Below are 144179 nucleotides of genomic sequence, written 5' to 3' on the forward strand. Positions count from 1 at the left end.
TCTGTCAAATGTCTGCAATTGATAACAGTGTTTCAGGTGTGTGTTGACTGCTGATGCTGTATGACGCACAAGACCATGTGTGAGCACACAAGTAGAATATTTATATCGTTAATGGGGTCCCAGGGGACTGCAAGGGTTGGTGAGCGGGTGTTTACCCAGAAATTATGGGCGGAGTGCCTAGTCTTATGAGCAAGGAGATATGTTGACATTGGTTGAGTAATGTCTGAAGTAATGGAGACCGGACTTTTGTAAATCGCATTGAAACCACGTGATTTTTTCCACTAAAACATAAACCCACACCTACATACCCTTTTAATTAGACCCCACATTATTTTTACTACAGGTAGCTGTAAACCTCTATAATTGTATAATTTGCTAACAAACATAGATATAAGAAAAAAGCTAATTATTTATTGAAGTAAAACAATTATTGAAAATCAAAATTACACAGTTACTCTGCACTTTAAATGTCATCCAAGTTGGTCGTTGTCACCATCAGTATTTTCCCGAGAAATTTCTTTGTCACCCAAATTTTCTGAATGAATCAATCATTAACTAAAATGAATTTTCCACAAAGCTGTGATGGTTGTTTATTTTTAATTCATTACACAATTATACATTTATATTTCCATGAGATATGGTCGCATTCTCCATTCGCTGATGCTTGTGCCCGAAAAACTGTAATACATTGCCCGAAAAATGGACGGTTCAGTTTTATATTCCATCCAAATAACTAGACGCTGTCCATCACAGCCCCCCCCCCCCCACTTCCAGCACCACTGACAAGGTGAAACAACGCTGGAAAGTTTGGGAAACTGTCTAGGTCAACACAGGGGTCAAACACCATACCTACTGATTAGTGAGTCACGGACAAGGGGGATCCACGCCAGACTAGGATCAAACCCTGGACCGCCCGATAAGTGAGCCAGTCATTTACTAAATCACCCCAGCTCCCTTGCACACTGATGATGACATTTACATACTAGCTGTACACGTACAATGCCCCCCCTCCCCTCACCTCCCCAACTATCATGTATGACGTATGCTCATCTTCATTATACGGGTTGGTGCAGAACTGTAAGACATTAAACCCCATTACAATATTGTCACTCCCTTTACATTATTATTTAGTTTTGGCCATATCTATTTTGGTGAAAAACTAAATATCTGTAGATGCTATGTTTCAGGTTAAATATTTGTTAGACCATTAACCTCAAATCCTATCTGAAAAAAGTTGAACTTATATAGGCCCTAGTCTGTAGTTAAATCCTATTCAGTTTATCAAATAAATTCTTTAAACAAAATACTGTTATCAATGATTATTGATATTTTCCATAAAGGGAAATAACTCCTTTTATCATTAAATGGATTTCCGAAATTCTGTATGTTCCCCTGTCCTTTGTGGTTTCTGCATTTTGCTTTAAATCAAAATTTAACCAATGGCATATTCTTTGCATAGGATGAAGGCATCGGGTGTTTTCAGCAATATTTAATTTTATGTCAACTTCACAATTGTTAGTATAAATATAGCATTTACTTGTAAATTATCACAATTTTCATCTGGCCCTAAATCGATTTAGTGCAGACTTTTTGCTTGGAACTCTCAGGATTTGTGTTCCTGGTGTTATAAGCTTTCCAAAAATGTATAGTTTGTTTATTTGGGAGGACCATGTAGCGGAACTTTACGCTAGAAATTTTGGCTGCAGGCCTATATCTTGTGTTGTCCAGTAAACAGTCCTGCAAGTGGGCGTACAAAAATGATTTATAGTCTTGAGAAATTTAAAGACAGCCTATCAAAAATTGCCGAGTATAATGAGTAATGATGATGGTGTTAATGAGAAGTGTCATTAATGAAACGTGTTTAAAAGTTTGTAACGTGAAAAAGGAATTTCATCTTATTCCTGTTGGGTTTTTTTTCAGATTATTTTTCGTACGATAATTGCCTATACCTGTTTTGTATCTCGTTGTGTTTGGTGCCTTGATAGAAGCTGTTTAAGGCGAGCTATTCCCTTTAAAAAAATAGGTTCTATTTGTTTAAAAGTTTTGAAGGAAAAATATTGAAAATGGTGAATTTGTCTTCAGTTTGGCAATACTCCCAGGGCGGGCCTTATTTTTGGAATATGTATATATATATATATACAAAGTTGTTTTTTTTAAAATTACCCCCCCCCCTCCACCACCACCATCATAAAGGACAAAAAATTTGCAAGGGCTTTATCGCGATTGGGTTTTGTACTAATAATAATGCAAAATTTGCTATACATTCTAATCTATAGACATAATCAAAACATCCCTATCTAATAATAATTTTAAAAATATCAAAACTGACTAAAAGGATAAAGACCGACATCTTGACCTAATTTTTAAAACCTGAAATAATAGCCTACTAGTACTCATTTTATTAATAGTCAAAAGTCGCTACATCCTTTACATTTATATTTGAATAGGCCCATCATAATTACAAATCAAATAGAAATAGAAAATGTCTTAGTTATCGTACTCAATTCATACAACACAAACATATTGGGGTACTTTACCTTTACGAAAGACTAGAAATATGTCTGATCACAAGTTTATGCAGTGTTAAAAGGGAATCTATAACTGAAACAGGAACTAAAAGAAATGAAATGAAGTGAAATGGGGTAAACTGGGCTAATGAAGACGGGAAAATGCCATACAGTGTGCTGAGGGAAATTGTGCTCGGGCAGACGCACTATGGCCTACTCTCTTATATCGAATTCCAATAATTGTACGCCAATGTATATACGGGACCTCGGTTTTTCGTCCCAACCGAACGACTAGATAGCAGTCCTTCACAGGCCCTCTGTTCTGCACCACTGACAAGGGGAAACCACGTTGGAAAATCCCGATGAACTTCCTCGGCCAATGCAGAGATCGAACACGCGATGACTAGCGAGCTAGCGTCTTACCCACTTGGAGTTTAGAAACACTCCATCCAAAACCAGCATCAATTGAAATGTCTTTTCCATCTCGCCATCACAATTCAACTTGGCTGTTGTATGTGTCTACAAAATTATTCTGTTACACATGCTGAACAATCTCCGTATGACGTCTGCGACCCCTATTTGAATACCAGTTTCTAATATACACTATAGTGCACGTGCACTCTGAATAGTAGGAAAGTGTTACTGTGGCCGAATAGAGGCAAATTAAGGTGGTTATCACAAAACACAACCTGAGTATATCTCGAACATATTTCAAATTGTTTTCATTATTCATTTCCATACTGTTGGGTCTTTACCTCAAAAAAAATTTCAAAATGTTTTTAAGTATTGGCGTCAAGCCATTAAGCATAAATAAAATAGGTCCCAGGTGTCTTATAATGTAATTTTATAAAGGATATCTTATTGTTGGGGGGGGGGGGGAACTGATCAGTTATAAATGAAATGGGGTTTAACGTCCTACTGTTCTGCTCCGAACTGGTGTAGCACCCTAGGTCTTCTGTCTGACGTGGAGAGCGCATTAAGGGGACCGGTCGCCACATCCTACGTACGACCCATGCATCTTTTCTTACTACATATTTCTGTAGCCCTGTGATCGTCTAAATTTGTCTCTAGCTGTCTTTACTTCTGCTTCACGTTGTGTATTTACTTCTTCCAGTTTCTTAAGACGTTTGTCTTACCAGGAATAATAATGCATAGTTCGCTTCTACATTTTATATAGCATATAACTGAATACAGGTATACAAGCATAGCACAAATTACAATACTATATAGCTAAAACCACTTCTCCACCCTATCCAGCCTCTCGGCTGTCTAGGAACTCAGATGTACCCTCGATCTCTGGAATCTAATGCAAGTCTGCCTTAAAACTTTACTATGATTTATTTTATAAGACTCCTGCAGATCACGCACAGAAAGCCTGTTCATGGCCCTGAACCTGTGCAATTAACGATATGATTGGTTACTTTAAACCAAATGATGCAATTAGAATAATTCCACTCACGTGTAATTCTGGTGGTAAATGAGTGACATATGTTTTCGATAAATAGCTCTTTTTTTATGTGTCCCTCGAGCAAAAATTCTACTAAAAGTATTACACTGTGCTTATGAAGACGGGCATACGCCAAACAGTCTGCTATGAGGGAAATTTTGCCCGGACAGCGGCACTACGCCCTACTCCTATATCGAATTCCAACTGTCCAGGGATTATTTACATGCACGCCAATGTGTACACGGGGACCTCGGTTTTCCGTCCCATTCGAACGACTAGACAGCTGCCCTTCTGATCAGTTAACATTCCTTAGAACTTTGTTTAGTATGAAAATGGATTTAGGCATTTAAAAATGAATTCACTTTGAACGTTGATATTGACTACTCCATCAAATAGAAATTATTGTTTGCAATGGCAGAAATTCCAATTCGATAGAGGCAATTAGACAAATTCTACATGAAATCGACTTGTAAACTTTTACACCAATTGTCTTAGCTTCCCCGGTGTTATTTTCAGGTTTTTTTAAAGCCGTTTGGGAAATTGATCTATGCAGTGGTTACGAAGTGAAGTAAATCGTATGGTCACTCACTGTGTGGACATGTGCTGAACCGGATTTAAATTCTGGCCGATTTCAAGTTCAATCAAGAAAACCAACTGAATCCACACTATTTCAATTAGTTAAATCGATACAACAAAATGCAAGTATACCTGTCCGTCATTCGGTTGATCGATCGTGCGTCAGTACTCCCATAACTTTACAAGCCCGACTATGATCAACCGCGAGCTTTGCGATTGGCTCCGAGTGATCGATTCCAGGGAACTGTTAATTCTCTCTTCATCGACGTCAGATAGATAATGTTAAAGGGGGGTAACAACTCGACTGTGCACGAGATGAAACGGGCCTTGCAAAAATGTAAATTCGGCTGGTGGGGGGGGGGGCTCGGTAACGGATGTTAAATCCATTTAAATCTTTGTTAATTGTCTAAATAATAACGTTTGAAGCCAAAAGAAAGGCCTACAATGGGCAGATTTAGCTCTTACATAATGCATCTTTCATAGAAGACAACACAGTATGCGATTTTTTGTCTGAAAAAAAGTGGTCGCTGATGTTTCGGTAAGAATGTATCAATCGGAAATTATTTGCCGGCGATTCTATTGGTCTTTATACTGACGAAAAAGTGCCATGCTAAACAGTTACCTTCATTGGTGGACATTAATTGCGCCGACAATAAAATATCTGGTCTGAGTAGACTATTCCATCATAGACTATTGAATGTCTGAACCCTGGACAAATACTTTGAAACAGTCCATCCGATTTCCAATTAACTGATAAACAACCTGTTCTAGACAAAGTACACAAACCATGTCCCCGTGTACAGTACTACTTAGATTTCATAAGCTGAACTAAAGATAATTGCGGTAAGCTTCTCAAGGGCGAGGGCACCGTCAAAACATAAAACTAAAGCTCAATTGATATTATTAATGACATTTTAATAGTGTTTGAATCAGAAACCACTAGCCTTGCATACTGAACTGGTAATGATGTTACAATAAGCTTCAACAATGATTTGTTTCAAATAAAAAGATAAGTTGCCAAGCAACGAAACATACGCCCAGCAATTAAGTCGTCTGGACAGTCAAGAAGGGTTGTCGCGCAACTGTGTATACAATTAAAGTCAATTGAATGATAACTGTCCTGCAAAGCATCCACAATTTTTTTTTAAATTGACCAAGAGCCATTACTCTGGCAGTAATTACCAGAAATCCTTGAAAATCAAAAGGAGTCTTCGTCTTACAACCTTAAATACACACGGTGTATAAATTTTAAATCAATCGGATGATTGGTCTCCAGGGCATCCACAGGATTTTTCAAAGTGATCAAGGTCTATAATTCTGGAAGTGTAACTATCGGAAATCGTTGAAAATCAATAGGATTCTTCGGCTTATGACCTTAATTGCTGTGTATAAATCTAAAGACAATCGGATATTAACTTCATCCAATGTATTATGGACGAGTGGACGACAATATACTACCAATTATCAAAGTGGGCGTATAAAAATGAAAGCCTTAAATATGAATGACAAATGCTATTGGTTTAGTATTCTTCACCTTCGTCTTCCCCTTCACCTTCAACAGAATCGACACCAACTTCTTCATAATCCTTCTCCAGAGCAGCCAAATCTTCTCTGGCCTCTGAGAACTCACCCTCTTCCATACCTTCACCAACATACCAGTGAACGAAAGCTCTCTTGGCATACATAAGATCAAATTTATGATCTAGGCGAGCCCAGGCCTCGGCAATAGCAGTGGTGTTACTCAACATACAAACGGCTCTCTGCACCTTGGCTAAATCCCCTCCTGGTACAACAGTTGGTGGTTGGTAGTTGATACCGACTTTGAAACCAGTTGGACACCAGTCGACAAACTGAATAGTTCTCTTGGTCTTGATTGTGGCAATGGCAGCATTGACATCCTTTGGGACAACATCGCCTCGGTACAACATACAGCAGGCCATGTATTTTCCATGACGAGGATCACATTTTACCATCTGGTTGGCTGGTTCAAAACAAGAGTTTGTTATATCGGCAACTGAAAGCTGTTCATGGTAGGCTTTCTCTGCAGAGATGACTGGCGAATAGGTAGCCAGGGGGAAATGGATACGTGGGTAGGGTACCAAGTTGGTTTGGAACTCAGTTAAGTCGACATTGAGGGCACCATCAAATCGGAGAGAGGCAGTGATGGAGCTGACAATCTGTCCAATTAGTCGGTTCAAGTTGGTGTAAGTTGGACGTTCAATATCTAAGTTACGACGACAGATGTCATAGATAGCCTCATTATCAACCATGAAAGCACAGTCGGAATGTTCCAGAGTGGTGTGGGTGGTGAGGATAGAGTTGTAGGGTTCAACCACGGCAGTGGAAATTTGGGGCGCTGGATAGACAGCAAATTCCAATTTGGATTTTTTTCCGTAATCAACGCTCAATCTTTCCATAAGAAGGGAGGTAAATCCGGAACCGGTTCCTCCACCAAAACTGTGGAAGATGAGAAATCCCTGAAGACCAGTGCATTGATCAGCATTTTTCCTGATTCTATCAAGAACCAAGTCGACAATTTCTTTTCCAATAGTGTAATGACCTCTGGCGTAGTTATTGGCGGCATCTTCTTTACCAGTGATGAGTTGTTCAGGATGGAAGAGCTGGCGGTATGTACCAGTTCTGATTTCATCTGGAAGAAATACACATTATTCCAGATTAAACTATAAGTTTGGTGTAGGCGAGAAACCACCCCCGACACAGAATTGTAATGTAATACAGATGGGAGAGATTGGTGACGTGCAGTGTCGTCAAATTGATATTTCGTGGATGTGTTAAGGTGGAGCTTGGTTGGGTTTGCTCCGGACACTATTTCTCAGTTCACATAGGTAACAAGTTTTTGTAGTGCTTCTTGCATTTATAGTGCTAATCCATTCAGTTCCCGTGACTGTACATTTTATCAACAGAAACGATACTCCCTCGACACAAGACATACTTTTCTTTCAAGAATACCAAACGGTGGACACCAAAGTTGTACGAAATGTGAGAACTATTAAATCAAACCCTATAATTTCAAGGTTGGGCGAGTTTGGAACCCAGCTGAGGATTAATTATTATATTATTAACCATGTTTGTACTAACCTCGGAGTCTAAGTTTTCGACCTAAGCATATAATCGTGGCAAATTGGTGGTCTTTAGAAATGAAATGAAATGGCTTTAACATCCTACTGTTCTGTTCCACCTGGGCTAATAAAGAACTGAATTCGCCATGCAGTGTGCTATTCGGGACATTTTGCGCGGGCAGCAGCACTATGACCTACTCTTATATCGAATTCCACGTGCACGCAATATGTACACAGATATACGTTGTCCCTTGTTATGCCCTATGTCCTACACCACTGTCGCGAGGGGACCACTCCGGAGAATCCCGATGAACGTTTTCCAGGGTGGTTTTCGAACCAGCGAGTATTTAGTCATTAATGCAAGTACCTACCTACTACAGTTGGTTCTAAATCAACAAAGACAGCTCTTGGTACATGTTTACCAGCTCCGGTCTCGGCAAAGAAGGTATTAAAGGAATCATCTCCACCTCCAATAGTTTTATCTGATGGCATCTGACCATCGGGTTGGATACCATGTTCTAAACAGTACAATTCCCAACAGGCATTGCCCATCTGTACACCAGCTTGGCCAACATGGATAGAGATACATTCACGCTGAAAAAAATCGAATACATTACACACATGGATATACTTTGGAATTGACTTAAAGGGGGCAAGTCTAACTCAATCCTCTACAGTCTTCGACAATGCAAACACGACTTATTGGTCAATTTAAATCAACATTGATGTTATTCCACCGTGAAAAGATGGGCTTCTGATATCCAATATTTAAGACAAAATGAAAATTTTAAAATTATCAGAATGCTTTCAAGCGTCATTTGTAATAAAGCGACTCGATGAACGAGGCTGAGCATATCCCACATGAGCATACTGCCGGTGTATAGATTGGAATAACCAAATACCAAACACTGCCATTTAATTTGGACTCTACGGATACAGATTAGAAATTACAGTAAAAACAGAAACGATTCAATGTAAATCAGTTCATATACATTCATATTACATTATTATACGCGTTGCGACCCTGTCCATTTCTAGGTGCCAAAGAATAGAGATTTAGCTCCTTTAAACATACATTATGCAAGAGCTAAAGCTGCCTATTGCAAGTCTTTATTTAGGCCTCATATGTTATAAAGATAGGTTGCCAGGCAACGAAACATACGCCCACAGCAGCTAAATCGTCCGGGCAGTCAACAAGAGTTGTCAAATATTTTTAATTTTCGGTAATGAAACATTTATAATACACTTAAATTTGATTATAAATTTAAAGTCAATCGGATATTAACTTTGACCTCTAGGCCGTCCACAAGATTTTTCAAAGTGATTAAGGGCCATAACTCTGGCAGTAATTATCGGATATTGCTGAAAATCAATAGGATTCTTCGTCTCATGACCTTAAACACTTTGTATAAATTTAAAGTCAATCGGATATTAACTTTAACCTTTAGAGCGTCAACTAGATTTTTCAAAGTGATCAAGGGCCACAACTCTGACAGTAATTATCGGAAATCGCTGAAAATCAATAGGCTTCTTCGTCTCATGGCCTTAAACACTGTGTATATATTTAAAGTCAATCGGATATTAACTTTGGTCTTTAGAGCGTTGACAAGATATTTTAAAGTGATCAAGGGACATAACTCTGGCAGTAATTATCGGAAATCGCTGAAAATCACTAGGCTTCTTCGTCTCATGACCTTAAACACTGTGTATAAATTTAAGATCAATCGGATATTAACTGGCCTCTACAGCGCCCACAAGATTTTTTGAAGTGATCAAGGGACATAACTCTGGCAGTAATTATCGAAAATCGCTGAAAATCAATAGGCTTCTTCGTCTCATGACCTTAAACACTGTGTATAAATTTAAGAAAATCGGATATTAACTTTGGCCTCTAGAGTGTCCACAAGATTTTTTGAAGGGCCATAACTCTGGCAGTAATTAATGGAAATCGATGAAAATCAATAGGCTTCTTCGGCTCATGACCTTAAACACTGTGTATAAATTTAAGGTCAATCGGATATTAACTTTAGCCTCTATAGCGTCCACAAGCAATTGTGGACGCCGGACCGACAGACCGACGGACGGACGGACGGGGGCGACGACAATATACGAACACATTTAAATGTGGGCGTATAAAAATGATTAATTAGACCTTTATTTACTCAACAAGCTCAAAATCAAGTCTGTAGACCCACGGATGGCTTGGGCACAGTTTGGATTTAAACAATCGTCCATTTAAAATTTGTCTGCGATATCACCTCGGTGGAAGCGGACGTAAAATACAACTAACTACTACTACTAAAATTAAATCAATAAATGGCGGACCAAGCTAACGTTTACCGTTAGTCGCTGTTGTCACTACCGGAAACTGGTAATGAAAGGCCTGCCAAACGAGGCTACCATAGCCATTGATAATGTTACTTGATAATCGAGAATATGTGATTGGAGTTATCGTCTGTCAATCAAACGATCGCCAATTCTCATACACGGTGCACACATAATTGATGCCTATTTCTAATCCAAACTTCCAACAGTAATGAAATGAAATGGAGTTTAACGTACTACTGTTCTGCTCCTAACCTGGGCTAATGAAGACGGGCATACGCCCATACAGTGTGCTAGGAGGGAAATTTTGCCCGGACAGCGGCACTACAGCCTACTCTTATATCGAATTCCAACTGCCAAGGGATCTTTTACGTGCACGGGACCTCGGTTTTTCGTCCCATCCGAACGACTAGACAGCTTTCCTTGTCAGCCCCTCCGTCCTGTATCACTGACAAGGGAGAACCACGCAGGAATATCTGGATTAACTTTCTCGGCCAATGCAGCCGACCTCCAGGCTAGCGAGCTAGCGTCTTACCCACTTAGCCACGCTATTTGAGAACGAGGGGCGGCCATTTTGTCTGTCAGTTTTGGGCCGATTTTCACGAAATTCAAACTCAGCCGTCCTTAGGGTGTAACGGTGATAAATATTATGACTTCTATAGGGCCCACAAGCTAAAATAGCGATTTTTCGTACAATCAGGGACCATAATTCAGGAAGTTATGGTCCGATAGGCGCGAATATCGAAAGGAACCGAGATCTTTGAGTTATAGACTCACATTTCAAGTTTCGACAAAATCGGATAAAAATTAGGGTCCACAACCTTGATATACCATATTTTTACGCTATTTGAGAACGACCAGCGGACATTTTGTCTGCCAGTTTTGGGCCGATTTTCACGAAATTCGAACTCTGCCGTCCTTAGGGTGAAACGGTGATAAACGTTTTTTTTAAATTGGAAAAAAATTATGACCTCTACATGTATAGGGTCCACAAGCTAAAAACGCGATTTTTCGTACAATCAGGGGCCATAATTTAAGAAATTACGGTCCGATATGCGCGAATATCGAAAGGAACCAAGATCTTTGGGTTATAAACTTATATTTCAAGTTTCAACAAAATCAGATAAAAATTGTGACCTCTATAGGGTCCACAATCTTGATATATCATATTTTTACGCCATTTGAGAACGAACGGCGGCCATTTTGTCTTGTCAGTTTTGGGCCGATTTTCACCAAATTCGAACTCAACCGTCCTTAGGGTATAACGGTGATAATACGTTTTTTTAAATCGGATAAAAATTATGACCTCTATAGGATCCACAAGCTAAAAACGCGATTTTTCGTACAATCAGGGGCCATAATTACATGAAGTTACGGTCCGATATGCGCAAATATCAAAATGAACCAAGATCTTTGGGTTATAAACTTACATTTCAAGTTTTAACAAAATCGGATAAAAATTGTGACCTCTATAAGGTCCACGACCTTGGTGTACCATATTTTTACGCTATTGAGAACGAAGGGCAGCCATTTTGTCAGTTTTGGGCCGATTTTCACGAAATTCGAACTCAGGCGTCCTTGGGGTGTAACGGTGATATAATAATACTTATTTTTAAATCGGATAAAAATTATGACCTCTATAGGGTCCACAAGCTAAAAACGCGATTTTTCGTACAATCAGGGGCCATAATTCAGGAAGTTATGTTCCGATATGCGCGAATATCGAAAGGAGCCGAGGTCTTTGGGTTATAAGCATACATTTCAAGTTTAAACCAAATCGGATACAAATTGTGACCTCTACAGTGTTCACAAGCTAAAAACGTGATTTTTCGTACAATCAGGGGCCATAATCCATGAAGTTACAGTCCGATACATGCCAATATCGCAAGGAACCGAGATCTTAGGGTGATAAACCTATATTTCAAGTTTCATTGAAATCGGATAAAAATTGTGACCTGTAGACTGTTCACAAACAATTGTGGACGGACGGACAGGGGCGACGACAATATACGCCCACATGAAAATGTGGGCGTATAAAAATAGGTCGACTTTCTATAGACACTAATTTCATGTGGGGGTATAAAAACAAATTGATTTTCTTTTATCCATGTATCATAAATTGGCCTAATAGTAGACCATTTCAGACTTTTATTTACGGCATTATATCTGACATACTGTCTACCATAATATTCTTTTATGAATAATGCATAAATACAAGACTGGATAGTTTAATACGAACAATAGCAACGGAACCCGACCTTATGCCGCGTGACACCAACAACTAACATCTCATCGATTTTGGTTTCGTGTCTGCATTTGGCAATTACATAACAGCATTTTTAAAGTGACTAGATGTTCACAATATTCTTGCTGAATAAATTCCAAGTTTTACTAGGTTTAAATTTAATATATGGCATATATAGAGACCTGGTAAACCTAAATAATTTGAGGATTCTTTCCAACAAGAAGACGCATCACCGCCCCACCCAAGTGCAAGTTTTATGAAGTAATTTTGACCTCCCAACCTGACCATACAGGCCTAGCAAACGAGATACATAAAACACGGCCCTGAATTTTGTGAATAACTATGACAGTTTTATGAAGTAATGTTACCTCCCAACCCGAAAATACAGGTCTAGCAAACGGAGGTACCTAAAACACGGTCCTGAATTTTGTGAATAACTATGACAGTTTTATAAAAGACAATTTTGTAAAACATGGGCGAATCATGGCATCGTGTATATCATTAGGTTTGTTCTTAATAAGAAAGCTTTAAAAAAACAATATCAGCAAAAAAAAATATATATATATATATTTAGGTGTTCAAAATTTATAACAACCGTATGAACACAAAAGAAACGGATTAATATAAGCCACCCGTGTCTGTTTCGGAAACGGTCTACCTGTATTTAGAAAATCGAAAGTTTATGTTTTACTTACCATTTTTACTTGTAGAAATTAGGCTGGTATCCTCACAAAAAGTTAATAATGAACTAAGTGAGAGACTCAACAGTCTTTGTCTATAAAATCACAGCAGAATGTACGTCGTTTTATCAAAAATCACCACTTTATTGCCACGCACGTTCACCTGGATCGGTTAATTACTGGTATCTAAGAAGATCATAATAAATCATTACAACATGGTATAGGATTACAAAATGACGTCATTATTGATAGCCAGGTATGAATCAGTGGGAAATAATTGCTTTTTTGTCCTGCCAAAAAACGCCAATGTATTGTTCTCAGTCTGCTGGTGTAGTTTTAATTAGACAGTTAATGGATGTAATTAATTACATTTTTAGGAAAGAAAATGTCAATTAAGCCCGGACACAGTTTAATAAATTATATTCGCGGGTGTGGGAGGGGGGGGGGGGGGTAACGTCCACTCGACACAAACTAGGTCATTTCGGGACTAACACATGGTTCAATTTTATTTTAATAAAACGCTTGCGCGTAGGGCGTCTTTAGCAGTGGGAGGAAACCGGAGGAACCGGAGAAAACCCACGAGGTTGGACAGGCGACCCTACTCCTTGCCACGTACAACCGGGGATTCGAAACCACGCCAGTTGATTCAATGAGACCAGTAAAAGTTCAGCGGTAACGGGCCATAATTATATTTCTTTTTTGCCGGTGGTGGTGGGGGGTGGGGTGTGTGTGTGAAATAAACATAAAAAAATAAAACCAAAATACAATTGATTCATAAAGACAAAGTTCCATAACCGTGCCGCCCTTCTCCCCATGCTATAGTTGTATATACTTTCCCTCTACTAGTTATGGGGGCCGCAGTGGTTCAGTGCGTAATACGCTGGCTCGCGAACAAGGGGGCTTCGAATTCGCTCGGAGTGTTTCTTAAAAACGTTACTGTGAATTACACGGCGTGGTACCTCTTGACAAGAAGAGCGTCTAGTCAATTGGATGGGATGAACAACATAGGTCCCCTGTACACGTCTGGGGAAAAGTTCTCTCATGTCATAGCACACTGTATGACGTATATCCGTCTTCATTTGCCCACAACGTAAAAATCCATTTCGATTTAAATCGTTCGGGCAGTCAACAAGAGTTGTCGCATATTTTTACTTTTGCCGGTAATGAAACATTTATAATACACTAAAATCTGATTAAGAGTAATTACTCATTAAGTAATTATCAGGAAATCATTAGAATTTGTTTGGCCCGTGCTAACGTTTAGTATACAAAACATTTAATATCATGGATTTAGCTGTATAAGTTATTAAAAATATTGAAAATCAATACACTTCTTCGTCTCAAGGCGTTAAACTCTGTATCAATCTAAAGTCAATCGAAACGATTATATATAGGCGTAAACACGGTGTATAAATATAAAATTATTCAGATGGTCTCTAAAGCATCCAAAAGATTTTTTAAAGTGATCAAGGGTAATAACTCTGGTAATAATTATCGGAAATCGCGCTGAAAATCAAAAGGATTCTTCGTCTCGTGACCTTCAACACTGTGTGTAAATTTAAAGTCAATCGGATATTAACTTTAGCCTCTTAGAGCGTCCACAAGATATTTCAAAGTGGTAGTAATTATCGGAAATCGTTGAAAATCAATAGGATTCTGCGTCTCATTACCTTAAATACCGTGTGTGAATTTAAAGTCAATTGGGTATTAACCTTAGCCTCTAGAGCGTGTACAAGCAAGTGTGGACGCCGGTCCGACAGACGGGGGCGACGACAATATACGACCACATTTCAATGTGGGCGTATAAAAAGCAATTATTTCCCACAGATACCTGGCTATCGATAATGACGTCATTTTGTAATTTTAGACATAATTAACGGAAATTGCTGAAATTCAACAGGCTTCTTAGTTTCACTAATCTAAATAATGCATATAAATTTCCGTTGGTCGGACGGATGGAGGCAACGACAATATACGACCACATTTCCATGAGGGCGTATAAAAATTCTATTCTATTCTATATCAAATGAATAGGACACGAGTCGTGGCCACGTCATTTCATTTAGTATGAATCACAAATCATAGGTCAGGTCAAAACATACATAAATTATTGCAAGACAAATATGTCGCCTCATTTTACATCGAATAAACATTCAGCGATTTTAGCCGTTGACGAGATTCACTGAATTACCACTGAACGCAGGGTTATTAGCATTGCTGAATGTTAAAGGGGGGACTTTACCAGTTTCGATAAGTGGTGAATTTCCCAAGTGGCGAACGCATGATTTTATTGGTTGGGAGTAGAGGTGTCATGGGCAGGTTCGGTGGGGTTGGGCCTCCTCCCAAGCGTTCAAATGGTTCCACCAATAAATTTTATAACATTTGAGGTCCAAAGAAAGACCTGCAATAGGCATGTATGTGCATGTTTTATAGATTTTTTTTAAAGCCATTGCCATAATGTTCATCATGTATTTAATGTTTTATTTGTATGCTGCCTCTAGTAGATACAATAAAATCTTATCTTGCCACTGATTCTCCCTATAGACTCCCTTATTCAGTTTCGTTATTAATTAATAACCACTCGAGGCTGGGTTACATAAGCAGCAGTAACAATTAACATAATTTCATAGATTAGTTCTAGAACGTTCAAATCCCCAAATACAATATGTATCATGGCTGCACTATTATATACCATTTTTCAAAATGTATCGCTGTCTCTTTAAAAGAAATAAACCAAAAAAGAACTTAAAACTCGAATGAGTCGATCGATTATTTTGTTAGTCATCATAGATGATCGCTGTGCTATATGTTCCTTCCAATTCATTGTCTTTTTTGACCCAAAGTTCTCTTTTATATTAGGCAAATTTATGTTTATAATAAACTGGTAGAATTGATTTAAAAAGATAGATAAGGTCGATTAAATCGCCAACGGGGAAAGACATATATGACATCACATTATTACAATAAACATACGTAATGATAAAATCAGAGCAGACAGTGGAAAAACGTGCCAATCACCAACCCGTCTGTATAAAGACAACAGAACAAAGAAATCGACAACGTTGCTTTAAATTATGGCGCACATGTCAATATCACTTCATGTGGAATATTCGAGACATCTAATAGACACTTTCTAGACATAAAACGTAAAATATGTTACAAACATAGAATATGACATATATTGTAAAAACAAAAGTCACTAACCCCAGTGAATAAGTCCGAAAATAAGCAGAAACAAAGAAAACACTATTTAAGAGATGAAATACGATCGCTGTTGAGTCTACTTACACTGGAAACAGGATTGTAAAATGATGCCTGTCAGCCACTCTCTGATTGGGAAGAGCTAAACCGCGCGCTGCTACACTACAAACGGCAGTGGTCGCACCCTCAACTACACACTTAACTGGTGAACTATTTAATAAATAGTTTACACGAGGAATACTGGGAAATACACGAACAAGTATGTCTGGCTTGGCTCAATTTTTACTAAGCATCTTCGATGATCAGAAATTTCAACTCCACTAGACTAGAGTTTGGATTATCAGTATCTTTTTTATTTTATTTTTTTAAATTGATTTGAATAAATAGTTGAACCCAACTTGATGTATTAAAAGTCCAGCACACATAATTTTTGTGGTTTTCAGCGAGCATTTTGTGTCTGATATAATATTTTTTTGTATTTTAAGGACAATTACTTCGCTGTAACGTCTCATCTTCTGTTCTGTCCTAATAGCTGAACAATCTCGTCGCCCAATCCCTGAACGATATATTTTGATTTTAATAATTAAAATTTGGTTTGATACTGCAGTTGGAAGGATAACAAAAATCAATTTGATGCAAGCTGGCGAGGATAGTTAACATATATCTAATCACAGTTTGGAAATAACGCTATGACAAAATTATGAGATGTTTACGCATTTTAATCCGAATTTGAAACAATTTAAAGATGGGTTCCCAGAAAAGTATTTATCGGGTGGTTATTTCCAATAAAAGTATGGTAATTTTGGTAAATATGGAAAGTAGAGATATCCAATCTTATAGAAAAAACTGGATTCCCCGAAAAACACTCATGGAACGTATACAGGACAAAAATGTAAGTGTTCTCCTAATCAACAGCCCGACGATTAGGAATTTCTGCACGCGTGATGTCAAAGGTCACACGCGAACATTGAACGCTTGATGTACAAGTTGATAAACTTTATGAAGAGTTAGGCGTACAACACTTTCTGAAATAAAAATGACGGAAAAAGACGCGGGTAGTGGATAATCCGAGAATTTGATTAGGATTCGATATTCGTAATAAATAGTAAGCGATTAAAGACAACATCGTCTTATGTATGCAATGAATTCTCCTCTGACTTCCAAGAGAGGCAAGTCAGGTGACGTAAACATGACCTGGTTTGATCGAATTTTTATAGCAGGACATTCCTTCGCAATTACAATGTTTGAGAAGGATTTGAAGTAAAGTTATGACAAATTAATTAGTTTGAATATGTTTTTAGTCCATATATACCATTAAATCACCCAGTTTGTACGCGGGAACCCATCTTTAATTGCAGGCTGGCGAGGATGCTTACATATATCACAGTTAGGAAATGACGGTATGACAAAATTATGAGAAGCCGGCCACACACACTGCAATTTGGCTATGATATGCCTACGCTATACCATACTCCTCGCAGTGTTTCGTTTGATTAGACCTAATCCAACTTAACACTATTGTAATGGGACCAAATTTCTGTTCCAAATCATGGCTGGTCAATAGTTCGATTAACAACCAATAACTAAGTGCGTACTACTATCATTAAGCTTAAAACAGAGCTCAAAATTGGACCAAATATGTTTACATAACGTTACGTCATGACTCACCAAATTTATAACGCCCAATTAACCAGTGCATAGCAGAATATTGCCGAAAAACTAATTTCGTGACAAACGAGGCTATCAAACGGCTACAATGTAAACAATGCTGTTTGGAGACGAACAGTATTTTCACCGTTTTTAATACCTTGAATCACTGTCAAACGTTTTAGGAAAGACCCCAGATTGAACGAAGGGCTGTCATGTTGCTGTACTTGGGATAGATTTGTTTGAACTGGAAGAATATACACACACTATAGCCAGAGAGGGATTTCTCGGGCCATCGCTTCAGGGATATGACACTATACGATTATCTCTGATATTCTCAAATGCTACGACTTTAGTCGACAGCAGTTGGAGCGTTCGAAGGCGTTTCTAAGAAATGACATTTTAGCTTGAACAATCGCAGCCTTTCGCAGAGTTTTAAACATATTGTAAACTTTTAGTCGAAACCATGTATGATCTCAGGGGGAATTGTGGTCTACCACTGTAGCATTTTTGATATGGAGCAGCTGTTCTCTACGAAGCGGGTAGAAGCTTGTGTACATGGATTGTTGACCCTTACCTCCAAAATTGAAGAGAATGGGGGTTTATCGCAGCGTTCGCGGATTTCCACGTCTACGCCTGCGATAAACTAGTATAGCTATTTGTGATATGTGTAACACTATCTTACAGATAACAGAAGATCAGCATAATTGATAAGACCTTTATTGAGAATATGAAATAAACATAAATCGGGATGAGCTCTATTCCAAGTCTGACTTGCTGTCAGTAAACGCCTGCTTATATAGCGTCTAACAATTAGGGGAGATGGACAGGAGTGATAATCATATTATATGGTATTGTTTATTATCAAATTATAGTGTTTGTAATTACGCTGCATATTTCTTTGGAAGTCATAGTCAGGTCAATGTATGATGCACTGGCCAATAATACATTCTCTTTGAAGTTCTGTCTAGTGTTACACACGGATCATGTGTAGCTTGTAAAGAACATATTGAATAAACTAGATGTTTAATAAGATCGTGCCTTAACAGAAGTTATAGAGAGTTTAAACGTCAACTTCGGGTATAGATCACTTTGTCACATTTGCCACGATTAGATAAGGTCGTATCGAATGGAAAATCGTAGCGTGTGAGGGCGGCTTTACTCGGTTTTATGCATGTCATTTCGTGTCATTTACACCAAGCAGACCGGTGTCTGGGATGTATTATGCTAATGTTGTATTAGAAAGGTCAAGAGAGCTTGTGTTTATCGATAACGTTTATAAGTTCTATATTTTGGTTGACATGGATAAGTTACACATAATTTGGATATGAAAACGGGAGAAATTAATAGATAGTATCTGAAATATTTTAGATTCTTGACTAACTCAATACAAAGGGAACCAAGGCATTGTTTCCCTACATTGTAACCTCCTGAATCAAAAGTGGTATGAGGTGGTGTAGAATGAGTATAAGCAAAATATTATTGTCTCGTGCAGGACACCGTGCTTAAGAACACTCATAATTGTTTCAGGTTACAGGTTTGAATGCTTTCCAGAATACAGTTATCGGAATCACCCGAGAGACAGAGTCTTTAACCCAACTATTTAATTAACCACGTGCATTCTATAGTCTTCTTAAATTGGGAATTCACCAATAGAGATAATGTAAGAATGTAGCTATTTTTAAATATGTATAAACCTGATAAACCCTTGGCCGAACACCCTTTCTCGGTGCATGCAGTTATCAGTAAATGCTAGTATTAGGCAGATTCAGATATCCGGATTGCGACGATGTCCAGCGAATGACAAGTCAGAATCAATAATATTACGTAATCAGTTGGCCATTATCGATCGTCGATGACTCAGGTGACATAAGCGTGCCATTACAAAATAACTCTATAAAGACAAGAAAGACGGGGAGAAAGAGGGAAATGGAGTTTTACGTTACTCAACACATGCTAAAACTCATATAATATCGTCAGTGGGGAGTCAAAAAGTTGTATCTGGTTTCGAAACATATTGTCCAGGAGAACCAAAAAATCAAAATGTTGTACACAGGGGCGTAACTAGCTCAGAGCAACGAGGGGGGGGGGAGTGTTCTCAGGGGGTGCTGTAAAATTGACGGACAATGTATATCTTGTTTTTATGGTCGACAATTATTGCGCCCCCCCCCCCACTAATTACGGGCCTGGTTGTACAAAAACGTCACGTCAAAATACAAAATGGCATATGTAAAATGTCGTATTTCTATAGATTTTCTCAAAATTATTGCTGTAAAACAAGTACGTGAGCAGTTTAAACAGTATTTAGCTAACCGCACATATCGGGTTAAACATCTACAGTGCAGAAATAAGGAGTGGAAGCTAGTTTTTTTGCCATTTTATACAGCAAATACGTAACTTGTGAATAAATTTGATAGATTTCACACAGTAAAGACATAATCTATACTGCCCCCTGACTGTCGGGCAATCTGACTTTTCGGGCAGTCGGGTAAAGTGAAACAGAAATTAATATATCATCTGTTGGCAAAACAAAGTTCCCGAAATCTAATAAAACACTAACTTTTCTTTTCTTCTAGTCGACTTGTCGGGTCAATTCTGTCGACTTGTCGCCTTCGACTTATTCACAACCCGGCAAGGCGACAAGTCGACAAGGGGCGAAATCAACCCGCCAACACGACAAAATAACCCGACGATCGTCGCCTTCATTTCGTCGACTTGTCGGGTAAATTCTGTCGACTTGTCGCCTTCGACTTATTCACAACCCGACAAGTCGACAAGTCGACAAAATACAATTATTTCGACTTGTCGTGCAGCAACTTATCGCCTCGGAAGTCAAACTCGAGCTTGCGCATTTGCTGATTGGATAACTTGATTGCGCACAGATTAACTTCCGCGGCGACAATTCGAAGCACGGGTTGTGAATAAGTTGGCGCGATAAGTCGACAGAATTGACCCGACAAGTCGACGAAATGAAGGCGACGATCGTCGGGTTATTTTGTCGACTTGTCGGGTCAATTTTGTCGACTTGTCGCGTCAACTTATTCATTGTCGCCTTCTTCATAAGATGACATCTTCTTCATAAGATTTAGATGACATTTGAATGGCCGCTAACAGCCACCATATCAAGTGCTAGAATAGCAGAAAAAAGCATTTGCGGCGGCTAAATTTTCTACGCGAGGGCGAGTTCCCCGGACCAACGTCGCCGTACGGACCATGCTGAAGTTGCTATACAGGGGCGGATCCAGGAAATTTTGCAGGAGGGGGTTTGCCAGGTTCCTGAAACAATGTATCTCCCCCCCCCCCCCTCCCGCATGGTCTCTATCGTCATTTTGGCCTATACGTACACATTGAGCTTTTCAAACAGAGAACTTCAACACCTCATTTGACGTCAATTTTTATTATGAATTAATACAATGACATTGTGATTTAATTTCATGGATGCAACGCATTAATTGTGATATCACACAATGTCTATATCATTATCTCGTGCTTTGTCCTGTCCCAGATCTGACGATAAAGGATAAAGCACACGGACGAGAAACTTTTCTCATAAAAAGTGTTGATTTACAAAATTTGTTATGTAAACGACCGCCCCACCCCCACCCCTGGATCCGCCCCTGCTATATTTACGGGCTGGAATAGCAGGAAACAACGCGTTTGACTACCGCGCGTCCGTATGCAAACGGGATTTTTTTTTTTTTTTTTTTTTCGGGCATTACTGTTCCGCCCCCATCATTCATCGGACCCGTGCGCCTATGCACCCATGTCCATTGTATAGTTACAAAGAATAACAACTCTTTTGGTCTGTATTAAATGAGATGAAATGGGGTTTAACGTCCTACACTGTGCCATGCACTGTGCTATGAGGCAAATTTTGTCCGAACAGCGGCGCTACGGCCTATTCCTATATAGAATCCCAACTGCCGAGGGATCTTTAACGTGGCTTCGTGCTTTCATCCCATCCGAACGACCCTCCAGCCTTCACCACTGACAAGGAGAAACCACGCCAGAATTGGTCTGCATTAAGTAACTGAACATATAAACACATGGTGCAATTTTATGGTGACTATGCGACGTTTCGACCGCTGATGATGATTAATAACAATATTTAAAAAAAAAATTTCTTTAAGACGTCGTCCAATAATATGGCTGCAGTAACCATAACATGACCCATTTCTCCCTTATTATTTGCTACAGAGTCATGATTTAGTGTATATGCCCTTAATGGGCATATTAAATAACATGATATAATAGATTTAGCCATAAATCTAAAATGCCGTCCAAGATGACCCCGCATTAGTAAAATTTCTGTATACCTTCTTATTCATGTTACTCTAAATTCATGATTTTGGTGCTTATTCGCGCAGTGTTTCGTTTGATTAGAGCTAATCCAACTTAACACTGCTATAATGGAAGCAAATTCCTGTTCCAAATTATGGCTGGCCAATAGTCCGATTAACAACCAATAGCTATCTGCGTAACAATATCATTACTTTAAACAGAGCTCCAAATTGGACCAAATAAGTTTACATAACGTTACGTCATGACTCACGATTTTATTACGCCCAATTAACCAGTGCATAGCAGAATATTGCAGAAAAAATAATTGCGTGACAAACGAGGCTATCAAAACGGATACCATGTAAACAATACTGTTTGGAGACAAACAATACTTTCATTTTTTTTTTTAATACCTTAAATCACTGTCAAAAGTTTTAGGGAAGACCCCAGATTAAACGAAGGGCTGCCATGTTGCTGCTCTTGGGATAGATTTGATTGAACGGGGAGAATAGACACACTCCCTCAAAAGCTCTAGTATCAGAAGCCAATCCAGCAATGGCCAGAGAGGGATTTCTCGGGCCATTGCTTCAGAAATATACTTATTCATAGGTTTAAGGGATCACTCAAAACAATAAAGCTATTAGTAATAATATGATGTAATTGGTTCACGTTTTATAGCGGTGTCAATCCTCATGTTTTAGGAATAAATAAATTATCAGGACAATTAAGAATTAACTGCTCCGACCAAAACAAGAATAACTGCTTGATGCAGTAGGCGTATTTATGCACAAAAACACTGGTTGGTTTACATTTCCTCTTGGCAGGCCATACGGAATTTGCCCCAGATTGGTACTTCGGGTTGACATGGCGTGATCTTTAGAGGTGTAAGCATGGTCTCAATTCACACCTTTTATGGTGGACCATTTGATGTATTTCTGGACATGTTTCTCGTTGTCCCTGGTAATATCTGATACGAGTTATCACATGTCCAGTGACATGGTCCATACGCTGAAGTGCAAGGCAGATTGTATCCTCTACGGTAAAGCTATTTTCTCAAATCTATAAAAAAAAACCTGACAGTCTGCAGTTTTAGTGCCAAAAGTATCGTCATATGCCACAAGCATTTCATTTTCTTTTTACAGTAGCTGGTTCTGCTAGTCTCGTCCCTTTCCATCTTCTATTGTAACGTATACTACCAAGAGTAATTTCCTTAGAAAGGCACACCTTGCGATTGTCATAATACATTACTTGGTCTATGACTCATCCAACCAGAGGCGTAGCCGTGAAATATATATTGAGTGGGAGGGGGGGGGGCCGCAAATGAAATTTTATAAAATGTTTACAGTCTATGACGCCGGAGGCACGACGCTGCGCAGCAGCCGATGTAGCACCATAGGGAGGGTGTCGGAGGGTCACCCCCATAAATTTTTTTAAAGTTTCAGTCTTCTGTAAACACTGTTTTGGCATATTTTACGGCGTTAAACTAAAACATCACACCAATACAATGTTTATCATGTTTAAGTCAGGGGGTGCCGTATTCATATTTTTTTCATGACTTTTACATATTGAATGTTATGCTTGAGTTATGAACAACATGACAAAGAGAGTTTAGTTGGGGAATTTTTATGAGGAGGATCCAAATGAAACAAAACTTGATCACATAACTTTAGTTTATGAGGATGCATATTTGACAATCACCTTGTTTACTACAATACTATATACATATACACATTGACATATACAAGAAAGTTGTATAGATATTTAAAGAATTTTGTACATTTTGTGTATTATAAATGGATTTCAAAAAGTAAACATAAGTGTCTGTGTTTTAATTTGTACATTGTTTTATACAGATAGAATCTTAACTAATCCTAATAAGTGTTGTAAATAAATAGGAGTTAGGTGTAAATTTTTTTGGGGGGGTCCAAGTATATTCAGACCCCCCCCCCCCCATGTATTCAACACGCGTCAAAGTTGGACATTCTCCCTCAAAGTAGTATGGAAGCCTATAACTACCATTCATAATTTCTACTTTTCGCCTCTTCAGAACACGAAAGTCGAGTTGATTTTGGCTTGTATACCGTCTTGTCGCCTCACATTTTGTCGTAACTTCTACTTTTCGACTTTCGTGTTCTGAAGAGGCGAAAAGTAGAAATTATGAATGGTAGTTATAGGCTTCCATAAAGTAGAGTTATTTTGTCCCAGAAAATGTATGGGGCAGACCGCCAGACGTATAAACCGACAGTGGACAAACGTGGTACTTTTCTGCTTTGGCAGAGGCGGGCGTGCTGGGACCTACGAAAGGGGGTGGGCAGACCAGACTTAGGGCACCCTTGAAGTAGCCTATATCTGAGCTATGGTATACCATACATGGACACTTAGTTAAGCGATTATGACTTAAAAATCCTAAAGATCTGAACATGAACATATTTAGCTGCAATCAAGAACCAAACGATCTGTGAGTAAAGAAAAACAAGTATCAAAAGGGACGGGTATTCCATTCAAAGTTCCTTTCGAATCTGTTTGCTAATGACGCAATCTGATTAATATACAGATTCCGTTTCGTTTTATATATATATATATATATATATATATATATATATATATACTTTTGATGGCCTCTACTACATGAAGGTCTTGCCGGTTTTAGTGGAAGGTCGCGTCAGAGATCATACGAACGGCTTTTGGTTAGATTAACCAATCAGCGTTGATGTTTCTAGTGGGTTACCCACAGTTCCGTGCACCTCACGCCAAAACCTCGCCGTAACAGACCGTTTCGTTGGTTAATCCCTCACAGCATCCAGAACGCGGGTTATATAACAACTCTTCCTGATCCTAGTGTAGTAAAGGTAAGTAAAACGAAATTTTGAACTATAAAAAACGAAACGAAATAGGATCGGTGTTTTAATCAGATTGCTAATGACGTGGCCATCTTAGAATTGACAATGACACTTATGGTGGCCATATTAGATTTGACAATGACGTCTTATGTTTTAACAGTTCTACTATGCTCATCTGCAAGGTTGTGAGACTGTATATAGGCTGGTGGCTATTTGGCGACCATATTGGATTTCACGATGACATCTCAGGCTTTTCACCTGGGGTTTGCATTTAATGGATTACTTGATCCCTCAATCCTAGATAAAGACATTATGGTCATTTATATTGAATGGTGGCCATCTTGGAGGCCATTTAAAATTTCACCCTTCCTCTCTATGAATCAGAATTACCGCCCATGTTTTTGTTTTAATTTTTAGTCCCAAATTGAGGGGATATACAAATAAACACAAGACTTCTCTTAGCTGATCCACTATAACGCAAAATTGATAAGGAATTAGGATGCTCACTGAGACAGTTTCTATAGGTTGGTGGCGGCCATCTTGGATTTCATAATGACGTGTGTTTTTCATCTAGCGGGTGGTTGTAAAATGGGTTGCTTTATCCCTAAAACCTAGGTATAGACACCAAATGTGTTCCCATGAATAGTGAGGGCGTTAAGGTCAGTTATAAGGAATGGCGGCCATCTTGGAAGCCATTTTGAATTTCACGTTATTGCGATGTCTTAGAGTAAAATTAGTAGGATTTTGTAAATCTGTGGTAGCACCATGACTTGCTGGATTTAGAGGTCAATATCCACACGTTTTTTAGGAATTAGTACTCTCGAAAATGATGACAAGGCAAAAATTCAAAATGGCGCCAAAAGTTTCCCCATGGGATAAACTTCATAAAGATGGGTAAGTCCATGGAAGTTTAGACTGGACTAATAGATCATAAAAAAAAACCCTGAGACACACACACACACGCACACTTAATTCCTTCTAACATGCTCTAATTAAAGTCTAATACCACGCGCTATAATACTATATAATAATAGCCTATATCTATCAACCATTTCCAGTTTCTTTTGTTTATTGCATTTATTATGAGATGTATTTTGACTTGACAATGAGTGATGACAGTCTGGGCAATATCAACAACTCGCGTCACAAAAACTCGTCATAACAATAACATACCACGAAGCACGATGCATTGGACCCTTGGGAAACTGATTGCATACCGATATCACCCGTGATATCGCAGACGGATTTTGTGTGAAATAGCTTTATATAATGTCAGCTTCCACCGAACTGATATCGCAGACGGATTTTCGAGTCAGCTATTTTTTTATCGAAGGATTATTCTAAATATAGTAACTTGTTCGCAATATCCTGTTTTCACACCAATCAAATTTCATTTCCGGTATGTTTCCCGCGAAGTTGTTGTCAGAGGAGTTTTGTCACTCTAATGTTGTTTTACCGCTAAAATTGTTATAAGTTAATAATACTGGACAATTTTAAGATAAGAAAAGCTCAGTTGTATAGCAACATATTTATTCCAATCAGATGTTTGTGTCAAGGTAATATATTTAGAATCAAGAAACAGCTTTTTTCACGTATAATCATATAATGTTCTGATAAATGAAAGCTCACGCTGGATGTGCGCGCAATAAATTTATTAATTATAATTATCACCCCATTCAGTCTGATCGGTCTTTTGCAAGTTCCAGTTGGTTTATTAGTCTTATTTTCCTTTGTCAAATGACAATTAGAAGATATTGAAACTGAACATAGATTGTGGTTATAGATGCTCAGGCAGTATAGGCCTACCTTTTCTTTCAGACTTTCTGAGAATGTAGCCTACCATACCATGTAACCATGCAAAAGAAATGCATGTATTATGTATTTAAAAGTGACTATCTAGAGTCTGAAGTGAAAAGAAATAAGAATCGTAAGCAGAGGTGGGAACAAGGCTTGCAGGACCTTAAAGTGCGAGTCGAGTCCAAACCATGTCATCTCAAGTCCTACAGTCCTCTTCAAGTTGCCAAATAATATTATATTGAATAATCAAATGTGTCAGCAATTCATTTTGCAAATTGCAAGACCAGCAAGGCCATGACGAAGAAAGTCCATAGCTCTTTGTAGTCACGAGTTGTCATGACTGCAGAGCCGAGTCAATGTGGCTAAAAACGAACTCGCAGGACTTCAAGCTGAACTCCGATTCCAAAACTACAGCAAACTGTCCACATCCGGTTAGCCAGTGAGCTACAATTACCTCATGACTGATCGAAGTTCTTTCACTATCACTAATATCAGCTAACAATATTATTGCTACACAATTATGTCTGATCAGGTACATATTATTTTACTAAATTAGATGAAATAAGCCATGTTTCACCATGTTTCTTCTACAAATTGAAAACAAGTATGGTGGTCAGTTAGGGTGTTACCTTTTTTTTTTTTAATTTAATTATTTCTGTATTTTTGTAATCAGAGTTCAGCTTTAACACTTTAAGCTTTGTTGTTGCTATGAAATTTATAAACAAATAAAACTAAATTTCAACAAAAACTTTGGTTTAGACTTTAGTGTGGATTAATTAGGAGACAAGTCACAGGTTATGACTCACAAATAATGGGTTTGACATGCAGTGTATGGTATTGAAATTAATGGAACTAAATCACTAATATTTGGGATCCAGAAATTGACACACTTTTGTTATCATTTGACTAAAAAAAACTTGCTCAAAAGAACTGCTTAGATTAGAACAATCCACTATTGTGGCTGTAGTAAAACAGAAGACATCAGTAGTGAAACCATTTCTAGGTCAATCACAACTATATATTATGATAGAGGAGTTGTGCCCCTTTCATAAATGTTGAATTTGATGTTGTGACGGTAAATCATGCATGTTAAATATTTTCTCGCGCTAGAATTTGAACAAGAAACTTGATTCTCAAATGGAATTTGATTACTGAAATGTAATACCACTTATCATACCATATTCTCTGTTGTACAGAGAAGCGTGAAGTTGAATTTAAACCCGATTGTACTTCATATTTAACTTTGGAACTACCAATGCCTTATTTTGTTATGGAACAGAATACAGAACGGTAATACTGTTAAAAGGGCTTTTTTGACAACCTTACATTTGACACTTGTATGTTTCATCCCGCTAATAATAATATACCCGAGAAAGGTCACTTACCTTTAATTTACTACGTCACAATTACATCCATTAGAATAAAATAAAATACTCAATGTTTCAATCTTTCATTCTCTTCATGTGGACAGTGTGTTTGTGACCAGAATCAGGGGAATCAATAAGACAAATTGAAGATGCTTGATGGAAATGGTTTAAATGTTGAAGCAAGCCAAGTAGCACATCAGATTGAAAACTATCCCCTTTGTTTTCGGCTTGATTATCCATTGACCAATATGGTCATTTGTGATCATTATAAAAGTCTTAATTCCCATAGTGTAATGACTAGTGGTGATGATTCAATGTTGAAAATTTCTCTATTTATGCTTTAACACTGAATGTCTATAGGCCTATGCTCTGGAGGAATAAGGATAAAGCCTTGGGTTATACTGGTTACTGATCTGAATACAATCTATCATTCTTGCCTATTTCAGAATTTCTGGATGATTGAGATCAATATTCGTCTGTGAAAAGCCGGGAAAGGTCAAAATGGTTGTCACAGGAAATGATGTTAAACTTCCAGCACTGCTTAAGACATTGGAGTCTGCAACAATAGGTATTGAGGAAAAAGTGGAAGCCTACAAGATATTTTCAGAGTAAGTACATGTATGTTAGCTAAAATGCTTATCTTATAAAACCGGTACAATGTGCAAAACTGGCCTTAGAATTAGATTAATTTGATGTTTTTGGAGTATAAAATGAAAATTTGTCAGCAACCTTTATAGACTGCATGAACAAAATAGCTGCTGGGCCTGGGGGCGTACACATGTATGTTTGTTTGGTTGCCTGGCAAGCTAACTTTTGCCATTTCAAAGATGTATTGACCAATAAGATGAGTAATGGCTTTCAAATAGGCATGTCAAAATATAGCCATAAAATTCAAAACATCCAGAAATGAAATAAAATGTTTGTTCATATTTTTTGCATCATCGTGTATGAGCACAAATTTTCATATTACATTTTGTGTTGTTAAATACAGAGCTGGACAATATTTCTTCATCAGATTCACTTGAAGAAAGTTAGATTTTTAGACCTCAATCTTCTGTCAAATCGTTATGGTGACCAAGATACTGAGATTCTTACATATTTATAAACCTGAAAGGAAATTCTCACTTTCTTCATAATGAATCAAGAAACATATTAACAGAATATTTTTTTTTTCTTAGTCAGTTACAGGAAGATGAATTAAGTTTTTTTGATCTGGATATAACATATTATATAGAACCTATTGTATCTGTTCTACATCAAGATATTCTACATCACTCTGAATCAGTTCAACAAGGGGCATTGCAAGTTCTTGGTTTTTGTCTTCATGACTTGGAACTTGTTAGGTGAGTTATTAATTTTATGTTCAAATTTGACAATGTTATGTTTTAGATGGTCGGATTTTGTCTCTAATCATGCATGGTCTTAGTCTCTAGTTAGGAGTTACACGATTTGTTTTAAAGTATCTTCTTGTTATTTGATGGATATTCATTAATCCCTTGCAGACTACAATATTGTGAAATTTGGATAGATCTAAAAAAAAAACTTATCAGTCTGTATATGGTTCATTTCTATTCAGTGTTTACAAAGATATGCAGATGATATAGCGTGTACAATTATTTCATGCTGGGTAGAGTATCGAATATTGATAATAATTATGTCCTATTCTTATCACAGCTACCTTAAAAACAACTCTGTGTAGCAAATAACTTTTTATTTTAATTTTTCTACTCTTAGATTACTTCCAGTAGAAAGTCAAAAAAAACTAGTGGGTAGTTTGTGTAAATGTTTAAAGAATGCTGAAGACAAACCTACATGCACACGAGGATTGTGGGTTTTATCTAAACAAAATATTCAACCAGATTTGATAGCGGGAGAGGTAAAGTTCTGTTTTCACCCTTTGTTCACTATATAGCCATTCCATATTATGCCCTAGACACCGACCAGTTTCAAAGTATCACAAAATATATGTTGAAGTTTCCATCTTTATATTTTGAACTGAGCAATTTATCTGTTACAGATGTTGAGTTAGCCTAGTCTTACTGAATAAATGAGGAAGCCATTTAAGTGTGCCTCATTTACATGATTGAAGTTATCTTTTGATTTAGGATCTTGCCAGTATTCTGCTTGATGCACAAAAGGACAACTATTCTGGAAATGTTTGCAAATAATTTATATATATTGTTTACATCAGTCAAACGAAGAGGTCTATTTAATTTCAACAATTTCCATTAATTACTTCTAGAGTTATGGTCCTTGTTTCACTTTGTTGAACCTTGTGAACACTCTAGTAACCAAAGTAATCATCTTGTCTATATTGAATTTAAATTTATCGTTTAAATTAGTAAAACGAAGAAGTCCTATTGAATTTGAGAAATTTCCATTCTATAGCTTCTTAGAGTTGTTTCGACCAAAGTTATCTGATCTGTATGAAATTTATATACATTATTTAAATCACTAAATAAAGACGCCTATTAAATTTCAACTATTTCTGTGTATTACTTCTAGAATTATGGCCCGTGTTTAACTTTGTTGAACCTTGTGTACACTCTTGACAAAATTTATCATCCAATGTGTATGAAATAATACATGTTTGAGATTAGTAAAACAAATTTGAGAAATTTCTGTTAATAACCATAACAGTTATGGGCCTTGTTTCACTTTGTTGAACCTTACTGAACATTTGATTTTTATGAAATCGATATCATTGTCTTGTAAATGCTCCCATTACCTACAACCCTTTTTGACTGTTCGGACGATTTAGCTGCTGTGGCTGTATGTTTCGTTGCCTGATAACATAATGTCTAGTATCACACATTGTTTAGCTGGATAACATAATGTCTAGTATTATTCATTGTTGATTTGAGCTGGGTAACATAATGTCCAATTTTATACAATCGTTATCGTGTTTATTTTGGGGAGATAACATAATGTCTATATAACACATAGTTTATTTATTTCAGCTTGATAACATAATGTCCAGTATAACACATTGTTTAATGAAGTGGAAAGGCCAAGCGCAAACTGTTGAATATGAAGCTGTAAATGCTATAGCTAGGTAAAATATTATTAATGTCAACAGTACTGTTTTCAAATGGTATATAATTATTTGTGCATATTTTAACGTTCAAATCTAGACAGGTGACTGTCAAAAATGGAACTAAGTAGGCACATGACTGGGATAATATTCATGACATGTGTGACTTCAGTCATGAAATGTAAGATTGTCCATGTCATTGATATGTAACATTTAGTCACGCGAATTCAATGATGTACATAATATTAATTCGTGTAACAAAATTTATTTGAACACAGCCATAACAGGTTTTAGTCGGATTGAGAATACTTTGTATATGATTTCAGATTAAATGTATTGGTTAACAAAGAAATGAGAGAAAAAACAAAATGGGAAAAAATCTGTTTGGGTCTGTTGACTCATCCAGCTGCCAAAGTTCGAGAAAAAGCTCTTACGACTTTAGAAAAAGGCTGTGAAACTGCTGTTAATAAAAACACAGTTAAAGAAATAATACCAGAATTTAAATCAGTTAGTTTAATTATTTTTTATATAGCTTATACCACTATCTGTTAACAAATTTGGACAACCAATTCCGTTGGGTCACTGCGTGTTACCAAATTTGACAGAAAGTAACCTCCCTGAATTCTAATATTGACTTACGATACCTCAAAGCCCGATCAGTTATCTTATTTATGTTGGCTGGAGCCACAGTGGGTAAGATGCTGGCTAGCTAGCCTGGAGGTCAGGTGTTCTATCCCCGCATTGGCCAAGAAAGTTCATCAGGATTTTCCGACATGGTTTCCCCCTTGTCAGTGGTGCAAGGGACCGCCTGACAAGGACAGCTGTCTAGTCTTTCGGATGTGGCGAAAAAACGAGGTCCCGTGTCTGCATTGGCATGCACGTAAAAGATCCCTTGGCGATTGGAATTTGATATGAGTAGGCTATAGTGCCGCTGCCCAGGCAAAATTTGCCTCCTAGTAGTCATAGCACATTGCATGGTGTATGCCCATCTTGATTAGCCCTGTATAGAAGCAGAACAGTAAGATGTTAAACCTCATTTCATTTATTTCTGGTGGGAATGTTATATGCCATGCCATGTTTTCCATTTAAACTTTTGATCAGAATTTTTCTCACTAATACACTCTTAATAAACTTATACATAATTGATCTGAAGTTAATGTATATTATTTAAAAAAACAGATAGACCAAATTAATGGTTAAAGGAGCTCAATCCCTAACATTTGGGACATAGAACTGGACACAAGTGGGTCGCAACTCATATAATACTGTAATATGAATGTATATAAACTGATCAACATTCAATGGTTTCCGTTTTTACTCTAATTTCAAATCAGTTATGTTCCGCGAAATAAGCCAGCAGTCTCAATCGAATGCAAATTTCTAGGGCCTGGTTATTCCAGTCTACATACACTGTTTGGTTTGGTGCAATATTTCTAGCCTCGTTCCTCGAGTCACTTGCTAGAACTGAGGCTGAAACACATTATGGTACACGATTAGTGTACCAATGGTAAAATGTTTATTTTGTCTTAAATATTGGATATCAGAAGCCCATCTTTTTTCTGTAAGATCACAGCATCAGTGTTGATTTAAATTGACAAATAATTTGTGTTTTCAATGTTGAAGATTTTGGATGATAGCTACTTTAGGCAACACAAATAAAATAAGTTGTTTCTCGGTCACCGCACGCAAAAGTGGTTGCGCGTGCGGCCTATTTATTAGTCTTGATGAAAAATAAAAAAATAAGCAAGTCATAAAAAGAATATGCCGCATGTACCTACATGCGTCATACGTTTATATCCATTCAAATGTATTAAACTGATCCAGATGTAAATGCTCATTTACGGGTCTTTTTTATTGATGTCGAAAGAACCTCCATTTTTGTATCACGTGATTTTAATTACCTCCCCTGGTGAACTAGAATTTGATTCATGTTCAACACCGAAAGTCATTGACAACAATGCAATGTATTTCAATCATTCGATATTAATCGGCTCATTATTGCCGGCTTCAGTCGGTCCATGTTTGAAAAATCCTACTGATAAAACAATGAATCGTAGAACAGGTTAATTATTACGAATACGACACGATGATAGTCACCATACCTCAGTCAGAATTTGGGTCATTAGCACATTTAACGGTAGTTTTGATAATCCGGAAAATAATAATTGGATTACACATTTGATGGTTTTACTGACCAGTTGTTAGTTAAATTTAAATAGTCATTCGAAATAAACCCCAGATAGAAAACCGAACATCATGAGAAACACACCGAATATCCTGAGAAACAGTCATTTCCCGAATCCCGATGACACGTGACATGCATTGGTTGGAATTAGGTCAGTAATTATAAACCAGCGATACTAGATTTAGTTCTAAGTGTCGTTTACCGTGATGATTATTTTTGATACACATGCTGACAGAGGCTTACTCTTTAAAATATTGTCGTTATTATGGATGGCTATTAATAGTCGTACGGAATTTTATTTTAAACCAATTTCAATTATGTTTGTCACCATTACCATTAGTAAGCTACATCACGTGAATTAAATATGGAAAATTATTTTCCTTTCAGTCAGTGTTCAGTGTTTGAGTAGACTTGATTTTTGGGTTTATGTTCTAAGTATGTACAATATATAACTGAAAGCAAAACTGTAGACAAGTAATGATTTTCTCATTAAAAAAAAAAAATACAAGGCCGCCCTCCCGCCCCAACAATTTTCAACAATAGCCAAATTTTATTTTTCACCATCCTCTAGCGAGCAATGGGGTAAAAAAAAAAAAAAAAAAAAAGCCCTCCCCCCCTACAGTTTCAGCTGTCAGTTGCCCGAGAAACAAGACATTTATTTTGTGTAGCCTTAAGTAAAAATTGTCAAAACGTCCCAACATGGAATAAGTCTGTTGATTGATATAGAACTATAATAGGAGACGTATCAAAGTTTGAAAAAATAGTAAGCATACTCTACTGTCAATAACCTTATGCACAACACTACCTACTATAACAAACCAAATTACAATAAGTTTATAATACTATTTCTATTGTAGAAAACTATAACAGAGTTAAGGAAAATGTTTCCTGGTAATGAATCATTTGTTTTAAGAGCATGGTCATTTCTAGTAAAATACTTTGGAGAGGTTTGTATTACTTATATTCAGAATACTATAAATGTTGAAATAAAAAAAGTATGAGATTGTGAAATTTATATAATTTATGATTGTAATATATTCCCTTTCAATTTTAGTGCTGATTTCAGGGGCGGATCCCCCCTGCTCAGCTACATTAAAAAAATTGTAAAACAACATTTTTATGAGAAAAGTGTCACGGTCATGTGCTTTGTTCTTTATCATCAGATGGTAGAGTGGGATGGGCATTCAAAACGTGAGATAATGATTTAGACATGTGACATATATCACAATTAAAGCTATGCATCAATGAAATTGAATCACAATGTGATCCTAATAATTCATAATAAAAATTAATGTCAAACGGGGTATTGGATTTCTCTCTTTAAAAAGCTCTGTGTGTATATAGGAATACGTAATTTGGAGACTTATGATTGCATCATGCAATGTCAACTGCCAAATTTCCTTAACAGGAACCTGGTAAACCCCCTCCTGTAAAAATTCCTGGATCCGCCCCTGGATTTACACCATAATGTTTCATTTCATTAATAGTAAATTAAAATTGTTTGTGCTATTTCCCAAGATGGCATAAACATGAGTGTTTTAAGTGTCCCGTTATGGTTTGATTTCTGTTTTGTCAGTAGCTCATAGTACGTCTGCTGGGTTAGGCCTTTCTGACAAGCTCTTTGCTTTTGTCTTTACAGGAGCTGCATCATGGTGGTTTCATTAATATATTGCTTCCTATTGCTGAGCTGGGATTTAAACATTTAGAACCAGAATATAAAATGGCTACTTTTAGAGCATGGAAAAAACTGATTGATAATTTTGCTACAAATCCTAGTAAGATATACTATCAATTATTGCCTATTTCAGTCGACTACTGCCGAATAATTATAAGTGATAGACACTTGACACCAATAAAAAAGTTGAAGAGGATAAGTTGATCTATAGTTTGCAAATCATTCTAAATCCTTTTCATCAGAAATATCGTCTTCAGAATCGGTGTCATCGATATAATCCAATTCGGAATAATTCATAAGCATTTCAACCACTTCGACAGTCTTTAACCTTCCCGACATCGTTAAATTACGTTTTTTTGTCAAAAAATGTTGAACAAAGACATGTTATTCTCAATGCCCTTGACAAGACCAGTTCCTGTCTGACACGCATGCGTGGCCATATCAATTAAATACGGAACTAAATACCCAAATGTGGCTTATAAAAAAGGTTCTTGCTGTGGTCGACTTTAGTCGATTGTGACCACTTAGCTGTATAACGTTATGGTGATTATAGTCAACAATGACCAGTTGAGGGTTAAAAAGGGTACTGGTTGAAATTTTATTAAATATAAGTGAAAAAAATATATCTTGTTGATGGACCATGCAAAGATATTCTAAGACATTGTTTCAAATGACAATTATTAATTGAACTGGAAGTACACAGGACACAATTACTGTTTATAAGATAGCCATTCTTTGACTAAGCTTCTCTAGTCTAACAAGCAAGATGAAAATCTAAAATGGGATGGTACATTTTATACAAACAGAACTTGGACTAACATAAGCAGTGCTTTGAACAGGCCTTGAGAGTTCATTATAAAGATCACCGATCTTGTTATTATTATTATAAACTTCATTCATTTATTTGAAACCAATTATTATTACAGATATAATCGCTGATCCTAAAAGGGTTAAACTTGTCATGCAAGTATTTAAAGTTAACAATGCCAAGATTGAAAGTGTAGCTGTAGAGAAGTTTGATACATGGGTATATTTTGTACGAAATCTAGGATCAAAAATATCAGTCAACTTTGAGCAGGTGAGTTTGATCAATACTGGTTAATCAATCTCTATTTTATATTTAAAAATTAAATATAGAAAATGTTTTACGTTATTTAGTCCGTACAAAGAAAAATATTCTGAGAATCTTTTATAAATAAAACAGGGGTGTTTGAGTTTTTTATCGGAGGATCGTGAAGCTAAATAACCTATAACAAACATCACATATATTTCAAGGTTCTGTATTTATCTTATCATCTCTTTATTCCTATACCGGTATTCACATATTTGAAAATTACTTCTACTGCTTGCTAAGTGGAATGCAAAATTTATAAATTAATTATCTCGCAATGTATCTTTCAGTGCAACATTTAGTTGCCAAGTGTATTCAAAATTAGATATACACAAATAATGTACATATACATAAACATATGAAATTTGAAGGACATAAAAATATGCTCCTAATACATTTGGCACAAATAATGATAATTGTATTGATATTATCAAAGATCTATCAATGAGATATCAGTGGATGTATACATGTATTATACTGTTATATTTGCAGGTGTTGGCACCATTATTACAGTTCTGTACAGGTGGTAATAAATTAGCATCCTCATCTACACCTACAACTCCAAGATTTGGTTAGTTTTACTCATGCTAACAGGGATTCATTTGATTCTTGCTAAATTTGTGGCTTTTTTTCATTTTTTGACAGTGAAAATGATTACTGTCAATTGACAACCAAACATATTTTGGACGTCTGAAGGCTGGATTTTGCGTAATCTTTATTAGCCTTATATTGGAGCATATAGAACCGTGAGTTCCTGGATTATTGCCCATGATTGTACAAAAAAATCTCGTTTTTAGCTTGAATTTTTGTCTGATTTTAATGGAACTTAAACCATATGTTAATATCCCAATGATCTCAGTTCCTGTCAATATTGGCGTACATTGAACCATAACTTTTTGGATCTGGCTCCTGATTGTACGAAAAATCATATTTTATGACTTGCGGTTAACCTGTTGTGCATGGCGACCAGGCCTATATCACTCCCAGGCCCAGGTTCTATATCAACTGCAAAGTTAGTTTAACAATAGACCTGCGTGTATCAGATTTGGGTGAATATATTGAGATTTATGTTATTGTTTAGCATGTTGATCAATCATCCATTTTGGTCAAATGACAAGTTCAAATACAGATATTGTTTCTTCAGGAATTATGAGTCAACCAACAAGTCCAGCCATACCAAGAATAAATATCTCCTCTACTCCATCCAACTTAGTTACATTTAAAGTTCTACAGTTGAAAGGAATGGAGGTATTAGCAAGAATATTAGGAGAACCATTAAAATCAACAGATTACCCCAGATACAGCTTTAGCATAGGTATAAGTCTCCAATTGTCTTCAATAGTTACAAATATCTAATTCCGCTTTAACAAGTCCAGTTGTGATTGAAAGCACACTAGCAAAACACAGAGCATTTGGCCCAAATATTATTTAAAAAAATATTGCTTTTATGTTATTAATGTTAGCTTTGGAGGTTTAGTAAAATGAGAACAATGTTAGAACCTGTTTCTCAGGAATATTTGTATCTTGTACCAAATTGATGGTGTAAACTATGATATCCTATTCAAGGATGTAATGTGCAGCTTCAACATTCCTGCTGCATCAAATATTTTCATTGTGTGAAATATTTTCCGTAGATTTGCATTGTAAATGAGTCCGTTGATTTTTTTCTTCTTCAGATCCGTTTGTAGTTGATATTATTACCAGTCCACTTTTTTTCCTGAAACAGTCTGTTATTCTTATCTCCTGTTTTAGAGAGTTGGTGACGAGTCTCGGCTCCGAAATACCAGGTAAACATTCATTGGAACAATTATTATGGTTGGTGAAGATTTGAATGTATCATAATTATTTGAAAAAGTGGAGACTTGATAATCAGTTCATCCATTTTTAATTTGTCATCATTAATAAACCTTTTATCATACTAAATGTTGAATATATAATTAGAAATTCTAACCCATTTAGATCAGATACTTGCAATATTCTCTTGATAATGTCACTTAGTGTGAACAATTTAAGAGCTTTCAAATGTTGTATTTGAGAAATATAAATGTTTGTAAGCTTGATTAAGTTTGTAGATCGATATATTATGTTTTAAGACCGGACATGGTTGATTTTTATAATTAATAATACTGCTACTTGAACAAGTTCCAATCTGTTAATCTCTCCTGAAAAAAAAAAAAATTTGTCTAATACAGTCAAGGTATCAGACATTAACCATTTCATTGTGAAGTTGGTATGTAATTTATTTGTAGTAGTGTTAAATCTGTTTAACATAGTTAGGATAATAGATATCAGAATTTACATCTTGAAATAACTAAACCGTATTATCTTGTATTGCAGAGAATTTATTATTATATACATGGCAAGCTTTGATTGGTCACGTTCATGTAGCTGTAGATATGACACCCAAATCGGATCATAGACAGATGTTTTCCTACTTTTTGAGTCAGTTTCAAGTAATAGCCTGTAATGATGCCCTATCAGCACATTTAGTGGTATGTTTCTATATTTTCTTCCTTGTCTTATTGCTAAGTAATATATAACAACACACAGTGACATCTGTATTCATTTGGTTTTGTAACATATCTTGAACATTAAGAAATCAAATACACCCACTACCTATAAGAGCTCATAATCTGTGCTGTCCTATTAGCATCTTCTTTCTTAGATTACTTTTAATTATACACCCACATTATGTTGTTGTCACCCCCAATTGACTTAAAATTTCTACACAGTGCTTATGTTCATACAACGAAGAAGAATTGTATTGAATTTTGGTACATGTTTTGTATAATAAATGTTGGCATCAAGAAGAACTAAAAGCCTGACAAATTATAATTATTTCTGATAATGAGTTATAAACAAACTCTCATTACCTGGAAAAATATGTGCTTGAAAACTTTTTGATTAGAATGAAATATGTATTTTGCAGAAGATGTTTGAACCAGTATGTTGTCTACCATATAAAGTTTTATCATCAAATGTTTATAGTGTTGGTAATGGAGAAGGCATCATGGTAATATTATTCTACTTTCGTGTTATTAACCATCCATTAATGTTAAAATTGAATGCGGTTTCTTCCATGTCACCAATGAAACAAACTTTATGTTATTAAGTTTTTGTGTTCATAATATTTATGTTCTTATCTTACTTAGTAATTGAATTGAAAATACACAGATCACAGTTCTATGGAATACAATTATATGTACTGTTTATTACAGAGTGATGTTTTGATCATGCTTCTATAGTCTTCATCAATAATATAAATCTGTTACAACTAACACCTGATATCTATTTTGTAGGGTACACCGGCTTTGTCTTTATGTGAAATTCTACTTTCTCCAGTTTTACTAAGTCTAGCTGCTGAAAAAGAAAGGTAATTATAATTTAATTTATTCTTTTTGCGTAACTTTAAGGTAAGTCTGGATGATATTCTCGATATAATGTCATTTATCATGATAGGAAAATTTGGAATGCAATATTTTTTTTGTATTTGAAATATATTAAGATCATCTCATTTATCGTGTTGCCAGTTATTATATTATGTAAGCTGGTGTTTTCTGTATGTATCGAATCCCCGGTTGTACGTGACAAGGAGTAGGGTTGCCTGTCCAACCTCATGGGTTTTCTCCGGGGACCTCCGGTTTCCTCCCACTGCTAAAGATCCCTACGCGCAAGCAAATTATTGAAATAAAATTATATTAAAAAAACCATGTTAGTCCTGAAATGACCTATTTTGTGTCAAGTGGGTGTTAAACCCCATTTCTCTGTGTTTTGTATGTATATTGCCTGGTACTAATGAATGGAATTTACTAGTGCTTTATCTTAATGATTACAATATATTTATCCTTCACAATTTTTCTCCTTTTTTTGACAGTTTCATGACCTTGTATGGTAAACTGATTGATTGTGGTATGAACAACCCAACAGGAACGTTAGAATTCAGTCATGGTGTTCTAGACATAATAGACAGACATGTTGAGTCTCTTCCTACAATAGAGTTACTATGGAGATTATGGAGTGTCATAGCCAATAGATTATTAGAACATATTATTAAGGTAGCTTTGTTATTGTTAATTGCATATTTTCATTTTGAATATTCAATTGTGTATAGTGTCTTTTCGTTTGCTTGAGTAATAGAATTCAACAGATCTTTTGAGTAAGTGATTGATTCATTATCCAGATCGCGTATTCTATATGCCATTGCACGCTTCCTTTGCTAATGCCGTAAAGAAGTTGTATCAGATGTTCTAGTAATAATAGCTTGTCAGAAACAGTGTTGTAAGGTTATGGATCAAATTCCCTTTGATTAGGATAAGACATACTATATTATAACCATCTCACTCTTCTTTGTTAACCCAAATGGAACTTGTTATAGTAAATGACATCATCGAGAGATAAGAATGGGCTGCATAACTGTTATAATTATAAGTTAATGTGTACATTTAATAATTTATATGAATAAAGACTGATTATTGATGCCTAATTATTCTTGCTTGAAAAGATCTATTTTCATTTTAAGCTATATGGGAAAGGAAGGTATGGGTCTGTCATAAACTGATAATGTCTTGGCACAAGTATATCATTTATCTCACGCATGACTAGTGTACAATGATGAAAGCGACAAGCACATGGCAAGATGAATGACACTGGAAGTAGTCACTACAAACTGACTATTGATCAGATCTGATTTCAAAAATTAGAGATCTGTACTAGTCTTTTGTCACATGACATGGTATTGGTAAACTTTATTGATATATTTCAGACAAGTGAGATTAATCAAGGTGATTCGTTAGAGTATGATTTTACCTGTATATATACAGCTTTATTATTACCAGTTAAACATAGAATAGGTTCTCTTGTATCACAGGTTAGTTTATTATCTTTATTATTACCAGTTGACCCAGAAAGTTTCTCAGGAGTTTCCAGAGTGGTTTCCCTTTGTCAGTGGTGCAGGATGAAGGGTTTGGCAGGGAACAGTTTCTAGTCAATCAAATGGCATAAAAAAAAACACGAGACTGTCTTGTACAGGTTAGCATGTACATGAAAGATCCCATGACAGATAGAATTTGATGACGAGTTTGATGAAATAATGCTAACCAGGAAAATTTTCTCTCTTGTCGTATGTCTGTTTTGGTTAGCATTGGTAAATGCAGGAAATTAGGATGTTAAAGCCCATTTCAATTAAACAAAGATTGTTGTATGTTGTATATATTTTTTAGCCTGTTTGTAAGTCATTGTTGAAGACTTGGTCAGATTTATATAAATGTTTTGTACGTGAATCAGCTTTAGTAACAACAGCTCGAGATAATGTTGTGTGTGAAGATTTTATGTCTAAAATAATAAATAGTCTTACAGATGATGAATTAAAGGTAAGTGTCAATTAAACATGAACATTAATCTCCCAGGTTAGAATCCTGACATCTTGACTGAAACCCATAATCCGTTTTGTAAATAATACCTGTGATCGTATATATATAGCAATACTTTCTCGTTAGGATATGAAAAAAATATGAATGAATTTTATGCTGCACATAAAGGTCTTTTGGTAGTAGGTAGTAGGTGAAATGAGCCGAGTATTGTGATAAAGAGAAATTGAACTTAATATTTCTTTCATCATTTGTTTCACAAGTTTTAAGACTGCATAAATGAAAAAGGAATTAAATGACTGGTTTGTCTTCTTATTGTTACAGGAAATCAGTACAATAGATTTTTTAGTACAAATTCTGCAAGTTGTTGTGGATAGTGTAAACTTCTCATCTCTCTCTGCTTCTTCAACATTTAACATCGGTGGTGCCTTCAGTCCAGGCAAAAGATGGCTAAAACATAAACAGAAACCTCTAGAAAATCTTCATTCATTCATTTCTTTATTGACTGATTTACTCACTCACTCAGTTGATATCTCAGATAATGGATATAGCACCAACAAGGTAAGAGATCCTGTGTTATATTTTGGTAGTGAATCTAAAAGACCTCATGGTGGTTGGAATTTAAGGAAGTGGGAACATTATTTTCGGGGGCAACATTTTTCCACACATTGCACTCGTAACCACAGAAATGAAAACTATCATATTTTAGTCTTAAATTGACCAAATATTGACAGTCTTATTTCATTCCTTTTAAACCATTTCAAGTGGTATCTTTTTGTCCACATGTTCAGATTATGAATATTTAATGAGGACGATTGTATTGTTCTTTCTAACAGAAATCTCCATCTATAAATGTGGCTGTTAATGGACTGGTAGATATTGTCTCCACACTTGTTACTCATGTATCCAGTTCTTCCATAATATCCAATATGTTTGAGAAAATAGCAGAACCATTATCCAGACTCTTTTTGTATTCATCAAATAGAAATGGGAATAAACTGTATACACCGTCTTTCTATCAAAAGGTATGTTCATAATTTAATATTGATTTGTTGATTGTGAATGCAGATGAGGTAAAAATTTGTCATATTGATGAAATTGATGTTTAGCATTATAACCCTCGACAGTTAGAATTTGAAACAACAGTAGACTGTAGCGCTGTTGTCTGGAAAAAATTTCATCTTAGCACTTTGCATGGCGTATACCAATCTTCATTTGTTAAACCCCATTCATTTCTGGATGTCTCCAACTGCTATGTCTGTGAATAGCTCTCCATACTCTAGGACTGGAGGTGGATCGCCTGTCCAACTTGTGTGTTTTATCCGGGTCCTCTGGTTTCCTCTCACTGCTAAAGACCTACGCGCAAGCGAATTATTGAAATAAATTTGAACCATATGTTAGACCCAAAATGACCTTATATGTGTTAAGTGGACCTTAAACCTCCTTTCTCTCTCTCTCTCTCTCCCTCTGTAGGACTAGATACTAATTCTTGAAATACCACAGTTCTTCACATGAGTACTGCTTTCAAGCAGTCATCAGCTTCTTGTCGATATAGCGTTGTCCATTTCTATTCAAACAGGGTCCTAGAGAAAGCTTATGTAGTGACTAGTTCCCACATTGATTCCCACATGTAAGAGTTTGGCTAGCATCAACTGAGTCAACTCATCAGTGTATCTTGAATTAAATATCCAGGTGTAATGAAGACATTTTGTTTTTTTCAGTTGGAAAAGTTATGGTTAGATATATCTACATGTCTACAGAGTCGATATAATAGTATTTATGACAGCGACTTTCTCCATATATTATCTCCCTTACTGGTAGCAACATTCTCACATCCCCGTCGACCAATTAAAAACCAAACAATAGTATTATGGAATTCTACGTTCGGGCGATCTTCCATGTTAAACTACCCAGATAAACTGAAGTAAGTGGAAATTTAAATAATAACTGGCAATATTTGTGACATGTTACCTGTCAGTAAAATCAACAGTGGTAATAAGAATTGTGTTCTGTTATGGCTTAAAACACTACTGTTCGTAGCATTTGTAATTTTGAAATGGCCAAAAGATAGACAATCTGATTAAAATCTGATTTTTTATACGCCCACATTTAAATGTGGTCGTATATTGTCGTCGCCCCCGTCCGTCCATCGGTCCGGCATCCACAAACAATTGTGGACGCTCTAGAGGCTAAAGTTAATATCCGATTGACTTTAAATTTATACAGTGTTTAAGATCATGAGATGAAGAAGCCTATTGATTTTCAGCGATTTCCAATAATTACTGCCAGAGTTATGGCCCTTGATCACTTCAAAAAATCTTGTGGACGCTCTAGAGGCCAAAGTTAATATCTGATTGATCTTAAATTTATACACAGTGTTTAAGGTCATGAGACGAAAAAGCCTATTGATTTTCAGCGATTTCCGATAATTTTTTCCAGAGTTATGGCCCTTGATCACTTAAAAAAATCTTGTGGACGCTCTAGAGGCCAAAGTTAATATCCGATTGACTTTAAATTCATACACAGGGTTTAAGGTCATGAGACGAAGCAGCCTATTGACTTTTAGCAATTTCCGATAATTACTGCCAGAGTTATGACCCTTGATCACTTCGAAAAATCTTGTGGACACTCTAGAGGCCAAAGTTAATATCCGATTGACATTAAATTTATACACAGTGTTTAAGGTTATGAGACGAAGAAGCCTATTGATTTTCAGTGATTTACGATAATTAATGCCAGAGTTATGGCCCTTGATCACTTTGAAAAATCTTGTGGACGCTCTAGAGGCCAAAGTTAATATCCGATTGATCTTAAATTTATACACAGTGTTTAAGGTCATGAGACGAAAAAGCCTATTGATTTTCAGCGATTTCCGATAATTACTTCCAGAGTTATGGCCCTTGATCACTTAAAAAAATCTTGTGTACGCTCTAGAGGCCAAAGTTAATATCCAATTGACTTTAAATTCATACACAGTGTTTAAGGTCATGAGACGAAGAAGCCTATTGACTTTTAGCAATTTCCGATAATTACTGCCAGAGTTATGACCCTTGATCACTTCGAAAAATCTTGTGGACGCTCTAGAGGCCAAAGTTAATATCCGATTGACATTAAATTTATACACAGTGTTTAAGGTTATGAGACGAAGAAGCCTATTGATTTTCAGTGATTTACGATAATTAATGCCAGAGTTATGGCCCTTGATCACTTTGAAAAATCTTGTGGACGCTCTAAAGGCCAAAGTTAATATTCGATTGACTTTAAATTTATACAGTGTTTAATGTCATGAGACGAAGAATCCTATTGATTTTCACCGATTTTTGATAATTACTGCCAGAGTTATGGCCCTTAATCACTTTGAAAAATCTTGTGGACGCTCTAGGGGCCAAAGTTAATATCCGATTGACCATAAATTTATACACAGTGTTTAGGATCATGAGACGAAAAATCCTATTGATTTTCAACGATTTCCAATAATTACTGCCAAAGTTATGGCCCTTGATCACTTTGCAAAATCTTGTGACGCTCTAAAGGCTAATGTTATCATCCGATTGACTTCAGATTGATACACAGAGTTTAAGATCTTGAGAGGAACAAGTATATTGATTTTCAATGAATTTTTATGACTTGGAACAGCTTAATCCATGATATTAAAAGTTTTGTATACAAAACGTTAGCATGGGGTAGAACTTTATAAAAACCAAACAAATTCTAATGGTTTTCTCAGTTGTTGCTCTTAATCAGATTTTAGTGTGTTATAAATGTTTCATTACCGAAAAAAGTAAAAATTTGCGACAACTCTTGTTGACTGCCCGGACGATTTAACTGCTGTGGGCGTATGTTTCGTTGTCTGGCAACCTATCTTTTATACTTTCGATGGCCTACACTACATGTAGATCTAACAAGTTATAGCGGTAGGTCACGTCAGGGGTCAAAAGACCGACTTATGACCCTATGATGTCAGACATTTGATTAACCAATCAGCATTGATGTTACTAGTGGATTACCCACAGTTCCGTGCAAAACACGCCTAAAGCTCGCCGTAACAGACCGTTTGATTGGCTTATCCGTGACACCATTCATAATAAATAACAACTCTTCAAGATCCAAGTGTAGTAAAGACAAGTAAAACGAAATTTTGAACTATAAAAACGAAACGAAATAGGATCTGTGTTTTAACCAGATTGAAAGATTGATAACTGGAGCTACTGTCATGCACAGTTCACTTGTTAGCCTAATTGTTCAAAAAGATAATAGTCTTATTGCAGACTTGATTATCAAATCTATAAGATGTCCAAGGGAGTATTTCACTAATATGAAAATAAAGTTTGTATGTGAACACATCCCAAGTGTTAGTGTTAATCCTCTAGTACTATAACCTTAACACTGGACAACATCTGGGACCCCTAAACGAGTCCAGTAGACAGTAAGTATACTATACTTCATGTATGTTATCTACCACATGATTTATAACAGTTATATTTTGTATTCAAGGGTTGTGTTAGCTAAAGTAAAAGAGAAGACACCTCTATCTTTACCTGGTTGGCTTTCTATTGATACAACAACTATAATAGATGATACACCTGCGAGTCAATCACAGTTTAGTCAGGTAAACATATTCTATATTATTCTTAATTATATTTTCAAGGTATTTTGGCTGCCAACAGGCCTCAGGGTTTTTTGAGGTTTTTTTTCTAACTTAATATATAAAATGCAAAAACAAGCTTGTTTAATATAAATCATTAATGTCCAATAATGAAAGTGGTGAGTGATTGGAGCCTATCAAAGATACGAAAGCATTTTCATTTTGGAGTTAAGTTGGATAACCTAAGATATAGACCAAGATACTCTTGTCATTTCTTGGTTTGAAATTTCATATGAGGCTGACCTTAAAAATATCTTTGTTTCACCAAACCCGACCCACAATCGAGGAGAAGGGTCGGTAGGTCGGTTTTTTTTTCAGATTTTTTTTTAAAGTCAGAGAAATCAATACAGAAAACTTATTAGCTGTATACTACAGATTCATTAATTTTGTTTAATGAATTTGGGGTCTGACGTAAAAAGTAACGAACTGAAAGTTTTTATTAAACTTAAGAGCTAATTTGACAGCTTAATAATTTTCCGGGTGGAAACATTCGTCTTCTTTATTGGCAAACAAATCAATGACATCGGGATTTTTCGTGATGCCCGACTCGCATACGATTAGCCACGAACTTGAAGTGTGAATCTCCTTCAACACGTTTTTAACGATAGTGCGCGTTGTGCTTTCATTTTTCTCGAAAACGGATATTGAAAATATCGTCGTCATGTTTAAAACTACGCACCACAGACATAGAGGCAGAATTATTTCGTGGGAATGGACGTGTATTCGTCTGCAACCATTTTGTTGAGAAGCGACACCTATGACGCTTTCGTCTTGATCAACCAGTTTCAATAATGAATCAAACCATAGCCATAGTATAGGGAAATAACTCTCATGATATATTTCAGGTTGACACACAAAATAAAATAAAAAGATCGTGGAAAAGTGCAATAAAATAATTTAAGTCGGGGGTGGTTTTAGTTAGTCGGTCGCGTTAGGCGAAACAAAGATATTTTTAAGGTCAGCCTGAAAAGCAAGTATAATCTTGGTCTAAATTTCAAAATATACAAAAATCAGAGATGAATTAAATATGATTTCCAAATGCTACAATATTTATGGAAGTCTTTATTTTCTGAAATTATGTTTTACAGATGGATGCACCAGAACCCCATCTACCAGGTCTTCCATCACCTCATAAATTTCATGGAAGTTTCTTAAATAAAGCTGTTTCACCAAATGTCAAAAAATCCCCAGCTAAGCTATCGGTTACAGAATTGAGGAACGTAACAAGTGCTAAGAAAAAATTGGCTATAGACGGTTTGACCAATAATGTAAGTTTTAAAAATTCTATAGCACCTTTGAATAGGTCTTTTATCGGTAGATCCTGCCTGCTAAATTACCTAAAATACCTAAGACAGACATTTCAAACTAATGTAACCATTATACTACTGATAGTACTGGCGAACTAATTCAATTAGTTTGGGTTCAGATTAATTTGTGGAATTGAAATTTATTGGGATTGTTTCTTTAAACAAAATAAAATTATAATTTCAAAATGTTATATTTAAAAGTTGTTTTTTTTTTTATATGAATGTCGTCATCCAGAGATAAAGTGTGATCATAAAAGTTCCATCAGCTACTCTTCCTGTGATCAAGATTTAAAATGTATAAAACTACTAATGTCTATTGTTTAATATTCTATTCCTTTTTCTTTTTTTAGGATTATGTTGTCATCAAGTCATCCCCTAAAAAATCAAGAATTCTAACAGAACATCAAAGAGAATCCATGAAGCAGAAAAGGTACTTAAATATAACCAAAATTTAAACAAGGAATTAAGTATTGTGTAATGAATATGAATTTCTATAGTGCATGAATGTTGTTTGATAGTATAAAAACTTCACTCTCCCTTCAGAATTTGTGAATGAGAACCAGTGTTGTTTTGTTTTTTAAAACTATTAGATTTTATTGATGCATATTGATTTGTTTTTTTATTCAGTGTAATACCAGCTATGTATAATAATTTAGACCAATCACAATCTCTAGATATATCTATGATGTCACAGTTTCAACAGGATACACAACCAGAGTGAGTTATCTATTTATTGTACCTTGGTATATCAGGAAGGAGTGTTTTATTTGATAAATCTACATGTCTGTATCAAGCCATTGTTTACTAGTCAATCTAATGGCCTATTTCATGTAGGCTGTTCCTGCTTTTAGTGGCACCATGTATGATATACTTCGAAATGAAAGACAAAACAGCTTTGATTTATGTTGAAAATAAAATGCTCTATTTGAATTGGGAGTTACAAATCTGTCTTTTCAAAATTCTGATGTTGAGATAAAACTGAAATTGAGGGCCACAATTAATAGAGATTAACGCCATTGCTAATAGAAATAATTTTGACCGCGGACTCAAAGAGATCTGTCTGCCTGAAATTCATGTGATAATTAGACAGCTTATTATTGACTAACTTAATTTCATAGTGATAAGATAATGTATATTTCAGTTTGGTTGTGTCTTCAACAGACAGTGAAGTTATAGTTATACCTTCCAGCCAATCAGAATCTAGTCAATCAAAGGTTAGTGTTATCTTTGCATTTAAATATACAGATGAAAAAGTTATATGCCAGTCATAAAGAACAGATACAAAATGATACAGGATTGAACATCCTACTTTTCTGCATTAGGCAATGAGTAAAATTTTGCTGGGACGGCGGCCCTAGAGTCTACTCTTTTATTTCAAATTCCAATTGTTAAGTTCTTATACGCTAACGTGTGCACAGGACTTCAGTTTTCCATCCTGCAACACTGACAAAAGGATACCACTCTGAAAGTCCTGGGAAAATTTGTCGACTGATAACCGGGTCTCCCGGTTAGCCAGCGCATTAGTTCGCCACCATGGTTCCTTATTAAAATTTAGATTAAAATACACTACAAAGAGAATTTGAGTCACAAAAAAATAGAACTATAGTTTAGTGTCCCCAAGTTTGCTCCCCCTGCATGTTGTAAAGTCTCTTACTGCGAAAGATGAATTTGCTGTAATGTATCCCCATGCTATAGAAACAACCCTTATCATATATTGCAACTCTTCTAAAATTGCTGATTACATGAACTATCGTTAGATTAGAATTGACAGTTTAATGGAAGTTTTTGTTGTATAATTTCAGGAAATGTCTGAGCAATCTCCTGCACAAAATGAGGACTCTGAACCAGAACCTGAAATTACCTTTAAACAGCCTGTCAAAACTCGAAGACGATCTGTGCGCTTTTCCTGGGATGCAGATGATGAAAAAGCTCAAGATAAGACCCTAGGGTCTAGCTCTGTGGCTAAAAACAATACAGATATCAGTGTCAAGTCTGACTCATTATCTTCATCATCTAGTGCTAGTCTTAAACAAAATTTAGAAGGTGCTGTGGGAATTATGGATCAAACATTTGAATCGGTTAGCAACAAAAGTAGTTCTTCATCACTGGAAAACAAAGAAAATAAAATGGACACAATTGATTCTAGTGAATCTGTTTTAGTGAAGTGTAATTCTCAGGATTCCGATCCACAATCGATCAACAATTCACCACAAACCGTCTTCTCACAAATACGATCCTTCAGTCAATCTCCTCAACGTTCACGTATACCCTCTCCAAAACGAAAAAGCAACAGTCAAGAAATTCGAAGCTCTTCCAGATCACCCAAAAGAAAATCAATCAGTGCTTCTTATAATTTTAGTCTTGATAAATGGGTGGTCAAGTCTCCATCAAAAAGTCTCACAACTGGTGATGATTTAAAAGGTAACGATAGTGTTTCATCTCAAGTGTTAGTCGAAGACACACAGTCTCCCACCAAATTTAAGAATGGCTCTGCAAAGAGTGACTCTGCTAGTAGTGTAACGCCTAATCGCATTTTGTTTGATGGGAATAAACCAAGCATGGTTGCTGAGAGTCCAGAAATAGTGCCCGATTCACCAGAGCTTAGTGCTGTTGTAAAAGTTCATAAATTAACAGATAGTGATATTAAGAAATACTCGCAGGAAAATGCTTTTGAATGTTCTATGGATGAAAAAATGCAGAACTCTGAAATGTTTGCTTTCTCTGAGAATAAGGTCAATAGTTCACAAGGTTTTGAAACCGCATCAAAATCACAATCATTAGGATTTTTCAGTCAGGAAAGAACTTTGTCGCAAGAGAGCAGTCAAGGAATTCCCTCCACCGACGATTCAGTACGAGGTATTTCTGGAATTTTGACTGCTGAACAGAAAGAACTGCTTAATGATTGTCCATCCACAGAAACAGAAGACTCCATATTTTCAGCAACAACTCAAAGTCAGAGTATTCTCAGGACAGAGCCCACTTCAGTTGTTGATGATGTTGATATGGCTGAAGTGGTAAGTGCAGATGATAACATGAAATATGATCCCACTACATCTAATACATTAAAAGATACTATTTCCCAGGAAACCACAGTACTAGAGAAAGATGAAGATGATCAAACACCACAATCTTCTCAAGGCTCTGAAAGTGAAAACAGTCAGTGTGATGGAAGCTATGATCCAACAAAGATTTCCACATTTAATGAAGATAATGCTAAAAAGAAGCGGAAACAGGCAACACCAAAGAAATCTCCATTGCCAGTTACTCCTCGTCGCACACCTAGACGTCACAAAAAAAGACGTCATTCAAATTGTGACTGTTGTTCAGCCGAGGAAGATGCAGACCGTTCGACTCTAAAAAGCATTTCTGAAGAAAAAAATGAAAACAAAAGTCAATCAAAAAATGAGAAAACTACTGAAATATCCTCTCAAGAAGAAGAAAAATTAAAGGTGACAGTAAATATAGAAAATCCTGATTTAAAGAAATTGGAAGAAGAACAAGATTCATCTAATGTGGTTTCTGATTCTCGTAAAGATGATTTCACTGAAGATTTAATATCAGAGTCAATGGAGGCAGCTGAACAAACTCCTGAAGGTAAAACAACGTGTAAAGAAATTCGTAGAAAAAGTACTACAAAGGAAAAACTTGCTGTAGCCAAGCGTAGATCGGCAAAATTGTCTGAAGAAGGAAACAAATCAAGAAAACAATTGGATGAAAATTCAGATGTTAATAAGGCAGTCGATAAAAACGAAGTTGAAGCAAACACAGACGTCTGTTTGCCCGATCGTGAAATAAAAAAAGAAATGTCTGATACAAATTCAAATAACAATTCAGATCTCAGAAAAGACCTCCCTGTTGTTCCATGTGAAAATTTAGGTGAAAAAGACAATGATTTGCTTGTTGACGCTGAAATATCTTGTAGTCAATTGACTGAAGATTCAAAGACATCATCTCAGGAATCCATGACATTTTCAGCATCCACATCCAAAGATTTTCCTAACAGGTCGACTCGATCAGCTAGTAAAAGAAAGAATAGAAAAACTTGTTCCCCGAAAACAAATCGTTTAAGGTCCTCGGGGCTTGTGATACAAACTCGTACGTTGCGTGATGGAAAGAAAATAACTTTAGCTAAATTGTCACCGGTTGCAAAAAGGGTTCGCAAAAGAGCAAAAAAAAATCGATCAGTTTCAGAAAGTGATGCTGGCAATGAAGCTGAAAAGGAAATTTCAGAAACAGAAAGTGAAATGTTGGAGAAGAATGGAAAAGCCAGTATTTCTAAGACTGATTCTCAGAAACAGGATGATAGTATTAGTGATAATCAAGTTAATGATGTTTTTGGAGAACTTATAAGTAGCAATATTAATCAAACTAGCAATGATTCTAAACAAGACAAAATATTTGATAAAATGACGGTTATGGGGGACTCGGACAAAAGTGATGAACTCCTAAATAAGTCTGATAATATCAAAATTGACAATAATATCAAAATTGACAATGCTAAATTGATCGAAACTGAATCAAAAGACAAAAGTGCAGACATTACCAGCACTGATGAACAAATTATTAAAGTGTCAAAGACTGAAATAGATTCGATTGAGCCAGTATTAAAAAATTCTGTAGATGGAGAAAAGGTTAGTCGAGATGCAAAAGAAAAGGCAGGAATGCTCTCACCCATTCCGCAAGAAGAAACACCCAAAAAATTCAAAGGATCCAAGAAAAGATCCTTATCTGGATTAGTTAATTCTGATTCGAAAGTGATCGGATTGAATCGTTTGGGATTTAAATCGAGAGGTTTTAATATCGTTAGACGAAGTATATTACAACAGCGTAATATGAGTGATGATCAGAGTAAAACAAGTATATTTAAAACAAATAGTTTAAGTCCAAGTCGATCGTTTTCATCTATAACAGCTTCACCAAGTACAAGTATATTAAAGAGAAGATTAAGTGTAACTGATATACAGTCTAACTCCCCTTCACCTCCAGCTAAGGTAGGTTTAAAAGAGCTAAATCTTTTTGATTTACGTTGGGTAAAGTACAGCATTGAATTCGGTTAATTAAATTTTTTGTTTTGAAAGATTAAATTGAACCGGTTTTAGGGATGATGATTTTACACTTCAGATATGGGCAAATTTCATTTCAGATTTTAGTCAATTCCATTTTTTTCCATTTCACAGCAGAAACACATGGGAGTAGGTCTATCACTGAATCCATTATGGCCGATCAATGTTTCTTTTATTCAGTATGATCCTTCACCAGGGGTCTCAATAACTTTTCGAACTTGATTAGCAGAACTGCTAATCAAGTTAGATAGGCTAAATTCAGGCAAATTGATTAGCAATGTCCAGTTTTGATTAGCAGTGTGTGAATATCCATTGACTACAATTTTGGAAAACTGTGATTGAAGTAAAATCTATCTGTTGAATTGTACAGTATTATGCAAAGCATGATTTCAGTCACACTATTTCAAAATTATTGTCATAAAAATTTTAATGAAATTAATGTCTGCTCATTACTGTGTGTGTATTCTCGACATGTTATTAACCGGTAAAAAACGTAGTAGGCCTATCAGAATAATTTCTGTGTTGATTTGTCTTTCGAACATTCAATATTCACAACCATGTCACTTGTTGACGTAACAGCCATTAACTCGTCAGTGCTGATATCAATCAAATAATATTTTACACGTCGATGCATCGGGAGCTAACATCGATACTTGCAATGCATCGATGATTGATGATACATCACCGATATCGGTAAATTTGACAGACTTACAACTACTACAAAGATCGCTGTCGTCGATCGAAAATTCCCTGCTTCAAATCTCCGTTATAAATTCATCATTTAGTACCCGCATCAATACTAGTGCCTACCTTTGTTAAATATTCCATAATATCTATCCCATTTTGTTAAGAAAATCAATAGATTATTTTTATTTTATCAAAAAAACGCCTGTAATTAAAAACAAATCAGCGGGATGTAACTCCATGTAATATAGGGGGCACTAGAACTTATAGTAGATGATTGTGACCAGGGCTGCCGACAACCAGTATCGCAGCGCAATTTGCGATACATATTTTGTCCGTTGCTAATCAAAAATTAAAATCTAACGTTTTTGATTCGCAGTAACTGCGAATCAATAATATGCCTGTCATTTTGGATATTGACACAAAGATTTATCCACATTTCTCAACACTTTCAACGCGTATAAAATATCAAATAAATTTTATAAACAAAACGGAATTCTCCGTGTGACATTTTCTTCTCGAACTACCCAGACTCAATTCATGATACTATATAATACAGGGACATAACTCTATGAATCGGGACTATTAAACTGGAAATAGCGAATCAAGTAGTACCACTCACGTTGCGAGACATGTCAATTTCGAGTAATTATATCAGTATTCAATTTGAAAAAAAATAAATTCAGTGTATCCCCCACGTATTGTAAATAAAATATAAAAAATAAATACGTGTAAACTTATTGTAAAGTGAGAAATCAAAGTAAGAATTCCCGTAAACTATTATTGTTTATATCGCGTGCGTCTAGTTAATCGAGATTATTCGTAAAATACTGCGTGCTTCCGATTGAACAAAAATAATAACATACGATAAAAAGCAGACGAAATTGTTTTCTAACGAAGAAATAAGAAGCCACTGCCAAGAATTGGCTTCAGACATAAGGCCTAACAAAAGTCTACATTCATTCAGAAATGTTCACAGCTAGCTGTAGAAGTGCTAACATTCTAAAAAAATCTTAAGAATGAAATCTAATCATTTGCTATCAATTAAAATTAAAATAATCTTGTTATTTAGGTGTTTTATGTTAATTTGAAACTGAAAAACTGCTAATAGTGCTAATCAATTTTTAAATTTGCTAATCAAATTTGGCAAAATTGGACTTTTTGATTAGCAGTGCTGCTAATCATCTGTGAAAAATTACCGACAGCCCTGATTGTGACTAAACTGGCGAAGAAATGTCGAAAAATCGTAACGGTTACGTATTGTGTTTCCACAAACTGGATAGACGACTTATAACAATGATATTAAGGGGATATTTTATTGGGCGATAAAAATAGACACACTCCGACATTTCTTTTTCGGACGATTCCTTGATTTTCCGCGAATCCATTTGACAATGTGAATTCCGCATTTTCTGCGGCTTTTCCATCCCTACGGTTTCATGAATTTAGTTTTATTTGTTGCTCACTTCTATCGACAGCTATAAACGTAAAATTTTCAGACACGACAGATCAATAAACATAAGTGTATCAATAAAATTGGCCATTTTATTTGTGACCCGATTGAAAGCAGTTTAGACATTCTAAATTGTAACTGTTTAAAACTGATCTAAATCAAACTATATTTATGACCATTATTTAGTCTCCCAAATATTTTGAAGCTTTTGATTGCTAGAAATGAAAAAGGTAATCAGGTAGCCCAATCACTGTGCCAAATTATAGATTTGAATTTATAGCAATCTCATTAAAACACAGATCCGATTTGGGGTTGTTTTTTTTTTTTTTTTTATAGTTCAAAATTTCGTTTTACTTGTGTTACTACACTAGGATCTGGAAGAGTTGTTATATAACCTGCGTCATGGCTCAAAATGTTCGCCTGTCTACTTGTCGCCGACAGGCGATTTTTTCGTCTGACAGGTAGCAAATAAAACTACCTGTCGCGGACTAAATTTTACTTGATGTTCAGTAAATTGACCACAATACTCACGCCCACGTCACGTACATTTAATTATTAGTTTCTAAATGCAAGAATTAAGCACGAAAATACCGCGAAAAGCCGCCATTTGCACTGTTTACATTTCGCTCTGTCATAGGCTACAGTTACTCACACAGTTTGGAAGTAGACAATTTTATATCAATGAATTTCACACCATCTACGCTTGTTTTCATCTGCTTGACACTAGTTTATAGCATTATGGAGTATTATATCTAAATAAATTAAAACGCACCCCCAAGTCACCTGAAATAATTCTACCGTAATGACACCACAGTAAATATAGTAGTGGTTGGAATGGAAATGCACACGGCTCGTTGCTTGGTGTATTTAATCATTTAAAAAGTTTTAAACAATTTCCATAAATATAGGTTATGAATAATTTATAAGACAATTTGACAAAATCAAAAAATCAGGTCGGAAAAATATTTCATATATAAATATAATTTGTAGCGTAAATATAGTCCAGATATGTGAGAAGGGAATTCCAGGTGGCGTTATCTGTCCTTTGCACGCGGTACATGTAAATACGGTGCCATGCACAGGTGTGATTTGTGTTTTGATATTCAATTTATTACGGTTATTTTAAAACTGAATTCTACAACTCAACGGCGAAGTATTCTTGCGACAGGTAGCTCTTTTTAAACATTTCGAGGCCTGACCTGCATTCTGTTTGATGTGAGGGAGTAGCCAATGAAACGTTGCAGTGAGTTCTTGGCATGCAATGCACGGAACTGTGGGTATCCTACTAGAAACATCAACGTTGATCGGTTAATCAAATGTATGACGTCATAGTGTCAAAAGCCGCTCATATGATCCCTGAAGCAACCTCCCACTACAACTAGTCAGATCTTTATGCAGTAGAGGCCATCAAAAGTATAAAAAAAAAAAAACGAAACGAAATATAGATCTGTATTTTAATCAGATTAAATTTATAGTGAAGAAAGTGTGAATTACATGTAGCTATATCTTGTGTATACAATTCCATAACCGCAAAACTCCTTTGAAAACATTTGCTTATGTACATGTATTTTAAAGTTTTCTTTGTAAATATTTAAGGTTTTTATATAAATATTTCAGCAAAGAAGAGTATCATTTGCTACACCTATAGTGGAAGGAAAGAGTCCAGTGAAATATCAAGAAATAAACAACATACCTCCATCACCATTGATTACAAACAGTTTTACACAATTAACATGTACTGGTAATAAGGTAAGTTAACCAGAAATAAAACTAATTGTGGAATATTTTAACATCTTTTTATGCATTGGTTTATTATATTTCTTTTATGTGTACCTATATTTCAAACTTGTGGCTTAAGTTAAACATCTGTTTCCACATAGGGTGAAATCACAGCGTAGTTTGGAGATAGAAGAATGATTAAGTTTTACTGCCTCCATTTCCTTAGTTAAGGCACAAAGGGCCTTTTGAGTTATAGTTTCCAATAGAAACCATTCCAAGAATCCATCCAGGTGTAGCTACTGGATATGGCCTAATAAGGCCTGTGTTGCCATCTAAGATCTAAACTAATTACAGTTTTGAAAATCTGGCATTAGGACCTTCTATAGGATGCTATATTTATTTAATGATTAGCTGTTCAGGTTTACTATTTGCAAACTAATATTAACAAAATTTCTTTTGAAATTATGAGCTTATTAACTATTTATGCTTTGCATTTGTTTTGTTAGTATTTAGTTGGTTCACCCAGTTACAGAAAGAAAAAAAGTAGCATGGAAAAGGTATGTTTCTCACCTGGACAACATATTGTTAATCTATTAAGAAAAATGTGATGGTTTTTAAATGCCCACATTTAATGTGCAGGTAAATTGTCATCTCATTTGTGGGTGTGTAACCACTGTATCTTGTGAACAGAAGCAGGACAGAGTTCTCCTTGATATTTTTTAAATTTGTGTGAGTTTAGAGCTAACACGGTTGATTTTGCTGATGGCAGGGGTATTATGCTGCATAACATGTTTCTGTTTTCTCTTTGCCTCTAGTTTTATATATTAACACTTTTGATGTTATTGTATTTAGCTTGTTTATATTCAGTACTCACTTTATATATAATGCTTTATATATAATCTTCCTGATGACTGAGATTAAATTTAAAACCGACCAGAACTTATGGAGGAAAACATTTTGCATCAGTACTGCCGACATATTTAATCTTAGTATTCAACCTTGTTTTGAATATGATCAAACAAAATCAACCAATCAATTTGAGTCAAGAACTGTATGTTTACAACAACAGAATTTAACTCAACTATGGATTCAATGCTGAAGGTAATGTTAAATTGTCTACCATTGGCGCTTCTCGATTTGCTACTTAATGAGTGGAGTAATAAACTAGGATTAACATGCCATTCTATATTTTACAGGAGATAGAAGACTCTGAATCTCAAGCCAGCCAATCACAGCCCTTTAGATGTACGGATGAATCAGTACTCAATGTGAACGGACCTGCTTTCCCCGAGTTTATAGATTGTGATTTACCAGTTGAAAAGATTTTACCACAATTAACATCATCCTTATGGTACGTAGAAACAGCTTCGTACCACCAGGATGTCTATTTATATTTTGTTTGTAGACACTCTACAGTTTATAATTTTTATCCGATTTTAACGAAACTTTAAATATAGATTTATATTGCAGAGTTCTCTGTTCCTTTTAGTATTGGCATGTATCGAACTGTAACTTGGATTATGGCCCCTGATTGTACGACAAATCACATTTTTAGCTTGTTATCTGTCCATCTCTTGCAAAATGTGGGCGTATCTTGCATGGAAACCACTTGTTCTATTTTTAATTAACAGTTGATGAATGTTCTTTAGGTAGTAATTCCGATGATTAAGATTACTAGAAATATGAATATTGTTACATGGCTGTACCTTCACTACATACTATAAAAGGCATGGAATAGGACAATATTTGATTTCTTTCGAAATAAAAATGTTATGTTAGATTAACTTGAAATAAAATGTTTTGCAGGTCAAGAGGACTGGTGCAGCTCATTCGTTCCAATGTTAAAAATATTATTAGTGTTGGTGATCTCTGTAGATTATCAGAATATGAAATAAATAACTTACCTATTCGTCAACCGAAATTACCTACTCTTCAGAAAGCTTTAGCAACATTAGAATATAAGAAAAATAAGGATACTGTCAACGTGGAGAAAGGTAATTTTCATTTTAAATGTCTTTTGTGTTGTAATTATTTTAAATATTAGTCAATCTTACCATTCGCCTGTAAAAAGATAGATAGTTCGACGTAACGTTTCATTAGAGCTCCATTAATAATATTTAGCGATTTTTGTGCATGCACTATAGTAAATTTCATTAAAATTACTGAAAATTAACTTTACCGATGTTCCAGCTCGAGGAATAATTGCTACATTTGTAGAAAAGTCTCAACATTGCAACATGAAATGACTAGTTTGTAAAATATTGTTCAATAATATTGAATACCTTGAATGTATCTTGAATGCCTTTGGTTAATTCGTAATTCTGTTTTATTACATTTTATTTTTTTAATTTTATTTGTGTTGGTTAGACGGTGAATGTATAGAAGAAGAAAATATGCCAATGAAATACAGTTTACCCACAGTAGTAGAAGATGAAGAATGTGATGAAGAACTACCCAGTGCTGATGAAGCTTTACAAAAACTTGCTGATGCTACACCCCAAGTAGAAGGTAATACAGAATATTTTATTAAACTCTAAAATGAATTATTTGTTTTATCCATTAAATACAAGATCTCACATCATGGATCAGAAATGTCAATTAGGAAAGAAGAGGCATGACATGTTCCACAAAGAGTTTGTCAACTGTGTCTTTGTATTGTAATAATTAAGCAAAATGTTTAATACATAAATTGATAATGTTTTGTTTTATTCTACTTAGATTGTGATGCAGATGATGCATTAAAGTTGAGTCAAAATTCTGATTCTGACCAATCAACGAAGAGTTTACAACTTAACATTGAAGATCAGAGCCATTCAAGTGCTACTATTCCTAATTTAAGTGCCTTAGAACCTGATAATCTATTGGACATTGTAAAAGAAATTGGTCAGTCGGGAGTGTTTGATAATTTAAATGATATTCGAACTGGAACTTTATTTCAAGTACATCAACATTTAACAAGTTTTACAAATAAAGTTGTTGCAGCTATTCAGAGCAAGTGTCAATCACCAAATAATACACAGGAATAAAGACAATTAGAAACATATTCTATTGTACATATATTTCCTCTTTTGATTATCGTGATTTCAGATGTTTTTAATACATGTGAGCTAGAAATGTCTTGCCAAACTGGTTGTGTTGATAGAGTAATACTTGTGTAGTGGTAGGTGAAAATCAATATTAAAAAATAAAAATATCTATGTAAATTTATAAACATTTATATATAAATCGATACAGAAGCTTTGACCTACTTATGCAAGAATTGTCCATAATTATTTTTAAAAGATCTCCATTGTTAAACCGGTTAGCTGTTACTAAAAAGTGCTGGTCTGATATATTATCATAATTTGTAACCATGTTTTAAGTTTCTTTTCAACTCAACAACTTAAAACATGCATTATGCAAGAGTAAAATCTGCTTATTACAAGTCTTTCTTTAGGCCTGAAATGTTATCTAAATTATCAATTAGACATTAATTAACTTATCCAGACCATAATAAACTCTTGATGTCAAGGCTAGCCTTCGATGTTGGCTGGATTAGATTCCTATATGCCGCTTAACGGCCATTGATAATTAAATCAAAACAGAGGATAATCGAGACTATGCTGTTTATATTAATGATTTTAGTAATGATGACCGAGACTATGCGAAAATTTCACGCGCTTCGTTCTCTGCTCATAGTGGATCAATTTGACTGAAATTTTCAGCAAATTACCTTTACACTATCTAGTTTTTAACTATTATAGCGAGAACTGCCATCTCTTTATCTTATCTCCCATAATGTATCTTTAATTATCTCAATTTAGTATACTGCTATACAAGACAAAAAAAATAAAAGTTTTACAATATTTGCTGTTGTAAATAACTGTATTGTCCTTTCCAGACATTCTGGTGTAGTTAGATTTTCAAGTTGTTACATTGTGTATTTATATATATATATGCCCACTCTGAAATCGGGTCGAATAATGCCATTGCCTGTCCTGTCACCGGATCTTTTTAACACTTAAATATGTTGTTTACATTATTGAGACAAAAAAATCATCTTTAAGAATCTTTCAAATACTGGCGAAAAAGTAATCCAATCTAATCGGTTTAGAGTTATATACATTTTTCAAATTAGTGACATGAAACAGCTCATTAAATTTAACAATTTCTGTGAGTTATGGCTCTTGTTCTTTTTGTAAAAGCTTGTGCTGGCTCTTAGTTTGCTTGAAAATTCATGATTCAACATTTGTGAACTGCTCCTATGATATTGCTGTGCTGTAAGTGTGTTGGCAACCTATCTTTATTATATTAGAATAATTATTGTTTATATTTCTGTGTTTATCAAAATTTTTATTGGTGTATGGGACCAGAATCAAATTATGCTTTTAAAAAAAATTTTGTAAAATAATGTAACTTAAAATTGTTTCAATTTTTAATCTGTATGTGTATGTAGTATCTCATTAATAAAGTTAAGAACTATTGGTTTCTGTTACATGCATTGATCAATCTCTTGTCAGTATGGGAAGCATGCTGGCTCAATAAGCAGGAGGCTGGGTTTCAAGAAACTTAAAAGCGTTATTTCCACTTTGCAGTGGTGCTAAGGATGCTCATCTAATTGTCCAAAGATAAAACAAACGAGGTATGCACGTAAAAGAACCCTTGACAGTTGGAATTCGAAACCACCAGTTAATGACTTAGTCATTATCAAGTTGAACTCAGCAAGTAAAGAGTATAACTTAGTCCCATCTTTTTATGCCAACAAATGAGTTTTCAAAGGACTTGTCAGCTTATAAGGTTGACGTGTTGTCATATGTCTGTAATCACAGTGGCCAAGACGCTGGCTTGCTAGTCTGGAGGTTGGGTGTTCGATCCCTGCACTGGCCAAGAAAGTTCATCCAGACTTTCTGGCGTGGTTACCCCTTGTCAGTGACCTGACAAGGACAGCTGTCTAGTCATTAGGATGGGACAAAAAACAAGGTCCTGTGTACACCTTGGCATGCACGTAAAAGATCCCTGGACAGTTGGAATTCGATAAGAGTAGACCATAGTTCCGCTGTCCGAGCAAAATTTCCCTCATAGCACACTGTATCATATGCCCGTCTTCATTAGCCAAGTTCGGAGCAGAACAGTAGGACGTGAAACCCCATTTCATTCAGGAGAAGTGAACTTAACACATATTAGCTGCCATTGGTAATTAAAATCCAATGGTTAATAATGAATTCTTCCAGCATCACCAAGCCTAATCTGGCTTACGAGGACACACTAAACATGGGACAAGGCTGATAAATTGTTGTGACCGCATATGCCAAACCTGAGACATAAATTCAACACTGTCAGATTAAAAATTAACAATATTTCACAACACTATATACAAGAAGAAGAAATGCTGCAAGATATTTTAACATATTTATTTGGTGATGAACATGAGTTTCTGAGCATCTGTTTTATCAACAGGTAATCTGATTAATGTTTGTCAAATTTTATCTGATCAACAGATTTGATACAGGATAGATTAATCACATTGCTCCCACTTCCAAGATATCTCCATCTTCCACACATAATGAGTTGTAAAAAATGTCATTTAACCAGTGTCCAGTCAATACCATTTACTTAGCAGTTTAACTTAATTAAGGCCTTCTGAAAATCCTGAATGATCCCAAGCAGTGATCATGAGTTATCCCCTGGTTTCACAAATTTTCCCTGAACAAAAATCCTTGGTACATTGATTCCCTCTTTTTTATTGACAGTATTTCTCTGAACATAATCATTTCTCTCCTGTATAAAACCAGCTTCTGTCATCATGCCTTCTAATATTTCTGAAAAACATCAAAATTAAACATCTTGATGACCAAAAATAATGAATAATTATTTCAGAACAGGGCTTCCCTTATGTCTCATCATCTGTGGTTTAATGATTGAGAGTGATACATTAAAGATACATTCCCGCATACAAACTGGGTGATTTGATGATATATTTGGCCTAAAGACATATTCAAACTTAATTAATTTATCATAAATTTGCTTCAAATCCTTCTCAAAACATTGTAATTGTCAAGGAATACCCTTGCTATAAAAATCGATCAAAAGAGGTCATGTTTGTGTCAGGTGACTTACGGGTGAGAAGGCGGAGGAGAATTCATTGCATACACAAGACGGTGTTGTCTTTAATCCCTGACTATTTATTACAAATATTGAATCCTAATTAAATTCTAGGATTATTCACTGCCCGCGTCTTTTTCCGTGATTTTTATCTCAGAAAGTGTTGTACGTCTAACTCTTCATAAAGTTTATCAACATGTACATCAAGCGCTCAATCTCTGCATGCATCCTTTGACATCATGCGTGCAGATATTCCTAATCATCGGGCTGTCGATTAGGGGAATTCAGTATTTTTCTAGTAAGATTGGACATATCTACTTTCCATATATACCAAAATTGCCATACTTTTATTGGAAATAACCACCCGATAAATACTATTCTGGGAACCTATCTTTAAGTAATATATAGATCCTGCATGCGGGTGTTAGCCTGAGTGTTGTTTCAATATATTACGCCATGTCTTAAGCTCAAGACCATTAGACAACTTAAGGCAACACAAATAAAATAACTTGTTTCTCGGGCACCGCCCGCACGCAAAATTGGTTGCGCGTGCAGTCTATTTATTAGTCTTGATGAAAAAAAATAAATATGTAACGCCCGCCCGCACATCGACAAGCAAGCCGTAAAAAAAATATCCCGCATGTACCTACATCCGCCATACATGTATATCTATTCAAATGTATTAAACCTGATTCAGATGAACATGCTGTCTTTTTTATCCGAGGGGATCACGTGGCTAGGTGGGTAAGACGCTAGCTCGCTAGCCTGGAGGTCGGGTGTTCGATCCCTGCATTGGCCGAGAAAGTTCATCCAGATTTTCCGGCGTGGTTCTCCCTTGTCAGTGATGCAGGACGGAGGGGCTGACAAGGAAAGCTGTCTAGTCGTTCGGATGGGACGAAAAACCGAGGTCCCGTGTACACATTGGCGTGCACGTAAAAGATCCCTTGGCAGTTGGAATTCGATATAAGAGTAGGCCGTAGTGCCGCTGTCCGGGCAAAATTTCCCTCATAGCACACTGTATGGCGTATGCCCGTCTTCATTAGCCCAGGTTAGGAGCAGAACAGTAGGACGTTAAACCCCATTTCATTTCATTTCATTTCATTTCATTTTTTATCCGAACAATGGCGAAGTTTGGCAGATTTGCCTTTTTTATTGATATCGAAAGAACCTCCATTTTGTATCACGTGATATTAATTACCTCCCCTGATAAACTAGAATTTGATTCGTGTTAAAAGTCATTGGCGACAATATTTCAATCATTCGATCGTAATCGGCTCATTATTGCCGGCTTCAGTCGGTTTGGAAAATCCTATTGATAAAATAATGAACCGTAGAACAGGTTAATTAATTATAGCTAAGAATACGATACGATAACGATAGTCGTCATAATGCATACCTTAGAATCTGGGTCATTATTAGCACATTTACGGTAGTTTCGATAATCCGGAAAATAATAATTGGATTACCGATTTGATGGTTTTACTGACCAGTTGTTAGTTAGATTTAAATAGTCATTCAATATAAACACCGGATAGAACACCGAATATCCTGAGAAACACACCGAATATCCCAAGAAACAGTATTTCCGGCAATCTCCAATACCGATGACACGGTGTGACATGCATTGGTTGGAATTCGGTAAATAATTATAAATAAACCGGCGATACTAGATTTAGTTTTAAATACTGTTTACCATGATTATTATTTTTGATACACCTGGTGAAAGAGGCTTAGTTTTTAAAAATATTGTTGTCTTTATGGAGGGCTATTACATAGTCGTATGGAATTTTATTTTAAACCAATTTCAATTATGTGAATTAAATATGGAAAATTATTTTCCTTTCAGTCAGTGTTCAGTCTCAGTGTTTTAGTAGACTTGATTTTGGGTTTATGTTTTAAGTATGTACAATAAAGTTGAATATAACGGAAAACAAAAACGTAAACAAGTAATGACTTTCTCATTTAAAAAAAAAAAAAAGAAAGACCGCCCTCCCGCCCCAACAATTTTCAGCAATAGCCAAATTTTATTTTGCACCATCAATGAGTAAAAAAAAAAAAGAAACCGCCCTCCCTCCCTACAGTTTCAGCTGTCAGTTGCCCGAGAAACAAGACATTTATTTTGTGTGGCCTAAAATACAGACACTATCCCTTGTGTGCTTTTCAATGAAATATGTCACACAAGCCCTATATTTCATCTAGTATAAATAATATACGATAGCAAGTTACCTGTACATTATTTGAAATATAGTACGCCAACATCTAAGCGTGACCTCACATCACATCTGTACTTTAAATGAGTATACTGTTTATAGTACCAACTGATTGATTCAACAACAATGGATTATAATACATATCAGAAATCATTCAATATATTGCAAGATATGTACATAATAAAGTTATAAATTCAATATTGATACATGTCATAGGAAATTCAAACATTGTAGAATGTACTACTGTTTCAATAAATGTAAATATATACTACATGTATTTACCTAATGAAAAATAATAAGCTCGGGTTCCATCTTGTCTCACATAAAAATTCTCAGATAATTTATGTCCAGCTGCAAATCTTAACATCGCAAAATCATAGAGTCCATAATCTCTTATTAACAAACAACCACCTGGCTTTATTACCTGATTAATTAAAATAAATAAATTAAATATTGGCAACATAAGTTTTAATATCCAAACAACATTTAGATGTTTTGCAATGACAGGATTGCATGGAAATTTATAATAGCTGAACTGTGTAGATCAGCTTAGTGTATGAAAAAAAAAGAATGCAATCAATCCTGAAGTTTAAAATCCAAATAGCATTAAGATAAAATGGAATTTTAGTTGCTTAACCTTTTTTTATTGAATAGCAGGAATGGCCAACTTCTGTTGCCAAATGGGGCGTATTGGATGATTAGAAGTAACTGGTAAGCCTACTAATTATTTTTAGCAATTTTATTATTTAGTGCACATCCTTTTAGCTAGTGTTATCTTCTTTAATTCAATCTGTTTCCAATTAACATATGCTTAAAGGAGCTAAATCTCTATTCTTCGGCACCTAGAAATGGACACAAATGGGTCACAATGCATATAATAATAATGTAATATGAATGTATATAAACTGATTTACATTCAATTGTTTCTGTTTTTATTGTTATTTCTAATCATTTATGTTCGTGAATAGGCCAATGTCAGTCTTTGGCTTCTGTTACTCCAGTCTACACCGGTAGTATTCTTATATGGGATATGTTTAACCTCTGTCATCGAGTCCCTTCATTACAAATGGTGCTCGAAAACATTCTGGCACATGATTCGTTTGCCAATTTTAAAATTTTCATTTTGTCTTAAATATTGGATATCAGAAGCCAATCTTTTCACTGTAAGATAACAACATCAATGTTGATTTAAATTGACCAGTAAGTCATGTTTGCAATGTCGAAGACTGGATGATACTGAGTTAGACACTTGCCTCCTTTAACGAATCAAACTAGGAAATTTAAGTTAAATTAATTGTGGGGCACATCTAAATTTTTGTGTAAACAAATCGGTGCATGGTATGTAAAATGTTGGCACACCTGCTGTACAGTGTTACCCAAAATATAAAAAAATAATGAAGGCAAAAATTCAAAATTGCTGTGAACCAAAGATTATTCAAAATTGGCAGTTTGACATCTTACATGTAGGTAGACCAATATTTATAATAAAAATAAATTCTCACCCTAAAAACATTTTTTAGAGCATCCACCATTTTATCTGGATTAACAGCTGATAGGACAAAAATCATGGTTGCTACGTCAACACTATTTATTGGTATTTGATTGGTTATATCATCTTTCGTTATATCACATTGAAATGCTGTACACCTTTCATTATCATACTGAGAATTGTCCTAGAAATACAATACACAACTTTATCATTGAATACCATAAATTGATCAAGTCTTGGCATAAAAATTCAATGTATGTTTGGATGAAATTTGATGAAATGAAGTTAACGTCCTACTTTTCTGCACCAGGTGGGCTAATGATGAAGGGAAAGCAGAGCTACGGCCTACTCTTATATTGAATTCCAACTGCCAAGAGTTCTTTTATGTGGATATCAAAATGTACATAGGATCTTGGTTTTCGTGCCATCCGAATGATTAGATGCTGTCCTTGCAAGACCCCTCATCCTGCACCACTGACAAGGTAAAACCAAGCTGGAAAATCCTGGGGAACTTTCTTGACTAACACCCTGAAAGAACCCCAGACCTTCTGGTTATTGAACCAGAGCCTTACTCACTGAGCCACTGTGGCTCCTATAAAATTTGATACATTAAGTTGCTTTGTACATTTAAAAAAATACAATTATTTTGCTGTGATTTGTCTCAAAATCCTGGTAATAATAATTAGTCAGTCTGACCATCCTTATTAGTTAAGTAGTCCATGTCGTTTATATAAGTTTCGTCACTGAATTGACTGAATTCATTTTCTTGTACTTTACCTTAACAAAGTCAACTGCTCTATTGGAGAAATCACAGGCATAAAAATATAAACTGTCATCTTCTTGCAACAAAGGAAACATAAAATTACCCACACCACATCCTACTTCAAATATAACTAATTTACTCTCCTGAAAATACAACATATTGACAATCCAGTAAAAAAAAGTAGTTTTAAACTACCGATATGTCTATACATTTATACAAAGTCTACCTGTGTATATTTTTTGTATTTTTCTAAGTGGAACCTTACCTATTGTGCTCTCTAAAATTGATAATATTTTGATTCACATGAGAACATAGTCATTAAAACCACTGATTGTCTTTGTATTTTGCTGACAATAGCAAATTTTCACAGCTTCATCAACACTACAATTTATTTAAATTGATTCAATTATTCTCTGTGCTGATGTATTGTTTCAGTTCAACTTAATCCAACCATGAAAATAAGAAGAGATAATGTGGTTGTTGGAGGACTGACAATACTGAACAGACATACTATGTGGAGACATTAGGCCCCCCTACTATACAGTTTACTTCCTCATCAGGAATAGCATATGCTATGCAACATTTCTGCTTTTGATTTGTAGGATTTTAAAGGAGCTAAATCGGTAATAATTTGGACCTAGAAATTGACACAAATGGGTAGCAACGCATATAATTATGTAATATGAATGTACATAAACTGATTTACATTTAAAGATGGGTTCCCGCATACAAACTGGGTGATTTAATGGTATATATGGGCTAAAAACATATTCAAACTAATTAATTTGTCATAACTTTGCTTCAAATCCTTCTCACACATTGTCATTGCGAAGGAATGTCCTGCTATAAAAATATGATCAAACTAGGTCATGTTTACGTCAGGTGACTTACCTCTCTTGGAAGTCAGAGGAGAATTCATTGCATACATAAGACGATGTTGTCTTTAATTGCTTACTATTTATTACAAATATCGAATCCTAATTAAATTCTCGGATTATCCACTACCCGTGTCTTTTTCCGTCATTTTTATCTCAGAAAGTGTTGTATGTCTAACTCTTCATAAAGTTTATCAACTTCTACATCAAGCACTCAATGTTCGCGCAGAAATTCTTAATCGTCGGGCTGTTGATTAGGGGAACCCTTTGTCACAATCAAATATCATATTTTTTCTTTTACATCCGAATTTATAAATATTTATGTTCACATCCTATTTGTCTGAGTTTGATCCCCCAAACTCAATTTTAATTGTCTAAGCTGTATCCCCCAAACTCATCTTGATTGTCAACTGCATCTGAGGCATGCAGCATGTGCACAATATGGCTATATAAGCAGATGTGGATGGCACATCAGAGTCAGTCAGTCAGTCAGTCAGTCTTTTAGTAAGGTTCGTTCAGGCCGAATCGGATCGATTATGTAGGAGGGGGCCAATTTAACCTTTCTTCTTTGAATACATAACTGTAGTGAATATCGGACCATGTTTAATTAACTCAGAGGTACATTGGAACTGGGCCACGTTTGATTACGCCCAGTAGGTGAAACTTTTATGTGTGTAGATTATTGTTGGGCAACGTTTGATATGGATCGGCGTTGGGGCCAAGTTTAGCCGTAGCTGATATCGTGAACAGAACATTTGAGATGATCCCAGAATAGGATCCACAGGCCTATAATTATCTCAACTGTGTTGTGGAGAACTGTGCGGTGTTTAAATGTTTTACGAATAACTTAAATCAGAATAGGTATTGCAGGCCTATGTTTAATGTTTTCGTTGGACGAATAATGTTTTTGTGAATTGATGGTTTGATTCCCACCGGAAGTGACCTATGGACATACTGAACTCTGAAAATTGATTGTTTTACTGATCTGATATAAATATATAAAGTATTAAATTATACTATTAATGCCATTTCGTTTTCTTTATGATTTTGAAGACGCAGCTGGGGGGGTAGTTTGCACGAGTGGCAATTGGTCAGGTGCCAAATCGTGACACCCTTACATTTTTGTCCTGCATACGCTCCATGAGTGTTTTTCGGGGACCCAATATTTTTCTAGTCTTTCCATATACATGTATACCAAAATTACCATACTTTTATTGGAAATAACCACCCGATAAATACTTTTCTGGGAACCCATCTTTAATCGTTTCTGTTTTTACTGTAATTTCTGATCAGTTTATATGTTCGGCGAAATATATCAGAAGTCTCAATCGAATGGCAATCTCTAGCATCTGGTTATTCCCATCTACAACAAAATTATTTATTGCACATTCTCTCCAGATAATAATATGGCGTCACCATTTGACATGACTTGTGGAATATGTCTAACCTCATTCTTGGAGTCCCTTGTTACAAATGGTGCTGAAACGCATTATGGTACACGAATCGCGACAAATGGTAAAATGTTTATATTGGATATTAGAAGCCCATCTAAGATCAATGTTAATTTAAATTGACAAATAATTCGGGTTTTCAATGTCGAAGACTTTGGATGATAATATTAGTTAGAGACTTAGCTACCTTTAATATCAATACCACCCAGTGCATAGCCAGTAAGGGTTGTCTATAAAATGAAAGTCCAGAGCAAAGGGAAATAGATTTGTACCTTGTTTTTTTCATTCAAGAGTTCTTGAAATTCTCTGGTTGTCCAATGTCGATCTTTAAAAAACTTTGTTGTATTTCTTTTATAAAACAAATCCCAATTTTTCTGTGCTTCTTTTTCATATTTTTCTCTTTTAAACTCAGAAACTAAATTTTGGTCTTTTTCTATTTTTTCAATTTCGTCTGGACTTAAAATACGTGCTTTATGACCAATGTGTACACTCTCTTTGTCATTTTCAGCCATTTGCACAAGTTTATGAAGTTGATTAATTAGATTTGTTTAGTAATTAGTCGAGTACCGTACGTTTTACGTTTCTATGCCAAGTCGTACAACTTCTGCTTTTCACTGACAACAGATTCCTTCTTCGTATGACTTATGGATAGCAAGCACTCTCGTCAGTTCCGGGTATCTTATCAAATCTATTTTTCATTCATTATAAATAAATTATTTCTAACAAATTGTGAAATTTTGAAGCCATGTTGTCTTTTTATATTCTAAACGTACCTCTTTGTCTAGAGATTATCACTTAAGAGTGATCTCCCTTCCCACAAATTAAATGTCTGTTAAAAAATATAATGATCTGAGAATTAAAAGAAATTGCTTTAATATAAGGTGCATTATGTAAGATTTAGATAGGGAGCTGACAGTTCTTGCCATAATAGTTTAAAAATAGATAAATGGAGGAGGGTGTTGGGTGTCAACAAGGGTTGTTGTCGCATATTTTCACTTTTGTCAGTAATGAAGATATTTACAACACATTAAAATCTGATTATGATTATGAGTAATGCATTAAGTAATTATCAGAAATCATTGTTCTTCCCTATATACTAACGATAAGTATACAAAAACAGTTAATATCAAGGGCCATAACTCTGGAAGTAATTATCCGGAATCATTGAAAATAAATAGGATTCTTCTTTCATGACCTTAAACACTTTAAAGTCAATCAGGTATTAACTCTAGAGCATCAACAAAGTTTTTCAACTGTGGCAGTAATTATTGGAAATCGTTGAAAATAGGCTTCTTTGTCTCATGACCTTAAACACTGTGAATAAATTTAAAGTCATTCGGCTGATAATATTTGTAGATGCCAAGCTGGTGAAGACTAGTTTGATGATGTTCACTTCACTAAAATATTCACATAACACCACTATTTAGTCCCTTTTTTCAGCATATGTATCGTTACATAAGGGCTTGAAAACACATGACATGTCCAAGAAACACGATACTGCAACAATAACAACTATTTATTCACCGTCACATATTACACAAAAGGTTCACAGGTTGCAAATCACAATCTTAGATACATGCATAGATTATCAAATGTCCAACATAGCGAAATTGACTGCGTCTGCATCTGCATCTGCGGTAGAAAACAGTACGCTGTCACCAACTCACATCACTCAACATCTGCTACCTTACTAAGCAATTGACTCGATTTACTAGACACTATATACTATTCTACATGATGCTAATTAGACTCGATTAAACGCTCATTTAACCTAATATTCTGCATGTATGCACTGACACATTATATTGCCATATATAGATTTTGAACATTACAATATTGGTCCTGAGAACGTCCACAAGATTTTTGAAAGAGATCAGTTATTATCAGAAATTGTTGAAAGTCCATAGGCCTCAGCGTCTCATAACCTTAAACACTGAGTATAAATTTAAAGTCAATCAGAACTTAACTTTAACCTCTAGAGTGGCCACAAGATTTTTCAAAGTGATCAAGGGCCATAATTTAAAGTCAATCGGATATTAACTTGAGCCTGTAGATCATCACAAGCAAATGTCCATGGTCCAAACCTCCCCATTCCCCTCATTCAAAAGGTTTGGCCTAGGCCCACTTAAATAGAGCTTAATGTAAATTACTATAGATAACTAGCATTTAAAATAAAAAAAAATATGAAAACATAATTATACAAATAACAACAGTTTATTATATAATTTCTGTTATGAAATAAATGCTAAATATCATAAATACACATGGGAAAGAAGATGCTTGTTCTTGTATCCCAACTTAAGATACAGTACTGCAGTAATATTTACGAACAGTGATAATAAAAGATCGAAAACTGTTTGTTTTGTTTAATTTTTCTGTCAGTAACTCCAAACTTTCAATTTCAGGTTGGGCATTGGACACTAGAAAAGAAGAATACAAAACATGGATTAGATATCTTTTCTGTTTTATTCATGAACTGAAAAAGGATAATTTATATCTGAATGCCTTTCTATTTGTATCATTTATGTTTTAGTCCTATATCAGAATTAAAAGTATTTACCTTCATATTTTCCATTAAGAACTTTAACGTCAAAACTGAATGCAGCACTTGGATCTTTAGGATCAATATTAGTGAAAATAACTTGTAAACGTTGGTCTGAAAAAGTATATATGACAGTCTAAATGGTTTAATAAATTTATAATGAAATAAATACTGGTAATAACATTTTTGTCACACCCATAAAAAACATTCTCAGCCTATGCTGAGAAAAGTCAAAGCAATATATTAGAAACATCCAGATCAGAAAATGTTTATAATTATTAATGGGAGCAATGTTTATAATTATTAATGGGAGCAATGTTTCAATTCTCTTGCCACTAAGCCATTGTTGAAACATTGCTCCTATTAAATTCAGTAACTTTACAGCATAAAAGTTTTGTGTTTTTTTCAGTGTAATCAATTACTAAACTGCCACTAAAACAATATTATAATTTACCTGCAGTTTTCACAAACTTTAATCCAAGTCTTTCTTGGAATATTTCTTCCATATTCTGTAAATCCTTCAGGCAAACATTTGCTTGCTTTTCTGAAGTTTCTATTTCTGAGAAAAAAAAAGAATGATAAAAAAGTCAGATTATTGCTTCCCAGGCTTACATATGGCAGTCAAAGCTGTCAAAAACCTATAAATTAGTAAATTTATCTATAATTCTGAGTTTGCTTTGTATCCAGAACAACAATCTTTGAATTTTCTCTTTTAAAATTCAAAGCATTTTATTGAGGAATCTCAGTGAATAATTTTAATTTCAGAACATTCCATTTTCACTGTTTTGGGGAACGCTCAACGCTCTCTTTAAAAGGTTAGCTTACTTTCTTTCATTGCCTCTTTATCTGAAACAATATTATTAAGTGATTCCAAGGCTAGTTTATTTTCTTCCTCTTTTGATTCCATTTCTTGTAAAAGTTGATTTAACTCTTTTTCTAATTCCTCCAGCTGGAGTCTTTTGTCTGTGAAAAAATAAAAGGGGACGGTAAAAAAAAAACAAAAAAAAACAACATCTGAAATGATATTAATATTAAACGGCAAATACTTCAGTTGAGTTCATAGATATAATATGTTGCAAAATATCTATTTTGCTACTTTTTAAGTTTCTTTTTTTTAATCTACAAAATGAAATAAAATGAAATGGTGTTTAATGTCCTACTGTTCTTTCCTAAACTGGGCTAATGAAGACGGGCATACGCCATACAGTGTGCGATGAGGGAAATTTTGCTCGGGCAGCGGCACCATGGCCTACTCTTATATCAAATTCCAACTACCAAGGGATCTTTTACGTGTACGTCAATTGTACACGGGACCTAAGTTTTTCATCCTATCCGCACGACTAGACGGCTGTCCTTGTCGGGCCCTCTGTCCTACATCACTGACAATGGGAAATCACGCCAGAAAATCTGGATGAACTAATATAAGAAAACTGGAACATTTAAATGGTAGTCTGAGAATAATAGGACACTAGATGGCGCTACAGCACAAGTCTGCAATATCACTTAATTGTGGAATCGGACCATAACTTATTCTATACCTACACACAATCTCCAAATTTGACCTACAGTAAAGAGCTGCGTTTAATTAGCTGTTAACGTTATAAAAATTCATTGAAAATCAATATACTTGTTCGTCTCAAGACCTTAAACTCTGTGTATCAATCTATAGTCAATCTGATGATAACTTTAGCCTCTACAGCCATCACAAGATTTTTCAAAGTGATCAAGGGCCATAACTTTGGCAGTAATTATCGGAAACCATTGAAAATCAATAGGATTCTTTGTTGCATGACCTCAAACACTGCGTATAAGTTTAAAGTCAATCGGATAATAACTTTAGTCTCTAGAGTGTCCACAAGATTTTTTGAAGTGATCATGGGCCACAACTCTGGCAGTAATTATTTGATATTGCTGAAAATCAATAGGATTCTTTGTATCATGACCTTAAACACTGGTATAAATTTAAAGTCAATCGGATATTAACATTGGCCTCCAGAGCGTCCACAAGATATTTTGAAGTGATCAAGGGCCATAACTCTGACAGTAATTATTAAAAATTGCTGAAAATCAATAGGATTCTTCGTCTCATGCCCTTAAACACTGTGTATAAATTTAAAGTCAATCAGATATTAACTTTGGCCTCAAGAGCGTCTACAAGATTTTTTGAAGTGATCAAGGGCCATAACTCTGACAGTAATTATCAGAAATTGCTGAAAATCAATAGGCTTCTTCGTCTTATGACCTCAAACATTATGTATAAATTTAAAGTCAATTTGATATTAACTAGCCTCCAGAGCTTCCACAAGATTTTTTGAAGTGATCAAGGGACATAACTCTGGCAGTAATTATCGGAAATCGCTGAAAATCAATAGGGTTCATCGTCTCATTACTTTAAACACTGTGTATAATCGGATATGAACTTTAGCCTCTACAGAGTCAACAAGCACTTGTGGATGACGGACGGACGGAGACGACGACAATATACAACCACATTTCAGTGTGGGTGTATAAAAATGAAATTAAGAATATTGATATATAAGTAATTATCCGAAAATCATGCTAACTTTTAGTATACGAAACATTTAATATCATGGATTTATCTGTTCAAGTTATCAAAATTCATTGAAAACCAATATCCTTGTTCTCAAGACCTTAAACTCTGTTTATCAATCTTAAGTCAATTGGATGATAACTTTGGTCTCTAGAGCATTCATAAGATATTTCAAAAGTGATCAAGGGCCATAACTCTGGTAGTAATTAATCAATAGACTTCTTCGTGTTATGACCTTAAACACTGTGTATAAATTTAAAGTTAATCGGACATTAACTTTAGCCTCTAGAGCGTCCACAATTGCCTGTGGACGCTGGACTGACGGACGGGGGTGACGTCAATAGTCCGATTAACAACCAATAGCTAACTGCGTAACAATATCATTACGCTTTAAACAGAGCTCCAAATTGGACTATATATGTTTACATTACGTTACGTCATGACTCACGATTTTATTACGCCCAATTAACCAGTTCATAGCAGAATATTGCAGAAAAACTAATTGCGTGACAAAAAAGGCTATCAAAACGGATACAATATAAACAATACTGTTTGGAGACAAACAATACTTTCACCATTTTTAATACCTTAAATCACCGTCCAAAGCTTTAGGGAAGACCCCAGATTAAACGAAGGGCTGTCATGTTGCTGTACTTGGGTTAGATTTGATTGAACGGGAAGAATAGACACACTCCCTCAAAAGCTCAAGTATCTGAAGCCAATCCAGCAATGGCCAGGCCAATGCTTCAAGAATATGGTAAGTCAGTGACTTTCTAAAGATGTAATCTGATACTAGAGTGGCCATTATACATCAATGAAGTTATGGATAAATTATAGCCAGAAAAACACAATCTTACCTTGTTGATTTACTTTTTCCTCTTCTGTAAACTGCTCCAATCTCTTTCGTTCCCCTTAAAACAAGATAGTAAAGAGTAATGCATAGTCTATCACTTTTAATGTTCTTCCCCTTTAAAGAAGATTGGACAGAGTAATTGCATCATAGTCTATCTATCAATTAAAAATTGAATTGCACTTCACAAATCAAATGTAACATATAGGGATGATAATTAGCCTTTTATTCCATTATCTTGATTAGTTAAAAATTATCACATTCAAAATCGTTATTTTCATCAAATGAAGAATAAATAGGCAATAGTAGTAGGTATTTTGAGATTTTTGGTAAAGACAATTTCTTGGCACCGTTTTGACTATGTATGTATTATGACAGTTTTGGCCAATTCTCTGGGGCTGTTTTGACTATGTATTATGACTGTTTTGACCAAATTATGGCCGTTATTGTTTATGTCTGTTTAGACCACATCCCATAACAGTTCTACTTTGTTCTGTTTTAATACACACATGACAGAAGAAGAACAACAAATACTTGTGTTGTCCAGAGTAATTCTTCAATTCAGCATTTATCATTTCCCTTAATTTGTATAAACAAAAGAAAACCTATTTTATTTACCAGAAGCTTGGAGTAATTTATCTTCATGACGAATTATATTCTCTTCAAACAATTTTTTAACATCATAAGTCATTTTTGTTTCTTCTGTCATAAGTTTGGCAATATTTGCTTTCAGTTGTTCCATCTTTTCAAGTTTTTCTGTAATCTGAAAATAAATGAATTATTTTAAAGTTAATTTTATCAAAGTGTAAAAGCGGCCCCAAACCATAACAGCCACAATTTAAATTGCTAGTAATTTATTACAAAAACAATATATTTTACAGAACATAAACAAGAAATAGGTAAAAAATACCAACTGACTTTCATTTATTTGATAAATATAAGGTTGTTTCTATCAATTTATTTACATTTTGAATTTCTTTCAAACTTGACCTGACCCACCGGAAGACAATACTGCATTGACTGCATTTGCAAAATACCAATGATGTTCCAAAAATACTGTGGTTGTATTGAATGAAATAAAGAGTAGTTAATTTAGTTGTGCCCCAATCTACTGCCCATGCATCCACAGCATCACCCTAGATTTCAGTCAGTCATCAGTAAAAGTCACTAAAAGAGTTAAGAAACACTATCCGTGTGTGTGAGTGTGTAATTCTGAAGAACATTAAAACCAGATTGTAAATATTATAAAACTTGATGCATGTACAATAGTACAGGGTTCCCGCGGCTTCGTCAAAATTTTTTTCAAGGATATTCAAGGATAAATATACGTCAAATTCAAGGATTTTCAAGGACATTTTTTAGCCTAAAGTTACAATTTTTCATCTTAAAAATAACCAAAACATTACCAACTATCGTTATAATCTCATATTTAAAAGGAATTGAAGACATTTTAAACAAAATTAAGGATCTCAACTGAAATTCAAGGATATTTTCGTATTTCCGCGAAATTCAAGGATATTCAAGACCTTGAAAATGAAATTTTAAATTTAAGGATATTCAAGGATCTTCAAGGACCGCGGGAACCCTGTAGTACATGCTAGAAATGGTTCCACTTCTATTACTGATAACTTCCGTCTTTGAATCCTGCCACAGTAGTGGATGGTTCTAAGGCTATACAGTAATAATCCCCCCCCCCCCCAGTATAAATCCCACTGGTAATACCCCCCACCTCCTTTTGGAAAGTACTAAGTAGGTAAAAATCTCCTCTAATATATTTTTTTTTTAAATTCAAAAAGAACTTGACCAAGATATATTCTTTTTAAATTTTTTATTTTAAAATTCAAAATACCACAAAGCAATTGAAAATGAAATGGACAATTAATTGCTGTTTGTGTGTGCTTTGGTTTTTCATGAAAATATGATGAACTTTGCATATTTGACAAGTGAAATGACAATTACTTGATGTGCACAGTTTCTATGCTTACTATTTTGAAATTATGAACATTTCTGTACAACTTTCTCTGTAAATATTATATGGCTTCTTTGTGATAAAATTATTCTTATCAAGAATTGCGATAAAACATCATTTTGATGTTAATATTTTGTGTTCACAGTTTGGGAGAAAAAAAATTGATCTTGGTCAAATTCTTTGAAAAAAATATAAAAAAATATCCTGGTATTATTAGGAGGGATTTTTACCTACTTTTCAAAAGAAGGTATTTTTACTGGGGGGATTATTACCGGATTATTACCTATATTCAGTTCTAAAGACTTCCTTTGAGCTGGCATGTAAATTCCTTAATTTCCAATTAATGCAGCCTAAAAGGGTTATGGAAATAACGGCCTTAAAACAAAACATTTGGTCGTAATCATTATGGTCAAACATTTTTGTCACAACGACCAAACATTTTCATCTGAAAGGCCAAAAAATAAGGCCATAAAAAAACAGTCTATGTAATATTTGCTATTCATTATCAATACAATGCTATTATTTACATAAATTTAATGATAGCTTGGGTGAAATGATCGGACCTCGCTAAACTTTAACATTTATTTAGAATTTCTCTCTCTCCTGACTCTATCTACAACTTTGGATTCGTACACCTTTCCATTACTATCATAAAAGGTGGCAAATTTTGGGGTAAAAATCTATCTAGATATGGTGAAAATTATTTCAGATTTATTTCTACAGGCCTAGTACATTATTATTAACATGATGATGACGTAATTTGTAAATATTTAATTTATACTATTGAATAAAAAGTGTAACTGTGAGAAAAATAGATATATTATAATTGGCTAGTAGTTTGATATGATGTGCAAAATGTCTGCAGGAATCAAACGATAATATACATGTAGATGGCAAAACATTTTTTTTTTAAAACGATGTTAATCATTAACTTAATGTACTTGTTTCACATTTGTGAAGGAGTCTACTTTTACTTTTACTTCCACCCCTGGGAGTGGATTCTACCTTTCAGTTAAGTTATTACAATTTTCGATAAGTAATTTACATATGTGCTGGTAATAACTTAACCTTGGCATCCATTGTGTGGTTTCACATCACTTTCAAACAGCGGCAAAATGGTATTTGTCCCTGGTAAATAATTTATTTTGTTTACAAACTCAAACTTTCCGCCAATTTCTTTGACTCGAGTCAAAAAGGAAGTGGCTGTTAACCAATCAAATTTCACAAGAGAAAACATTTGATAACGCAGAAATTGATGACGTGTACACACGTGCTTATGTTTACGCCATTTTTGCAAGTGAAAGATTCGTCATTGAGTGAAATATTTTGCGTTTACTTTAGCCAATCTCAAGAACAAAGTCCAATCCAGGGCTTTAGCAATACATCACTGAAACATGGAAGAAAGAGAAGTATTAACGACCCTTAAAATTTTAATTATAGGGGAGAGTGGCGTTGGGAAATCCAGGTTAATTGAATTCTTTTACAGCGTTTTTGTTTATTTATGTCAACGAACCAGTCAGTTTAGTGCAGTCAGCTGTTAATTTTGTTGCGTTGAACTGCGTCTTATGTATCCAAAATGACAATGTAGTGGCTTATTTGTACTGTGTTACTGTACGCATATTTGGAGTATTTAACTTGAATTAAATTTATTATATTATGTAAAACAAAAGTGTCATTTGGACAATCGCCATGTCCAGCGCTTTCTTCTTTCTTAGCGTCTTAGTACTCTGCTGAGCTTAGATTAAACTGGGTTTTTTTGAGTAGTCTAATTCAATCCAATATTTCATCAGATTGTCTAAGTATTTCCGAGATTATATCTTTACAACAGGTTTAGAAACAGTTCTATAAACTTACGGTTTAGTCCAAAATAGATGACTCTTTCTGTAGCCCATTCTAAATTCAGTAATTGTTTTATGTCTGTTAACTGTTATGTTAGTGTCAGCACTGAATGTCAGGTAGACTACGGTGAAGTCCATTGTCAGTTTTTCATAACTTCTGTGTTCTTGGAAATTTTTACACAGTTTCCATTCTGAAACACCTTACAGTACATCTAGCCCTAGGCTATATAACTAGAAATGGTTTCACTACTAATGTCTCCCGTCTTGCTCCAGCCACTGTAGTTTAATCGTTCTAAAAATTTTCTTTGATGACAAAAAAATTACTGGCCTATAACTCCCTTAATTTCCAATTAAACTGACCCCAAACTGTACTGCCCATTACCACAAAGAAAAACAATTGAATAGTTCGGTAACTTTTTTAGTGTTCCAGTCTTTACTATTTGTGATAGAATTAATTATTTCAATACAAACTGAGATGATATGGTTCAAAAAAAGATGATACAAAATGAATATATTGAAAATTTCATTTAAATTACTTTTTTTATGAGCCAAGTTATCACTGTTTGTAGTTTTGACAAGATGTGTGCATTGATTATTGTAACCATGATACTGGTATATTCAAGACTTAGAATCACTCCTCATTTTAAAATGAAAGCACTAAGTGACTGAACTGTTCTAGTCTAGTTAAAATCTTGAGTATCCGATGGCATCAAGAGTTGATTATGGTCCTCACCTGTTAAAAAATGTCTAATTAATAGTTTATAAAACATTTAAGGCCTAAAGAAAGGCATGCAATAGACAAATTTAGCTCTTGCGTAATGCCTGTTTAACATTACAAGACCATAATCAACTCTTTTAAATAGATTAGAACAGTTAATTTAAAACTGAAGAAGTGAGGCTAAGCTTCAAACAAACAGTACGGTGGTTACAATCAGGCTCAGAATACTGTAATTTGAATGAAATTTTTAATATATTCATTTTGCATTAATAACAGTAATGATATAGTCCATTTATAATGTGCTGTTCCCATGCTTCTTTAATATCTTAAAATGCAATCTCTTAAGAATACCTGAAATTATCTAAAATTGAAATAGTAAAATGAGTAAAGTTATAAAGAGGAAATATTTTTCTCTTTTCAGTTTGTTATTACGGTTCACAGATGACACATTTGACCCAGAGCAAGCTGCTACTATAGGTACCTAATAATAGATATAGATAGTTGCTGACAGTATAAATAGATTTTCTTCCTAGAAGGTTATTTTAACACCTATATGTATACATATAAATGTATGTGTAAGATATACATTTAATAGAAAGGTCACAGGCATTGACCTGTTTGATAAGGCTATTTATAGCACTGACTTGCAAACCACAAAATGTGATACATCAGTAAACTGGTAGGGGTATATCATACTATTATGAAAAATATTATCTTTTTTAAATATGATTATTTATACATGTACGTTACATTACTGTTGTACATCAGTATGCTGGTATATCATAAAATTATGAAAAACATTGTTTTTTTTAAATATGATTATGTTACATTACTATTGTACATACATGTAGGTATGCTGCTGATATATCTTAGAATTATCAAACACAAATCTTATTTATCCAGAGTTCTCAAAAAATAAAATAATGATAGCAAAATAGTGTCTAATTTATTTAATCATGGACCCAAGATAGTAATAAAGGCTTATTTGTAGTGTTAGGCAAGTATACTTAACCTTAACTAGCATAATAAGCTTACCAGGTGGTAAGGCTTGTAACTGCATGCACACTCTTGCCCTGGCTAAATATTAAATGTCAAGAGTTTAGTATCAAGATTAGCAGAAGATTGAAAAGAATACATACATTATATATTTTTTTTTTAAATTAATAATCAATCATGGAGCCTTGAAATTGCACAATTATAATCCCTAAAGTAAGAATGGTGCATTTATGACCCAATTAGTTGAAGTGACAGCAATTTATAAAGTGTTAGCAACTTGTAAGAATACAAACTGTCACTTTCATACCAAACAGAATCTAGCAATTAATCTCACATTATAGGATGTGTTTTATTTAAACTGCATTATTAATGTTTCTTTGATTCAGGTGTTGACTTCAAAGTAAAAACATTAGCTGTAGATGGTAATAAAGCCAAGCTAGCTATCTGGGTGAGTTCAAGAGTCATAAACTTTAATCTGTTAACCTTTTAACATAATTGTTTTACATAAGAACATCTGACTACAGTAATGTTAAAATTCTCGTATAAAGACTCTTAAATCTCATACTCATAGGTGTGTGAAAGTTCATTGTTAATTTTGATTATAAAGATAGCCATTTTGTCTTCATAGGATACAGCTGGCCAAGAAAGATTTCGAACTTTAACCCCAAGTTATTATAGAGGAGCTCAAGGCGTTATATTAGGTGAATAATTCAATTTTTTTTGTAATCATACTTTGATAGTTTGCTTAAATTATTTCTTAAAAGGTAAAGGTAATACTATTCAAGACTAAACATCAAATTTCAATGTATAATAACAATTTTTCTTAATGCATGGGGAGTTCTAGTGGTCCTATTTGTTTCATTGCATATCTTTATTATGTTTTCAATGTGATCTATGGTTCATCGCCATTACTGTGTGTTGCACTGAATATCACCAATCTGTGTTTCAACTCGCTGCATTTAATTAAAATATTGATTAACTATATGTTCATGTATTATTATTTCAGTATATGATGTTTGTAGTAAACAATCTTTTAATAAACTTGATGCCTGGTTAAACGAACTAGAAACATTCTCAACAAAACATGACATGGTTAAAATGTTGGTTGGTAACAAAATAGATAAGGTGTGTAGATTTACATTACAATTTGTGCCAAGTGCACTAAAATAATAATATTTAAAACTTTGTGAAACCACATCACACAGTTCATACATCTTCTGCAGTAGACATTAAATAAGTTCTTTTCTTTCTTTGACTCCTCTTGTTAGGTGGAGTTAAGTTAAACCGCACGGCCATTCTAGTTTATTTATGTCAATGACGTATCAAGTCTGCTTGAATCAATATTCTAACAGTGACATTAACTGAACCAAGCCTCATTTTTAAAAGAATAACATCAGTATTAAAGGCAAGCATGACCGTAACACAGAACTTATCAGCAATAACTCACAATATGTTGTACTGCCACAATAGATTACATATGTATGTTAATGTGTAGTATTGAGAATCATGTGATATACACAATAACTCTGCTTAGTGCTTGATTCATAATTTTTAGCCATGATATACAAGACTGCAAATATTTTTATTGTATGATTGACTGCCTAAGTAATGACTGTCAGTCATTCACAGAAATGAAAACAGTCTTTCTATCTACATACATGTTGTCTTATACACTGTGATTTGAAACAACTACATGTAGTGAGAATGATTAAAGATTTTCCTTTGATCTTTTCACATGCTTCACGAGCATACAGAGCATACATATTATTTCTGCTGAAATTTAGTCTGAACTACTCTGAACGTCATCAGCGATTGATGATGAATTGTCTTCATCATGTCTAGAGCATGAAATATTTATTAGCATTTCATGGATTTGAATATATTTGATTATATTATCCAGGAAAAAAGAGAAGTTAGTAAGGATGAAGGATTAAAGTTTGCTAGAAAACATCATATGTTATTTATAGAAGCTAGTGCTAAAACAAAAGAAGGAGTGCAATGTGCCTTTGAAGAATTAGTAGAAAAGGTAAGCTTACATTTTCATAACAAATTTATGATTTAACGCCTCCATATATCTGGACCACTGTTCACATGACAACAATTTTAACAATTGTAAAACTATAATAATAATATTTTGAATAACAATTTGTTTTCAAGATTTCAAATCCCTTAAAATAGGGACATAATCAAATCATTTGTTGCAAAGTGATCAGCATGAGCTACAATCTCTTCAAACATGGCACTTATATATTCACCACACTATATTAACCATATGATACAGTATGTGTAAAATATTATTATTGTAATATAAGGCGTTTTTATCGACCACTGATTAGCCAAAGTGATTTGCATTCAATCAAATTTGCATCTTTAACGTCCATCTAATTCAAATTGGTTACCCTAATCAACGGATTTATCGACACCGATTTCTGAAGCGATTACATCAAATCGCCAAATCACTTCAACAATTGTTAAGAATAAGATTGTAGTTATTTAAAGAGTGATCCCTATTTTGACCCACCCTGCCCATTATATTAATAAGAAAGATTAACTCCCATGCTTTGAGAAAACAATTCAAGTTCAGCTATTATGTCAACATTAACTTTTACCAGGTGGCTTTGGAAATCAAATCAGGTTTAATATTGTATTGTTGTGCACCGACGGGGCAATTGTAAACTGAGGTACTCTTGATTTTCAATTTATCCGTCACTGATTACAAACTTTTGACAAATATACATTTTGAATACTTCCAATGACCAAACTAAGCTTCCTCAGTTTGGCAGATGTATTTGACTCTTTCAGGAAATTTTTCTGAGCCATCAATTTCCCACCTGGAAATATTGAAAAATACTCAGTTTGGCAAATGAAACGAAGCTAACTGAACATTTAAGGACACAAGCTTTACGAGAGAAAAAAATGTTTTCATCCTTTTTTTCTGTTATAGATTATCCAAACACCAGGATTATGGGAAACAGACAAACAAGGTATGACATTGGGAAGTAATTCAGGGACCAATCAAAGTAGTTGTTACTGTGTTGTGTAAGGTTATATAATCAACCAATAGCAGGAATTGTGTCTGCTGAATATAAGTAACTATAGAAATATAAACTACCACCCTCTAGTCTTTCATGTTTGACTGTTTAAAACTAAAACCCACACAAAGAAAGAAAATGGAAATAGAAACTATCATGACAAGGCGATTATAATTTTGAGTAAGTGAAAAGTGGCAATCAACATAGCCAAGATAAAAATGATTTCAGGAAAATATACTGTGTATGAGGAAATTTATTAATATGGTGATTAAAATATTCTGTACATTTTGACTCCCAAAGCATTTATTTTGTGGACCTTTTTAATCTCTTGTAAAATTATAAAGGAGTTGAACCTATTTAAGTTAAAATAAAGTATGGAATTGAGTTGATCTGATATGTACAATTAAAGTAAATTAAGTGTTTACTAATTTTAGTTCCGTTTTCTCATCAACTGTCAAGATTGGCTTTATCAATGAACCTAAAATTTTATGAGCTTTTGTATGTGGATATCAACCCATGCTGTAACAAATGAATGCATGAACACTTTTACTGCTTACCCAAAGCAAAGAAGTTTAGCAATTTTGAGTATTTTCACTATGAAGTATTTTGTATACTGAATTCCAAAATGTTTTTGTATTACTGATATTTGAGTAATATTTTCAGTTGCTCTTTATGTCCTAATGCTTAGTGAATGCTTCCTTGCAATTGCTTATTTATTAAATGAAATTTATTAAACTTGTCACTTACTTAGAAGTCAGTTTTTGAGCATGTAAAGGGTGTGAATTCAAATAAAAGTTTTCCTCCAAAAAAAACTATTATCATTTTGTATACTGTATAAATATAAAATGCATGTTTAATATAAGCTTTTTTGTTGTTTTTTTTTAATTAAAATAACATAATTTTAGATCTTTGTATAGTTTAAAAAAAAGTGTTAAAACTTGATATTTATTCGAAGTGTTTTTGTAACCATTTGTGTTTTAAATCAAAATCATTTTGAATGATTTAATTGTAATTGAAGAAAGAATTTTTATGTAGATTCCTGGTTTAGTGAAATTTGTGTTTATACATGTAATAGTCATTACCCAATGAAATTATAATTTTGGTTAATTTTATTCTTACCGCAGAGTAGAGCTCAAATGATATTTCAATAGAAAAATGATAGCTTGATATTGATATTGATATTAGTGTGACATATTATAGTTCTTATATATTCAAATGATTACAGTCCAGTTATCTGAATATTGACCAAAACAGCAATTATTAATATATTAAAAAGATCTTTGATTCCAAATAGGGTGAAGTATTATAGCCAAAAACTGTATCGCACTATATTTTGCAATATTTCTATTGCTGTATTGTAATATCTCAATACATTTCAAAATTGTGTAATATTTTGCATTCTACTAAAAATATTCTGAATTTTAGTACTGCAAATAATGTTGATAATTTAATTATTGGCCTGATTGTTATAAATTAACCAACAACAATCTGTCATAATTATGTTGAAAGATCTCTGTCATCTGTGCAGACATTGCTTGCAAACAGATGAATAAAGTTATCATTCATTAAACTATCCACTTTTTTTAAATGGAATTGCAATGTAATGTTTTTGTTACAGCCCTACTCCCAAATGAATTGTGACATTATAATCTGAATCTACAGTTCAAGCATGGTTAGAAATTGGCACTATCATATATTTTGTAAATAATTTGTAAATAGTTTTTATTAAGCATGGTCATGGTTGTTAATGTATATTTTTTAAAACTTGTTTATTAGATAAGTTAAAATTACTTTTATTTTGTTATAGATCTTATTTATTGTCAATTACAGGCTTAATGTATACCAAACTCTAATTTGTTTTCTCAAATATTTTATTTGTGTGAAATGGTTTCAAATAGAGATATTTTAGTAACTATGTATTTCTTTATTTAAACCAATTTTCATGTGCTTGTTTTAGCATCGTTTTCACCAGTTAAATGGAAACAGTTCCATTATTTTTGCATTAGACTAACGTTTTGGCCGGCAGAAACACCACAAAATTGCATACGTGGAAAACAGGCCTTAGAGATGATGAATTATGGAACTGGACTCACAACCAGGAAATAGTTCACTTAAAATATAGACATTTGGAAAAAAAGATTTAGTTTCCTACCCAAATATCTCTGAAATGAAATATCTATTGGAGGCTTATTATAATTAAAATGCATCTTTTTGTCTCTTCCATATGTTTTGTCAGTAGTTATGGGTTTCTGCTGTGTATGCATGCAATACAAAAGGGCAATAATTGTGGACAATATAAAATTCCCTTAAAATGAAATGTAAAAGACTGCTGCAGTGAAGCATGTGGAACTATCAGATTTACACCATTTAATCATTGAGAGGCATGTAGCAATTGACTTCTAATGTATGGAATAGTTGATATGGATACAATCAAAGTGTGTATTACACTGCTACATTTCAAGCTAAATCATAATGTACAAAAAGTATTCTAGTTTTATATTAACATCCCAGCAGGACACAGTTCTAACCACAAAATAAAAATGATATGATTACAGAGCTCTGAGGACAAGGATAGTGATCTTTTAAAGGTGAAAGAAAGTTTCTATATGTAAAATTATAAATGTGCACATTATGATAAAGAAATATATTAATGGTCAATGGTTTATGAATGGGTATTGATAATTCACTTCCTAGATTTTAAATAAAAAAAGAGATACTAATTTGCATGATTTTGTACAGCCATATCTATTCTTCAATTAGAGGGCATCATGCTGCTTGATAAATCTATGACTGGTGTATATCCAGAGCAATATAAACTCTCTCTGCCCTAATACTGACATGCATCATGCCTGAAGTAGGGTATATTTACTTTCACTAAATACCACCAAGTCATTTGTAGTTGCTATTTTGAAAATGATACAAACTTTGTTTTATTTACAGCTGCTATATTACTGTATATAATATAATTATGAATATGTATAATTTATCTAGCTGCTTTATATCTTGTATATTGTTCAATATAAGATTATATCTCTATCTATTTTTTAATTATTTTTTCTGATGGTGTAATTAGCAACTTGGCATCACCTTGAAATTACAGGGTAATATCTAACATTTTTAAAATTTGAGTATTAAAGCTGTATGGAGAACCTCCCTTGTTTTTGTCACAGCTACAATCCTAAAATCCTAATATATAGGGATTGTATTTTCCTCTCATGGAATGGTATGTATATAAATTTGTTAGATAGAATCTTGTAATCCATGGTTATTGGCTGTATTATGATTGTATAAAAGGATAATTCTATTAAAAATAACCTACTTTTTTATTTATCTGTTAGTGGGTATTTATAAGTGTTCGGCCGAGATCCCACGTATTCGAATACCGAACTCATGCATTCGAATAATCGATCATTGAACTCATGTATCGCTGAACTCATGTACTTGGATATTCTAATACTAGTCTGATATTTGCATTTTCTGCATAGATTAAATTTGATCTATCTCTGCTAGTTTCTAATGGGAATAACTATTTTAGCAGTAGCAGTTCTTCATTAGGATATATAGCTGCTCTGAAATTGCATTAGAATTACAGATATATGGTTTGAGCAGTTGGTTCACAGACCTTGCAAATGTTCACATGTTTTGGTCTGGTTTAAAACCTGCCAGCCAGTCATCAGCACTGGCATCATCACCTAAACTTGAAATTGAATACATGTATATAACCCAAAGATCTTGGTTCCTTTCGATATTCTCGCATATCGGATCATGGCTTCCTGAATTATGGCCCATGATTGTACGAAAAATCGTGGTCCCTCTAGAGGTCACAATCTTTATCCGATTTAAAAAAAATGTTTCAATATATCACCGTTACAATCTAATGATGGTTTAGTTCGAATTTCGTGAAAATCAAACCAAAACTGCCGAACAAAATGACTACCGTCGTACGCAAATAGTGTAAATATATGGTATATCAAGGTTGCGGACCCCCTAGAAGTCACAATTTTGATCCGATTTTGATAAAAACTTGAAATATATCTTTATAACCCAAAGATCTTGGTTCCTGTCGATATTTGCGCATATAGGATTGTAACTTCCCGAATTATGGCTCTTGATTGTACTACAGGTCATAATTTTTATCACATTTTAAATATTGGATATTAGGATCACACATTTTCAAGGCAACATAACATCAATATGGATAGAAATAGGCCAATATTGAATTCTAATTTGTGTTTTTAATTTCAAATATTGTAGAAATAATGAGTTAGAGACTTTGCTCCTTTAAGGGCGTTAAATGAAATTATCTGATGTTACTGGAGCAGATATGACGCAATACAAAGCCAACGACCAACGTACCCCTGACCCCCCCCCCCCCCACCACACACACACACACACACACACTCGCTAGCTACGAGCCTGCCATCTCTTGCAAAATGTGGTGGACGTAACTTGCATGGCATGGGGTGGAATGAATGTTTTGTCTTTATAAAATGACATAGTTTCAGAAAGGTAATAAAATGCAGACTAGACCTGCGATGCGGTTATATTGGGTTTCACTGGCGCCCATTAACCATTAACTTGCGACACCAATGGAAATTGTCAACAGAAATATCAGTTAAAAATCTGTGCATTTAGAACAATGAAAGTTTTACAGAGAGGTGAGAAAAGGTATTCAGTGAAAGAAACCGGACTTCTTGTACCAAAGATATTTCTAAATTATCATTTCAATTGCATCTTGATTGTGTTTTATTATATTTGGAAAACGATCCAATTTATTTGCAGGACTATACAGAAATGTGTTCTCCTTGCAAATCAAAAGATAAGAAAAGAATAGCCACGTAGACAACGGCTTATACCATAGGAAAACTTGAATATTTTCAGTTCAAGAAATCGAATCTCTATCGTGTTCACAAACTTTTTCCGGCAACGTAATATTGCGATGAATGTGATGAGTATGTCAAAAAGATAACTCCAAAAATGTGAGCTGGCAAAATATACCTGTAAAAACTGATCGGCCGGATTCCCTATATTATCACTATAACGGAAAACCCCGCAACGCTAAAAATCAGCGGGATCTCCTATTCCAGTAGTTCACACCAAAATTAAAAATCAATAGGGTTCATCCTCCGTCTGAAAAAAAAACACCAACCAATAGGGTTCATTCTGTTATGACACCTGCGCTTCTCATCAATCTGAAAACAAAATATGTTAAAACCGTAGCATCTAGTATTATTATTATTACAGCATATTTATAGTGCACTTTACAAAGTGACAATGTAAATCACACATAAACAACAAGATTATGGGCATGTTAACGATTGTATACAGAGTCAGTTAAAAGCCTGATTAAATAAATGTGTTTTAAATTGTTTTTTTAAAAGAATATAGAGTTGTACAACATCTTAAACTAAATGGTAGATTATTCCATAAAACAGGTGCTTGATAACTAAAAGAGCGCTGACCATAAGAGACTAGTTGAACAGTTTTGGGCTTTAAAGTAGTTTATCTGATCTACGTAATGTTCGGCCAGGTGTATAAAGTTCTAAAAGATCTTAGAGGTAAACAGGAGCTAAATTATTGTCCCCCGCCTTTCGAAGAAAGCAGGGGACTATTAAAATGGGTTCGTCCGTCTGTCTGTCCGTCCGTCCGTCCGTCTGTCTGTCCGTCACACTTTTTGGGACACAATAACTCTCTTCCTAATTGAGCTAGAATGTTCAAACTTGGTGTATGTGTTTATTAGGTCAATGCCTTGATGGAGTTCGAAGATGAGCATTTTCCGCTTAGGGTAAGCAGAGATAAGCAATTTGATTGGTTGATGCTTTGGGACACGATAACTCTCTTCCTAATTGGGCTAGAATGTTCAAACTTGGTGTATGTGTTGATAAGGTCAATGCCTTGATGGAGTTCGAAGATGAGCATTTTCCGCTTAGGGTAAGCAGAGATAAGCAATTTGATTGGTTGATGCTTTGGGACACGATAACTTTTAATTGAGCTAGAATGTTCAAACTTGGTGTATGTGTTTATTAGGTCAATGCCTTGATGGAGTTCGAAGATGAGCATTTTCCGCTTAGGGTAAGCAGAGATAAGCAATTTGATTGGTTGATACTTTGGGGCACGATAACTCTCTTCCTAATTGAGCTAGAATGTTCAAACTTGGTGTATGTGTTGATTAGGTCAATGCCTTGATGGAGTTCGAAGATGAGCATTTTCCGCTTAGGGTAAGCAGAGATAAGCAATTTGATTGGTTGATGCTTTGGGACACGATAACTTTAGTTCTAATTAAGTGAGATTGATGAAACTTGGTGTATAGTTTCATTACAGTAATACCTTGACTAAGTTTGATAATGAGCATTTTCTGCTCAGGGTAAGCAGCAATTTGATTGGTTGATACTTTGGGGCACGATAACTCTCTTCCTAATTGAGCTAGAATGTTCAAACTTGGTGTATGTGTTGATTAGGTCAATGCCTTGATGGAGTTCGAAGATGAGCATTTTCCGCTTAGGGTAAGCGGAGATAAGCAATTTGATTGGTTGATGCTTTGGGACACGATAACTTTAGTTCTAATTAAGTGAGATTGATGAAACTTGGTGTATAGTTTCATTACAGTAATACCTTGACTAAGTTTGATAATGAGCATTTTCTGCTCAGGGTAAGCAGAGCGATACGCAATTTGATTGGTCGAGACTTTGGAAAACAATAACTCTCCTACTTTGATTGTTAGACTATAAGTAAAGATATACTGTTTGATTGTTCAATACTTTGTAAAAGATAATTTGTGATAAATTTATATGTGTCCTCTAATTATTTTCCTATTTCGGCGGGGGACATCAGCCTCACTGTTGGCTTGTTTAAACATTTAAAAGTAAGTTATAAAATCTTAAAATCTATTGGAAAATGTATTAAAACTACCGAGAAATATATATAAATATATATACTATTCAAAAAAAAGTAGGGGATATTTGATTTTGGGGGCATAATACTAAAATATGCAAATGACTACGAAAAAAGTGACTATAGAACCTAACAGAAGAAACATTTCCAGTGACATGTGACGCCCAAACGCACCAATAGCTACCGCATGGAATGCAGGTGATGCTTGGGATCATCATGGGGGTCCAACCCAAGATTTGCACGACTCTGACTTTGAATGTTACAGTCATTGTGGCATTTAATTCCAGGGTGGAAACATCAGTTTAATTGTTTTAGTGACCAGAAAACAAATTTTGATATGCGTTGGCTTACCCAAAATGAAAGGTTACGTGCCCTTGGCATGCTACAGATCGGCACAACACAGGCGGTTGTGGCGCGGACGATGAATGTTTCTCAGTCTGTCATAAGCAGGCTATGGTCCAGATACCGTGATACACAATCTGTACAGGACAGACCACGCTCAGGTCGACCAAGGGCGACAACTCAAGCCCAGGATCGATTTATCCGTACCTTGGCCTTGAGAAATCGTGTCATCACAGCAAATCAGATCAGCGCTCGTCTTCAAACAGACACTGGTGTGAGAGTGAGTGGCCAGACGATTCGGAATCGACTGCATAGGGGTCACCTTCGCGCCCGACGTCCTCGCGTGATCCCTTGTTTGAGAGATCATCACATTCAGGCAAGACGTCGTTGGTGTAGGGATCGTCAACACTGGGATAATCGACGCTGGAGCAATGTGATGTTTTCAGATGAGTCAAGGTTCACTGTTGATTTTTTGGACAGACGTAGGAGGGTGTGGCGTCGTCGAAACGAGCGCTTCCAAGACGTTAACGTCATCAGACATGATCGATTTGGGGGTGGTTCTGTTATGGTGTGGGGAGGCATCACTGTTGCTGGAAGAACGGCTTTACATGTTGTTGCAGGGTGTGTTACAGGCCAGTACTACCGGGACAACATCTTGGCAGTCCATGTTGTGCCGTTCGCACGACGTCATGGCCGCCGTTTCATCTTCCAGGATGACAACGCAAGATGTCACAGGGCCAGGATCGTTACAGGTTACCTCCAACAACAGAACATCATCACATTACCTTGGCCAGCACTGATTCCCGACCTCTCCCCCATCGAGCATGTCTGGGACATGCTTGGACAGAGGTTACGTCAACGTCAACAACGTCCTGCCAATGTCCAAGAAGTTGCTGCTGCGTTGCAACTGGAATGGGACAATCTGGACCAAAATGACCTTAGACGTCTCATTAGGAGTATGCCACGTCGGATCAATGCTTGTTTGGCAAATAGAGGAGGATTTACCCGTTACTGACTTGGTTGTGATGCTGTGGTAACTTTGCTGTTTGACCCCGGGTATCATTTTACCCTTATAATGGTCAGTCTGTGCCTTACTTAGTCTAACGATCATTTGGAATAAATCGATGAATGTGAACTTCATTTCATTTTGTCATTTGTTTCTTCGTCAGTTTCATTAGGTGACTTTAATAACACTTAAAAATCAAATATCCCCTACTTTTTTTGAATAGTATATGTTGCTACAAATAAATGGGATTTATTTTTGGCGAGTGTGAACGGCCAACGTATAAATTCAACTCTAAACATGTCAATTTCTTTTTTGTTTTATTTATTTATTGTGAGCTTCAGATTCTAATTTCATTTTTATGGCACATCAGGTTGCACTAGATGCCCCAAATTAACAATGAGGAAACACGTCTTGAAATTTGCTTCAAAATAAAATCCAAGCGATTCTACGAAAGCCCAGAAGGCTCATTCCAAATTTCAAATTCCAAATGCGAAATTCCAAATTCCAAATGCGAAATTTCAAATTCCAAATTCATGTCTTACCAATCAAAATAATTCAAATAGCAAATTGGCAGCCCCCCCCCCCTCAATAAAACAAATTAGAATTTAAATAAATTGTAATTTTACACAACTACTTAGTGCTAGTTTACCTATCTGGTGCCTGGGCCGGATAAACACCCGTTCGAAATTATTAGATTTGAAATTGCAAATTCCAAATGCGAAATTGCAAATTCGACATAATCACGTGATATTACAATCATCTTGGCTGGTGCAGAGAAGATAATACGCCCACAGCAGCTAAATCGCCCGGACAGTCAACAAGAGTTGTCGCATATTTTTACTTTTTGCGGTAATGAAAGATCTATAATACACTAAAATCTGATTAAGAGTAACAACTCATTAAGTAATCATCAAAAAATCATTAGAATTTGTTTGATTTTTATAAAGTTCTGCCCCATGCTAACGTTTAGTATACGAAACATTTAATATCATGGATTTAGCTGTTCAAGTTATCAAAATTCAATGAAAATCAATATACTTGTTAGTCTCAAGACCTTAAACTCTGTGTATCAATCTGAAGTCAAGCGGATGATAAATTTAGCCTCTAGAGCGTCACAAGACTTTTCAAAGTGATCAATTGCCATAACTTCGGCACTAGGCCTAATAATCGGAAATCGGTGAAAATCAATAGCCTCTTCTTCATTTCATGATCTTAAACACTGTGTATAAATGTGAAGTCAATCGAATATTCACTTTAGCTTCTAGAGCGTCCACAAGAATTTTTGAAGTGATCAAGGGCCATAATTCTGGCAGTAATTATCGGAAACCTCTGAAAATCAATAGACTTCTTCGTCTCGTGACCTTAAACACTGTGTATCAATTTAAAGTCAATCAGATATTAACTTTAGACTCTAGAGCGTCCACAAGATTTTTTGAAGTGATCAAGGGCCATAACTCTGACAGTAATCATTGGAAATCGCTGAAAATTGATAGGCTTCTTCGTCTCATGGCCTGAAACTCAGTCAATCGGATATTAACTTCAGCCTCTAGAGCGTCCACATTATACGATCGCATTTGGAATTTGGAATTTGGAATTTGGAATTTCACATTTGAAATTTGGAATTTCGCATTTGGAATTTGGAATTTCGCATTTGGAATTTGGAATTTCGCATTTGAAATTTGGAATTTCGCATTTGAAATTTGGAATTTCGCATTTGGAATTTGGAATGAGTCTTCTGGGCTTTCGTAGGCCCAGGCATCAGATAGGTAAACTAGCACTAATTAGTTGTGTAAAATTACAATTTATTTAAATTCTAATTTGTTTAATTGAGGGGGGGGGGCTGCCAATTTGCTATTCTATTAGTAAGACATGAATTTGGAATTTGGAATTTAAATTCTAATTTGTTTAATTGAGGGGGTGGGGGCTGCCAATTTGCTATTCTGTTGGTAAGACATGAATTGGGAATTTCGCATTTGGAATTTGGAATGAGCCTTCTGGGCTTTCGTACGATTCATCAGTGTCACTGTCAGTGTTCGATAAAATTGGTCTAGATAATACCGTATTATTTATGGGCTGGATGAAATATTCTACTTTGGACATTTAGTCACTGGTTACGCATGTCTACAAACATTATCACGTGATACACACTTCCCATAATTCTCCATTACTACGTGACGTCACTACCCAGTGCTCTTTCGTGTAGTGAGTCGCCGACATTTCCACCTTGAAATAATGTCAATCGTTCGTCCCGTAGCGTTTCGTCTTTTACAGACAAACAAGGTAAACTAAACTAGACTTAACTTATTAATTAATAACTGACCGAACTATTAATTTCCGGGGGTCACTTTCAGTGAAGTCATCCACGCGTGTCGTGTGACCATAGTTCATGGCCTGATCGCAGAAAAACTGGTCAACTCAAACCATTAATTATTTAGATAATATGATTAATAACGATATTTTCTGTCTATGCCATGTTCAAATTATCTAGTCTTCACCGGCATTTATGCTTTATAATTCGCTGTTTCCAGATCAAATAGTCAATGTCGTTGAATTAATCAAAGAAGCACTTTATAAAAGTATAGGCCTAGATACCATACATGTCGAGCCAAAGTTCAATAAGTAGACCGGTGTGGCAGTTTCAAATGGTTCCTGGTGTGTGATTACCGTTTGGCGCATGCGCAGTTGTAGGAGTCAACTCACACCGTTACAGTCGCGGTGTGCATTGACTCCTCGTGATAGGATTTCCCCTAAGATTTTCTTACGGTCAAATCAGATTATTATGTACCGATATTTACAGTATTACCACCACAAGAGGATGCAAATTGACGATCTTTATTATTATTATTTAGTATATATACCCGTCCACAATGTGAACATTCTCTCTTGTATTTGGGCAGTCTACATGCATGTTTGAATGTATGGGATGGTATAATAAATCTATATTTATGTTAAAGAAATCGGAATAAGAAATTCCATACTTTTATATTTGTGATAAGTGAAGCCACGAAATATCAAAGACCTTAATCTTCCTTTGGAGGTGAATTAATTGATAATTTCAAGCCAATCATCAATTTGTATGGTTTTCACTGATCGTACGTGTGTAGAACGACTAATCACTAAAAAAAAACAACGGCAACAAATCACGAACGATAGAAGTATCAATTTCAAGCCAATCAACTTAGATCCGTTGATCGTGTAACTACTCATCACTAAAACAACAGCTAATCACGATAACAAGTATGTTTATTGATGACAAAACTCTAATCAAGTACATGATATACTTTTTCTTGGACTGTCTGACCAGGAACCAACTCGCACTGCAGGAAGTAGATATAGTTTCGTTGTTACGGCAAACATTAGTTTCGGACATGCTCAAGTGCCCAGGAGAAAACACACACCAGGAGTCAACTCAAACTATCAAACCGGCAAGGGATCAAGGGTAACAAAAATGATGTTCTTCAAGACAAGCCTGAACGGGGATGACTTTTAAAATTGTATGAATTTGAAAGTAGTACGTGTATGAAACCAGTGTGATTTATGAATATTATATACCACATTTGATATACATGAACAGCTTGCCTATCTATGCAGCTGAAACATAGTTATTCACAATCACACCACGGTTCATTAAATGAATAAACCATTAATTAAATTAATGCCATGTATTTGCTCTTGATTGAATAATCATTATTTATACTTAACTACATTATTGTATGAACATGACCTATTATGTACATTAGGAATTAATACTAGACAATAAGTCAAATATGGCACATGCATTCAATCCACAGAGTTCATTTAATAAATTTATATCCCTTTTTCTACAGTCCATTAGGCAGTTCGATTTTCAACTGCTGTTATAGATATACTATAAAAAGTCAGTTAAACCTTATTTTGATTCCTTAACTAAATATGATGAGGGAGATTAAGGTCATAGAAATCACTTCACAGTCTTGTCCAATAACTAAACTTAATTACCCTTACATGTAATTGTCTATCTTAATGCCCTGCGCAATGGAAAATGGTTTCATAGATTTCCAAATGGTGAATCTTTACAAAAAGGGTGAATGGCATTTGTAAATATTTCAAATGTTGAATGCCAATGGTAAGGTTCCCCATGTTAATTTTGCTCTTAGATTGAAGTTTGTCATGCTAAACCAGTCTATTATTCATTGACTGGTGGATGGGTCTGGATTATCAAGACTATTTTTTACAAAACATTATAAACAGCTACAATAAAAATTGAAATTCAGAATCCGGTAAGCACAGCACGTGAAACTAATATTTTTTCAATAATCTTTTTTTCCAGACTTGCTTGAGTGCTTCATTCAGTGGAATTCGTCATGCCTCAACCACAACAGTAAGTAGCCTAAATCTTCAGACTTACGTAATGTGCAATAATAATCTTATAAGATTACAGACGTAGAAAATATAACAATAGGCTTTCTATACAATAATAATCTTATAAAATTACTTAATGTGGCAAAACCTAAATTGTCCTAGAATACGATACAAAATGATTTAGTCAAAAATGAGTACATGGCTGGTCAATGTAGACTACGCTAAAGCAATTGAATTGAAACATTTATAAAATGGAATATTTAGTCCCTGTAGGCCTACAATTTAGACATTATCTAGGTTATCAGTCGGTAATTTTACATTATGTATTTTGATTAAACAATAGAACTGAAGGTTTTATTTTGTTTTACATAGAATTTAAAGGATTTCCTAGCAGATGAAATCCCACGAAAACAGAAAGAAGTCATTGAGTTTAGAAAGGAATATGGTAATACCAAGGTCGGAGAGATCACAGTTGACATGGTTTGTATTCACATTACTTATACTATTTATGCTCCATTGAACCTCAATGTGGACATGGAGTATTCAGTATGAACTTTGGACCTTATTTATTAGTTAGGTCTAGATAAGTTTTAGTAAACTTCTTTGAAGGGATTTAGCAAACACTTGTTCTTGTTTTCATTCTTACTCACTAAAACTGTGAGTGAATATTCAATAGATTTTTTTTTTTTTTTTAAATATTCCTTAAACAATGTTTTTCAAGTACATACATGTATATCTCAGGAACCACTCAGGAAATATTTATGGGACTTCGTACACATATTGTATTGCTCTAATGTACTTTTTGCTACTTAGAAATATCTGAGTTGTACAATGGAAACACACGACATGGTGCTGTTTTGGTATACAATTTATTTTACTGAAGTATATACATGTATCTCATAAACTTGTAAGATCAACATAACACATCAGCATATACTGCTGGAGGGCGTGTATTCATTGCCTGGCAAGGCTATGTTTGAATTTTTTAGCTAATAGGATTTAAAGTTATTGGACCTTGCCCTAGGCAGTGTAATGGTGGTTTTGCTCAAATGAACTGAAGTGTTACGCTCCAGAACTGCTTTAGCTGAAGTATTGTTGCCTGCACACACAATGTATATTGCTAGCTTTTTTTTCACTTTGCTACATCTCAAGAGATCTCAATATACTTAATTGTACACAGTAATATGTGGATTGAAATATATGGTATATATTTATTTGTTCATAAAAACATTTTTAGGAAATCTTCTGATGCAGCTTATGTTAGTTTTATCAAAGCCTGGTTTTAGATTCTTCTTTCATCTACAACATATCTGTGCCATGTATGGTAGTTAAACCTCGACCAATAAATTGGTCGTTTGATCAAGGTCAATGATAATGGTCACTTCACTGTGAAAACAATAAACAGAGATTCATTTTCTATTTGTAAAATATTATATTTAATTTCATCACTATATTTATCTGTAGATGTATGGTGGCATGAGAGGTATCAAAGGTTTAGTAACAGAAACATCAGTTTTAGATCCAGAAGAAGGTATCCGTTTCCGTGGCTATAGTATACCAGAATGCCAAAAACTTTTACCAACAGCAGGTGGTAAAGGAGAAGAACTACTTCCTGAAGGTTTATTCTGGCTTCTTGTTACCGGTGAAGTTCCATCCCAAGCTCAAGCTGATGCCATATCACATGTAAGACTTATTCTCACATTTAAACTGTATTTTTGTGAGGATGGCAGAGATAATAACAGCAAGTTGTGATTCGGTTTGCCTGCTTAAGCAGGGTTTAACGACCACTCGGCACAAACTAGGTCATTTCGTTCAAATTTATTTCAATAATTTGCTTGCACATATGGATTTTCAGCAGTGCAAGAAAACGGAAGGAACTGAAGGAAACCCATGATGAGGTTGGACCAACAGTTTTAAATTTACTCCTTGTCATGTGCCAGACTCACTGACAGACCTTTTGATTTAAGGCGCGTGCGTTAAACCAGTTAATGACTGATTTTGAGTAATTCTACTATGATCTTTGATGAAAAACAACTCTCTTCATTTTCAAAATATGAAGTTATGCATAGATCATTAAATTGGTCTTTGTCTTCATTTCCATCATGTATGTTTCACATTTTTGTTTGGGATTATTTTTGACAGGAATGGAATAAGAGGGCATCAGTTCCTAATCATGTCATCAATATGTTAAATGATTTCCCCAGCAACCTACATCCTATGTCTCAATTTAGTGCAGCCATTACAGCCTTAAATTCAGAAAGTAAATTCGCTAAAGCTTATGCAGAAGGAGTTCACAAATCAAAATATTGGGAGGTAAATATATTTTTAACTCACTTTATTGGGGGTTTTATCATAACATGAAAGTGAATAGGTATTAAAATTTCCGAGAACCACTCAACACTGCTCGTGTTGAATAACTTATAAACTGCAATATTGTGAAAGGGCAATCTCTAATAGGAATATCAGTCTAATAATGGTTGTATTCTGTCAGTGTTGAGTAGATTCTTTTGATGAGTCTTTTTAATCCGATTCAATCTAAGCTAGAAAATCATCTACTGTTTGGGTTTGTATTCTTATTTAGATAATCAGTATGAACACATTTTAATGTGGCGTAAGCTGCGAAAAATTAGATATTTCAAAAGCGATCAACAGCTTTTACGAAACTGAAGATAAAATGAGAAATTGGATGTTACTACCTCTATAAGACAAGTTACATGATGTTCTGCGCCAGTTAATTTTTGTCACTTTGATTATTATGGGGAATTTTTGTTTGTAGTATGTATATGAAGACTCGATGGATCTGATTGCTAAACTTCCAACATTAGCAGCTATTATTTATCGTAATTTATATCGAGATGGCTCAACACCTTGTGCTATTGATCCTAAAAAAGACTGGAGTCAAAATTTCGCCTACATGTTGGGTTATGAAGATCCTGATTTTTCAGAGTTAATGAGAATGTACCTTACCATCCACAGGTATGTTGGCTGCTGAAATCTTTTATTTCATTTTGTTGGGTAGAACGCTTTCTACCACAGATGGGGCAACGTCTTGCCCAAAAGCATGTATACGGTTCTTCATGGAAAAACTTGAGATACACAATCCGGAAGTAGAGACAAAGTAAACATGCAATTTTCAGCCCTACATTTCAACCTAACCAACCTCTCAACTCTTGTATCCTTCCACCCCAAAATCATGAATATTCACTAAAACCTGACAAAAAATGTATTTTCAAACCCTTTTCTTCAATTCTACACCAAAAAGTCAACAAAAATCGCTTATCAAAATGGAGGAAAAAGGGAAAGTGAGAGAAAGACTAAAATTAAGTTTCACCCTACAATCATGGGTGACAGGGTAGGAATATTTGGTGAACTGTGTCCTATATGCCGATTCTGGTTCATGGCTATACCTGTGCTACACTGGGTCAACCACTAGTTTTCAAATATAAGAGTTATTTCCCTTCAAATATTTTTAAACTGCACTTCTGCTACATGTACTATTTTATATTTCAGTGATCATGAAGGAGGTAATGTGAGTGCTCATACAACACATTTAGTAGGCAGTGCATTATCTGATCCCTATTTAAGTTTTTCAGCTGGTATTAATGGTCTAGCTGGTCCACTTCATGGTCTTGCTAATCAGGTAAGATAAATATCTGTGTTTGTTATTTTTGAAAGATAAGACGGTAGTTTGATTTAAGGCTTGTGCACACTAATGATAATTCATTAATGATTTTCCATAACCAGCTAATAATCACTGGTCTGCTATGATTATACAGGCTGACAGATTGTCCAGTTTTCATCAGTTATATATTGGCTGACAATTCCGCAGTGACAAATTTTTAGGCTGATAAAATTTGTCAAAATTTCATACTTTCATAAGGGAACATTTGATTTGGGCCACTGTTTTTGTTTTTATAAGCCAGTCATTCTGTAATTTGGATTGGTCAGCAGATAATTTGCAGAAGTACATTGTGGAGGTGATATTGCGCAGCAAACATGTTAAGTAGCAGAATTGTATGAAAGTTAATAATTTGTTTTATTTTATATTGTTAGGAAGTTTTACTTTGGTTAACTAAATTACAAAAAGAACTAGGAGGAGAAGTAACAGATCAACAGTTACATGATTTTATCTGGAATACATTAAAATCGGGACAGGTAGGTTTAACTATAATAGTTAACAACTAAATAATGTAAAGGGAATTTGCTGAAAATTTCAGACAAATTGATCCACTCTGAATCGAGAATTTAGCAATTGAATTTTCAGGCTAGCCTCGATCACCGTTACTGAAGTCGACACAATAAAAGACATAGTCTCAATTATCCATTTCATGATTTAATCATGAACAAAATTTGAGCAGAAATTCGGATCCTAATCCAGTATCGCAGGCTAGCGATGACATCGAGAGTCGATTATGGCCTGGATAAGTTAACATTTCAGGCCTAAAGAAATACCTGCAATAGGCAGATTTAGCTCTTGCATAATGTATGTTTCAAAATTCAGTTGGCATTGTGAATAAATTTCTACATTGGTAACCTACCGGTATTTTAATATTTAATTGTGAGGTCAAGATTGTGTGGGAGACAAAAAGTAGGAAAGCTCTGATTCCAAGGAGAGTGCGTAGCAATAGATATTTTAACACTCTAATTCATCAGTAGACCTGATAATATGTTTAGAATTTCCAAAGAAGCATAGCTTACACATTTAGTCGTTAAAAGTTAGAAATTCTGAAAATACAGCTTTGTAGAAATGTTGTTTTGTGTATTAGATTATGTAAAAATTGTACCATGTTCAGAAGTAATTGTTTAAAAATTAATTTATTTCAGGTTGTACCAGGTTATGGCCATGCTGTCTTGCGTAAAACAGATCCTCGTTACACATGCCAGAGAGAGTTTGCATTAAAGCATCTACCTAATGATCCATTATTTAAATTAGTATCTCAAATCTATAAAATAGTTCCAGATATCTTATTAGAACAGGGTAAAGCAAAGAACCCCTGGCCTAATGTAGATGCTCATAGCGGTGTTTTATTACAGGTTGGTTCTTCATATCTTATATTTAACTTGGTTCCAAATTTCAAGGGGTGGGGGGGGGGGAATGGCCGAATGGTTAGCATGTGTGCACTGTATCATAAGGCCTGTCATTGAGTCAACTGGCGTGGTTTCGATACCCCAGCTCTACGTGACAAGGAGTAGGGTCGAGTGGACGTTTAACCCCATTTCTCTCTCTCTCTCCAAATTGTAAGGTTTCAAAAACCTAAAATTGAGAGATAGGTCGACTTTTGTTGTAATTTGGTTTAGTGTCATTTAAAAACATAAATTGAAACTGTAAAATTATACTTTTATTGCACAAATTGATATTAGATTGGTAATAGTAAAATTTTCTTGATGAACAAGACTACTAATGTTCGTATTTACAAGACCGAATAGCATCAGAATGTCTTTATTGTAGGGGGGGGGGGGATATATCATTCCTGTCACAATGGCTTACTGAGTATTCTATTCTAGAAAAGTGTCTGTGGCCAAAGCCTCATTAGCTTAGAAATTTTTCAGATACATTTGATAATATATTGCTGCTGACTTAGGGTGTGTTTGAAGGGAATCCTCGTCAAATCAGAATTTGTTTTGGTTAGATACGAAAATTTTCTTGGTAGAATGCTTTAAATCTCGGATTTGTTCATTGGGATATTGAAGAGAATCCTATTGATGTTCAAAAATTTTGGATTGTAAATTTCAAATGCCTTTTGCAGTGTTTTCTTTCTGTTGAATTTTGGGAGAGATTTCATAGTGCTTGATGTGGCCTGTTGACAAGGATTGCAAGGGTGTATTAGGTGACCAGAACAGCCTCAGTCTATGTTAAGTGCATATGCTTGTAGGCTACTATTGATCCTCTTTTTTTTCTTTTTCAGTATTTCAATTTAAGAGAAATGAATTACTATACTGTGTTATTTGGTGTATCAAGAGCTTTAGGATGTATGGCATCTCTTATTTGGGATAGAGCACTAGGGTTACCAATAGAACGACCAAAATCATTCGATACCCCTGGACTAAAAAAACTTGTAGCTAAGTAAACCAATAATGAGGTATAACTGATGGCTTATCAAGGAGAATTTAGGAAATTGTTAATATATTTGAATAAATTTTTAAAATTTCTCTTTTTTTTTGTCTATATCTCAAAAGATTTAAGTAGCTCTAATTTTTTTGAGAAATGGCTCCAGGGATATTGACTGTTAGTCTTTTGATATATATATATTTATAAAAAGTAAACCACATCAATGACTATGTAGAATTTGTAGATATTTGACATCAGTGGAAAAATTAAATATAATGAATTGGTAGACAATAATTGCTTGTCAAATAGAAAAAGACCGGTACATGCCATAATAAATAGAATTGCATTTATCATTATACATATATTATGCTTGAAAGTAGGAACAAATAAAATTTAATATGGCAGTAAAACTAGCTAGAAAGATATTATTTTAATAGTTTACATATTTATTATTATGACTAGATTTATATTGTTTATAATTCTGTGTTTTTTGTTAAGAATTGAAATATTTGTTATTTAAAACCTAGAATGTAAAGAAATTATACCTATATACAATGATCCCGTTGTGATTGGAGTTGGATCTGCAAGGAATAAAGGATGAATAATCTGTTATTTATATCTATATGAAAAATATATATAGGACTGAACAATAGTGGAGTATTATCTTTACACAAATTACAGTTTGAGCAAAACACTGTTATTCATAAACATTTATATCTATATGTGCAAAAAATTTTTTTTATTCTAGTCACATTTAAAGACAGACAACCACCCAAAATTAAATAAAAGAGTAAGCTAGACCAATTTATTAGGAAATAATCATAATTAATACATGTACTAGTAGTTATTTGATCCAGTATAACTTTCACCCAAATCTTGATCATCCATTATGAAGAGTTATATATCATTGTAGATATTGATCCATCTGGTGTGTTAGATTTATCATATTAATAGTATTTTATTAAACCATCAACCTAGACTGCATTCAACAATGGCAGATTTTGTTTTGTTTGTGAGTCTTAAGTCTTAAAATTTCAATCCAAAAAGTTGAGTTTTTGGAAATCTCATGACTTTTCTGTACCAACCTTATTGATGAATACAGGTAAGGTAATTCCCTTAAGGGTGGATTGTGTGAATCTGACATGAAGTTTATAGTTGTTTCATATGGGACCCCAACAACTGGGTTAGACAACCTGAAATTTGTAGAAGAGTAGGCAGAAATGACGAAGCTACCCAGACAAAACTCTTGTCGCATTGTACATGTAACCATTTAAAAGACTGTTAGCATGTTAGTCCCAAAATAACAGGAGACGTTAATCTCCATCCCGGTCTATTGGAAATACTATGGTATAATACTGTACTAATATGATCGGCATTTGTCTCATTTTCAATAGACTGGACCAGACGCGAAATCGGAAAGCTCCCCTCCCCCCCTTTAAATTCAGGGTTTGCAGGGCCAAATTTCCATGTTTAGGGACCTCAACCCAATTAGGATCCTTCTGGCACATTCGGTTCTCTCGGAATGTCATTGCAACTCTTCAAAATGCGGTTTTGAAAATCCTATATTCTATATTCCTAATTGAAAGTAAGGAGCAGCACACTCGAAATTCATCAGATTTTTTTTTTTTTAACTTGACATCTCTAATGGAATACTTATTGGCATGGCCTGCCTATTCAAGCCGGTGAAAAGAAACCGCTTTGGCAACGACGAAAAAAGTCCACAGGCCCACTTTCTGTCGTTTACAAAATAAACCGAAACCTTCGGCAAAAGACGCAGTGTACCTATGGTATGTTAGAAATATAAAATAGGAGGGAAACTTATAAATTAAAACAAAATATCATTTCTAAGCTACGCAAGGATTTAAAATGGAGTACATATTACTGTTGAGTGTTCAATTAAATAACTCTTTATTGACCATAATGGACCCAACATATCCAAAAACCGCGCTAGGACAACAAAATTCGGAATTATAGTTTTCGCAGAGGGATACGAAAATGAACTGTGCAAAATCAGGTCAAGGGTGAGTGAAGTTTACACTCCTCATATCGGGGTAAAAGCAACGATCCATATTAGATACCAGGCGAGAGTATGAAATAAAATAAACGATCATAATATAATTCACCCAACCAACCATGAATGCTTCCACGTGTCTATTACTAATCGAAAATATCCTAATTATGATTAATGATTACTTTAATGACTTAAACATTAGAGGACCACCGATGAATAAGCAAATTTACAAATCGGTTATTATGTTACTAGGAACAAAAGTTACAAAAAAAGCTTTTCCGTTATTTGTTTTAAGTGATAGACAAACATTAAGTATCTTCTTTTATGTGGCTCTCTTTATGTTAAGTATTAATATCGCAAACAAATAGTAATCAATTAATCGTGGTTATACAAATGACATAGATAATAAATTCGATCTCTAGTTTCCAGTTAGTGCAAATGGATATGTATTGTGTAGGATTTACAGTATTCGCAATTTTTTGTAACGGTAATAGAAAAATTCAATGCCGTATTTAATATAACTACATACTGTAACAATGACACGAACCAAACCCCAGGCTAAAATAATTAGTCGGGAAAAGCTAGTCGTTGAATTTCAGTGGAAAATAATAGATTATTAAATGGTGTTTTATCTATACTTAGAGATTTTACAAACACTTACGGCCAATTTACCTACCTTGGTTCTTATACGCCCACATTGAAATGTGGTCGTATATTTTCGCGTCCGTCGGTCCGGCGTCCATTATTGCTTGTCGACGCTATTTAGGTTAGTTAATATCTAACTGACTTAATCTCATACAGAGTGTTTAAGGTCATGAGAGGAAGAATTCTATTGATGTTCAACGATTACCGCTAATTACTGCCAGAGTTATGACCCTTGATCATTTTAAAAAAATCTTGTGGACGCTCTGGAGGCTAAGGTTAATATCCGAATGACTTCTAAATTTATGCACACTGTTTAAGGTCATGGGATGGAAAGGGCTATTGATTTTCAACGATTTCCGATAATTACTTGAAAACAATTAGAATCTTCAGTCATTTAATTATTACTTTTTAAAATGTAGGCAAAGCAAGTGTGGACTTGCATGTAGAACCACTTCCGAGGTAATTCAGCTCTGAACGCAAGTCTCGTTATGCTCGACCTCCAGGTTCAGGAACGGACCTATTGACTCCTTGTGGAAACTTTTGGACTCGCAGTAAATTTTACTGGGTATGTTCGTCAGTCCTTGTGAACGCCTGTGCAATGTTAAGGAACACCTTAGTGAGAAGATGAGATCTTGCTTGCCTCGCTCAAGTCAATTCGCCGTTGCAGTCTACATATAGGCCAACGCACAAATTTAAAGGAGCTTAATCGCTAATATTGACATAAATGGGCCATAACGTATATAATAATGTAATATGAATGTATATAAACTGGTTTATATTCAATCGTTTCCGTTTTCACTCTAATTTCAAATCAGTTGTGTTCGGCGAAATACGCGAGAAGTCTCAATCGAATGGCAATCTCTAGCGTCTGGTTATTCCAATCTACATAGGTAGTATTTATTGCGCATGCTCTTCATATGCTTAATATCACCTGGGTGGAAGCGGACGTTAAATAAAGCTATTTTGCACACATATGCTTAACCTCGTTCTTCGAGTCCCTTTTTACAAATGACACTGAAACGCATTCTGGTACACGATTCCTGTACCATTGTTAAAATGTTTATTTTGTCTTAAATATTGGATATCAGACGCCCATCTTTTCCGGTATTATCACAACATAAACGTTGATTTAAATTGACAAATAATTCATGTTTTCAATGTTGAAGACCGTGGATGATATTGAGTTAATGACTTAGCTGCATTAAAGGACAATATTGGTGTAAGTCATTATCACATATGTGACAGAACTAATTAAACACGCTCCAAATATAATTTTAACACAGAGATCATTGCTACGATAGCTGAGTAATACAGGTTTCCTGAATCGGAAGTGACGAACGCCAAAGGAAAACACGAGTCATAACTGACTGATGTGACGAGTGATAACAAATACACGGCCGAATTTCTGCTCACTAATAATTCCTAGCAAAACCAAAAGTTGTTATATGGGACTGTAAGAGGATACCTGACAATTCAATAAAGTAATCGAATGTCATTAGATAAGAGAACACGAAAGAAAAACAGAAAAAGTCCGTGCATTACCATTACATGTTTTTATAAGGTATATAATGAATATAAACAAGGGAATGTACGGACTAATTCTATTTTTCTCGTGTTCTCTTATCTAATGATCTCTGTGTTAAAATTATATTTGAAATGTGTTTAACCAGTTCTATCACATATGTGCTATGACTGGCACCAATATTGTCCTTTAAGAACGCCGGCGATCTTATCAGAGTAGAAAACTTGGTTTATAATTAGATAAATTGTATGGATTCATTTTCTAATCTTTACTGCTACATAAATCGACATTAGCAATTTTTTCAGTTATTTTTTCAAACAAATTTTTAAAATAATTTGTAGCACTTTGATAAAATTTCTCAACACCGTCAGATTAAGAATATTTCAGTACTTACTCAAAGTTGTAATCGGAGATTTTAGTTTTATGATTTCTACATATTATTTTTCCAAATAACCATTTTCTTTACTTAATACCAACTTATTATATATTTTTATGAATAAATTTACTTTAAAATATGAGACGCCAATACTAAATTTAACAAAAAATCTAAATTACAAGTATCATTTTCTGTTTAGATTATGAATATATTTAAAGTATCCCTAATGATACCAGATAATGAAATTAAACATGTTTAGGATTAAATACAGGGCATTTGAACTTAAAATTTAACCAAATATATAGTATAAACTATAGTAAAATATGATTCGTTACACAGCGTTAAAATGAAGTTCTGGAGTTGAGAATTGTGACGGTGTTGAATTTAAATTAGCTAAATCGCTAATATTTGGAACCTACAAATTGACACAAATGAGTCATGTACCAATAATAAAATGTTTATTTTGTCTTAAATATTGGATACCAGAAGCCCATCTTTTCCCGGTAAGATTACAGCATTAATGTTGATTTAAATTGACAAATAATTCGTGTTTTTAATGTCAAAGACTTTGGATGATATTGAGTTAGAGACATAGCACGGTAAATCTGCTTAACAATGAAGATAAAATGTGGTTTTCAGATGACTAGTTAGAGACCATTATATATCATTCTCAACACCATAACAAACTTCTCGCCAGCTCAATGTTGAGAAATACCGTAAAAAAATAGATCTTATTGGTAGTGTATTACTCCGCTTTCAGCTTTCAAGTCTCACCTTTTCATTAAAAATTGTTGAAAACGTCAAATGTTTTTTTTTCTGATAAGGGCGTTGGGGTGTTGAGGATGAATTAAAATACGCAGTAAAATCAATACTTCTTTTTACGCTTATCTAAAAATTGAAAAGCTGTTGATGATTAAAGATACTTTCCCGCGTACACAGTGTGTGATATATTTGGACTAAAAAAATATTTAAACTAATTAATCTATCAAAAATTTGCTTCAAATACCTCTCAAACCTTTGTATACGCGGGAGATCCCTCAAGCTGTAAATGAACTGATGTTAGAGGCCATGTCTGTCATCTCGCTTCTTTGAGTGAGGGTCCATTTTTCAGAATGTATTTTTTCTTACTCACTGTCCATTTACCATACATGTTTAGGCCTAAGTAAATTCTTAATTATAAGTATTGTCTGTCAACTTCTTTTTCTGCCTTCAATTGCAGAGTCTTTTTGTACGTTGACACCCGTCAATGCTCCCTCTCTGATTAAAACACGGATCCTATTTCGTTTCGTTTTTTTTTATAGTTCAAAACTTCGTTTATTTGTACTTACTACACTAGGATCGGGAAGAGTTGTTATAAATATTTAACCTCCTTTCTGGTTGATGTGAGGGATTAGCCAATGAAACAATCTGTTACTGCGAGTTCTTGGCGTGCGTCGCACGGGACTGTGGGTATCCCACTAGAAACACCGACGCTGATTGGTTAATCAAATGTCTGACGTCATAGATCAAAAGCCGCTCGTTTTTATGACCCCTGACGCGAAAGTAAAAAAAGCGAAATGAACATTGATCTTATTTTAATCAGATTGCAATGTTCCCAAAACCTTGACGAAGAAGTAACAACGACTCCCTAAGTCAAGCACAAAATAAGCTGTCAGACAACAGTCGGGTTGCCAGTTAGTGACACCCTGACATTTTTGCCCAGTGCTTGCCCCATGGGTGTTTTTCTGGTAATCCAGTATTTTTCTAGTAAGATATACCAATTTCTTCATACTTTTATTGGAAATAACCACCCGCTAAATACTTTCGGTGTAGTGCCATTTGTAAACACTGTCATTAGCCTTTCCTAGGATGAAAGCTGGTTGTGATTAGGTCATAGACTAGAACATTATGACAGCAAAACAGATGTGGTGAAGGTGTTGATAAATATTTTAGGGACAATAAACATTTGTATTTTTCTCAATGTATTTAATTCACGATGAATAAAATGACAAATTATATATTTAAGAATTTATTACTTATCACAACCAGCGGTTGCCGGGCAAGACACGCCCACTATTTGTAAGAGATGAGCAGAGAACAAGCTAAAAACAAAAGCGATTTTTTGTACAATCAAAGGCCATAGGCAAGAAAATTATGGTCTGAGATCTTTGGGATATAAAGATTTAGTTTAAATTTCATCAAAATCATAAAAGATTGCCCACAACCTTCGTATTACATACTTTTACACAATTTGCGTACAAGAATCGGAATTTTGTCGGGCAGTTTCGTTTGATTTTAACAAAATTCGAATTCAATCTTCATTATGGTGGAATGGTGATATATTCAAACTGGTTTTAAAATCGAATAAAAATTGTGACATCTAGTGGGTTCACAACCTTGGTATTACATGGTATTTGAGTACAAGGAGCGGTCATTTTAAATCGGATAAAAAGTGTGACCGCAGTGGGATCACATGCTAAAAACGCGATTTTTCGTACAATTAGGGGCTATAGTTCAGGCAGTTACGATCCGGTATGCGCGAATATCGAAAGGAACCACGATTCTTGGGTTATAAACATGTTTCAAGTTTCATCAAAATCGAATAAAAATTGTGACCTGTGACGGATAAACATGTGACCGAACTCACGGACGGACAGAGTCGACAGCATAACATATATAATATATATATATATTATATATATATATTTATGTCTGATCCACATGGATTTAAAATACACATTTATTTTCTGTTACAAACAAATGAAATTATACAGTTTTGACAAATAACATTTTTGAACACATCATTTAAACTACAAAATTCCATTTTTTTTTCACATATTAATTTTTTTTTTCGATCGTTTGTTTATCGGGACAGCATTTTGTACATTAGAGAATGACCCAGTAATGTAATCAGGTCCAGGCAGAACAGTGCCCTTTACTCATTTATAAACCAATTTACACTAAATAGGAAATATTTTTTATCCAGATATACAATTTCCTATTCCGTTAATTAACTTTTAGTAAATGTGTTAAAACACCACGTCACTGCAAATCTTTCGAAAGATTAATAACAGAAAGAATGGCTGGTATTGCTAAAGCGGTTGGTGTAAAAAACAGGAAAAATAGCAATTTATTAACGGCACGACTGACTTGTTTCCAGGTCACCGGTTTGAAGTCTGCTGTAGATTTCCTATAAGTATCTAGGACATCAGTGCCGTTTACCGCCAATGTTTCATTTATCGCATTGACCTTTGTATTGGCAACCAATCGTCGCTTACACCAAAACAAGTTTCTTTTAAAGCTCCCATCCAAAACACTCACCAACCATTTCGGAACAGGTTTCCTTTCATCGTCGCGTTCGTACATATTCAGAATCCACACGGTAAACAAGATATTCAGAGTGCTGTTCAATAAAGAAATGGCTAGAAAAACAGCAAAGACAGACATTCCCTCACTTGTTTTTGGTAAATAGCTAACCAAAAATCCCATATACACGCCGTAAGAGAGAGGTATGATAATTGCAAACGACAGCTTTTCCCCGGATGAGGATGGCACCAGATACACAAAGTTATTCATGATTGCCAAGTTACTGATGGGGAGTACAAAACTAAATATGAAGAAAGTGTCTCTACGGTTCAGAGTGAGGTTTAGTTGAATTGTTCGCTGATATGTTTGTTCGCTTTTTCCGGAAATGTTTGAGAGATGTTTGCGTTCAATCGATGTGCTTACAAGGCTCCACTCTCCACCTGGGATGTAAGAATCCACGCCAACTTCGCTATCCTCAATAAAAAGTTGAATTTGGTTGGATTTGTATCCCCAACCACTAATTGCCATTGAGCACATCGGTAGATCAAATGGGAATGTCAGTATATCACTATTACAGACAAGCTCGTGTGAACCAAGCGAATGCCATTCAATTTCTCCCCGACTTGACAACTGCATGCTGGAAACGCCATGATGTAATACTGTAAGTTCTGCTGGCGACTTCAGTACCACCAGATTGGGAATCCATATATAGGGCTCAAGGTTTTCTATAAATTTTACAGAATGCAAATTCTCATTCCATCTTAGCTCAGGATCGGACCATTTGACTTTCCAAAAGCCACTGAAAATGACTTTTGATGCATCACCCTCTACGCTGCCAATTGATAATAAATTGAACCCAACAGAAACATTGACTGGTGCCATTTGATCCGCCACTGGTCGTATTTCTTTCCTGGCAACATTTGGTCTGATTAAATCACGGAATAGATCGTTAATGTCGGCTTTTACAAAAACAATGGTTGTTATAAATGCTAAATAATAGATTCGAACTACAAAAAACAACATAGCGGATTTCGAATATTTGAATACTGTCCTCCTTGTGCTGATCACTCATTAAAATCAGTTTCTTTTCAACAACAAAATTTATATAAATTTTAGTTTGTATGTTTCACACAGTAACCACCCTTGGTCAAACACAATATTTGTAATTAAGCGTTGGTTTCTCGCCTTGTTGTAGGTTGATATACTGTGTGTTAATAGAGCTGACCATATTACCCGTTAACATATATTTATCGTCTGTGACTACGGAAGATCGATACACAATGATTCACACTGCTTTGAATACATTGGGTGTATAAGTGTAATCTATAAATACTGTATTGTATCGGTGTATTTAAAGGTACTTTCCCTGCTTTTTATGGAAAACTTTGTACACTATTTCACGACCAGTCTACGGGAGCATCATCATGATAAAAAAAGTTTATCGAAATCGTTGATAGAGTAAGATGTTAGATCCATAATAAATTAGTTTTGTCATTACAAAAGACATTTTTATTGAGCATATTTTATATTTTAAAATGGCACAACATGTCAGTTCGTTCTAATGTATCAAAAAAGTAAAAGCAAATCTAGGCTACGTTCTTAATGCAAGGACTGTTCTTATTATATTATGTATGTCGCAGAATTATTATTGCTTATTTGTCTAGGACGCACAAAGATGGCAGTGTGAAATCACTAGAAACCAATGTAAACCTTAAATGGCCAAAACTTAAATATAGAAATGATCGATTTGAATATAGTTAGATCAAAATTTTCTAGGTTGTTTTTTATTTTTCAATGAAAGAATTGTTGATTGTGTACGACCTTACGGTTCTGCTTTATCCTTTATCCTTTATTCAAGCATTATTTGATTTGTATGACAGTTTAATTTAACAGATCTCCTGAATTTAAGATTTAGAATCTCAAATTCCAGTGAGTCTGTATGTCCGGAAGGTCGGTATTAGAATTATTCAAACGTGTATTTAACTAAATTTACAGGCCATTACGTAACACAACTACTATAGTTATATAGATGCAAAGAATAATTACGTTAACAATTAATTTTGTCACAGAAAATGTAATCGGTGTATTTTGGATATGGCGATAGGAATTCATGGATGAAGATTTCTCAAGAAAAATTGAGATGATACTTTTTTATGAAACAAATATAACGAAATATAGACTAAAAATTTGTAAATTAGAGGGACAAACGAACCCTCCCCGATGGGTTTTTGTGGTTAGCGGCACACAGTTACAAACATATTAATTTCGCTTTTAAAGCAATAATATTGCCACACGTTTCTCTTTGTAAAAGAGTTAGAGTCGGACCACGAGATGAAAATTGCCATTAAAATGGCATTCGGATAACTTTAGTGGTCTGCAGCCCGCATTTACCGAGTGTGTCTGTGGGAGTAGTCTCCCGTATTACAGCTTCTTCAATAGGGTTGAACACGAAGCAGCCTTGAGTTGAAGTCACAGACGTCGTCAATAACCAAAATTAATTGCAAAGATTATCCAAGAAAGAATATCAACGGGTGTTGCCTTTAAGCATGCACAGATCAAATAATTGATTTGACGAACCAGAATGCGTTAAGCTGGTAAAAAGAGCCGATCATATTACGGGGACGGCTAAGGCAGAAATGAAAAATATTATTATACTTTATAGCATTTATTTTACAGACACGTCTGAAAGCAATTCAACTTTGGGGTTGCTCTGGTGTTAATGTAACGGGTCTAAAGCGGGTCTTAAGCTAATTAACAATAGCCTACGGTACGGTACACATTTGCAAGTTAGTTAGTTAGGCCACTTAGTGTTAGGCCTATTGAGTGTGCAGTAGAGACACACTCGTCCCCAACGCCATATTGTTTCTGACAGGCCTGTTTGTAGGCCTATTAGATTTTTAAATGTAATAATATATCAAATGAATATTTTATAGCTTTATAAAGTAACCCGAAACGAGCATTAAACAATATTTGGAGGGATGTCTGAATCTTCATGATAATTGTTCATAGACACATACCGGTATGTGACAGTATGTCTTTTTCACGGATCGGCAAGAAATCTCCGCGGACTGGCTGTTAAAATAAAAATACTTTATCGTTTAATTTATTGTGACCTCCTAATAAAATATCACTGTTAGTGCGTATATCAAGTAAACTTTTACGATTGAGAGAGAGAGAGAGAGAGAGAGACTCGACACAAACTAGGTCATTTCGGGGCTAACATATGGTTCAATTTTATTTCGCTTGCGCGTGGGGTCTTTAGCAGTGGGAGAAAACCGAAGGACCCGGAGAAAACCCATGAGGTTGGACAGGCGATTCTACTCTTTGTCACGTACAACCGGGTAATCGAAACCATGCCAGTTTACTTAATGATAGACCATATGATACAGCGCCTACGTGCTAACCATTCGGCCATCCAACCACTCCATAGTAATCAAATATCGATACTCGCATCAATGCATCGCTAAATGTGGCCGTCGCTGAAACTCACTATTAGAACGGAATTCTTTGACTCAAATTTTCAATTTGAATTCTGTAAACGTGCCATTTTTTACCAACATCATACTGACTGCCTTTGCTACGTATTCGAGAATATTTATCAATTTTGGTGAGAAAAAGAAATCCATGAATTATTTTCATTTATCAAAAAAGCACGTCAAAAAAACTATCGCATAATTTTTGACCGATTTTCAGAGGTGTTTTTATTCCTTTCGTAAATTTAAAAGTGACGCTAAACTCCGAAATATATGACAAGTAGTCTTAAACTTGCTGCTAAACTCCATATTCATATATATATGATCAACTCGAATAATATGACGTCTGGGGGATTTTTCGGGCAAATGTCACACAATTTTAGTGGATATAAAAGAGAAAATATGAAAATTATTCCATCGCGCAAAATGAAGTGCACGAAATCCGGGACTTTTACTGACCATTGGGTGAGGTGATGCAATTCCTAACCGGAGTTCAAAGTTTCAGAAAATCATACAATTCTGATTTTGATTCAGGGTGTCTATTTCTCAAACTCAAACTGCTATTCCAGAAAATTCTCTCTGCTAGGCGCTACCTGTCGTTATTTTTCGAGTTATTTTGTGATTTTAATCTCGCGGCTGCGACTGAGGCGTTTACCATCAGCTGATTCATTGCTTTAATCTGTGCGGAATTGGATTGTGAAGTGCATGCAATTCGCATTTTGCTCTTTGTTCTCTTGTCAAGTGGATTTTCGTAAATTTCTGATATAATTTCATACCGATAAATGACTGATATTTTGCTATATAGGCCTATATAGTATAAATTAGGTGGAATAATGAATAATACACTATGAGGTCAGTCAATGGAAACATTTTAGTTCTTAGCCAATTTCACTGATTGTTGATCGGGAACTATCTGGTAAAGTTATGTAGGTTCATTTTACGGGAGCTGCTGGCGTATTTTGGGGGCAAAAATGATATTTATAGTGGAAATAACCTGATTGGCTGAACTTTTCTAAACTAAGAATTATAAAATACATTTTTTTTTAGATAAAATACCGATAACGGATGGACACTACAAAATGCATTTTGAAATAAAGGTTATGATCATTTTATTTAAAACCATTTGTAAATGTTTTTGTATATTTATTGGAGGTGATTTAAAAGTTGAGTAGATTCAGATGTCCAGATTGCTCGAAAAATCACGTTTTTAGCTTGTGAACCCCACTAGAAGTCACAATTTGAATATATCACCGTTACGCCTCAATGAAGGTTGAGTTTGAATTTCATAAATATCCGACTGAACCTGCCGGACAAAATGGCTGCTCCTTGTACGCAAATAGTCTAAACGTATGTAATACCAAAGTTGTGGACCCTCTAGCAGTAACAATTTTTATTCGATTTTGATAAAACTTGAAATTTATGTTTATATCACAAAGATCATGGTTCCCCTCGATAATCAGGCATATCTGAGCGTAACTTTCTGGATTATGGCCCCTGATTGTTCGAAAAATCGCGTTTTTCGCTTGTGAACCCTCACAATTTGTATTTAATTTTAAAACCGTTTAAATATATCACCGTTACACCTCAGTGAAGGATGAGTTCAAATTTCGTAAAAATCCAACGAAACTGTGGGACAAAATGGCCGCTCTTTGTACGCAATTATAGTCTATAATACCAAGGTTGTGGACCCTCTAGAAGTCACAATTTTTATTGATTTTGATGAAACTTGAAATGTGTGTTTATAACCCAAGGATCCCGGTTCCTGTCGATATTCGCATATATCGGACCGTAACTTCCTGGATTATGGCCCTAAATTGTACAAATTTGGGGCACTGTTGTAGGCCTTCGGCTACTCTAAACGTTAAGGAGTGTTTGGAATTATTACAGAAGTGTTGTTACAACGCTCTAAATACGCTTTGTTATATAGTGAGTATCAATGACATCAAATTTAATCAGTTGACTGGATCCGTAATTAGTTCCTTAGGAGTTGTTTCCCGTTTAACGCGTTGTGTAATTTATATAGTGAACTTTAATTGGAACTGGAATCATGCGACGAGACTGACACTTCACTTTTTCTAAGATTACGGATGACACATAAATTGAAAATTTTGCCCATTTTCAATGTTTGCATTGGCTTTTCCAACATGTTAACCAATTATTTGTTAATTAACAATCTGTCTTCGTTGAATAATTTTCATCTATATAGATAAAACTATTTTTGAAATATAATCAATTTTGTGTTCCATTGTCGACACTGTATAAGCCAACATTTAAACTAAAACTTCCGCTTAAGCTCTTGAAACAAATATTCAATATCTTGCCACCGTTACAGAAAAGAACACGCGAGATCAACCCAATTCAATACGTTATCTTAATCGCCTTTTAGACCATAAGGAAATATTTTCACTTCAAAATCGATAAGCTTTTTCGCATTTGATATATTACATTAACAAAGTTCCATTTGTAGATTGCAAATTTTGATATTCCTCAGGTAAAGAGATGTTTTGCGGTCCGATCCTTAAGATCTTAAAGGTATTTTAATAGGATTAAAATCAAAAATCTATCTTTAGGAAAGCATACTGGAAATTTATAGAATGTTGACGCGACTTCACAATCCATTTCTTTGTACTTGTACAGGGGATTTTAGAAATATATATATTTCGCTATCATATAATGTTTTTATTGGGTTTTTTTTGTTCTCCATAAAAATTTGAAGACTAAAATTTAATGCACAGGTTTGTAAATTTAGAATTAAAAGACAAAGTGTTATACTTTACGAAGATACAAATTTGACATGTTTAGAATCTACTTATTGTCTTTTACAAACAATCTTGAACGTAATAAAAAAATACCAAAATGACGCAGATTTATGGGTTATCTAAAGTACATTTTGAAGGACAGATATAGGACACGTTTATGTTATTGGTCTTAAAAACGATCTGAACTCAAATTCATAGATGCAGAAGAACTTGTCTTTCCATATTAAAGTACGAGAGGTATTCTGTAAAATTAGTGTGTATTTGCATTTAAAAAAAAAAATCGTTATTGTAGCTGCGCTCAAAATATTCTTATTATTACATTAACTCTTCGATTTTATTTTTTACACTGTAATATGTTTTAGTTGAAACACTCTTCGTTGCAATTTTTATATTTAAAAGATAAAACTCTATAGAAATAACTTATATCGAAAGTGAATGATCACAGATTTAAATATTATTTGGTGGTCTAGTTGGCATAGTCAAAAGTATTCAACTAGCCGCGATGAACACTTAAAAAAACAATTCTCCCTCCGTATATTTTCGAATTTAAATATCTAATTTGTCTAAAATATCAAATGTCTATTTGTTAATGGTCTGACAAAAAACAAATATTTATTGGTATTGCTAGCGAGAAAGTATTTAGTTAATAAATCCTATTTTACGTTTTATCTGCAGTATTTGAATTAGCTGGGAAAAATCAATAAAATCCTAACACAGTGTTGTGATTGAGTTGTCTCCCCCTTGACCGTAAACTTCATATCTGAGTTTATTTTTTTCCGCTGTATTTACTGTACAGGATTATTTATTATTTGGTGATAAATTTATGTTTATGAAAAGAGAATTGAACGTGTTAATGCAGGAGAATAAAAATTTGAATATGTGAATCTTTTGGAACATCTGAGGTTTTATTATTGGCTGTTGAAACTTTAGAAATACATAAACAAGAGAATGCCCTTTAATAGAAATACCATTTAAAATTGTTGAATCTAACCATATAATACATACAAAGCGATGTAGTATAATAGAAATATAATAACATTATACAATGTAGTAACATTACCACTGGAGAATAAAATAGAAACGGTGCCGATTCCGAATTTTTTTACGGAACAAGTTTATATTGTTCAGAGGCATAGCATTAAGTTTAAAGAGAATACCTTATTGATGTATCATTTTCAATGACACGTATTATTTATTATATCTTGACGTATGTACGGATTTCGATTTGTTTTATTACTTTTTTATTATTTTATTATTCCCTTACTGCCTACAGAATTTGGGATATGGGATTGATTAAAATTCTAAAATGCTTTTCAATAATGTTGAAATTATTTTATACTGTAACTACATGTTGTTAAGACTGGAGTTAAAGTAAATTGCCACACTTGTTATGATTCATTAATTCACTATTTCTGAAATACTTTGTAAAAACTGAGCTAAAAAGCTTTTCTCTCTTAAGAATGTAATTTTATTGTAATACAAGTTGTATGCAGAATTTTCGTCTTTTTTATTAATTAAAAGATTTAAATACCCAGAGTAAGATATAATATTATTGTTGCAATTATTGGGGTTCTTCCACGCAAGAGAGTGATCTAAGTATTGTCGATTTTATCCATTTTTATACTAGACTACGTGCTGGAATTAAGTCTGCAAGGGCGGATACAAGCACTCCCTTCTACTATTGAAATTATTGGCGTAACCTGTTATCTTTATATTTTTTAAAAATAAATTACGTTGTCTAATTGGCGTAGCCAAAGAGTATTTTCGCTAGCTTTTTGTAAATTGTTCCCTTCGTACAGAAAATTCTGATTCCGCGCTTGCTCCTCAGGATTTTTTTTCCACAGATGAACATCAGCTCTGCTATCATGTGTGATGTTTTGGATATTTATTTTAGTTGGGTGGGGGGGGGGGTGTTAGCCGACATTCAAGCGTACACACACATGCAAGGAATAGATTCCTTGCTCGTGGGGCCGGGGATATATATATATATAAATATATCATAAAGACTAACCATCTCAAGCAGAATTAATAACATGCGGATGCTTTTTTTTTTTTGAAAACTATTCTCATGTTTCTGAATGGCAATTCAGTTTTTGCTATTTATAAGTGGTGTGGCAAAGACACATTTCAGTCGTGGCTCCGAATTAATTCTGACTGTTCGAAAAAACACAAATTGTAACATGTGAAAGATTTTAGCGAGATATAAAATTAATTTGTTCCCGAAGGTTTAGTAAAAATGGTAGAGTTTTTTGTTCAGTTATTTCCGTTGAAGTGTTCAGTTACTACATTATGATTATACTTCATTGTTTGTTCCGACATTGTTGGAAAATTACCAGTTATGTCCATGTATATGATTTTGAATAATTTAGACAGACTTTGTCCCCGTGGTTCACTGCACCTAATTCGCATGCTATAGCTAAAAAAAATAAACTTATCAGATCCAATCAGAGAAGTCTGTCATTGATGTCCTTGATGGTCTCAACAACACAAAACTCCACCCATGATCACTAAAATGCCAACACTAGGAAATAAAAATATATTTCAAGACTATAAAAGATTTATTTACAAAATGTGCCATAACAGAAGCTTCATATCCTTGTTTTAGAACCAATCAGACTCTGTATAACGCTAAATGTGAGAAAGTGTTTAGTCTTTAATTTGATTGCAGCGAACGGTTTGTAAAATAAAACTGAAATTTATATACAAAAATATTTGTTAAATTGTATATATTTACTAAAAAGTCGATGAGCATAAGACTATGTATAGTATTATTATACGGAAATGTGATGTTGGCAATTTAGTGGGTATTTCAATATTTGGGACTTTATTATATGATTGTGATTTTGTTTTACAGGGGGTTTTCTGACAATTCATTATACAGGGTGGTTTTAGTTAGATTCGCTATTTATAACCGGAAAAATCGCTCGAGATAATGATAATAATAATGATATATTTTTTGGCTTAAAAAAGAAGCTCGAAGCACATTAAATTGTATTGCTTACAGTTATAATTCAATTGTAGCATTAAAACAACCAAGTTTTTTAAGCGACACTTGAAGACATAGTTTCCTCACTATATTGTAACACGTGCGTACACTTAGACAGTAACATATTGATGAAAGCAATCATTCATTAATTTTTCATTATCGATAGAATTGTTGTAACTATTTATTAGTTATTCGTTATCGCCCGATAATTTCTCAATGATTTTCTGTAAGTCGTTGTGGTTAGAAGCTAAATAGAATAAACACTTAGCTTAAACGCTTGAACGCTTCAGGGCATACAAAACACTCTTTAGCCCACTTGAAAGACGTGGAGATAATAAATCACAATGCAAAGACATATCTTGAGACGACCCCGTTACAATAACCGCGGGCGTTATGGAGGGTTCATGACCTTTCCCATACGGCACAAAGACTTGACGACTTGAACTTCCGCCAGCACGTCTCAATGTCTTTGTTAAATATCTGGTGTCTTCTCGCTTGAATAATATTAAGAAAGTTTTCGATTTCGGGCTTGGGGTTATTATTTTTTCTTACAATAATTTGTATGTTTGTACTTTCTGTATAAAAATAATTATGACAGCCTTTGTAGCCTATATTTGTTATTATAAATATTTTCATAATAGATTACATATTGTTTTGTTTTATGAAGTAACAATGTAATATTTCATTGTGAATTATGTGTATTCTGAAAGACAATTTCATATATTAATAGTCTCTCGAAATCCTTTTATGAATTTATGATATGCCATTTCTATTACTCATACATAATTAAAAAAGGAGTTATTTTATTTTTTGCTTTGCTCATTACATAATGTATGTCCGACTTTTCGAAACTATATGTAAGTATTAACTGAGTACTTAATTATTATTCAAGACAAATATTTGAAACACGTGTGCATTCTATAACTTATGTTATTTAGCAAATTAATTTCGTAGGTAGTGATTGATGTGATGATAAATATGGGCATCTGATTTTAAATTTAATTTTCATTACTAATTATTCAATTTATGTAGTGTATAATTTAGTATGCCAGAGTTATATAACATAAAAAATAATCCGAGTATATTAGAATAAAGACAAATTCTTATGATTCATTATGAAATGTTTGTTGAGAAAACTAAATAATCGTAGACTCCTTATTAGTTACTCTTACCTCAAGGTAAATATTAGGTTAATTGAAAAAAAAATTAATGCATGTACAAAATTACAATGGGTATTAATTTGCATCCAATGTTGAAAAATATGTAGATGTCTTCAAAAGCAAATAGCTTTAGAGACCCATACCCACCTCATCTCTTGTCAACCAATTACAGTATAATGACAGTGGATCAATAATTAGTATTAAATTAGCAACAGGTCTGTCGATCGTAGTACCTCATGCCGAACGATTCCAAGGAATTCTAGAATTGATTTCTCTACGGTCGCTAATATCACTTTCCCGCCAATCAATATTTTCTTCCACGAGCAGACGTGGAAAAAACGACCTTCACCTTAACCTTGACCGAATTGTACTTTTCCCATAGTAACAGAAAAATCACAGCTTATTAAACTTGCCTATTGTATGTAAATAAATATGCAGTGAAAGATTTAATTATAAGCGGGAATTTTATTTGTTTTTCCATTTACGTAGTAACCCATATTATCGTGTCGTCGATTGCTACCACCTCTCCAACGTAAATAAATGTTTATTTTTATTTCCCCGCCATGTGATTTAATTTGACAAGTTTGATAAAATAATACTTATTTCTTTATAAAACCTAAAATTATTTGCATATATTCATAGCATATTGTTGTGTTTATTATGATTTATATTGCAAATAGCGCCATTTAATAATGTAAAGTTTTTAATTAAGATATACTTGATCGAGCACTGAGATCCCCAATGGTGTTAGATCTATTATTAATAATAATTCTTTTATACAAACAGGGAATTAATTACAATTGGTAGATATAGGTGTATAATGCGACGCGCTAATTAACTGCATTTAATGTTCTGGTCTTGGCCATGATATTAGCAGCACTCTTACTTAAAGATAGGTATATACGTATTTTATCGATGAGGTACGATAAGCAACGTTAAGCAGTAGCTACTAAATAAAACAATTGAAACACATGTTCTTCAATATCTAGATTAAGTAATTTCTTAAAATAAATAGAAAGCACAATGTTAATTCGGATAATTAGCCTATACATATTATAGTTAAAAGTTTACTGATTACGTTTTTCCCAAACAATTTTACTACGCGTCTTTAATATATAGTAAATCATATAACTCACTACCGTAAAAATTACTTATAAAAGTAGTACCTATCATCAAAAATATCGTTTAAATTGTGTTATATTACTGTGAAGGGCAGTAAGTAAAATATTCCTGAATCTGAATGCTACTTTACTTTTTAAACTGGTAAATCACCTAGAGACATGCTCCAATTTGTAATCTTATATTGTGCTCGACACACATAACACCAGACGCCATCATCAAACCAGTATCAGATGCATATATTTAATTTACAATTTCCTTCTCTAAACTCTGCCGAATGTTGCTGTAATATCTCTAGTTAATCTGTATTTCTGATGCATATAAAATGAATGATATTACTGTATATGCAATTCATTGACAAATTCTGGAATATCATTATGTTGATTGTCTGTAAATTTTATAAGCCTACAAATCATTGAGAACAAATAGAAACAATTATAATTTTGTGAAATTTTAATCTCTTCCCTATTATTTTTTTAATTTGTATACAGATGATAGATATATCTGTACACATGACAAATACCCCAAATAATTAAGACTAGAACTTAACGTTTAGAAAATTTAATTCACCCATCTAATATTAATATGCTAAAGATATGTTATAGAATGATACCGTACAATATGCATGGAACGGTTTTCAACTTACATGCATTTTGTCTTGAAGTTTACATAACAAAAAACTGACCAGAAATATTTCTAAAATATCCAGGACCACTTTATGCATTTCAATCAAATCACATTTGAAATCTGTTGTATAAATCTAGAACCCTTCAGACTTATTTTCAGTTGTACCTAATAAAACAGTTTCATATTCCTAAATTGGAAGAAATCTTGCTAATTTCTGCCTAGTCCTGGAGATGTTGTAAAATCGAATTACTCTTCACGTACAGCCACTTGTACTATATAGTGTAATATTATTGTTTTTAATTTAAATTCACAGGTGTTAGAAACAATGCGAAGAATGGCCATTTCTTATGGTCCATTTTACACCTATAAATTAATTTCTGATTGGGTATTTGTGTGGAATATAATATTTTAGAATTTTTCTTTGGCCCATATCAAGTGATTTGAACTCATTTCGTCCATCTTATATTTGACGTATGTATTTTAGCTTATCAAAGACATCTAAGTGAGTAAGTACCTGTTTTATGAAAAGGGTTGTTCTATTTTTAATATTGGAATATGTTAATTTATGTACAGTGTTTAATGTATTTTAGCTTATCAAAGACGTTTAATTGAGTAAGTACCTGTTTTATGAAAAGGGTTGTTTTATTTTCAATAGTGGAATATGTTAATTTATGTACAGTGTTTAAAGTATCAAAATATGACATATAATTCTAATAATTATATGTAATTGCCCCTATTGGTATTCAATTTAAATAATGTGAAGAATTTTCTAAGATAACTAAATATGATATGTCCAATTTATGATTTCATTCATAACAAGAAAACCTTAATTTTTTAAAATAGAAATGAAATGAAATGGGGTTTAACGTCCTATTTTTTTTATTTTTTTTAGATAGAACTGAATGTCGTATTAAACAAATATTAAGTTGAATAAATTAATGTCTTGGGGAGACGCTGTTTTGGGAAATATTTACAATAAAACCCTTACCAAACTAATTCTTCTGAAATCAAGTGGAATATAAATTTATTCCGTGTTTGACATACTTTGGATATGGTAAAATAATGTTAAGGACAGAATGTATTTTAGGAATATATAATATCAACACGTATATCATTAATAGTATTATAAAATACAGCATTGCTGGTAAATATCTTTAGCTTGTGATTTTGTGAAATGGTTTCATTAGAAGGTTCTAAGTACATATAACTATTATAAAGAGACTATGATATTGTCACAAAGTATATACATGTATATTCTATTAGCATGTGATTGAAAATTTGAAAAATATTTAAGCTGTTGTAATTAAATAATGTCCTAATTTAAAGAAACTTAATTAGCGTCGGTCTCTTGAGTTAAAAACGCATTTATTTGTACCTTTAAAAGATTAAATTCAAATATGTATATTTAGATTCTGGATATAATTAATAAATAGTTTAGTATAATTATACATCGAAGGCACATTAAAATTGTACATCAAGCTGTGAAAACAGTTTGTTTATGGCAGAAATTATATGTGTATTAAACATCCTATGTAGAGAAACAATGTAATATTAACTTGTATTTGATGTTACTTTGTGTTAATGTTTAATATATTGTAGTACGCCTTCTTTTTTTAAAATCTATGTTATTTATTATATTTACGTGAATTTAAACAAACAATTTCGCATTAAAGTGGATGATACCCTATAAACCAGAAAACAACTGGAACTACTGGTTGGTTTTTGTTGCTGTTTTTTGTTGTTGCTAAAACGAATTTATCAAGCGGGCTGTTACGTTGAAACTTTGCCCGACTATTTGCACAGACCGATAAACAATATTGACACGGCCCGTATGCACCAGTAAATATCCACCATTACGTCACAAGACTCGTAACGATTGCTTCGCGGAATTTCAGTAATAATCTTACAAATTGTGCATAACTGCTTACTCTGTGATAAAATCTTTGATGCTCTTGATGAAAATTAACTATGTTGGTCTACAAATCTTCAAAATTAACCCCAGTTATAAATTTGGCTCGCGCGTCGCGTGTTGCTGGTATGTAATACAGTCAGCCGCCTGTCACGTGACCCATCTAGGCCAGCAAGATTTGAACGAAAGAGCCAGCAGACTGGAGATTAGGAATGAACCTCGACTGTTTTAACAATGCTTCTGCTGGCTAAAACACAACTATTTCTAAAATATTGATGATCAAATTCAGGTAAGTCTTTATATAGTATGTTTATGTGATCAGTCGTGGTCATCGTGAGCTTTAATCAGGTCAACAGACAAGCCAAGCTCTCCTACTCGAACAAACGATTGCCCGTTTTAGCAAAGCTTGCTTTTCAAAATGGCGACTTATATTCGGCTTTATTTACCGAGTTGCAAATTTTCGCTGTAGTTGACCGATAGATAATTTTTCGGGTTTGACAGTTTTGTTATATGATTAATAATATATTTCTTTATTGGACTAAAATAACATTCTTTAGTAATTAATGATGTTAATATCGAAAGATTGCGGTATTCCGTTGTGACCATGTCAAAATTGTAAAAAAATCAACAAGAATTTTTCCATGGTTTACTAAACTACGTAGATTTCTTACTATTAGACGTAGTTATTGGTTTATTTTGTTATGACGTCATCTTCTGAAATAATTATTCTATCATTCTGTAGTTTTAAAGTTTTCAATTTGTTAGTAATAAAGTCTTTATGAAGAAAACTTATATTGCGTAGTTTAAATTTTCCTTGTGCCGACTTTCAGAAACTAGTGAGATGATATCATATAACATATTTATATACCCATACCTTTAAGTAGTTTAAGCCCAATAATTTAGATTTTAGAAGAAATATTTATTGTAAAAAAAAAACCGCGGTTATTATATTTTTTGATTATTTTGTGAAATTAATCGATGTAACCATAAAGATGGTGTATCTTTCTTTCTATTTAATGTTTTAATAGTTAGATATAATATGTAAAATGTATTGCTATATATCATTAAGAATATTCTGTTTAAATAGTAGGACCGCAACGTGGGGTCTGTGTCGCTTTTGTTATATTAATATGTATATTAAAGATACCTTTGTTTGTTTTATACGGTGACCTCTGGTGACTTGTATCTGAATTATAAAGGACGAAACTTGATACAAATTAGATACAGTTGCCTATTTAGTAATATCACAAGAAAGTCTCTGCGCTCGATATTATTACCTTGTTTCATAATGAAGTAGGGGATTAAACCAATTGTTAGCGCTGAAATGACAGCCGCTTCAGAAATCCAATATTAAAGCTCTTTAACTGATTATAAATCTTCCGACCAATTAAAATCCATGTTATCGTGAAACCATTGCTTACAAAACCCAAACCGACTATCGAGATAATCATCTTGGGATATTTTTTGCGCTCATTTTCATTTTGAATTTTCACCGAGTGTAAATGTATGTAAGCTGTAATTTTGAATGCTCTTTCCTAACAATGGTAGATGGTACAACGCTGGTAGTAATATTAGCTATATAGAAGTTGAACGTTATGTATTTTTAGATTTTGATTACAAATTTGGTTGTGTGTATTTCCATGCCTTTCTTAACTTCATATAATGATTATATTCAAGTTTCGATAAAAGCAGTAATATACATGTAAAAGAGACTTAGTTGGATAGTGTCTTGTAATTGTCTTTAGGTTTCTGACTTTCAAACCAGTTAGACTTATATGCCTTCAATAAATCATCACTATTTTATCTAGTTCTATAAGACCAGATTCTCGAATTCACATATAAAGTAATTGGCAATATTTTCAACATTGTCTTTCTACTTCGTTTAGGATTTCTGGATTTTGATTACATATAAGAGAGCTATTAATGGCTTATTCAAATTTTTGCGCGATCCTAAAGGATAAACCTTAAATCAGACTCTAAATACTTGCTCTCATACTAACAAACTAATTATGTGTCATGTTTATCTTCCCTTGTGACATTTTTATTGATGTTTTGTCGCTATTTACTTAGTATGCTATGGCTCTATGGTTATCCCCATAGCTCTTCCCTATGATTGGTAGTTTTATTTTATCAAAAACATACTTGGTGACTATTAATGCAGTATATTTACTCGGTAACTAATGTTTTTTTATTTCAAAGATTTGTTTTCTGGTTACATTTAGTTGCTGGGTAGAAGTTCTATTGCTATCCGTGCTATTGGTAGCTTTATTTTTATCCAAAGATACTTGCTAATGGGTATTACAATTGTTTATCGCAAATAATTATTATTGGTAAAAAATAATTGATATTTCAAGGACTAAGTAATATGTGTATCTGTTAATCATGTTAATATATTCAAACATTAGAATATAAATCATATACTGGCCTGTCTAATAATTATCACGTAAAATTGGTTACTATATTAGCTAATTCCTTTAAGGATGTTATTAATTTTCAACTTATCACTTTTAAATTAGAATAAGCATTTGTTATTATCACATTTTTATTTGTTTGATATTTAGTTGTAGCAAATGGGGAAATTGTGTAATCGGTTTGTGATTTTGTTTTGGGGTTGCTGTCAAATAAATAACAGTACATGGCTTTACAAAAATAACACCAATTTCTCCAATTCAGTGGATATGGAAATATTTGGTTTTTTGAATACGTTGGAAAAGAAAGCTACACAATCGGTAAATGTAAAATCAAACCAAAATTTGAAACCTTTTCTGAATGTTAAAACACCCCTTCTTCCCATGTGTCAACAAAATGGTCACAAAATGTGAAAATCGTTCAGTGTGTAAACAAAATTGCCACAGAATGTTTGGAATAAGACACTTTACTATTCGAATTCTAAACGAATTAACCCGGGTGGTGTATATCTGTAACATGAACGTAAATTAGTAATTTAGGAAGATTTGTTTCTAATTTGTTAACACATTCATGCATGTGGAAAGCCACGATTTGGAAATTGAAATAGTTGTTGTTCCTCTACATGGCAAACAGCTCAAATATGTTTTAGGTTCAAGATAGGATTTCAGATTTTGTAAATGGTTTGAGGTCTAACTTTAGAACTAAGAGAAAAGGCATTATAATGCATGCTGATAGATTTACAGTTTTTCTACAAAATAGATGTATACGTCGTCTATGTTTCATTGCTTTCTTGTTTATTTGATCGGATAGAATACCAAATTATTTGTTCAAAGAGTGTTTTTGTTTGTGTAATTTTCGAAACAGTAAATAGTATACCATATTATATTAAATAGATAAAATGGGCGGTGGTTTATTTAACAGATAATTCTATAGTATTGAGGGTCATTTCATTTTGTATTACAATGGACCGAATAGTAATGAACATGGCGCATTGTCATTTATAATCTAAATATGAGTTTTAATGAAAATTGTGTCTTGAATTACTAAGTAGATGTAGTTGTTAGTGTAATGAAAATAATACACGAATCTAATGCTTATAAGTGATAAGATAAACTCTTAATGTGTTCTTTAAGGTTATTAAGGTAGAAGTGACGTCACTGTAAGTGTTTAATACTTGGTACTGACACTGTAAAATAATTAATTATAAACTACTTATTATTTTCTAAAAATATAATATGATAAATGGTTTAGCTTATTTATTGGATTGAAAAAGTAAACGTATTGTGGTCCATATATTCATCTGCAGTAGCCTAATGTTATTCAAAGATATGAGAATAGTTATATGATCCTTCTATAGTTAAGAAGTGGTAGCAGGTGTTCACCAATGTTATTTCCAACACTAAAAAGGAAACGTTAACTGAAACATGATTTGATTACTGTTCACAGAACATTGTTCAAATTATCGGATAAAAGATGACTCTTGTCTTTTTTTCTTTTTTTTTCTTTTTTTTTTTAAATGAAAAACAAGGAAACCGTCATTGTTTATTTCATGAAACTGTGTACCCACTCAACTGCACCATTTGTTATTCATATTTCGTAAAATATGGTGAGAAGTATAACTGATAAAGTTTGTCTGTTAGGGTAAGTTAATGCTACACTGTATACACCAGTGGAAAATGTTCGCAATCTATTAATTTGTCACAAAAATTCAAATATAGATGTTCACATAAGTAGCTGTCGCAGTGAATTTTATAGGATGACCTCTTAACACTTAACAACATTGACAATATAACCTATAAAATGAGTGTCGCTTTCTTTCAGGAAACTGAATAGAATTGAAATAGATAAATAAGTTTTATTTAAAGTGAAATTTTGCAGAGATTTTAGAATCCCCTCCTTTTGCAGAATGAATTTATACATGGTTTGTTTTAATAGGTATTACTTCATTTAATATATCTTCTCCACATTGTAGATTTAGTCAATGTTGAGGTATGTCCCGTAAATGTTTCGGATGTTGTTTGTGTCATTAAACAAACGTGTAACTAACTTAGCTTGCTGGTGGGAGATCCTATCATTGTTTGACATAACCATCAGATTTTACCAAATTGACAATTTATTATGGTGTAAATCTTCTCAATTTTGCCACTTTAACTGCAAATCGATGAAACCGTTCATGTAGGAAATTCTACTAAATAGATGAAACAGATTACATTTAGATTTACTTTTGGCTTTACAATTCATGCTTTAGAGATTCGTCATGTTTATTTTCAGAAAGAACCTTAAATTACTTCATTGCTAAGATCCTTAAAACTGGTTTAACTACCCACCCGGGGTTTAATGTCATTCCTCGCATCTTATAATCCCAACCAATAGCTAATAAAACCTTAATGTACATGTAACACCTTGTCGATCATAAACTCAGGCATAGTGAAAGTATTTTAGGTTACATAAAGTAATAGACCAATTTTATATTAATACAATCTTCCAGGCCCTATTTTTGAATGAATCATTGTTAGTAAAATTCGAGACCATATAGGTGGTTATAGAAATTTAGCAAAATAAAGCTCAAAGCAAGCATTTATTTAACTGAAGATAATGAACATTATTTTATCACCAAAGGACATCAGTTTTATAGCGTGAACAATAATCACCATAAGGCATTGGTTTATGGATCATTGCTTTGGCTGTTATGTTAAATTAGTTTTATTTATTCTCACCGAATTTGTCAATTATTTTTGATCAACAAAAAAGTGTGATAATTTATCTCCTGGAATAAAAAAACGGAAAGCGGCCCCAAAAACTTATAAGTAAGTAGATACCGCAGTTTGGCGGCTTGCTTGGTACCTTATATTTTTAGCTACAAGAACAGCGACCTTGGTTAGCCTTGATATTGTTGCAAGTAAATACAATGTAGTAGACACGCATAGTACACAATACAGTACTCAATAGACCTAAATAGGGCGAATGACAGAAAATAGGTAAATAATAAAGAATTACAGAACCGACTCGACGATAAATAGCAATAATAAATAGGTGGGTTGTCCAAATGGTTCTAGCAGAGTTTCATAAAGACAACAAGGAAGGTGGTAAGCCAATTCTTGGCTGTTTGAAAGTTCAGTTTGAAAATAGTGACCATAATTCGCGCGTTTTCATGGGAGCAATATGCACAATGAACTGAGTGAGTCAACCAGGTACCAATTCGAACAGTTCAGTGGATACCATATTATGTAGATAAGTCCAGAAATTGTAGAAACTACGATTAAATTTAATACAACATAATGTTCTCTAAGTGGATGCATGTGAATCAACTCCGTCTACTACTAGTATTAGGTATAAACCCCAAGTGGTCAGGTCAATTCTGACATTACCCACTGATGTGTACCAACCATGACATGATGGTGTTAAATGCGATACTCTATTGTCCTATTTACTATTCACTCTAAGCATTCACCTCGTGATCTGACCAGCCTTCCGTAATGCCCTCTTATTAAACCGGGAAAATAAGTGTTATGGTTTGGGTTTAGTTGAAATCAATGAATTTTATAATTTTCCAACTTTCATATCTATTGTGAGACTTTTTACCCCTTATTTTATTGATCTTACTATTAATTAACCAGCAAGAAATAATAATTTTAAATTATACTCGTATTTTATAATACAGTGAAAATAAATTATGTTTTTCTGTACTACATACATTATAGGGTTTATTATTGGCGTGCGTATTAACATGTAAGAAATGTACAACTACATGTAATATAATTGTAGCAGCTTGTGTTTTACACATTATGGATACGAAAAATGTTTCAATTCTTCGCATCGTTCAGACATCAGAGTGATTGCAATCTTGCTGTTAAAATATATTGTTTCAGAAATAGTAACCGATTCATAAGAAACTTAGCTGAAAAAAAAATATCGTACAGTGTACGATGAAATGTTAATCAAAATTGTTCAAAATATACCTTTTTTAAATAGAGAATGGGGTTAATGTATATTTTGTGTCTATGTTATTGATTACAGACGGTTAAAGACATGTTTATGAGGTAGAGGGTGTTAATGATGTGTTGTAAATTAAACAGTCAGTAGCTCAAATAATCGTAGTAGTGATAATAGGATAACACTGTTAATGGCGTAATTGTCATTAGCCAATCTGTAACCTATCACACGTTTAAAAGGGACAATGGAAATAATATGTATCTCCCGTTAATATGTAAATTTTGTTTGAAAATATTGCCTCTTTCAATTGTTATCTAGTTAAAAAGAAAAGAAAAACAACAATACACAAAAAACTTACATCATTTCCAAGGGAATTAGCTTCACTGTTAATTTTATTTCTGATCAAGTTTTCGATGCTTCACTATGTGAATATACCGTATGAGGTTAATAGAATGAATTAAACTGACATGCTAAATCTCCAGTTCTTAAATGTAACCTAAATATAGCAATCCTGTGGAGAGGTAGTAAAATTTAGTTACCTCGATTAACCAGACACTGGGACTGAAATAATCGACAAGTCGCTCTCGGGAATGACCTTCGATCGGACAAAGCTACACTTTGTTGCATATGTCGGAGCATTTAGGATGCTCATCGCCAGCTTTTGTCTCCTTGACAAATTGCATGACAGTTGCTAATAATATATTATGTTGTCGTTTTTGAACACGCAATTGAATGCTTTGTGTGTTTTGTAAAATTTTGTTTATTGTGTTTTGTATCGATTTTCAATATTTGATAATGTCAAGTTCTATGTTAGTATTGTTTTCTGTTCCATTTAGAAATCAAGTGAACTAAATTGAACAATTCGTCAGGACAGTAGCCTATCTTTATATTCTATTTGCGAGTTTATTAAAAGGTTATTTATTTGTTATACGTTGTCGGTTGAATTTTACCAGAAGTATAACCGATTTTAAATCGTATTTTATTTTACAAGTATTAGTTCTTCTCGTTACTTGGACTACTGCAAACGACACCACCTTTGGACGACACATGCCCGTATTAAATTTTGTTTTGAAATTGATCAAAATTTACATGATTAGTTTGGTACATGTACATGCGATATTTCTGATATTTTTACTGACAAACCCAGAGTAATGATAAGATATTGAGCTATTTGAAAGTGTATAGATTTATGTAGCTCCATAAAATTGAACTATTCAGCAAACTCCTAATCCTTAGAGGATTTATCGGTGTTATTTTCTACTCGAAAAATGTTTTGCCTAATTGGATGTCTCGGAAGAAAACTGAACGTTTGAAAGAAGTCGCATTATGAATTTAAAACGAGCACAAGAATCAACGAAATTTGTAACAAAACATGCATGTCTGTCGGAAACATCTTATTCTATAACTCTATAGCAGTCGTATATAATTGTCATTACGACAGCCTATCCATCTGCATGTCGGTCCGGCATCCCCAATTGTTTGTAGACGCTCTAGAGGCTAAAGTTTTCATCCAATGGACTTGAAATTTATATAAAGTGTTTAGGTTCTTGATACGGAGAAGCCTATTGGTAACTTCAAACAGCTTATTATCAGTTACATATAGGTTCATGTTATCTCTATGGTGAACAGTTTTTAGTGTCCTGTAAATGCTCCCATTTGCCATAAAAAGAATAACACTGACCGCTGTGGACGTATGTGGCCTGGCTAGTTATCTTTAATGCAATATTGATACAACCCAATCCCCGATCGCACTGAAAGAGGTTATCAATCACCAGACGAATTTCGCTGCTGCCGTTATAAATAGAGTAAATAATAAAAGATTCAGTAAAGTGTTAACAATATTTAGAGCTGATGTACTTTCTATGGCTGGTTAAAGATGCATTATGTAAGAGTTTAATCTGCCTATTGCAAGTCTTTATTTTGGCTTCAAATGTTATATAAACTATTATATAGACATTTATTCACATGACAAGCCCATAATCAACTCCCTAGACCATCGGATGACGGAGATTTAATAATTTAATTTACAACTGATGAATCGAGGCCTAGTCTCGATTAACAAGTACCTTTCCTATGATAATAAACAATCTATGCCATATCTTGTCAAAACTTCAAACAGTGATAACTTCGCTCAGAATAAAGTAATTTGAATATGATTTTCAATATTTGCATTTTGCATTATCTATTTTTGAACTATTATAGCTCTTACATAATGCATCTTTAATTTATTCAGTACCGGAGTAATCATATCTATGGTGATATATGGTTATACCCTAATATATAAATATTCTCATGCAGAAAGACACGAGATATCTATCATAAAACTATAAAGATCAACTTGTTTGATAAATGTTGATAAAATAGGTTGATGTCGTCAATGAATGATAACTATTGTTGACAGTGATGATAGTGGTACACGTAAAAGCTTTACGATTTAAAGTACGCAGCTGACGATTTTGATATATAAGAAGTAACAGTAAACGATAATAATAGTGCACGAAAATAGTGTAAGTTAAACACCGTACGTGTTATTTGCGATTTGGAAACTATTTTCTTCATGAAAGGTTTGACTGTTACAGATATGAATCAGACGTTCTTGTTTGCGGATATATTGTTGCCAATATGTACGCCGATATGCTCATGTAAATTCTCTTTTGGCAATTTTGGAGTTGCAGTGGCATGCGTGGTCTAAAGTGTTCACTGTAGACCATAAGGCTTTTATCTATAAATGTATCTCAAACGTGGCTGGTATAACTAAGTTATATTTTTCAGATCCAATGGCACTGCCATTTTTCGGAAATTTAGAACATTTAAGGCGACTTAACTTCAGATATGGTTTTATGCTTGGCAACCCAATGTGAATAGCGAAAACTTTAGAAAAAAAAACATGTAGTATATGTATTTGTGAATTGGTAGTTTTTGTACCGATTATACATGTATGAATACTGACAATGTAGCCAATTTAAAAGTGATTTGTTGTAAATTTATTTTCATAACTATATTATTAATAACAGTACTAATGGTTGGATACGATTACTGTAAACACGGCAAATATGAATAAAGGAAATGCTGTTGAAATGATAGGGAAAGTCTAATAATATTAATGGTAATTATGGTTTTATATACCCATGGCGAATACCGCGATGTTGAAATTCCAAAAATACATTAACTGTAGGTGTGGATTCGTAACCGGAGTAATTACTTTAATCGTGACATTTAGTTTTGTTTCAGCTATTACTGAGAATATAAGTATGTATAAAATTTAGAGATTATTTTTTTAAATGTATCAAGAATTAATTATAATCTGTAACTCTATGCTGTACTCTAAATTGGCAGTATCATAGAGTTGGATATATAGTATTTTATATAAACATGTTATTAGTGACAGCAATTATGTCACATTTGTAATTGCTTGCACCAAAATCGCCCTTATGTTGTGGCATTCACATCACCGTTATGGCTGGCAGCATTACTTAACTTTAATTATTAACGGTGCCACACCACTTTTATTATGGTAGTTATATTGGCGGCATGGGTATTACATTTATTATTGGCAGCATCGGCGTCACATTTTATATAATATTATCCGCCACATTAACATCACATTTATTATTTGCAGGATACTGGTATATTTATTAGTTTGTTTGATGTACATGTATGAAGGAGATATTTTAAAAAAGTCTTAATAACCAGTTATTGAATAAGAAATCTGATTGTGCTATTTATTTTGTATTTCGTGCAGTATTTTATGGTGAAAGTGTTGTGGTTGGATCGTTAGATTGCGTGAAATGATTTTGTGTTGTTTAAATATTCTTATCACATGTTTGTCTTTTGTGTTTTACTAATATTAAATGTTATAATGCTGGATTGAGGATATGGGTGAATTTGTTTCATATTAAGTAAAATACAAAAGAAGAAGTTGACTCTTTAATGCTCCAAAGATTAGAGTATAGTCAATAAAAAGATATAGCAAGAAGGTAACAATATCTGACCTCAAACCTATTCATATAATGAATTATCCCAATATAAAGGTGTTTTATGGTGACCTATATCGGAGCTATTGAAAGTACCAGAATATAAATTAGATAGGGACAGAAGTTTTTGACCACAATATAAATTGTGATGGATGAATATTTAACTGTCTAGAATTAAGATTGGGAATAGAAAAGAGGTGGAATTTTACCTCTAGATAAACGGAAATACACTAATATATTATGTCAAAACGAATTGCGCGAGGCACGTTGTGCTTATTCCTTTCTAACCATCTATTACCACTTTCCCACGGCATCGCATTTAGTTTGGTATGTTCCACGTACTATTAATACACTATTTTGTCTTAATTGTATTAACGGCAATAGAGTTTGATTGCCCTTTAGGTTTAACGGTACTGTATTCGAGCTGACGAAAGGAACTAAAAGGGAAGAAGAGGTCCTCTGCTTTCACAGTATTGTTGTACATCTGTATTAGAGGCAACCTTCAATATAATTAATGATTCTCGTCTCAGTGTTGCTGTATTTACATGCACTCTGTTCTGTAACAAAGCTTATTGATGAACATCGATCATACCTTGCCGCTCTTCTTAACGAATTAGCTTCAGTAGAATGTCAAATGATTTCGTCAATTATCCTGCAAAAAACCCTCTCATTGATGTCTAAAGCATTAAATTCTGTTTAAAAATCATTTTGATATTAGGTGTTGTGTTTTCTTGATACGTCAGGTCAAGTATCTGCATTCCAATGATAAAATAAATCCCAACTAAATAACCATATACGGCTTCGCGTCTTTAAAGTTTGCTGTCCATATATCAGTCTGTGCTGTATACATACACTAGTACAATGTATGAACTATACATTCATTAGCTGTGTAGCGACACGTTGTTCATCTGGTAATGGGCATTATCAATTGATTGAAGTTGGTTCTAATGCTTCTGAAGAAATATCGAACACGGTTGCAATCAAACCCAATGAATCCCAGTATGGCGGCTATTCACTATTCCACTTATTTATACTGTATGTCTGATCCAGTGCCAAACGAAAGGATATATTGAAATGGGCTACGCTCGCCCTAATTTTTTTCCCGGGCATGTCTCATAAACCGTACAAGATATCTTTTTGAAACTTGGTATACGTACATATCCAGGGTTGGTCTTTGTGTGGCTAAAACCTGTTTTAACGAGAAACGGTTAAAACCAGGTAAAAAACGGTCAAAACTCAAATCTAGTTTAGGCCATTATATTCTACTACAAGAAGTTAAAATAATGATATCCGCGCATTATTTATTAAAATTTGATTATAAATTGTTAAAACCTGCTAAAAATCTGGAACAATAGGTTAAAACTGCGAGGACACATTCAACAATTATATCTTATTCATACCCTCTTTGAACCAGTATATTCTACTATAAGGGGTTAAAATAATGAGATCAACACAATATTTATTAAATTTTGATCACTAATCTGTCCATACGGGATAGAAGACATAAAAACGATATCCATGAATTTCTGTTGGTGTACAGGAAACTACAATGCTTATGTACTCTTCAAAAAAGAAACGCATAGTGAAATTTCGTCGTCGGAATACCCTTGCTCTACTATCGTTTCGTTGCAACAGGAACCGCGACTCGTCGCTGAACTAAACTGTTCTCCGGCGTTGCTGTTAATAACAGCTCTAACTCGTAATCCGGATTCACGTATAGGCGGTTACGGACACTCTGGTCTGAGATCCTACGCCATCCAGGAATTGCTGCTGCAGTAGAGGTCCTTGTTGTGAACAGTACCCGCAAATGACGTAACCAGATGTTAACGATCTTGGGCGGGTGTGGTCACTCTGGGTCGGTCTGGGCGTGGGCGGTCGCATGTTGAACCTATCCCAAAGGCAAGAGGTGGTACTTTGGGAAACATTCAGCAGCATGGGTACATCTGTATGGGATTTACCTGCTTGTAACTGACAAATAGCGTTGCTGCATTGGTATTCGTTCAGAGGTGGTAACATCACTTGACTAGTTGAGTGATTTCGAAACCGAGAACCCCGGGATTTTGAAGGTCTTAGATTTGGGTTTCATGCGAAAAGCGTGTGAAGTTAATAAACTCATCTGTCCAAACGAAAACAAATATGGGCAAAAAGTCTGACCAGTCATAATTAGTGACCCTACTTTAAAACCAATAATGAATTTATTTTATCCTTACATAATGACCCTAAAAACAAATAAGATGTATGCAAATCCCGTTCAAATAAAAAAAAAGATGAAAAATGGGCTATGCGTTTCTTTTCATTTTCTGTATGGGGCTTTAGACCATTGGGTGGGTATTAAAATATCAACCGTTTATAGTAGTTTTGTGATTTAGAGCTTTCTATGATTTGTGTTTTCATGCAAACAAATTTGATTTAATTTTTGGTATTCCGGAGCATATCTCATTAACTATTCAAGATATCTTTTTAGAAATTTGTACACATATGAACATACGCGTGCCTCTGCTAATTCGAAATTTAATTTGGATGTAATTTTCGTGTTGGCACTGAAAGAAATTCGGTTTAGTTTTTGGTATACAGTTTTATTCCTGGGAATATCTCACAAACCATTCTAGATATTTTGTGAAACTTTGTACACATCAACCTATAATAGTAGTTGGCCGTTTGCAAATTTGAAATTTCTCAGTTAAATAAATTTAATGTTTCCATGGAAACAAATTTTACTTATTTATTGGTTCACAGATATTATTCCGGAATGTGTCTCATTAACTATTTAAAATATCTCAATGAAACTTTGTACACACATTATATTATGTATTCTCTGTTGAATAATTGTTATGTTGGCCACACGTTTTACTATTATTATTTCACAGCACATCTCAGAAACCATTTAAGCTATATTTATGAAACTCCATTGAATTGTTTGTTGGGTTTTTTTTTCAAGCATGCATCACTCATACATCTGCAACTTTTTTTTCATTCGTTTTATATTTTGATGGTAATTTGTAATTCAACTCAATTTATATCCACTATAACCTGGAAGGGTGATTGGGATATCGGATACTATTTGCTATAAATCTAACTTGTAACTAGGGAGCCACGGGGTGGTGCGGGCGGTGCGGGGGCTCGGTCTGTTAGGCGCTGGCTCGCTAACCTGGAGATCTCGGGTTCGCTCCTGTGTTGGCGAGTGAGTTCTTCGAGATCAGAAGGCCATACAAGGAACAGAGTCTAATCGATCGGATTGGCATTCACGTAAAAAAAACCCTTGGCAGTTGGAATTCGAGGCCATAGTGTCGCTGCCCGAGCAAAATTTCCCTTATAGCATACTGAATTACGTATACCCGTCTTCATTAGCCCAGTCGGAGCAGAACAATAGGACGTTAAAACCCATTTCATTTCATTTCTAACTCGTAACTAGCATTTTGTTGTTGAATACAAATAACACAGATATTGTCTATCCTGTATCTTCAAAAACATGTCCGAGGGCGCGGTATGTTCATGATCGAGTCTTCTTGTTTTCTTCGTATAACGTCAACAATATAGTCAAATTCTCCACTAGCTAAGATTTGCTAAAAGAATCGAGCTTGAAATACGAGTTATGAATGTTTTACTGTTTTCGAGAATAATCATACTAATTATGGACATAAGTATTGAGACTTAATTAAATATAATATACTGATGGGTCTAATAAAATAATAAAATATGAATAATCTTTACTTACTGAACATTATGGTGTCTGAGCACTTATTCTCACTCGGTATACAAGGCTGCTCCACCTTGGTATTCAGAGAATATACAGTATTTTGATTTCATTCTTGGGTGTATAACAGTTCTAATGTTTTATAACTTTTGGTTTTCAATGTTAGTATGTTTAGGAATCTGGCGTATACCACAAAAGCTGATTGATTTATCACACGAATAAATTGCCTAAGATGGAGGCACTTTACTGTTAAAAAAGAACAAAAAATATATTATAAGCCTTTTTACTCTGATTATAAGATAACTCTAGATTTTCAGGAATTTGAAAGTTTACATATTATACATATTTGTTATATAGGGTAATATGATAATTGTGTGTGTGGTTTAAGTGAGGGTTATATATATATATATATATATATATATATATATATATATATATACTACAAACAGCTGTGATACGTATATAACATATAATGTACCCATAGCGCCAAATAGACTATTTTTAGAACGTACATATATATTTCCTGCCTGACTAGCAAGCGACAATTCTGGAAAAGGGAAAATTATTTAAGTCATCACGACACACAATGACATAATTATATAATAGTTTAAATATTAAAGTCATCTTAACTTGACACGATGACATTCTCATTGTTATCGTTACAAATGGACTGCTACATTTTCCTGCCTGAGAAAATTGTCAATATTACATATAGTTAAGATTGTCAGTATAGTCAGCAGTATCCGGAGCATTATAGCTAAGTCATCTTTCAGTGCTCTGACAAACCATGAGACCTATTCTAAACTTTTATTTTTATTTTTGCCATAATTCTATAAATTATAAGGGACACAGTAGATGTCATTTTATCCCATCACTTATTTCTTAGGAAATGTAAATCGTTTGTTTGAGTAGTGAGAGCAATTGTTGTTGGAATAAAAATATTAAAGAAACTTTTAACGGGCGGACAAAGTACAAAATCCGGTGAATTGGCTTAAATCGAATAAACTGTGTGGTAAATATACAGCCGCATTGAAAACACATCGCTTATGTGATACCGGAAGTGCTTGCACGACATAATTCCATTTTGGCATGATCGTAGACTAGACACTTACCGAAACAAGAAAAACAACAACCTACGAAAGCCACGATAACTTTTCAGTTCAGTGAAACGTAGGGGCAAGTAGTAAATATACAGCTATGGAAAACACAATCAATGCTGCTTCCAGTGGATCTGGAACTCATGCCCTATGTAATTAATTCAAAGTCTCTTTCTCGGCAATCATCTGTCAGCTGTGGCAAAACTGTAAATTCCCATTTTATACCCGATGTCTGTACCATAACTTTTAATATTCCCATGCTGTCGATTTCAATTTGTTGTGCTTAAGTGAATTGATTTGTGGTGTGGTGCGTGAAAACATTCCTACTTGTTATGTTGTTGCACTCAGTAATTGGAAGATAACAGGGGCCTATTTCACAAAAATTTAACTAAGATAAAAATCCAAATTTTAGTAATTTGATTGGATAATATTAGATTGATTTTAGCGCTTAACCAATCAAAATTGAAGTTTTCAAGGTTTACAATTAACCATATATATAAGTTTTGCGTTTTCGCTGTGTCACAGTATATATGGTATTTGATAGTGGTGCCCAAGAATATTTATATATATATTATAACTGGAATTAAACGTATCTTGGATTGTTGTATATTCGTCCAGTTGTGGGGATTTCGTAATATTTAGTCCAAAAATATGCCATGGATTGATCGAATTTTGGAGGGTAAAATGTCGTAATTTATGTTTCTTTGTCTTCAGGAAATGCTGAAATTCTCTTTCCTTTATTTTTTTTAGATAAAATGTTACGAAAGGGGCGAATACCCGTTACAGATGTTAACCCCCACTTACTGTGTGTATTGTGTGGGGGATATTTTATAGATGCTACCACCATCATAGAATGTCTACATTCTTGTAAGTTTATATTTATTTATTGATAATTATATAACTACAACCTTGACAAACGGTATTAGGTGTTCTAAGATCATACTGCCATAACAATCATACATCATCACATTCTTGTAAGCTTGTATTTACAATAATCATAGTCTGTCCTTGCTAAACAGTATTGATGTTTTTAGATCAAGCTTTCCTGTAACACATTATCATACCTTATTATATTCTTGTATGTTTATATTGACTATAATCATAAGGCAAAAAGTAGTTTAGCGGTATTAGGTGTTCCAATATCATACTATCGTAATAATCATACATTATTACATTACTGTAAGTTTATATTGACCATAATCATACAACTAGAAAGAAAATTATTAGAAAGATAAAAATTATTAGATAATCGGTCTTTGTTCAACGGTATTAGATCGCCAAAGATTATACTACCGTAACATACCATCATACATTATCAAGGTCCACAACATAAACTTGTTAGCAATAAACCCTACTCGTGATAAATATGACAGTTTCATTGTTATTTTATTTTACAGATTGTCGAACTTGTATCGTTCGTTACTTAGAAACCAGTAAAATGTGTCCATTATGTGACGTTTTAGTTCACAAAACCAAACCGCTGGAAAATTTAAGGTTGGTGTGCAATCCTTTGCAATGTATACAGTTTATTTTCATGGTATATTCAACCAATCTAAATAAAACATTTTACACATACAATGTACAGAGTATAAATTATATTATCCATAAAAGATACCAAGTCATCTCAAGACTAGAATACCGTTTAATTTTTTTTCAATAATTCACTTGCGTGTGGTGGTCTTGGGCTGTTGGCGGAAACCGGAAGACCCGGAGAAAACCCACGAGGTTGGACATGCGACCCTTCTCCTTATCACGTCAAGTAGGGATCGAAATCACGCCACTTTGCGATGTATAAATGAATAAATAATTATGTCTTCGGACTTTATAAAATGATTAAATGTGGTATCACATATTCTCGAGAGGAAAATTACATCTTATGTACATGGCACCTGCTACTAAAGATAATCTGACAGTTTGGATCCGCATATCGATTTTGTTCAAATCTCTTTGCGGAAAATATTAATATTAAAAAAAAATGGGTTAAACTACGTCGTATATTTTATACGGTGTCCTTTAAAATGTTGTTTAAATTTTGTGATATTCAGGGCAGACAAAACGTTACAAGATTTGGTTTATAAACTAGTACCCGGTTTATTTGAGTCTGAAATGGCCAGCAGAAGAAAGTTTTATGCTGAACATCCTGAAGCCTGTAAAGACATTTCTTTAGAAGATAGAGGCGATGCCGTTATGGAGAAAAACCTCGATTCTGAAGAAGAGCAGATCAGCCTAATTTTGGAACTCAGTGCAAAGTATGTATAACGGCGTTTTTATACGTTTTCTTCAGCATTAAAGAGTCAAATCCGGCAAATACAAAAACTGTTAGCTAGATGAATCTGACAAAGTATTCGGTAATGTAATTTACACGCTTTGTGAAAAATGTAACTTTGGAATATGCAAACGTATTGATTTTTTGATATCAAACATATTAATGATTTATAAATAATCGGAACACATCGATTTATTTAATTATAAATTGTTATACATTGTCATTATTTAAGGAATTGAGCAAGATGCAGTATGTACGATTTAGATAAAGAGATGACAGTTCTCGCTTTAATAGTTAAACAATAGATAATGAAATGTGAATATGTTGAAAATTTTAGTTAAATTACTTCATTCTGAGTGGGTTTATCGTCGTTTACAGAACATCGTTGTCTCAGTTGCCATTGCTACCGTTGATACGATAATAAACAAAGTCTCGATTATCCATATTTAAATTAAGTCATTTACTGCCAATCATATTTAAATCCGTTGAAAATCAAAACCACCTGAAGTTCTAGAGAGCTGGTTATGGACCTGACATGTAAATAAATTTGATGCCAAACGAAAGATCTATATTGGACAGACTTGGCTCATGGTGTTTTCTTGAATGGCATGTATCGTGAGTTGAAATGAAAGTCTTGAAATATTATATGTAGTTCGATTGTGTAATTCCAAATGGCAGTACAGATTAAAAGATCAAAGGGTTATAATTCTATAAAACAAAACTGTCTTATTTTGATGGCATTGATGCCATACTTCCATAATCTAAGAATATCACAGACTATTACCAAAAGCATCTATAAGCCCCCCTTTAAAAACCTAATCTTAATATTTTACTTTCAGTGGAAGGCCACCAGGTATTGATAACTCTAATGCACAGGTAATTAATTCTAGTCTAACCAAAAATGAAAGTTGTTTTTTTTTAAATTTTTATGACAGTTTTTTTTTATTTTGTGCTATGTTTGATTGAAAACCCGTCACTAATTATTTCCTTTCATTAATTTGTATGTATGCTATGAAATAAAACAACCTTATTAACCCAAAGATAAATTCAGAACAAGAAACTGTTATAATGTTTGCCACTTTAGTAAGATATTAAATTTGTAGCTATAATAGATATTTGTGATTTCTATCAAGACCAATATGTTTATTTCAGATAACAGACCGTCGTTATTTATTATGTCCCAGTGCCGTGACCGTAGAACATCTAAAGAAATTCATCCGCCTAAAGTTTGCTGTGCCTACTAAATATCAGGTATTGTCAAAAAGCTTTCAACACGCCATGTGTCATCAATTTTGATTGGTCCACACTCCTTTTATCTCATATAGACTTGTTTATCCGGGCACAATCGCCATGTATAAGCAAGTGTGTGATCTGGTTGATAAGGACTATGAACCCCTGCAGTGAAGTATAATTGAAATTTTTACTCTTTATATCTGTGTGGTTGATTTATGTGTATTTTTATCTTCCACACATCTGCCACTAACTATTTATTTATTATACGGCAAACACCCGCCAAACTTTTACATTCTTACTCTATGTGTATATGTATATATAGGGTCAAAGATACATTGTTAAAAAAAAGATTTATATTTGAAAATAAAGAACAGTTTCTCAACCCCAATGGCATCTACAATTTTGTTTATCCAACACGATTAATAATGTTGAATTACAACATATTTTACATAACCCTAAAATCATGTATTAATATTTTGCAGTAATACAAAGTTTTACAGCGGCTATAAAATATTTTGGGTGCTATAATTTTAAACTAAATTTGTCAGTAATATTTATTCACTTTGATGTCACGTGATACGCAGATAAAATCTTGTTGATTCGCGTAAGTACAAAAGAAAAACGATACTTGTTAGGTATTTTAACTTTTAACAATGAAACGAATTCTTATCACTAGGGTAGGATTAACTCTCTATCTTTATAATGTATCATATCTCGTATGTATATATCTATTTTTGTTTTGTTACAGATACAGTTTTATCATACCCGCCTAGAATTATCCGATAACTTGACATTATGTGATATATCAACATTATACACGTGGAGACGGGTATGTTATTATAACAGATATTATATCTCAATAACAATTATCGGAGAGCCACCATGGTCGACCGGTTAGGGGGGCTGAACTCTTGTCTGTTTGTGGCTTGATGTTGCGGATTGGCATGGTACCCCGTTTGGTTTGGACCTTAAATCTTTCCCTTGCAAAATAAGCAAACTTAACCTTGACATAATATACAGAACAGTCAATAAAAAAACAAAACTATCGATTCACAGGGAAATGAAAAGTCTGTAAATGCAAAAATACAATTTGAGTAGTGAAAAGTCTTACTCGTCTCAAATTTTCAAGAAATTGGTGTGTCACAAATATTTTCTAGGCAAACCCATAAGAGTTATTTTAGGATTTAAAAAAACTCAAGGTTTTCAACAGGAAGTAAGGAGACGACAATAAATTAATGTCGATAGTCATAAGAATGTTTTCTTGTGAATATTTATGACGCGAAACATGCACAATAACGTAATATAGCAATCGGATTAAATTATAGTTCTACAGTCTGTTTCGTTTTTATACGTTCACCTTCATTGACATAGGAGTACAGACATTTTAGCCTGATTACTTTGGCATGCAAAGTCTTTAATTAACATATACGACCAGATCTCAAATTTATTCCTTGTAATGTCCGTGTATTATG

The 144179-nt window shown here is 34.2% G+C and overlaps 6 protein-coding genes and 1 non-coding gene across 7 annotated transcripts in view; 4 read left to right on the top strand and 3 right to left on the bottom strand.

The window, feature by feature from the left end:
• Positions 1 to 5424: 5424 nt before the first annotated feature.
• LOC126831553 (tubulin alpha chain-like) lies at positions 5425 to 6574 on the bottom strand. Its single transcript, XM_050562105.2, is given in 2 exon segments — positions 5425 to 6544; positions 6547 to 6574. Coding segments are annotated over 2 exon segments (507 nt in total). The 5' UTR covers positions 6560 to 6574; the 3' UTR covers positions 5425 to 6050.
• A 19664-nt stretch (positions 6575 to 26238) lies between these two features.
• LOC126831874 (telomere-associated protein RIF1) lies at positions 26239 to 60692 on the top strand. The gene is made up of 32 exons (XM_050562524.2): positions 26239 to 26385; positions 28440 to 28601; positions 29172 to 29336; positions 29728 to 29869; positions 30954 to 31048; positions 31354 to 31534; positions 34070 to 34159; positions 34852 to 34987; positions 35814 to 35965; positions 36491 to 36569; positions 37143 to 37313; positions 37675 to 37785; positions 38336 to 38490; positions 38928 to 39011; positions 39298 to 39371; positions 39873 to 40053; positions 40761 to 40865; positions 41218 to 41367; positions 41689 to 41925; positions 42201 to 42389; positions 43086 to 43288; positions 45859 to 45973; positions 47098 to 47277; positions 47667 to 47746; positions 47944 to 48033; positions 48458 to 48530; positions 49119 to 52307; positions 56134 to 56265; positions 57432 to 57586; positions 58042 to 58229; positions 58603 to 58743; positions 58954 to 60692. The coding sequence occupies exons 2-32, from the start codon at positions 28495 to 28497 to the stop codon at positions 59259 to 59261; spliced, it is 7458 nt and encodes a 2485-aa protein (XP_050418481.2). The 5' UTR covers positions 26239 to 26385; positions 28440 to 28494; the 3' UTR covers positions 59262 to 60692.
• Positions 60693 to 61609: 917 nt separating this feature from the next.
• LOC126832168 (tRNA N(3)-methylcytidine methyltransferase METTL6) lies at positions 61610 to 69892 on the bottom strand. The gene is made up of 5 exons (XM_050562872.2): positions 69377 to 69892; positions 66793 to 66921; positions 66029 to 66199; positions 64809 to 64950; positions 61610 to 62033 (listed from the first exon to the last, which is right to left on the bottom strand). The coding sequence occupies exons 1-5, from the start codon at positions 69614 to 69616 to the stop codon at positions 61885 to 61887; spliced, it is 831 nt and encodes a 276-aa protein (XP_050418829.2). The 5' UTR covers positions 69617 to 69892; the 3' UTR covers positions 61610 to 61884.
• Positions 69893 to 70602: 710 nt separating this feature from the next.
• LOC126832169 (uncharacterized) lies at positions 70603 to 78210 on the bottom strand. The gene is made up of 7 exons (XR_008789328.1): positions 78085 to 78210; positions 75666 to 75810; positions 75055 to 75108; positions 72472 to 72609; positions 72101 to 72205; positions 71665 to 71760; positions 70603 to 71524 (listed from the first exon to the last, which is right to left on the bottom strand). It is a non-coding gene; the product is annotated as an uncharacterized LOC126832169 (transcript).
• A 64-nt stretch (positions 78211 to 78274) lies between these two features.
• On the top strand, positions 78275 to 86923 carry LOC126831894 (ras-related protein Rab-18A). Its single transcript, XM_050562545.2, has 7 exons — positions 78275 to 78481; positions 79994 to 80049; positions 80955 to 81016; positions 81197 to 81269; positions 81575 to 81693; positions 82469 to 82594; positions 83513 to 86923. Exons 1-7 carry the CDS (start codon positions 78411 to 78413, stop codon positions 83609 to 83611), a joined length of 606 nt encoding a protein of 201 aa, XP_050418502.1. The 5' UTR covers positions 78275 to 78410; the 3' UTR covers positions 83612 to 86923.
• A 7055-nt stretch (positions 86924 to 93978) lies between these two features.
• LOC126831882 (probable citrate synthase 2, mitochondrial) lies at positions 93979 to 103221 on the top strand. The gene is made up of 10 exons (XM_050562533.2): positions 93979 to 94119; positions 96149 to 96199; positions 96553 to 96660; positions 97645 to 97863; positions 98323 to 98493; positions 98957 to 99156; positions 99691 to 99820; positions 100234 to 100335; positions 101005 to 101214; positions 102087 to 103221. Exons 1-10 carry the CDS (start codon positions 94072 to 94074, stop codon positions 102246 to 102248), a joined length of 1401 nt encoding a protein of 466 aa, XP_050418490.2. The 5' UTR covers positions 93979 to 94071; the 3' UTR covers positions 102249 to 103221.
• Positions 103222 to 124236: 21015 nt separating this feature from the next.
• Positions 124237 to 144179, top strand: part of LOC126831998 (uncharacterized) — a 22645-nt gene continuing 2702 nt past the window's right edge. The window contains exons 1-7 of the mRNA XM_050562675.2: positions 124237 to 124390; positions 139959 to 140075; positions 140606 to 140702; positions 141254 to 141457; positions 142314 to 142350; positions 142627 to 142725; positions 143456 to 143536. Of these exons, the coding sequence (XP_050418632.2) occupies positions 139964 to 140075; positions 140606 to 140702; positions 141254 to 141457; positions 142314 to 142350; positions 142627 to 142725; positions 143456 to 143536 (630 nt within the window). The 5' untranslated portion in view covers positions 124237 to 124390; positions 139959 to 139963. The remainder of the gene's footprint in view (positions 124391 to 139958; positions 140076 to 140605; positions 140703 to 141253; positions 141458 to 142313; positions 142351 to 142626; positions 142726 to 143455; positions 143537 to 144179) is intronic.

Source organism: Patella vulgata, chromosome 9 (assembly GCF_932274485.2).
Source record: "Patella vulgata chromosome 9, xgPatVulg1.2, whole genome shotgun sequence".
In the NCBI taxonomy this organism is placed as follows: domain Eukaryota; kingdom Metazoa; phylum Mollusca; class Gastropoda; family Patellidae; genus Patella; species Patella vulgata.

Bases quoted from the DNA above. Each gene is read 5' to 3' on its own strand.
- LOC126831874 (XM_050562524.2), top strand. From the start codon at position 28,495: ATGGTTGTCACAGGAAATGATGTTAAACTTCCAGCACTGCTTAAGACA. The intron at 47,278-47,666 runs GTAAGTTTTAAA...TTCTTTTTTTAG, and splicing joins TAGACGGTTTGACCAATAAT to GATTATGTTGTCATCAAGTC. The intron at 58,230-58,602 runs GTAATTTTCATT...TGTGTTGGTTAG, and splicing joins TACTGTCAACGTGGAGAAAG to ACGGTGAATGTATAGAAGAA.
- LOC126832168 (XM_050562872.2), bottom strand. From the start codon at position 69,616: ATGGCTGAAAATGACAAAGAGAGTGTACACATTGGTCATAAAGCACGT. The intron at 66,922-69,376 runs GTACAAATCTAT...TTGTATTTTCAG, and splicing joins TCTTGAATGAAAAAAACAAG to GAGAGTAAATTAGTTATATT. The intron at 62,034-64,808 runs GTAAATACATGT...GATGTTTTTCAG, and splicing joins AGCTTATTATTTTTCATTAG to AAATATTAGAAGGCATGATG.
- LOC126831894 (XM_050562545.2), top strand. From the start codon at position 78,411: ATGGAAGAAAGAGAAGTATTAACGACCCTTAAAATTTTAATTATAGGG. The intron at 78,482-79,993 runs GTTAATTGAATT...TTCTCTTTTCAG, and splicing joins AGTGGCGTTGGGAAATCCAG to TTTGTTATTACGGTTCACAG. The intron at 80,050-80,954 runs GTACCTAATAAT...TCTTTGATTCAG, and splicing joins AGAGCAAGCTGCTACTATAG to GTGTTGACTTCAAAGTAAAA.
- LOC126831882 (XM_050562533.2), top strand. From the start codon at position 94,072: ATGTCAATCGTTCGTCCCGTAGCGTTTCGTCTTTTACAGACAAACAAG. The intron at 96,661-97,644 runs GTTTGTATTCAC...ATTTATCTGTAG, and splicing joins GAGAGATCACAGTTGACATG to ATGTATGGTGGCATGAGAGG. The intron at 99,157-99,690 runs GTATGTTGGCTG...TTTATATTTCAG, and splicing joins ATGTACCTTACCATCCACAG to TGATCATGAAGGAGGTAATG.